Raw genomic sequence first — 121896 nt, forward strand, 5'->3', positions numbered from 1 at the left:
AAATCTCCAGCTTCTTGAGAATAAGGAAACGCTTCAGCCTGTCCAATTAAGGAAATAATGAGTTCAATCAGGTAATTAAGTGCTCAGGTGTAAGGAAAACCACAAACTTTCTTGCCCTCCAGGACTGGAAATCTGCCCCCCTGATCTAAAACCATATGCTCACAGGGGACTTAGTCCTAAAGAGCTCACATAATCTTTACAGTGAGCTAATAGGAGAATACTTTCCGTATCAGTGAAGTAAAATGACTTAGATATATAGGCACTGTAGTACTAATTTCAGAGAAACTCATCTGCAGAATTTGAACTTCAGATGAATTACATACTTTATGATGTATTCATATAATTACACTGAAGCTGGGGGCAGGCTCTGTAGTTACATAAGCACCATTTTACAAACTAAAACATTAATTTTAAAAAGGTAGACACTTTAGCGTTTCAATAAGTAGAAAAGTACTTTTTTTTTGCTCAGAACCCTCCTCTTACTCAGTTTGTATATTTGGATAAATATTCAAAAGTTCTTTACCTTATAATTAGGCCCAGTTGTTAATGGGGTTTAGGAGAATTTTCATGTAATGTAATACTGCAATTAGGGATTATCGTTGTGCATAAATTTGGAGGTGACTCCGTAGGGAGGAAGGGGAATAACAGAGGCTTTGAAAGGCAGCCAAAGGGTGTCAGCCTTTTGGGTTGTGGTTAAAAACCAGAACAGCAGGACTTGTTCAAGCTAAATTAAAGCCACCATGGTGACGGTCTATATAAATGACTCCGCGATACATAGTTTTACAGAAGTTAGTTTGCTCAACTGAAAAAGACGAATATAAAGGTAATAAATCCATTCTGTAGATGAAGAAAAAAAAGCTCAGATAACTACTCACACATTCATACATATAAATAGGAGTCCATATATTCTGTAAGTATATATTATCTATGTATGAAATATATATACCACTCAGACACAGTGGGAAGCTGGTTTCTCAGAGCAAATACACCAATACTGTATATACACGGAACACAGGCCAACCCTTCTTCCAGCCATTTAAGCTAACTGAACCATGAGCACGACAGCCTGATTTACAAGCAATCCTTTTAATTGTGAAAACCTGAAAGATTCATTGGGAATTAGCAAGCCATCTTCTTGGTGATGGAGGAAAGATCTGCCACAGCCAGGCCATAAATCAGAGAGCGCCCTCCAACACACACTCACACAGCAGGCCGCCATTCCCTGCCCCATTGATCTCAGATTTATCACAACCTGCTCTGACAGCTGGCACAACCCTGCTGCACAGTGAAACACTGCCATTTAGCAACAAGTATGTTACGGAGAAGCACCGCTGCACATAAATTAAAACAAGTTTCAGCTTCCATAAATATCAGGCCGAAAGAATACTGTACTCAGGAATACATCACATTCAATAGGAGCTCCTTATTAAAGATGAATATTCTGCGCCTTGCAAAGAAACTCTTTAAAATGTTTCTAATCAGCTTCTTGAAAATGTAAGTTACAAGTTGTGCATAACAGCTCTGGTTCATCCCACTGAGTGCCATGTACACCGTCACTGTGTAAATGTACTTACAAGATCTGGTAATAAATTTCCCAGCCAACACAGCAACTGGTTTCCACAGGTTGATGCATGTAAGATCACAGCATGAAGTGAGATTATTGACGAGAACAATGTCTTTAATGAGGTCATCGCACCACGGGATTATGGGGATCAGGCATTCGAGACCTTCTGTTGTGTCAGGAGCCAAGACTTTAGTCAATGACGAATTAGATGGCCAGGACTACGTGGATGATAACTTTACAAAAGCCAATAAATATATCCAACCTCTATATTTCTTAATTAAATTGTTTCTTGTGGAATTTGCAGGTGCCAAAGTAGAATATATGTATTAGTTCACAAAACAGAAGCTAATGAAGTTCTTTGAGTAAATATTTATGAAAGTAAGACCAACTCATCTGTTCCCTAGTTAATGCTGTAAATAGACCATATTTTAATAATACAATTTTATTTGTTAGTGCTCTTCAAGCAACTTAAAGCACTGTATAACAGCCCATTCAATACACAACAGAAACATCTGTTGAAAGTGAAAAAGTCAGTATAGCATGTTGACCTAGTGAAACATAGAAAAAAAATAAATGTTAAGCCTTTGAGAGAGTTTTGCAAGTATAAACAGTTGTAGTCTCTAATAGATCTGGACAGTGAGTTCCACAGTGGAACCTGTACTTCAGCAGAGTAAGAAGGCTCTAATCAGCAGATATCGGGAGCTCGACTGTATACGTGCAGTAAGCCATCAAGACAAGCTTGAGTTATACCATTCAGTGCTTTATAAAATGAGAGAAGACTCTTAAAGTCCAGTGTAGAGGGAGCCACTGCAATTAGCAGAGTGCTTTTAGCCATCACACAAGAGTGTGAACATGTGAAGAGTCTATATTTTAAGCTATCCTATTAGGACAATTGTTCTCAATACTACACGGCTTGCAATACACCCGCTTTTACTGAGTCATAAATAGTAACTTTTGTAACTTATAAAATAATTAACCAACTTCAGAACAAATCTAAAAGCTAATCAGATGAATGATCGACGTGAAGAAAGTCTCTAAAAATCTAAATGTACAAACGATAATGTTGCACATATCCGGAACAAGAGGTCACTCTTCAAATACCACAGACTGAGAAGTCCTTTTGTCTTTTATTAAATTCTGCATCTTGCCTAATGGAGAGGTATGTCTGTGTGCATGCTCTCTCTCCGGTTCCTTCAGCTTCATTCTCACATGTCATTGATTTGAATAGTTCACAGGCCGCCGTGTTTGTTTTTCAGATGGGAGAGCCTCTTGCCCCAGCTGTGCAGATCTGAGCCGTCGTGCACACGTCAGATCCATTTCATAAAGGAGAGAAAGTCCGCCCAGTAATCTCCACATGCGCGGAGATCTGTGCAGCTGCCCGGCCCGCCGCTGCGTGCGCGGAATTCTTGTGTGCACAGCTGGCACAGGCAGCACACCTGCAGACTCTGTGGTCCCCCATCGCTATAGCCATCCTGAAGCTGAGGCCTTATTGAGGCTGGACCTGAGTGCTTTTCAAAGGGTTTTCATTTTCAAAATATTTATTTGAGCGCTGGAGTCCAGAGCGCTGTCTATTCATGGTCAGAGGGCCAGATTATCAGGACTTTTAAGAACCTGCACGCGTAGGCCTCGTTTATTTAATAGACTCATCAATCAAGAGGCGCCCCTCACCTCTCATCCTTTCATTCTCGCTTCGAAGAGTTACCTGGCTCATAGGTGGAGCAAACGCAGAAATAAAAACTTCCCCAGTCACGACATGCTCAAGAGGTCGGTTTCCCACACAAGCTTCCCTTTTCTTAACTTAACATCCCAAAGGATGCTACCTGTAAAGGGGCTCTTCGTGAAATCTGTTAGCTCAGATCTGGCAGCGTTATTAGAATATCACACTCAAGACGAAAAAGGTGCCAAGAATCTTCAAATTAAAAGCTCTGAAAGATTTCAAAGGGCAGCAAAACATGTTAAAACTAAGACCCCGACAAGTACTGATTACGTGTTCGGCTTAGCCACCCTCAGGAGATAAAAAAACCTTGTGCTATTTTTACCAGTGTCTTCTATCCTCATACAGGAAACTATCAATGAGTTTGGAAGGAGAAGAGTCATTTGCACAGGCATGCAATCAGATTCTCAGCCCTTGTGAAGCGAGTTTGTTGTTTATAACAGTTTCCATTTCTTTCTGAGGCCCAGTGGGCAAATGTCAGGATGCAGGAACGCAGGTACTGCCGTAGACAGACACCACTGTCTGGCACTGATCTGAGTGTGACAAGTATTGTGACTTGATTGACTGGCTGCTGGGGGACCCAGCAGAAGCTCAGCAAATCTGAAAAGAGGACAAGAGTGAAGAGTCATGTTTGCAGTCTCCTTACATATTACAAGTTCACCACAAATCTCTTAAATCTCACCCCTTCTAAAATATTGTTTATTATTACACAGAATGGGTCCAGTAGTTACGGATTTATGAACACTAAAAGATCATAAACAGTTAAAAAATGTCACGTGACAGTTTTAAGTGATCAAAAACTGCTCATGACCACTTGAAGACGAGTTCATGAATCACATGATGACACAATCATGAATGGTGAAGTAAGGGTGATCACAAGACTGTCTTCACCAGAGCACCAAAACAGCACATGATTTTAGAACAGATCTAAATCAGAAATGCTCATTTTAGCAGTGCACAGAAATTTGTGTTTAATGCCCATGCATAGTGAACATGCAATACAGATCAGATGTTTGCTATTACTGCCAATGATCAGACCGTGTGAACAGCTGAACAGTGTTACTGATCTGTTCGAAAGCTGCATTTCAGGTCAGGTTTTATAGCGAACAGCTGATCAGTATTACACGACAGCGCAGAGGCATTAAGCGCTGATTTTCATTTCTGCAAAAGCATAACTCTGAATTAACAAATTAATGTCTTTCAGTTAAGGAGAAGTTTTAAAATCCCACTCCCTCTCAGTGTCCTGCTGAACATGAAGTGACATTGTCCCCTAAATCACGAACCTTTAGAAAACTTCAAATACAAACATCACAGAGCGTATTGTTCTGTTTTTCAATTTGCCGTAAATAGATATGCATAAGGATATTGTCAAGATTGTCCTGTGACCAACAAGCCTCTATGTTAAGTTAAAATGAAAAACAAGTGCTCGTTAACCAAGGAAAATTTAGTTTCAAAGCAGTGAAACAAGATTTATAACCTAAAGCCCTCTTTTTCCAGTTGCAGCGAATATATTTAGACTTCCATAAGGTCTTTCCATTTTGTCACTCTTTCAGAGTTTCTTGAATAAAGTTTCCTTTAAAGTTTAAATAAATAATCTTTTCAGTCATTATAAACCATCTAAGTCATGTTGTCCAACCGTGGGCTGCTACGCTTTGTGATTTCTGTATGAGAAATTAATTTTGTAATCAGCAAAAGCAGGGGAAAGTTTATTATACTGCAGTCTGACTTTGTGAGCTCGAGCTGTTTTTATTTCGAAAAAAGAACTGGGTGGAATAAAAGGACTCCGGGTCACTGCAATCACACAGTGGTTCAGTCAGCAGCCCCTCTGTGAACACTGCAAAAGGCCAATGAGAAGATTGCTACCTTCTTACACACACTCAGTTTTCACACTGTGCCTCTTGTCCTTTGTTCTAATGCTGGTATAGTGAAAAACAAAGGTCTTCAGCCTATTGTTGAATGTACTATAGCTACGTGACTCTGCTCATTGAAACATACACTCTACATTTGCATCTCACATCCCTTGAGGCCACAACAAAACCAATACTGCTACTGCAGAACAAACCCAAACAAGACCTTTGCTACTGTGTATGTGGTTATATTTCTGAAAAAATGGTAAACTACATCAAAATCAGGATAGCTAAAATACATATTTAGTTCTCATTTTTTGTCATGCAGTGCAAACTCTGGCATCCACAAACTGCTCCCTAAAAACCAGTCCTTCAACAGCGTGAGACCGCAGTTTTGCTTGACATCAATTTGGAATTAAGTGCCAAACACCTGAAAAAAAATGAATGCTCACATCACTGTTCCTTAAAGTGAAGTGGTCGCCTCTCACAAATCGCCTCTTTCCTCTAAATACTACATATTCGTCACAGTCTTCATCTCCCAGCTGTACTGGGAAGGTCAGGGCTGGGCGAGTGGAGGACGAAGATAGAAGGCTGAAGCCACAGGAACTTTATTACGGGAGTTGGGCAGCATTCCAAAAATGAAATGATCATGAATTATTTGTAAGATAATGAAAGTTATGAATTATTCATGGCTCTGAAGCCACACAGCCAGTCTGTGATCCTAAGGATAACGCTACCTTTTTGGTTGGCTAAGCCGCTCGGCTTAGAACAAGAGACAGAGAAAGCAGATGGGGGGGGGGGAGAGAGAGAGGGGTCTTATGTTTCTCTCAGTGTCCTGACTAAGATTAGTAGCTGGGCCCGGCTGAAGCCTAATTGCTCGGCTCAGATTTTGGGTGGGCTGAATTAAACTCTCCCAGAGGTCTCATTACAGGTAAAGGGCAGACAGGCCTGGAGCCACTGGCCTTCCCTCTGCTCCCTCAGAGAGAATGTTTCCCCTTTAACAAGCAAGCACAATATTCCATTCTCAGGGCATTCCGCCTCAGCCTGTGTGTTCCGTGTGCGCATTCCGGTACACAGGATTATTATTGCAGGGAATTTATAGGGCCATTTATTTGACCAGATTTGAATGACATTGGTTCTGGTTGAGCGAGCGTCGCACAAACTCCCCAGCCAGGGGCCCAGTGAAAACAGAAGCAGTGAATAAATCAGCAGGAGAGGGGCTTCGTTTTGGCCAGATTGTTGTTCTTTCTTTAATGCAGTACCCGACTTTCACGGAGGGGCTTCTGGAAAAATAAATTGATTTCTAATCCCGATAAGCCCGTATATGCCTGAGGTGTCACTATATCCTGCATGGATCAGGCTGGACAGTGACTGCAGGCTGCTACCCCCATGGTAGAGGTTATCCCCAAGCCTTGGTTTTCTCAAGGACCCTATACTGCAAGAAGGTGTTACTCAAAGAATAATGCTACTCTGTAACGCGTTCCCGTGAAGCCTTCATTCCACTAGGTTTTTCATTGAAGTGAAGTTAAAGGTGCGCAAACTAAAGTCTGAGGTCAAGTTTTTCCAAGGACAGAACATCAACAAATCTGGAAACCGTTTCCTTAAAATGCTGGGACCAAAAGTCCATGACTTAACTGGCACTTCATTAAAGAAGTAAGAAGAAGTAAAAATGCCAGTGTTTAGGTTAATAAACCATTCTGTTCATCATCTGAGGGGGAACATCTTACGAGCCATGTTCATGGTGAACGTTCAGACATGATTAGACCATCAAGTGCCATGGTCCATGATAACAGCCTTAAGAATTGAATGGCAGTGTATCAAACCTTTAGCAAACATATAGATTAATAATTTACTAATATTGAACAGTAACAGCAGATGTTACTCTGTTCTCAATTTTATAGTCTTGCAGTATGGATAAGGAAGTTTGAATACGCACTAATCATTTCCATTATACATTTATGAAAACATTAGTAATGCAAATGTTGGCGATTATAAACACAAGGCACATTTTATGGCAAAAAGAAAAAGGTTAAACATTCAACTCTGAGGTTTTAGGTGGTCAATAACTTGTTTTGAAATAACAGCATCACAGGTATATTATAAATAATTCATTCATTTTCAATACAAAGGATCTCAAAGTCAAAAACTCCATACGCTGCGGAAGTGCAGTACCTACCTGGGTAACACACAGCTGTCATTATACACAGGCAGTCCCGCTGTACAACAGTTCAAATAGAGAAATTACCAAATGCCTCACCGACTGAATGAAGAAGGAACCTTTCTTTAGGAAGTTCAGATTGTACAAACCCAAAGTGAAATTAACCAGGACAGCAGTATTAACACAAATGTACTCTTATGAAGAGTGCTATGGGATTTGTAATGACCAGATAGTTAGGAACTCAGTTTGACATCTCATTTGAAGGACGTCACTTCCTAAACCACAGAGTCCCTAATCACCATATCAGGGTATTCCATCCAGCCATTTTTTCACTGCTTTGTCCACTTCAGGGTCACAGAGGAGTCTGTCCCCGCAAGCAACAGGATCAAGGCAGGGTACACCATGGATGGGACGCCAATCCATCGCAGGGCACACACAGACACAAACACACACACACTCACACCAGGGCCAATGTTCCCAGAAGCCAATTAGCCTACAAGTCTATCTTTGTACTGGGAGAGGAAACCAGTGCTATCAGGGAATTATTTTTTGGATATTCTGGTCCAGAGGGAAGAGCACCACCAACTGGTCCACCAGCACCACTGACAGCGGCATCCTAGTTTTCCTGAAGCAGAGAAGAAATGCATTACCCCCACAGACCGGCCGAAAATGCAGCCATCGAGTGAAAACATCATTCAAAACGCACTCTAGCAGTTACCCAGACCCATTGGTGGCTGCAGCAGACAAACTGTGCTGTGACAGAACTGGCAGCCTGCTGTTCCCAGAGAGCACAGAGGGGGTTGGGAGGGGAAACTCGCAGGGTAACTGATCCCTACGGAGAAGTGTCAGCATCCTTAGGAGCTAGCCCTCGCCACCCCCCGGGAACTGGGAATGCGAACCCCGAACCCAGGCAGATGTCAGTCAGCAGCTGGGGTCCGAGGTGGGGACTGACATCTCCCTCACGCTGTTTTCCAGAGACAGGCCCTTCCTGTCAACAGCTTGTTTCTTGTTTCTCCACCAAGTCCAGAAACCGTCAGCTCGCTACGTTCCTCCCTCCTGGGAAAGCCCAGGTCTGCATCTGTAGGAGAAATCAAAGGTCCTGTACACAAGCTCCAGGGGGGTCTCCCAGCATTCCTAACACTCCTGCCTGCTCTGCAAGGACCTGGGGGTAGAGGGTTCTTGCCAAAATGTGCCTCTAAGGAAATTTTGAAAAACAAAACGCTGTTTCCATTTCTTGCAAAAATAGTGAATGGGCCAAAAACAATAAAACTCCTTTTTGGAACAATTACTACAGGGTTTGCTTTTTTATGACACTCTTGTCATAAAAATAACTCGAGGGCTACATCTCTCTGTTGGTATGCCACTGTCAAGGAGTGGTAGAGACACAGGTGGATTAGTGAAATGATCCAATTATGCAAATTCTAATTAAGCCACTCATTAATAATGAACCAAAACTGAATTAGTTGCAAGATATTAAAGTTGTGTAGCTATTAATCTTACAGAAATGGCAAAAATAATGCTGCTGTAAATAACACAGAAATTGTGACATATTTACACAAAGGGATATGTGCTTTATCTATGTTAATTGCTTGGCCCCGTCTGTCAACAGATAATATATCACAACAAGAAAAGATATAACCTCAAGGTCTAATTACATGGTAAAGCTCCTGGAAAGTAGGAAATATTCTGATGTTTCAGAAGAGGCCAGTCCTGTGCCTTTTTTTCCCCATTCATACTCATATGAAATGCATGAATTTTCAGAGATATTTGCCTATCCCACCCCCCCACACACACACAATTAAAACTACTGAAATTCTAATTAAAACTACAAATTCTGTACAGGCTCTTTCTGTGCATAAACAAAAATCTTCAAAGGAATGGGAAGTCACATCTGCAGTCAAAACAGTGAACGGCTACAGTTACAAGGCATGTTCTTTCTCCTGGTGGCAAAGGAGGGCTCAAGGCCGACTCTTCCAGCTCCAAACAAATGAGACAAGCGCATCAGCATTGACGTTTACCCGAAAACAACACTATTCATAGCCAGCCCGCACTCCCCGCCCCTCGACTTTTCAAGCCATGCAGGCTGTAATTAGCGCACCTTGGCTTTGACAGCTGAGTGCATCTGCAGTGCTCTGCTACAGTCATGTCTCTAAAAAGACGTGTATCCATTGGCAGGATCTCTAGAGGGGAAGAGGGCACAATACTACTGTTCTCTTTCCAGTGCACCTGGGCCAGGGAAAATGACAGAGAACCCCTAAGAGACACGGGAACTCAGCACAAAATATGCATGTACTGTACCTTCAACTCACCAGCTCACTGTTACTCACAGTATTTCATAGACATTTCATTGCCAGCAACTACTGCTGCACGCTGTATTGTTGGGCATTTAATAAATAAACTTTGATTGATTGATACAGATTTCTACTCACAAAGCCCTCTAAAGGGATGTAGTTCTGGTTAGAATTTCGGCATTTAAGTATTTGACATGAATAGATAATAGCTGAAAATCGGAAATGCAAACTTTATATTCTCATTACATTTCCTAATGATTAAACTGAAGAGAAATCTCCCGAAGCTCTGCATCCCAAGTTCTACACAGATCACCTGAACAACAGGTAAGAATGAAGAGTCTCTCTGTCACCTGGAAATGAGACTGAACGTGTTTCTTTTCTCTTTCCTTCCAGGCAGGCCAACGGGAGACAAAGAAGAAACCTGATTTGTGCACTTTAAGCAGCAACAACATTCTTCCCCACATCTTCGTGTTTGTCTTCTCCTCTCACTCAATCCCATTTTCTATGAGTTGCTGTCCTTGATGTTGGCTTAGGTGCACACGAATTAAAGGGTTTAAACAGAGATCTTAGATGGAGGCCCGGAGTCACATACCAGCAGCCAGACCCTTGTTTGTTCGTTAAATCCCAATGTAAACTACTTGCCAGCTTCCCAGCAGACTTCAAGTGAATCTATGTGAGCCTGGTCAATGCAGTGTGGCTGCCTTCTAGCTCATCTGATTCACCTTGATGCATTCACACTGTAGGGGGTTATTGATGTCAAAAACCAGGGGAGAGGATAATCTCAAAAATCAATATTTTTCCAGCCTAAAGACTCTCTGGAAAACACATCTTAGCTGAACTTACCTAAAAAAAAACTAGAAAACTGCTAGTTTAGCCAGCACAATGCAACAGAGTATGGGGCATTCCAAGTGGGACAAACATCCTTTCACAGGATCCAGCATCATGACAGGTCCTTCACATTGACTTGCTCAGTTCCATTACCAGCTGGGCTTCTTATTGTTGCAGACCTTGGTCCACCCTGCCAATCACAAACTGGACTCCCATCCATTAGGGTGCAAAAAACCCCTGACAGACAGAAATCTGGTATTATTGATTTGACATTTTAAATCGGTTAAAACTCAAGATTTATTCTAGGGTTTTTTATGATTGTCTCTACTTCAAACTAAACATTATTGCCTTTGTAAATTCCCCCAACACCATCTTATGACAGGAAAGTGTTTTTTTTAAGAAAAGGGGCTTGTCTGAGCTGGCCCCTGTGTACAGAGCCCTGTGAGAATCTAATTGTTGTTCCTTAAATAGGATGTGGTGGGTTAAGGGCAAAGGGAAAAATCGTTTAAAACGGACTCATCTACTTCACACCATGGACATCCTTACCAAACTTCATAGCTATACTTGGGACACGACTGAACTACTGGCACCACCTTGTTCCTTTATGAATAAGTGGGAAACGCTGAGTGATTCTTTCTCATTACTCAATATCGTTTCACCTCTATACAAGTAGGTATATATTGAGGTAATTAAAGCAGTTTGTCTCAGTTTGTCCCCCACATGGGAAGAAGCTGGGCACAGGACAAATTGCCTTCTTGACAGGACCAGGACTGATGAACTCCATGGTCCAGGCCTTTTGGGTCTGGTCTCACTGTTGGCTGGCTTCTCTCCTGTCAGGCCACCACAAAAACCAGGAGGTCCAAAACTCATTAACAAAAACAGATATGTTGAAAAATATGTCTGCTGCGTGTTCGTCACTGAGTGTGCCGATGTCTGACTGAAGTGCCCTAGAAAAAAATACTTGTGGGCCATCACACTGTGATCTGCCTCTCCACTAGTTTTACACCGTTCTGAAAGATAAGAAAAGCAAAAGTTCTACAAACTCCTTGTTCATGAGGAAGAGAGGACAGGCCAGCTCCAACTGGAATTTCACTCATCCTGAACTTCTGCTGTCTAAGCACTACCTAATTTGCATCAGTAAACAGCCCAACTGGACTGATCAAAGTCGCATGGCAAGGAGGTGAGAGAGAGGAATTCCGCGTTGTGTAGGTGTGTCGGCACAGCTCTCAGAGACCGTGTGTGTGCGCTTCCTTGAGATTGCCACCCAGGGAGATGTCAGGCAAATATTTTTAAGCAGTTAAAGAGGAAACGGGTGCAGAAAGTCATCACCAGCCCGGGCTCTGTATACCACCGATAATGATCCTATAATGATGGAGACACCTGATATCACATTAGAACATGGATTCCCTTGGATGTCACAGGCATGGCAAGACAAGGTAAACACAGCCTTGAACTGAAGAGCTCAGAGCAAACAGCTGAAAGTGTATTTGAGAGCATGTGTGTTTTATGTCTGCTTTATATACAAAGAGACAGAAGGTGTGGGGAGAGGACTCAGTTACAGCCTGCTTTAGTGCAAACAGGCATGAACAATCTCACAGCTAGCCCTCCGATGCCAATATGATCACAGTCCACATGCTCAGAAATGAACCAAATGAAACAATATTTTTGGAAGCCAGCAGGGCTATAATGTATGTAGATAAATTAAATGAAATCAATTGGCCATTTTAAATGATTAAACTCACTGCACGGTGAGGCTGTTGGTTGGCCACAACCTTTTTGTTCTTACCACTGGCACTGAGGCACTCCCATATTGTGACAGGATTTTCCATCCATTTTCTAAACATTTTATGCAATTCAGGGTACAGGGCAGCTGAAGCCTATCCCGGCCAGCAACGGGGCTCAAGATGGGGGTACACCCTGGATTGGATGCCAGTTCATCACAAAAATGGAGATTATGATTGACTGAAAATCCATATTTTTGTTAGCTCATCCTTTGGCTCTTAAACATAAACAGAGCGGTAGCAATTTCAGATTTAGAATTTTTTTGGATTCGTCAGAGGTGGGACTTTTAAATACCGACACCTCACCCCTTCCCAGTCCCTAACGATCAGTCCACCTTTTTTTCCCTTCCCAAGACTTGCACCAAGCAGCACAACTCATCCCAGCGGTTCGGTCTTATTGCTGGAAGGAAATATTCCGTTGTTAGGAAAATGTGGAAGAATAACATTGTAGATGATTGACAGCGCCCGTCAGGGATGGGCTGTGCTGATCAGTGTCCCCCTCCCCCTCCGGCTCTCACCAAGATCGGTGCGCTTACAAAGCTTCTCCACATAGAGGAGCTACAGCTTCTTCTAAACCCTACAGCCCGCGCTCTCGACGCGCACACTGTCAGTCACCCGTGCCGAGGCGCTCGCTTCTGCTGGTCTGCTCGACTCTACTCCACTTGCAATGTTTAAGAACAGGGCGCTGTTTCCTACGACGTGTTTTTAAAACAAAAATATCACACCAAATCTGCATACAGAGCTTTTGCACAAAGCTGCAAAAAAAAAACAATGAGAAGAAACACACCCTTTTCATTTAAAATGATGGCATATATGCATTTAATGAATTACTAATATTTGTAGACAAACATCATTATTCTCTCGTGTCAATATCGTGGCTGCGTGTATTATTGTAATGATTTCATGGAAGTTACAGAGCTTTTAATGAAGTGAACTGTTCTGGCTTCCCAGACACCAGCTTCTCCCCCTTCCCCTTCCATTAAAAAAAAAAAAACAATCGATTAATCTCAAACATCATAGCAAATACAAAGACTAGGCATTTTAATGAGAACCTCCAAACCAGCATTCCGTCTTCTTCTGCTGCTGAGACTTAGTTTGAGGGATTACTCCAAGCTTCCGTGTCATAATTTCATCTGTTTCTTTTTTTCCCAAGAAAGTAATGAAAGTTTTAACCGATTTATTTGACTTTACAGCTTTTTTTGTGTCGCCCATGTTTCTCTTTCTTTGCTTCATACAAACATCTGTACCGAAATGATCGCTAAAAAAATGAATTTAAGCACAAAAGCGTTAAACTGCCCAGTTTGTACAGGCGTTTGTAATCGGACGTTTACACCACTCTGCACCCCAGCTCTGCGCTTTACATGGCTTGGTGTCGTTTTAGGTCTCAGTGTTTTCCTTTAGAATAATAATTATCGCACAGGACTGTTGCATCTGTTGCTTCTGTGCGACAATTATTAATAATAATAATAATACTACACATTACATACTACATGGTTTTCCTTTCTTCATTTTATTCGACAAAGTAAGTTGTCTTCTATATTTTTTAAATTGATTAAAATCTTCGTGCTTTTTATTTTTGTCACAGCTGATATCAAAGCGCATTTTTATAATAAAGCACACCGTGGCCCTTCCTAGTAGCTCTGCCCAGAACGTTTACGACGCCAATTTGTTACTCTCGGTGCTCTCCTACTTTTTCATATTCTGCACAATTATGTTATGAATCTCTGACGGACAAAAAGGCAGCACTTCAGTCATAAAAGCAAATGATCTGGGAAAGATGTACTGCCTGTTGATACTTGCTACAGATAAATTATTAGTGTCTCTTTGTGCCAGATCTGACAAATATGACACATTGCCTTTAAAAACACAGTTAAGATAAATGAGCTGGAACATTTTTACCGAACTCTTTTTTTACTGAACACAATACATTTCAGTATATTTTAAACCACGTGGGTGGTTATTAAAGCGTGTATGATCACGGACAGTACCTTTTTTATCATCAGTGTATTTTACCAAAGCCAACTGCTTGGCTGTCTCTGTAAAATTAAACTTCTTGCGAGCAACGAAAGTGTAATATGAGCCTTCATCTAACACCGCATGTCGATAGTTTGAGAAAGATGCCAGAGCAAAAACAGCACTTCACATTAAAACGCGTGGACGCGTTAAATGTTCAAAATAGAAGTACTGCGTTCAGCTTGATTCGATTGGGTGCTAGCTGTTTAATGGACAAAGATTCTTAATGAGCAGTTTTCTGAAAGAGCCTAGTGAATCAGAGGGTGTTCCATAGTGTTGTTAAGTGAGAAAGTTCCTCCTGTTTTCTGAGCAAAGTGTCCATTTCTAGAGGGTTTCTGGGAACAACCTGCCCAGCTCTGTTGTTGTAGCTGATTCCTTGGGATCGTGCAAATAACCGCACGAAATCCCGGGATCAATTAGCTAGTTACTACATCCAAGCAAGCAAGGTGGGATATTTTCACCTTTCTTGTTCTGGTGCCCATAACATTCTTGTGGTCCTCATTCAGATTTTAAATGCCAGAACAAGGCACTTCCCTGAGTGAACTGATGAAATCACTTCACAAATGTAAAGTGCTTTACATTTTTTGCATTACATTTGCATGACATTTTTCTTGTAGATGTCATGACAGATGTTTTCTTTGGGATTTTCAGTTCTTGTTTCTTCATTAGATTATTCTTATTTTGATCTGAAACCCTTACTATTCCTTACTGTCAAGAACAGCAATAGAAGACGCAAATTAATCATGCAAATCTGGAAATGGCTGCCCAAATAACATTGATGCTCACTGTTTCTGGAGGAAAGTACTGTCTTTTCCACAGTTTAAGAACAGTATTATACGGGCATTTTGCACAGTTTGCCTAAGGGGAAAGTCATCTTCTCCCATTGAGGGTCTTAGTGTGCCTATAAATATGTTATAAGATGTTACAGATAAGAGGGTGTAGACTTCAATATACTAATAAAGTATTGCTCCAAGCTTATAAATTTACCCATGATATTAGAGTCATTCATCTTTTTTAAATCACAATAGTTTGTGTTGGTTGCTTAGGATACTGGTTTCAAAGTGTCACTGTTTGATTTCTTTGTTTTACAAAGAATCATTTTCCCGCAACATGAAGAGCTGCACACATCATATATATATATAGATATCATCTCTTTTTAACCACACCTGCATTAGTGCCTATGTATAGAGCGCACAACTTTCCATTATCTTACAAGACAGGTTTTAAGAGCAGTTGACAAGAGGACACAAGCACAGCAATCAGGCTTCAGAGAAGAGCTGTCAAGAGCAGATCAAATCTGCACCCACAGTGGCTGCCACTGCTGTTGACCGCCGAAGAAACCGAGACAGTGGAATAGTTTGAATATCTAAGTGTGACACTGATAGTCAGCTCTGATACAAGAGGAGCTCAACACTCCCATTAAGAAAACAAATACTGTACAGAGATTGCCCCAGAGCCAAAGGACACTACTCTCACATACAGTGGGCACAGAGACATTGAACAATAGACACTTCATAGAGAGGCTGGTAAACCTGCTTTATATCTACATATTATTTCCTATTTCCTACTGTATGAGAGGTAGTAGTTGTATATAATTTTAATTGGAATAAACAATTTTTTTCTTCTCGATTGCAGATATGGGGAAGATAAGGTTTTATCTAACTTGAAAAAAAACCTGTGTGCATATTTCTGTGTATGCATTTATGTTTTTGTAGAACATAAAACGTCACAAATGAGAAAAGGTAATTAGGGCCAATCTAATCAAGTTTTAGTTTTACTTGGTTCATTTTGCATTTCTCCTTCAAACAATCTGTTAAACCCTCAGAAACGATTCACTTTGTAATAAAAAATGAGAAGTTTGGTGAAAACTATAGGGTATAGGGATTAGAACTGCAAACGTGTAATGATCAAATCCATGGTACAAACTGAAGAACAGCTTGGGCTGAAGATGTGACACTTCCATTTAGTTTTTATTGTGAGACAATAAAATCAAGTAAACTTTTCCTGTGAGTAAAAATAAATTAATTTCAAGTCTATAACAAGACACTCATACTACTTCTGGTTTTACCACCACAGTACCTGCCAATTTAGATTTAGATGGGCAATTTAGAGAGCTGTTAAGGTTTATATTAGATTCAATTTATTTTTATATAGCGCCTTTCAAAACAAGGTTGCCCCAAGGCACTTAAAGCTGTTTGACAATATATCATGGCATTACAATACAGAAAGAGAAAAAGGCAGAAGACTACGGAGGAGAGGAACCAAAAACCCCTCTGTAAGGAGAAAAAAAACGTAGAGGAGAGTAAGATATTTCCATTAATGTACAATAATAATTAGTTCATTTTCATTCAAAGGATCCCAAAATGCTTGACATACAATAGATGAGATGTCCCACATGTTCACCACTGAAGTATAGAACCCCCCTGGGTGATGTGCAGCAGCCACTCTTTGCCAGCAAACCCCACTATACCACCGATTAGCAGGAGGAGAGACAAACTCCTTTGCCTGCCAGCTGAATGAAGGGGGATGTTTAGGGGGCCCAGGTTATGCAAGCCCATAGTGGAATTTAACCAGGACACTGGGGTTAACAAACTTACTCAAGTGCCATGAGATCTTTAATGACCAAGAAGTCAGGACCTCACTTGATCTGGGTAATGTATCATTTTTCTGTCCATTTAAAGCTTTGGGTAAAATGTTTTTTACATTCATGACTTTTTGCTAATGGATGCACAAGGAAGTGTTGGACATTAGTGAAACAATAATACTGTTTTTAGGAGGTAGTCAAAGGGCCTGGGTTATGCACCATAATAACCCTCTAATCCCCAGCCTTCAGCAGGGGAGGTTTGAATGTATCCCTGTGTCAGAGGTGAGAGAGTGTCAAATTTGCCCCAAGTGAACAGAAGTCAACATCACCTAAGCTACGCGTCATATAATCTACACACTGGGCCGTCAGTCAGTTGAACTCCAGGCCTAAATGGCCATTTGTGACCATCCTGGACCAAAGCTTGTTTGCAGTACAAGACAGGAACGTTTATGGCAGTGTGCTAACCTGCCTCCAGTCAGCTAAATGGTCCCCCATTTTTCACTGCCACTAAGCTCTGAAGGAACACCACAAAACAATCACGGAAAAAAGCAAACAAACTGAAATAATCAAGGTATGGAAGCACTGTCACCATGTCACTGGATCCTGTATCACTTCATGGATAACCCCAGTCATCGACTGACAGACGTCGTGAAATCTGATCTTTGACCTGAATCAAAGTGTAAGACAGTAAGAGCAACAGATCTTTTCATCAAAAGAGATATAAATCAGCTCGTGGTCCTGGAAGACTGTCCCCAGGTACGTCCGAAGAACTTTTTAAATGTAAATAATTTATTACTGAGAAAAACTTAAAAATGTGTGGTTTTGCTCTGTGGCATGTCAGTCAGTCTCTGGACTTCAGCCAGCTTCAGGGGGGGAAAGAGAGAATTCCACAGCCTCATATTGGTCCCATTCTGTGCATTGTTTCCAGTACCATGTGACTTCCTGATCCTCATCGGAATTGCAGGGAAGAAGAGAAGAGGAAAATGCAATATTTCCCTTCCTTTTGCAATCCATAGGCCAAAACAAAAAGCCATATTGTAGCTAATTTTCCTGTCTCTTCTACAAGACTGTTCCAATGGGACGGGTGGAGGTGACATTCCTCTGTATAGGATATCTGTGCCTCAGATCCCTCAAGATACTGTCTTGGAGCCGAGTGGGGCTCTCCCAACCTACAAGTTATCAATTTCCTGCACTCAGCATGTGGACACTGAGTCTGCTGTCCCATTACAGAGTAAACTAAGGAACACTCTAGTATTGCATGTCCAGGGGATTGCAGAAGTCATCTAGTTACCTACACTGGAGAAGGCCAGTCCCCTAGAAAACCCCCTGGAATAAAGAAAGGAGAAACTTTCCACAGGAGGAGAAAAACATTAGAGAGAAGCATTTAAATACCGAGATAACTCTAAAAAATCCAAAAGTGGAGGATTTAAACTAAGGGTAGAGTGTAAAATGGTAATACTTTACTTGAGTAAAGCTAAAAAACACTACCATAAATGCCTCATAAACACAACCCAACAAAATGCATAAAAACCATATAGCACAATAAAATTTAACATACTTCTCTCTACCTGTAGTGCTGCTCTGAGAGTATGTCTTACGAACCCTCACGAACACTTACAAGACTGTAGTGTCATTTCCCCAGATGACTGTAAAAGATTATTGTTGTTGTTATATTGTGTTGTGTAGAGTTCATGAGGAGCTATGATTGGATTTTTTTTGCTTCATTCAAGGAAAGCTTTACTAGGAAAGCTATGTATAAACCATCATTTACTGTCACACCAAGAATACAATCAGAGGTTTTCCTTTCGGCACAAGTGTGCTGCCCAGCCACATGTGGCTTCAGGTTCATAAATCAGCAGGAATATTCAGAATGGGGAATAACACACAAGCCGCAGTAGCTGTAAAAAGGGAGCTGGAGATGAGCAGTTTGTGTCAGTGGCTTCGGCCAGAAACAACATGAGGACTTCCCTCAAACCATGAAGGACTCATTCTGAAACACATGCAGGGGGCAAGGGAGGGGGCTGGGAAGGGGCTCGTTCCACATTAAAGCCTTTCCGCGCTCATAGCCCCGCTCAAGAAGAACGAAAGTAGTGAAAGATTTATAGCAGGAGAAGGACTCACCCTCCCATGTAATAGAGGGCTTCAGATGCATTAGAATACAAAGGCTGGAGGTCTGCTTCAATAGGGAAAAGCCTTAATTAATTTGGGAGATCGCTAGGCCCCAAGTCCACATCATCAGCTCTTTGTAGCTGGAATGTCAGCTATTTCCCAGCAGCCCAATGAGCAGGAGGAAGAGCCAAGGTGATGATGTCTGAGTAGCTTCTGCTCAGATAGGAAAAGGGATACTTTTCTAAAGCTAAAAGCTTCCCATTTTTACAAACAAAAGGGAGTAAGAACAGGATAGGTTTTTAAAAAAGGTCTGCTCTCAAGACCCTATGGCATTAGAGACTTCATAGATCGCATGAGCCCTGCTGAATTCACTTAATGAATCTTGTTTATTTGCACTCAGATTTAAGCAAGGTTAGGCACTCAATCTGAGTCACTCACCTGAGACCACAAATTATCATATGTTAAATGGCGAGGAGTCATATAAAATGTCATAAGACCAGACGAATATATTCAAAAACCATACTTTAAGTTGCAATTTCCAGCACGTCTGCTGCATCTAGGAACACGCAGCTAAAGTGATCACTGAGATGCATATTAGATGACCGACAAAGAAAATGGCAATGCTTAATTCACTCATTGAGGAAGTACTGTATATGCCACCTCAACATGATGGCAACTGAGGATGATTTTTAAAAATCGGACACAGTTGGAAAGAAAAAAGAAATTGGTTTGTTATTACTACACTCTTGTTCCAAGAGCCGTTCCCATTGACAATTTTTTCCCCAATCAAAAAGAGTTACACAACACACCATAGCACTCCTTTAAATGAGTAATGCTGTTTAACGACCACCTCTTTCTCTGCTTAATTAAAAGGCTTTGTTTCCAAAGTGGGGGGCATTTGTTAAGACCTTGCCTCGAAATCATCAAATGCAAATTCAGGATTCTGTATCCTAGCTATATAATGATTTGTAGAGTGAGGATCACACTTTAGAATTCTCTCACTGGGAAATACAGTGAGTAGATACATGCTAAAGTGTAATTTTAATTTAAAAAACCACTACAGGTTTCTATATTGCTGCAGTCGGATACTGATATTTTAAATACAGAAGTCCATGGTTGCAGTGCAGAATGAAGTGCAAAATGATCCTCACTTCGATTAATGAATTGTTCAACATAACAGAAATTTATGCATATATTGAGCACTCAGTCCATTTTCTTGGTCATTGGCTATTTAGTGGAAATTTTATCTGTTGCACAAGCAGATCATTCAATAATTCATCCAATAAGTAATATGCATTCAATTGTTCAGCATTTTAGAACATGAAAAAGCTGATGATGAGAACAGAGCATCTGGAATGAACATTTTTCTAACTTGGCACACAGAACACCATTCCAAGTTCAAACAACCTTTAAGTTATCGAGAACAGAAAAATTCTTTATTCATAGCATATTACTCAATGTTCAGCTTCACTGCCACTGTTATAAGATGTTGCATTTTTCAGCCACTCCCACCATATTAACTCACTTTGAAGACAAACAGTTCCAGTTTGATCATTTTCACCAAATGGAGCAATGTAAAATTAAATAAGGTATCCAAAAATAATAATAAACAACAACAACAAAACAGAGTTCTATTATTGAAAGTCATATCACTAGGCTTTATTTTAGCCAGCGCTCACGTGTTTTTAAAACCAACCCAGTCAGATCAGATCAGACTGCTGTTTTTCCAAACCTATCACCAAGAGGTGAGGAAACTGCATTGCCGTTCCACTGCTTAAAACAGGAATTCACAACACGCTTCACAGTCACATCAACAGTGTCCTAAGGGCATATTTCTCAATCCCCAGTCCACAGACCAGCAGCGGTCCCTGACCAGTGCTCCTTATAAACTTCACTAACATTTCCAACTGGACCTTATTCTTGCTATGGGCTGCTTTCCAGTCTAGGTGGTCCTCAGAGGTGAAGGACCTTAGAGATCTGGTCCTGTGTACAAAAAGGTTGAAAGGACATTGCCTGAGGGGGTTATAGTATACAATACATAGTGCAATGACCTACATGAAGTGTACCTTATGGGGTATAAGACAATATAATCCACTACCTTCAGCAAGAACTGTACTTGAAGCATTAGAGTCCTGCTGCTTCTCAAAGATCTGTGAAGGATTTCCCAAATTGCATCTACTGCCAAACTAGGTTGATCTAGAATTCTATCAAGTGAGCCAAAAAGCATCCCTTCATTCGATGTTTCTGGATATTTTTTCCTCCCCAGGCAAGGGCTGTTACCTTGTGCATGAGCCGAGATGCTAATGGGATGAAAACAGGAGAACATAATTGTAGCTTCCAAAGTTTTCCCATTCCTCCATTCTGAGGAAGCTGCTTCTTCCTGGAAAGGCTGGGACAACATGGAGCTCACTGCAGAAGCACCGAGCACAACTACCTGTATACACCCTTGATGGGACATTTCCCATATAACTTTCTTGAAACAGTTTCTTATGACAAGCCATTTCTATATCATTTTAAGTGATATGTTTTACGTCATCAATGTTTTTCAGTCATTATTAATTTTCCCTCAGTTCGGAATTCAGCAGATCGTTGTAGACCTGTTTTGTAATTTACCCTTTTGGCCCTACAAACCCAGCATCACAGAGTAGAATCAAGCAAACATGTGACCCCCTTCTACAGAGGGTGGGAAGGATCGGATCACTGCTCTTTGAATCCTTCTGGAATTCTCAGCCAGGGTCCTGGACTTCACTCCGACTGCTTCAGTCTAACTTGGTTTAAATCTCTCTTCGGTTGCCAGAGAGCTGTTTTCTTTCTTAAAGCAATACCGTTTCTTAAAAACCCTTGTCAGTATCTTGTCCTCAAATGCTAACAGGCCCTGCTGGCAGGCTGTGGGCTAACTCTCAATGGTATTGTCACCCAATGCTTTATCCTTTAATCAGTACCAGGAATGTAGTTTGATAACTGACACTTTACATTTTAATGTGATTAATTTACAAATATGAAACTCTATAACCCCCATATATATTACTGCTAAAATACATTTTTTTACATGCACTCATGCTTGTGTATATAATTATAGAAGTGCATGTTCTCTGAAGAGAGCAAATATGCTGACATCTTTTCTCTGGCATATAACATGTATCAAATAGAACTATTATAGTTAAAATACAATTGGATAAATTATTATAGAAAGTTTTTTTGATAGACTACACAAGCAATTACTGTAAAATAAAATATTGTAATATAAAGACAGAGGATCCACAAATAATACATTTATAAACTAAAAAAAGTCAAATATGCTGTTTGTAGTAGAAGACGATTGTCCTCAAATTTCTATTCCAAAGGTTTCCTCACACAAGTTTACAAAAGTATGTACTCTATAGTGCGTTAGATAATGGCATAAATGTTATTAAATATTTTCTTGAGTGTTTCTAAAGTTTAACATACAATGAACCCTCGAAGAAGAAGAAGAATTTCAAGTGATATAAGTTTTCTTATTTCAATTTTTTATACCAGTTTTAAGATAAAATATTGAACACTGAATACTAGCAAGAAAAATATTTTTTAAGAAAACAAAACAAAAGGACAATGTCATCATATGCCTTTTTCCATCAGCCAAGACACACAATGTTAACGCTCGTTAACGCTCCCTAGAACTGTTATTTTTCCAGCAAGAATTCACTCTTCAACGAAAACTGAGTGTCCACTCCGCCGCCGAGGATCAAAGATCATTGCTGTCCAGCGAGCCGCACAGGTTTTGAAAATGGGGGCCGTATAGCCACAATATAACAAAAATAAGTACAAGTTTTTGTTGTCTTCGCTTTTCATAAAAGTACAGGGTTGTGAACTGCGTGAATCTGGCAAGAGTTTTCTGTTGGATCAAATTAATAATGTGCACTGGCTTCTAGAATATTCTTATCTTTGGAGCATTGAAGGGCTCTAATAGACGTACTGTAGCAGTAAGTGGAGGAAGATAAAAGGAAAAGTCAAAAACGTACGACAGTAATGAAGAATTTGCAAACTAATGGAAATATCGTTTTTATTATTGTTCGGTAACACAAATGTAATAAAATGTCTGTATTTGCCGCCGCTGCCATTCTGATGAGACATAATAATTTAACTTGATCAGACGTGAGAAGGTGTTCTGCAGTACACAGTACTGAGATATTATTATTTCTGAAATGTAGTAGTAACTTTATTAGGCTACATTTATCTTAGAATCCAGCGCGCATGTAGAACTGCGCTCCAGTGTACTGTGGCTTGGCTGAAAGGGTCTCATGCTTGTGCGTGATAAGTGAGACATGTTTTGTGTTTTGGACCGAAGTTCTTTTGGTGACTCGTGTGGACTCAGATTTAATGCCAGAAAGCATTCTATTGTGTTTTCCGCTACTATTGTGTTTTTGTGAACATGTCCAAACTGACAAAATGACCAACAATAAAATTTGAACATTACAGTATGACAGGAAAACTAGGTTTTTCAAGCCAAAAAGGAAGTGTGTTTACTCTAAAGTTCCCAAACTCCATCCTTTTTCATGTTTTCTGTTATTGTCAATGATTTCAATGCCTCCCTTGCAAACTAAACACGTAACAATATTGGATATTCTGAATAGTCTATTCAAACTTCACAGGTTCAGAAGTGCAAAATTAAATATATGTTTGTATTTGAAAACCAAACAACAGAGATTCGTATGCTGGCTTTTTCTCAAATAACACATTTTGAAAGGCTTAGCCCCGAGCTGAACTTGATTAATGATAACTTTACAAAAATATGCATAGTGTATTCTAAGTCGATTGATATCTTATCAGTTAAGTGCAAAACCGTATTGACCACTTCTTCGATTGCTTAAATGCTTAAATTGTCGTTAATTTACACAGAATCAGAATTACCCAGGACTAAAACGGTAAATGTCCCAGCTTTGTCTTCAGAGTTTATTAGCTTTAGGATTAGCAACCCACAACCACAGTCATATTCCACTAAAATGCACTGCTGTATCCGTAATCGAATTTAGACTTTTAATTCACAGACCTCTGCAAAACCGTTCAGACTGCGCCATTATTTGAAACCGAACCTGATAATTACTCCTTTCAACTGTATCTCCAGAAAGCTTTTCAATACACCTGCTAAACTGTTATGTATCACAAAGATTTAAAAGGGATGTGAGGTTTATCATGCTTGTTTAATGTTCTGATTGGTTCTATCGAAAAAATGACTTTTTTTGTAGTTTTTATATTTTATACGGCGACTTGGGTTTCCAGATGGACAAAACATTAGGAATCTCTATTAGCCACGAATATTTATGAAATTTACTGTGACGCGCTTTTGTCCTTACTATTTAAAACCTACTGCTGTTAAATGTTGAGCTAGCCAGAAAATAGATCTAATCATACGAAAACACGAAGCAGATCTGATTATTTTCATCCACTAAACTGAATAAAGAATTATTTACAAATTACATGTATTTTAGTGACATTCTGTTACACGGGAAAGAATTCATACATACAGTAATAGGGTTAACAGGGACATTTATCAGCTGTTGAGTGTCTAGATTAACTAGGAAACACTGAGAAAGTAAGTGTGGGTGCTTGTTTCTTGCTTTTTAATTATTTAAGAAATATGGGCTTTGTAAATATTTCTTGTACATTTTGATCACATTTCCGCTTATGGACTATTGAAGAGATGCTTTTAAAACTGTTTTACTGCATGCAACTACATAACTCCATCTATGTCAAAATATATCACTGTTATTAAATCGTCCTAAACCTAATTTAGACATCTTACTCTCAAAAATGATATTTCACCGTGTCAATTTTTTCATCGTTTCGAACAAATTCAAATGAAATGTATAATCATTATAAACTACGATAATAAATATTGTTAATGTTGTTATTCGGCACTCATTATTGAGGATTCGTGTAAGAAATCGATGCATTATTGTCTAGAATTCAGACAATTTGCCAGAATCTTCGGAAAAATACGGCAAAACATTCAGAACAGCATCTCTCGGGCTGGTGGCGTTGTAAGGATCTCAGACGCTTTTGTAACTTCAGGATCACTTGAATTAACAGCGAATGAAAATCAAGAAATATCAATCCGCGTTGCACAGAATTCTTACATTTTGACAACTATCTTCAAAAGATTATCTAAAAAAATAATGTTTTAGGGGGAGGGGATACGGATCCTTTATTCAATTAACCTTGTTTTATATTATTACTCGTTTTAAAACACATTTACAATAAAATAAATGTTTTATTTAACAAAGAATAAAATAATTAAAAAAAGAATAAAATAATTCGAAAATTCGAACAAAGCACAGAAATAACATTTTAAATAGAACAGACTGCTTTATCCGGTATTACCGGGCATCTGTTCTCGGGTCACTTTGCAGAATAATATTTTACAAACGTTTGTCCACCCAAATACGCAATAATTCAAGAACAAAATCTAAGTTTCCGGGTGTTAGGATTTAACAGTGTGGATATTGAGAATAGTGAGAGTGAGAAGGAACTGTATTGGAAAACACGCTGTTAAGACCATACATTAATATAAGTTAATATATTTATTAAAATTTGTGTTCGAAAAATAATCATTCATTACTAAAAATAAACTACGTAAAGACTTTATATCATCAACAAAGGTAATGTATGATTAATAAAAAAATACTTAATTAAATGCCCTTCAAAAAGAGTAGAAATGATGGCTTTCAATCAATAAAATTACATCTAAAGTACCGTTATTAACGAATTTGCGTCTTAAAAAAATAGGCTTTATTGAATTCCGATAGTTGTCCATAGCAAAGATGAGTGATTTCCATTCATTAATTTTACATCACTGAAACCACAATTACGAAGATAACTAGGGTGATGGGGGGTACAATGTCCACAGGCTATAGTGTAAGATACGCATATTTCTGTTACCGTTAAATTAAATTATATGGCTGTGATTTTGTTGTTGTACTCAGCGTCTACACTGTTCTGTAACGTGAAAAGAAGGAGCTCTTGACATTTTCTACGTAGCCAAAGATACACTTAACACTTACTCCCCCCAACCGTCTCACCGAGACACGTCACGCACGTTTTCGCAGGACACTCGGAATAATGATAGTGAGAGATTTAGCGATCAGAATGCTCACAGACACGAGATCTGCGCCGTGGATTTTCAAACGGGTGGGTAGCAGCAATGTTATTGCTGAAATGAGACTCCACGCTTCCTGTCTCCAGACAGCAATTACTGCTAGATAGATCGTGTCTGCAACTTTGCATTTTTTTTAAAGAAAACTTGATAAAGGTCCCCAGTTTCTCCCCCTATTTACATGTTTTTTTTCCCTTTTTTTTCTTTTTTGTATAAGCATAAAGTGACTTAAAATCCTCGACGGACCATGATAATTCAAAATCTCATCACTACTTAAATACAGAACCGGGAAAAACGTCAAAACCGACAAAAACTGTGGAGTCACGTTATCCGTCCTCAGCAGACACGGGACTCTAAACGCCATGGAAAAAAATAATATCTCAAATAAATAAGCGAATAAATAACAATATGTCTTTCCCTGACCCCCCGGTATTCAGCTGCAAAATAACAAAGCTTTCAATAAGAGAACCAAGTTAAAACCTTTTCATCTTTCAGCAGGATTTTTAAGAATATATATATATAATTTTCACATTTAAATGTAACTTTCAGCGGAAAATAATGGCTAATAACATAACTTCAGAATGCACGGTATTAACAAAATCGCAACGAAATAAATGTCTTTCATGGGGGGAAAATGACAGCACGGGAACTATAAAGATTTGTCTTTGTTAGAAGTTTGTTTGCTACCAGGTTAATTATTATTGTTTATGGCAAAAATGCCTTCTATAACAGCACAGTGTTTGTGAGCTCGAAACGACAGCTGGCGCGAAAGCAGGACACCTTGGACAGCCATTCACTGGCTGAGCTGTCAGCGGTCAACTGCAAACTTCCTCTTTGTCTTTTTCAAGCATTTGGGTAAATATTTATATAGTATAGAATTTAATATCGGCGGTACGCCGCCTGGGTCCCTCTATGCATTTTCAGTCACGCTATATGAAAGTTTAAATTATTGTTACAAGTCCCTTTGACAATGTATGATTTATTATCTGCTAATAGATTTCAGGTCTCAATTAACATTTGACCTATTTTTCCTTGAGATTTGGAAAAACAAGGAACGATATCTGCGAGAATTCGTGCAACTAATAAAGTACATGTAAACGGGGTGTGGTTATGGTCTGAGTTACTAATTCTAAACAAGGGGAAACGAGGGGGTTAACATTTTCGCAATTTACACCAAATGACAATAGTCAAGTCTAAAAAGAGGAGTTTGCGAGGGGTATCAATTTCAATCAAAGCTACAAAACAATCTAATCACATTGCCCCCATGTATCAGGGTTTTAAATATGTACTTGGTGCAACACTGTGTAACAGCTCTGTGTGAAGCTGTACATATTGATACAGTAAGTACCTTCTCATTCGGACCATGCGCAATTAAATACTAATACACAAAATACTGAAAAAAATAATTGTAATTGTTCTTATCCATCGGTCCACGACTTCCTCATAGGGGTTGGACCAATACAGGTTCACAGGAAATAATATGTACACGATACATAGTATAAGTATTATAATTGCTGATTGAAAACTAAAACCGAAACGGTATAAATCGCTGGATTTCATGGATATTTCTGGATCCCTGGATACAATATATCATCACGAGACAATGTTCAGACACCAGTGTTTTTCATTACCAGAGTGGAAATGGCTTACACATGGCAAGATCAGGTACTGTATGAAGACACATTATACCTTTAGGTATTGAATGCTTATTGGAGGCTGGCTCAGCGCTCGCTGGTAGGGGCTGAAGCAGAACAAGGTTGGTTAAACCAATGCCATACCATAAAACGTATGCTAATAGCCATACAGAGACACTAGCTCCTACTTCCAGCATAAAACACATTTAGCCAGCAAAGGCAGTTCAAATGTTTGCGCTTGTGTTTGAGGTGGGGGAGAATTGGGATGATATGTGGGCTGATGGGATGGGTGTGTGTATCTGTGTGTCTAGATGGGTGATAACGGTACGAGAGAGACCATACACACATGCCGTCGTGTTATATTAGTGGATACAAGCGCTATTGCGTCAGCTTATCGACGTCTGTCCTACCCAGTACCCCGCCGGATCATTTTCAGTCGATGTCTCTTAGCTCCGTTTGCGTCTGGCGGAGAAGGCAGAGCTCGCCTTTCTACCACTGATTCGGCTGGTATTCACATGAACAGCATTTACAGATTTTATGATGTTCATCACATTGTTATACCTAGAATAATATCACAATCTGATAATGACTTTAATTCTGTATTCCTGTGTATGGTATTTTATCCTGGATCCATCAGTGCGTAAACGCGCGCAATTAGGAGACGTAACTACTTGCACACAACTTTTATTAACAAACTTTATTATTGCGATTGTAATTATTGTAACAATAATGAGGGCGTGACATAACCAGAGTGGTAGCAAACACAATTTGTATTATATTCTTAAGTATGGTTACTTCATAAATACCCAGAATTATAGGAAGTTATTGCGCAGGCCGCTGAAATGCACGGTGGATATGTGATCTTATTATCGAATGGTCACAATCACTGTTTCAATTTCAGTGAGGCAGTAGGTGTCTACTGAGACCATCGTGAAACAGGTTATCTTTCAAGCGAAGGAGGATTCTTGCTTTAAATGAACTGAGCAGCTCTATGTAAAAGAAGCCCTTCAAAAGGAGTTGTAATGGAGAGGAAAACCGGACCAATTTCCTGCAAGACCACCAACTATTTTTGGTAAAGATGGTGAAAGACGTAACAAAGAGCTCCAAAGGCTTTTTTGTTTTTTTTGTAAATCCAAACGTTCGAGATAATGCAAGCTGTAGGTTACCAAGAAAGACGGAGAAAGAGACTCACAGTCGTCTTCGAAATGGTTCCTTTCAGATTCTTTTGTTAAATTAAACAGCAAAGTAGAAGAAGATAAAAAAAATAGAAACACAAATGCACCAGCAGTACAGGAAGTGTTATTTTCCTGTATTCGGCACTGTACTAGTTGCTTTCCACTTTCTTCACATTATTGATTTGTATTCTTATGAATCTTATGTATATATTAATTTAAATGATTAACAGTACCCATTTTAAACCTTTTGAGCTTCTCTTCAATGCGTATTATAAAACAAACATCAACAAGGGTTTGGGTAAAAAAGGAACAACTACAAGTAGAGTTTTAAAATACGACTTTTCCATTTCCAATAATTGGAACCACACGAGCTGAATTTTAACAGAGCAGCTTTCTGGTCCGTTAAAATATTTTTGCTGTGTCTCCTTTATGTTTGCAGGTAGTCTCATTTTAATTGTTGGTTTGGACACTATTCGCAGTTTCATTAACATCGTTATTATTGCAGGCTACAAAGCTACGAATTCAAAAGAAGACGGCCAATTGTGATACTTTCATTTTTTACGTTATCTTTGTTTAACCGATGTGACCCACAAGGAAACACTGTGCGTCTTTGTACACATTTTAAGTAAAACTGAACATAAAATCATTACTAAGTTACGGACAATGTCTGGACACACAGAGCAATTATAGTTAAATTTATCTCTGACACACTGAAGAAAAACAGAAAAATACAAAACTTCAAATTAATCCAGTCGGCACGAAGGGATCTTTGTTTGATCCTGGTGCCATTATTTATTTTAAATGTTACACTGCACAATTCAGCGTGGTACAGAGGGAGAACATTTTAATATGTCAATATTAATAATTAAACCTGGAGGCCGTGTAGTCTTCTTCACAAGAATCCTAATTCTGATTTGTACATGTGACCGCTATTGGGCAATACTGGGCAATATCTGTGCAAACTTCAGTATTTCACGATTAGTAAGTGTCGATATCACTGTGGGTATGATGTTAAATGCATAGAGACAGAAAACAAAATACACTCGTATATATATATCGATTCCGATATGGGATGGAGAGTCAGTTGATATCACGAAAGCTTCATATCATTGAATATACAGTTACAGAAAGTTTATTTCTAAATGAAATACATCGGTACATTTTTAACTATTTGCGGATACAAAATATCTGTCAAAACGTTTGAAACAATAATAAGGAAATCTACCCACACAAAAGGATTTACCCTTCAAATGAATATTAAATTATTTTTGGAAAATTTCATATTTCAAAGAAAACTAACAATGATATAGACGGGGCAGACTATCAACTGCTTGTTAAACCCCGGGTTACACTGTGACCCTATTTTATATGGCTCGCCCTACCCCAACCCACCATCATCACCACGCCCACCAAAAAAAGAGTCTCGGCCGATATCTTATGCTGTCGCTAGCCTTGGGGACATTGATGATTAGGGACAACTAGAGCTATCCAGGTCTCACCTAATTTCTTATTTCTTCTAATTTCTGTTTGACGTCTTCGTGCCGAGCTTGAGATCAATTGGCGTAAGATGTCCCAGAGTCTTGTGTTGTCTAAATATTGGAGTCCAGTGGGAAACTCAGGAGGTCATACATCGCACTAGAGTAAGGTATCCTGAAATTGCAAGACTGCACGGCACACTATACTGTAGCTATATAGAGCTCATTACGAAACGTCTGACTGAAAGAACACTTTGGGCACTGTAATGACGTGCGCCGCACCTGTTAGATTTCAAAGTGCCTGTCCGTCGCAGAAAGCCACACTAATATGTCGCTCAGAAGATGCAAATGGCTAATGTGATCTCCTTAAAGTTATTGTTCAGGACAGCTGAAAATCACACCGCTCGCAAGCAAAGTCAATGGTATTCAGAAGTGACCTGTTGCTTTTTCGCATCATAACTCCTGTCTAAAATTAAATTGCATCACATATTCCAAATTGTGAACATAAATCACATATGCGTTCTGACGTAGTCTCTTCTGCCAAAGTAGATGCGCTTACTGTGCATCTGGGGACTTCAATATAATCTTAAAATCCAGTTTTAAGGGTATTAATAACACGTTTAATTTTCTATTATTAATTACACAAAACGTAGCATATTAACACAGAAACCAACTTCAACTTACGGATTTCAGGTACAACCAAAGCCACAACATTTATGTATCCCGTTATTACTAATTAATATTATATTATTATTAAACTAATCAGATAGCCGTCTCTTGAACCCGAAAGCAAAGTACAACTCGAAAAAAGGCAGGTTAAGTCGGGTTTAGGATCCTTGTGACATCTGTTGAGTTTAACAAAATTAAATAAATACGATGGGTGCGTTATATATTTGTTCAACCACATCTTATTCTGCATGTTTGGGTTTTCAGCACGTTTGCAGCCTTTAAATATTTTGACTCAGTAAGGCCTGAAAGGCAGAGTATTAATCTTTCGAACCTAAAGACAGCAAGACGCTGAGTAAATAATATATATGAACCGTGCGGTGCTCTCTATCCATTTCAAAACGAAAATCTGTCAGGTGGTATTTAACAGGAAAAAAGCAATTATGATCCTCAAACATACTTGTTTGATGTTTAACTATAACGTGTCCCAAACTGTGAATAGATTTTTTAGTTTTCATTTAGTATATTAGATTTGTTTTTAAAGACAGAGTATTCAACTGCATTCTTTACTCCGTGTACCATTATTGATCATACGTCGTACGTGTTTTATTAGAAACTTCGTCATACATTGTAAATATTTGATTAGAAACAGTCGCCACTGCCTGTTTACCTCCAACATTATAATCATTTGCTTAAAAGCCCACTTAAATAGCGCATTTTCTTTAGCATATATTTTCTTTATATTATTATTTTAAATAAATTCTATATTTTAATAATAAAGTTAATTCAGTTCTGCAATGAAACATGTCAGTCCGACATAAACATCCATTCAAAATTAATAGCTTTGATCATGCGGCAATCAACCGTCAAATAACGTTTATGTTAATAAGGATTTATTATTATTATTATTATTATTATTATTATTATTATTATTATTATTATTATTATTTTAACTTTTTAATAGCAAATGCCAACATTTTCTCTCCTTAATTAAAGTATATAACTCACTTTAGTTAAGACGCGGTGGATACAAGGGATGCAACAAACCGATTTAGTATTTTATGATTTCCGAAGGTCAAGAACAAGGGCGGCATTTGGCTCGTTGGCAGGGGAAAAGAAACGGTTTTACATTTAGAGGCATTACGGTACGGAGTCAGGCGGCGAGTACACCTGGCTCATCAGCGCGCGGCGCCAGCGGGAGTCAAAACAGGAAGCGCCGGCCGGGTCGGTCGTCTGTCCCAGCGCCTTGAGACGGAGAAGGGACTTATTATATCAAGCTCTTTTAAACGCGTTCACCAACACCGATATATTTTAAGGCAGAGTTAATAAAACGACATTTCTTTTAATTTTCTTCCTACAGTGTCATGGTATTGTTTTCAAGTAGAACATAACGATTTTGGCAACGCAACTGAAATACTCGCTTGATATAGCCTGCATCGTTAAAATTGATAATCTTTTCTTTTCCACAAGCTAGAGAGAAAAAAATACTTCGCATTGCTCTCCAGCCTTGTATGCAAAGCCTGTTCAAGCTAGACGCCCAGAGAAAAATGAGGAAGCAGACTATCCAGACTGGGTACCACGAATTCTGAGGGACGAGATGATTTTCACATTGAGCAGCGCATTCCTTCTGGTAAAAGCTACTAAACCAAAAATATTAAATAAACAAACAAGCAAATAGAATAGTGACAGACAAATGCTAGCACTACAAAGACTATTTATTGATGTGGGAATATCACTTTGCTGAGTTAATCCGACTAGACCGATCATTCCAACTGCTTCATTCACTTTTCCGGGTCTTAGCTTTAAGAGACAATAATAATAAAACAATTCCTACCTATAGAAAGGGGACCGTATAAATCATATTTGTCTCACAGTTTTATATCAAGTGTAGTGTTTGTAAATGCATATAAACACTACCTCGCTCCACCACCTTTCCTACACTGCAGGTATATGGTCTGTTCTTGAGAAGAATGGGATAGGATACTTATGTACAAAAGAAACAAATACCAAAAAGCAGAAGACACTGTTTTTACAAGCCTAGGCCAACAAGAAAAGCCTGTATCTTACGCATATGGGCACTTTCAATCTTGGGAAGACGTTTCTGTGTACATTTGGAAAAACAACAGAGCTACTCCAACCTGTATTCCATGCGGAGACTTGTTAAGAGAAATGCTTCACCGAGTGTGTACAGAGCAAGCAAGTATCTGTTTGTATACTGCAGGGGATAGTGTTAAAATCAACACAGTTTGGCTAAGGAACAACATTCCTGTTTGCAAGTCTCACTGCAGAAAACGAGGATTTGATTTTCTTTTCAACTGTGGGTTAATTTCATAAACGTACGCTTCGACAAAAAATATATATATATATGCAAAAGCTAGACCGAAAAAATAAAGTATGCTTACAATCAGGTGAAAAAACGAACTAACAAGCACGTGAATGTGTGCATGAAAAGTAATTGAATATATTTCAGCGCCAAGCGTTCAGGGTGAACTTTCGGATAGTCGAATATGGTTAATTTAAACTCACACTGGCCTATATTACATTGGGAAGCCACAGACTAATGTCTGCCAAGGCCTTTCTGTGGCGATGGCTCGGCTTCGGCTCCGCACTGCGCACATCAGTCGACCTCTGAGCGCATTCCTAAACCGACTCTTCCCTTTTTATCAGCTCCTGATTTTTATCTGTTATCACCTTAGTATTTACAAAGGACTCTTCCGACATGGAAATGATGAAGTGTGTTGGTATCATAGGCAACATCACACAGGTTAGAAAAGACAAGGCGAACATATAAGCCTGTACCTGAGCGATTTTAATTTACCTTGGTTGGAGAGGAAAACCAGAATTTGAAGATTTAAAGTAATAGTTACTGGCTAACACACCCCTTTCGAAAGGGGTAAGTTTCGACAAACTACATGGGCCATAAGGAAGCTTGACTGTTCATTCAAAATAATAATGTAACTGAAATTACTGTGAAAACTTATACCATTCCTATTTAAAAACAAAACAGTTGACTATACTACACAGGTCTATTACAGCACGCATCTAAACCTCGCGTTGTTGAATGTATCGTATAAAAAACACACTGAAAATTGGGGACATGCATATCCGTCCATACGTCCCTAAAAAGGTCTTATGCTGTCGAGAGGCTTGGTGTTGAACGTCCCTGCTTCTGTAGGCATTCGATTGCTTTATTAGGTGGATAATCAAGGCTGCTCAGATGTTTTATATCTTCGTTTGCATCTACGCCTAATAATTGATTTTTATTGTTAAGCGATATCCGCAATGCAATCCCATCGTTTTTCTATCCAGCGTGCGAATACAAATAAACACTTAGAACAAATAGTTTTTTTAAGTAGAAAGTAAATCCGAATTATCACTAACTAGGTTATCTCATTAACGGATATCCAACTGGCTGTGTGTGTTATTATAGCGCTTAAGTGTAAATTAGATTCTATCTAAACATCCAGGAGCTCCACAAAACATAACTTTTGTTACTATTAATTATTTATGAACCTTGATAACCCGATAAGTAGTCAGCATTTTAGAACGGCAATATTATATCTCAGAGACGTTCAAGAAAACTACAGGACCTCCTGTCTTACGTGGGAACGCGTTTGCTATTTGTTGATTCTGCAACACACATTCTGACCTTAGTTTATCGATTATAAATCATCACCACTCAGATTTCAGCCTTGGGACAAACAAATAAATTGTGTTTATTTAAATAGATCAATTGCATGAAAGTTAAAAAATAAAGTCTAAAAATGAAACACTTTTAACCTTCACAAAAAAAACTACCAACTCGTTTGCAAAAATAGAAAGGCGAACCAATTTTAAATAAGGTCAACACTTATTTCACATGTTATAATTTCCACTCGTAGGTCATGTGCAGGGGATAGAAACGCCATACTTCAGAACCTGGAATCACAAACAAAATAATACGATTTTTTTTCGCATAATACATTCATTTAGACACGCTGGCGATAAGTGCTACAGGCCCTCACCGTGAAGTTAGGTTGCCATCGATATTGATTAGCCATTAGGAGTCAAATTGTTTGTCTCTAATGATCTCATGCGTTTCCTTTGACTTGAAAGAGCAGACGTCGATGTGCGCCTTAAACGCAATTAATAATGTTACAAATGAAAGGAATATCCACTCATTTTTATTGTCTAAGTTTACTTACCCGAGTTACTTTTTGTTGCTTCGAATTACACATTACGTCTATCCTGTTCTAAGAAATAAGAAGCAAAATTCAACACAGATAGATAACCTGTAATTACACGAAGTACTCCTGTTTAATCGGCAACATAAAATTTTAACCTTCCTTAAATTCGTCGAATGTATCCAGCCAGGCAGCATTTCAACTAAAAACTGAAAAGATCATACATAATGAATAATTTAAAAAGTTTTTAACCTTTCACGGTACCACGGCAATAGATCGAATTGGCTGTTTTTACTGTATTAGTGAAGCCGGACATCCTCAATGACGTTCAGGGTTTTTTCGCAGTGAATTCAAATTTGGTGCTGTGATTGACAAGGTCCTATTCAAATAAAACATCCCGTGGAAAGCATGCACACTTTTTTTTCTAGCTCTGCACGGGAGGCGTGGAGCTCTCACATTTGACATACTCTCTGCAGTAGCTTCTCTCCTTAAGGCAGACTAGCAAACTCTTATGACATCATCCAGCCACTGAATGGGGGGAGTTCGCGTTTAAAGGAACAACTTTTGTGGATAATCACTATTAAAAATACAGCGAGACGCATCTCAAGCCAGCGTTATGTTTCAGAATATCGATTTAGTAGACCAGATGAGCACTTTGTCGTGCTGACAGATACTTTTAAGCTTGTCCGCGGGAATAATTTGTTGTTTTGAAAACAGTGGAGTACACTGTAAAGCCCCAAAGGGCCGCTTCAGCGAAGTCTGTAGCGTTGTCTTCTTATCCTAGTTTTTAATGTACATTTATGTATCTTTCCTGTTCGGATATTTGTTGCTTGGGGATAGCGCTGTAAGTGGTCAGGGAGAGACTGCTTTTCTCGACTGAAGTTTTCGCCTATGGACGACAGCAGTCCTCTCTCTCCAAAGGCAAACGCTTTCAGTATTGCCTCTCTGATTTCAGCGGCAGAACAAGCAGGAAACACAGCATTTGAAGAGCTCGGCACTGGCCTGGACAAGCATTACCAGCATAGCAGCTATAGATCCCTTAAAATGCATTACAGTACTGTCACCAGGGAAATGGAAGGTATGATTAAGATCTTGACAGCAGACATGTGTTTATTGCAGAATAACTATGTTAGTTCTATAGTCATAGTACCTTTGTAGCATGCAACTGTGAAATACTATTGCTGAGATGTCTTGCAAGTAACTAGGCATTAATGAATTTTACTGGAGTCTGTGCACATTTTGAAGTTCTAACAGGTAACAGCATGCTGTTTTAAAGTGAAATCTGATCGAAAATCAAATGCATTCTCAAATGCAGAGTGATTGGGGGAAGACGGGATCAAAGATACATGAATGATGTACAGTATATCTCTGTGGTGCTATGGTAAAATATGAGCATAGTGACTCCAAAGGTTCAATAAATACTTCAATTATGGGGAACCTTTTTTTACCCTTTCTTAATTTGTGCTGTGCTGCACGGGCTTCTGCTTTCGTTATCACAACGGTAAAAATGCAGGTGATAATAGGCGATACTATCCCATAGGAGTAACGATGCAAACTATCGAAATGAGGGTAGAAGGGGGCGGGGGGTATAGGGGCACGGGGGCGTATTGTATGGACAGCAAAAATGTATAGATAATGTAAAATTAGGTAACTCGCGACAGACGCACTGTCAATTGCACTGCATTTAACCAGGCGCTGAGTTGTTAATACACGTTCGGAAACTGAATGGCGAATTCGATCACCTTCATACATTATAGGTGATCATTAGTTCATGTACAATAGGTGTTTATTTACCTTGTCAAAGGGCACTCCGTAGTGCCAGTAAGCAGTCCTATTGTCCAAGAGGGTCGTTGTGGGCGATGCCCTTTATCCGAAAGTAAATGGGTGCCGGAAAGCCCATTAAAAGGGGCGCACTTCTCTGTCAATCAACTTCGTCCCAAGGCGAGGAAAGGCACATTACCTGCAGTTCCTTATCTAAATAGAAATAAGAACCGGTTTTATCGTGAAGGGGAGGCCCTATGCAAAGATAAGAGGGAAGTCTGGATTGCGGTGTTGCACAGAGCAGTAGCGCAGCGTACAGACCGATTGGGACACTTCTGAGAAATCTGTTCAAGGGAGCGCCTGTGAGGGAAAGCTACGAAATTAAGAGCTCTCGCTCTTCTTCTTTAAATAATACATCTCGACACAGATATAAGTATTTTTCTATTTTAAAAAAAACCGGACTCTGCAAATTGTATTACTTGCCCTTCGGATGTAAGTTCAATGTTTCGTTGACAAAGAACTCTGCGCAGGCTAGGTGGTCTTGTAAATCTTCAAGCCAACAGATCGTTTTGAGAAAAAAACACTATAAAACCGGAGGAGACACTACAGCGGAGATGAATGGAAAGACCTTTTAGACTTACGGAAAGGATATTTTTAAGTGATCGGTTTGGGTCTTTACAGTTTGTTTTAGAGCTGGTCGTTCTTTAAAACAAGAAACGAGCTTTCCCCCGTTCGTATTTTACCTAACAAGAGCGTACCTACAGAGACGGAAAAGTGAGACCGGGTTTTGGAATGATTTCAGCAATTTCCAGTCCGTGGCTGACCCAGCTCTCCCATTTTTGCGATGTTGCAGCATTCACAACCAGCAGCCTCAGCAGTCTTAATGCGCCCGGGAGTTACCACCTCTCGCCTTCCCCAGGGGACCCATACAGCCAGCATGAACCCCACTACGAGCCCTGCTCGGCCGCCCAGCACAGCTACAACTACACGGGGTCGAATCCGGCCCAGGCCCAGCAGAACGACAGCGGAACTTCCAACTGCTCCTCGACATCCTCAAACTCCACTCCTAACAGCAAGCCACCAGTGAAGAAGAACCCCAAAGTGGCCAACATTAACGTGCAGCTGGAGATGAAGGCTCTCTGGGATGAATTTAACCAACTTGGAACAGAGATGATCGTAACCAAAGCTGGAAGGCAAGTAAATTAATTCATATCTGATTTGATCATATCTGATAGTTTTACAGAGGTGGTGTAATTCGGTTTACACTGTCATGCCTGTAGCACAGAACAGAATATAGGTTTCTGTTTGTTGGGGATTATGAAAGACAAGCCTTTTCTTCCTATTCTTTGGTCTTTTAAGGTCCGATAAATTCCTCGTAGATGAGAAAATAGAGTTAAAAAACGATTACAAGGACAATATAACTTTCTCCCTATTCAACAAAAACACACACATACAAACCGCTGCATTTTAACTGTCAGTGAATTTCTTAACATTATATTTATGACGGAGAATATTTCTCATTTCGAATACGTTTCGCTTTTTATACGCCACTGGAAGGTAATGTTTCCCACAAAATCAAATTTAAAATAAAAGAAATCAATGACTTCCTGAAAAAGCATTTTAAAATGCATTCCTGCTGGTCGTCACAGACTCCTTTATGTAAATATTTTGCTTAAATTTACCGAAGCTATATAAGACTGTGACATTATCCATTTCGTATTTTATGTAGGAAGGCTGATGCGTGTAATATGCATGTAGAATATGGTTTACACATCAAAATGTTTAAACGATGAAACCGAAGGTGAAGAAAATTAGAAGACAACAAATCCACTTTATTATTAAAGAGGTACACATCCGTAAATATTAACGTATAACCTATACGAGATTCTTAATATTTTAAAAAAACATGTTATAATGCAAAACGTAAACCATTAAAGATACGAAGACTTACACTGATTATAATAAGGTTTGCTGAAAGTGTAGGTGTGTTATAGAACGTACCCTATATCGGCCACTTCTAGTCAAAACATTTTTCTTTAGTATAATTCAGACGAGCTTTGCATAGACATTTATTGCAGTGATGATAAAATGGAGTGAAATAAAATAATAAGTGACAGTAAGTACCCACTGCTCATTAATAAACACGGAGCTTTAATTACAAATATCATCTGCAAATATATCTGTCTGGATTTCGCCCGAAATGCTTTTTTAAGAAAAATGTCTTTATTGGAGAATTGTCTAAGGTGGGTTGCTATAATTTTTGGTTCTATAGTGGTTTAAAATTGTTAACTAAGGTACTGTCTTCAGATCGTTCTGCCTTGTAAATGACAGTTAAATATTCTGCTTGAAACAACTATTAAACTGCAGTATTCAGACAAGTTCAAGCGATATTATAGTTTATTGAGCTCCACTTGCACTTCGGTAACTTACAACACCACGATTATATGCAACGAGTACAATTACTTTTATTAGAAAATGCTAAAAGACGCAAAAAAGAGAACAGAATTAACTTTAAGATTAGTTACGATCACTTTCTAGTGTTTTTTTTCAGATCAGCTACTGTTGGCCTAAAGCCTAAAACTTTTCAAACATTCATCAAAATATTTATTGTGATTGTCTCTGTAAAGACTAGGGAAACATCACATTTACGTAAAAACACTACATATAATTTATATCTATGTAAGTCCACGCTTTAGATATCATTGGCAATATATTTCAAGGATAGTGAAAGCTGAGTCGTTTAAAACGCATAGGCCTACAAATAAAACATCAACTTGCTTTACTTTTAAAATATCTTTTAAGATTATTTCAGCCGTTTTCAAAACCCAGGTGAAGTGTTTAGTAAGGGATCCATATATATGTCTGTGTGTTTACACATATACCAGTAATTAATCTGTCTCCTTCTCATCCCAAAATAAAGGCTGTACGTGTAACACAGCCTAGACATTTTTTATGATCCTTCTGTGGTCTTTTCATGTCATAAGACGTTATCCTTAGAAAATCCTTTAGACAAGAGAGGATGCAGCACGAGTCCCGCAGATTGTAAAAACAGATACAATTCTTCATGGCTTTGCTCGGGGTATGACCTGCTGTTCCGATTGCTAATTCCCTCAATTTCCCCAGCACAAGGGAGAGAGACCCGCTTGTTCGCTGTTCCTGTTAAACGTGCTCTTGAGATTTAAATGCAAAAGTAAATAAATGTATTGATTACTCGATTGATTGGTGATCCATGTCTCTTTTCCTCAGCGTGGGTCATTTCTAACTCCGTAACAAGGTCATATCATGAACAGTAAATGCACAGGCCTCTTTTTTTCTTTTCTTTCTGCTTGAGTGAAGACTTGAAAGCTATGGCCGAGACTAGGAAAATCTTGCGCACTTTATTTCCTCTCCATCTGAAAATGTGAAATTGCACTTTTGGTTATGGAAGTGGAAGATGGGGACGCTTAGAATCCAAACCGATTCCTATACAAATAAAACAGAATTAACACAAAAATCGTTTTTTTTTCCCCGGGTGATTACCAAGTAATGCGAATTTCAACGTATTTGATGACTTCTCGGAAGTCAGTGGAGATCGTAAAAAGTAGTGCAGGATCGTGTAACACTGTGTATTGAATTTACTATTTAAAATATTTGTGTAAACATGAGATGGACACCATTATAAAATTGTTGCTCTGTCCCGTCTGTTTGTTTTTTTTTAGAGCAGCGCAGCTAATAAAATATTTGTATTCGTACAATATGCATTTCTACATCTGGTGGTACGGACAGACTTTGGTAATTTTCCAAATACATTTACCCCTGCCTTAACGTTGGTGATTATTGTAAACTAAACGGACCTAGACGTGTTACTTATAAACCATTTGAAACCCTTTAATTTTGAAGAAAATACTTCAGTTCTCATTTTGAATTTCATAACTAGTTACAACTTTGTTCTTAAGATTCCCGGGGCTAATAAATAAACCTGACAAATGCGTTGGCATCATGACCTATCACGCTCAAAGAAGACGGTGTTCCAACACGGACAACGCGATTCTGTGCTAAAGTCAACACCCACTGACAATTACAGGTTGTGTTTCTTATCCCAAAGCGCTGGCTTAGGCGCTTTACCTCCACCTCGCGTTAACAAGGACAGGCTAACTGTGCTATCGATGATCGGTTTCTAGCGCACAACTGTGTCGTTCCTCTTTAAACAATCGACAATACTGGTTTTCGACAGGCTTTTAGTAAGTCTTTATCAGCAGCTACATCCTTCATGCCTCGGTCATGAATTTTGAACAGCCCCAGCTCCTAAAATGTAGGCCCCACCATCTTTGCGGCCGATTATAAACCTTGGGTAAAAAAATGCAAAGTCTTCTGAAAGGCACATGGACTGCTTTAAATACTTAAATACTTTAAATACTTCTGAATGCTTTTTCATTTCTGAATGCTTTTTCATTTCTTTGCCTATTTTGATCTGTGAAATTTACATTTTATTTGAGAGAACCATATTTTCTACAACCTCCTTCTAGATGTGAATTATTGCTAGCTACAGAACTGTAGAATATACAAAAAAAAAGGGGGTTTGAAGTATTTTTTAATAAGAACTTTTTAAATAGAATTATATATGTGTGTGCGTGTGTATTGGACGTGTGGAGTGGGGGTACGAATCCTGAAATATAGGCGTGCTGTGCATTTATCAGTGAGTGAGGCGTTTTTATTCCTTAAGATAAACATTCCCCACCTGACGCGTAAACACGCTGAACAAACACAGCCGGGAGATTCTGGCTGAATCTTCGGATTCTGGCTGCAATAAAGACTGAATACAGTGATTATGCGTCGCGAGTCTCAATGAGAGTTTAACTAGGTTACTAGTTCTCCTCCGTTCGTCTTCTCCATCTCCCTCTCTCTCGTCTGTTCACACTGTGCTCACTTCATCTGGGTCACAAAATGAATACTTTCTTGTGCAATGTTCACCTTTCCCAAAGAAAAGCGCACAGTGCTGTGTTTTAAACAGATTCACTCATTGCCCTCCTCTCTGGAGCAGTGCAGGCCATCACAGAAGTAAGGGAACGCGTTCACTCGCCTTCATCGCCAAAAGATCTCCAGATTTAAGTTCAGGAATGAAATCGTATAAGCATCAAAGACACCATAACGATTGGCAAGAAAAATACAAAATAAAAATCATTCAGGCAATGATTTGTCATGATAATTTACTGTCTGGAAATGCTCAGACAATTTTTAAATGAGACTCGAGATTGGACATGCTATGTTATGCAATCTAAATTACTTCTATTTGCATGTTACGTTTTTATTTCCTACTTAGGTTTGAGATAGCTGCTCATGTATCGTACAGAGAAAAATGATTCTGACAGTGTCAGTTTTTATCATTGCTATAAATCCGTTATATCCGGATTTCAATAAATTATAATGTGTATCTAACCGTGCACAATTGAAGTAGCCTCAAAGAATTAAATACAAGTCTTTCTACTCCACGTATTTCCTTGTTCGGAAATGACTTGCCTTTCGGGTAACTTCTGACCTATTATTATCACCAGTATTAGCAGCAGAGGGCCCGGGATATAAAAATGTGACTGACAGCTGTCAGACTGGGACTCGGTGCCCCGTTAGCCTTGGCCAGTTGCTTCTCGCCGAGTTCCACCTGCCTCTCTCTCCGTCGCTCTTGGATGTCACTACAGAGCTCATTTGTCATTTCCGAGACACTGAAGAATACAGACTCCAGACTAAAGGCAATTTAACTGCTACTTTAGCCTCACCTAGCCACAGCTTTTGAACTGAATGGCGAGTAATGTTAATTGAGCACCAGCTTCAGGATCACTTTACCCGATGCAGTGGGATTCACTTTCTACAACCGCGGCTGAACGTTTCTCAAAACGTACGAGCCATGAGAATTATTCAAAGTCCAACATATCATTGGATATGCAAAATAAATTAGGCGCACAGAATGTGTTTTTGCCTGTATCGAGACGGTGATTTAGCTGCTGTACACTAAAGTAAGCTTCCACGTGCACTTTGGAAACCACTGTATCAAAGTGTCTTTTCACCTTTTAAAGGGAAAATAGTTTAATGCAACTACTGAGTTAATGACCGCTAATTAATTACTAACTGCGAAAATTAAGTGATTTAGTGGCTGCCTGCTAGAGTGTGCATAAAAGATAGCAAGATCTCACGAAACACTGTTTTAGAAAAGCCTACCTTTGTACAGCACAAGGCTCCGTTTCTTCGGTGCGCAGTTCTGTAACGGTTTAAAGGGCGTGCATCTCCACGCCAAACCCCTCAGTACGTTTCAGGCTGAGAAAAAGAAAAGCAAACCACTTTAGCCATTAAAGAAATTTTGCGTATATAGTCGATAACTTCAGACTTTCGCATGAATTCCAATATTAATAATAAAGCGTATTTTATTTTTAGAATTTTTCTTTAAAAAAGATTTTTTTATTTTATATAATTTACGTATTAAGATATTGATTTTTGATGTGATAAACAGAAGGCTATAAGACAATATGATCTTAGCATTTAACTGCCTAGTGCAACTTTAAAAACATACATTATCTAAAGGTCTGCTTTAGTGTTATCGTTTTAAGTAAATGGTTGTTATTACTTTACTGGATTTGGAGCACAGAACAACATTAAATTGCGTGTTGCGATACAGAATCTACCATGCTTTTAAACTGCGTGGTATTGTTTACAATACCTTTATTATTTATTCCCACTTGAATCAATTAATTAACAGCAGAACTGTCAACTGAGCTCAATTAAAATGGAATTATGCAAATCCTGAGAAATTATCACGACGAATTTGCTTTATTTCTCCTAAATAATGTATACATCTTAAACCTGCAATATTGTAATAAGTCGTTCTGTGTATGCCTCCTCTCGTTTATCAGAGCACTGTGTTTAGTTATGATCTGGTAGTTCCATATTTCACTGTCCTGTGATTTCCTGAAAAATCAGTTAGTTTAACATCTAAATACAGTAAATAAAAACTGGTTTATTGCTCCGTGTATCATTGGGTGACAAAGAAACGATGGACAATACCACACATGAAATATAATGAAATTGGGGATCTTATCACATCACTTTTTATGTAGCAGCGATGATGATGGTACTAATAGTAATTATTATATATAATTAATAGATGGCTTTTGGCAGATAGCACTATAAAAAACCAACAAATAAATTAATCAGTGTGTTTTTCTTTAATCTTTTAGGAGAATGTTTCCTACGTTTCAAGTCAAAATTTTTGGAATGGATCCTATGGGAGACTACATGCTCTTAATGGATTTCTTACCAGTAGACGATAAACGATACAGGTAAGCTAAGCTAAAAGCAAACACACGATAAATACCCAGAAAGACGAGCAAATACTCGCATGGAAAACTTTGAAAGAGGGCTCTCCTTTTTTGATCAATTTAGCACTGCCCTTTCTGCACTTACAATTTAATTCTACTGTACTACTGCAATCGCCAAAAGCTCGAAATGGGAAAAAGTCGGGTATTTTGAAAGGCGTGCCAATAGACACATCTGAGAAAAACACGCAACAAAAACAAAGTTAGAACCAGTTTAAAAGCGTGCGCTTCCATAGCCAGTGAAGTACGTGTGCAGATGCTTTTCTTTTCTAAAGCGTTACGCACAAGCTCATGTTTTTTTGTGTGTGTCTTTTTCTGTATTTTTCTAAGGTATGCCTTCCACAGCTCCTCTTGGCTGGTAGCGGGAAAGGCCGATCCAGCCACACCGGGCCGAGTCCATTACCATCCCGACTCCCCCGCCAAAGGGGCCCAGTGGATGAAACAGATCGTGTCGTTCGACAAACTCAAACTGACTAACAATCTCCTGGACGACAATGGGCACGTAAGTGTCTTCCGACTTCTCTCCATAACCCACCGGAAATGACTCCCAGAGCACCTTGAGGTGGCGCTCGCGAGGAGACGACACTATAGAAAGAGGAGCGATTGATTGGCTTACTATGATCATGACCACACATCGCTAATCGTTCTGCTGACCAGTATCGAGCAGGGAATGCTGTCTGCGCGCAGCCCGAATACAGAGAATGTCCACCGATGCGTGTCGTGAACACCACGCCAAGACATCCCACATAGAAAACTGGCCAGCTAGATGCCAGAAAAGGGATGTCTCTTGACCCACAGTTAGACCCCGCTACTGTATAAACGGTGCAGGGGTATTGTGGACAACAGTGCATTGTCTTCAGTAAACGGGATGCAAATTCCCTTTGAACTAATTTTAAAATGCACTCTAGCTAGTGCATTTTGGGAATGGAGTGTTTAATAGTGTATGCAAGGAACCTGTGGTTTCACAAATCAAAAAGAGATTCACTTGGAACTGAGTCGTGGAGCATATCGTTTCTTTTTCAGTATTACCTGTGTTAAGATACCCATTATAAAAGGCACAATTTAATAAGACACAAGGATACGACTAAGTCTACGTGTCTAAGGGCCACCCTAGACCCCTCGAAAAACGAAATAAGTCAATACAGTATTTTTTAAGTTAGAAACGAGACGCCATGAGCACTCCGTCAAACCAAGAATCAAAACATCCAATAAAAGCTGTATAAAGAAACACGTTCTATCTGTCTGTTTCATTCAATTTCATTCAACAAACTCCAGACCTTTCAGTAAGATGCACTGAATGGTGGGGAAGAAGAAATTGCTCACAGAAAAAAGACAGGCCTACGGAAACATGTAACTTTATTTTGATTGATGGGTTCAGGCGATAATTAAAAAGCTCTCTTTATCTATCTTCAGTGCGTTCACTTACTATTAAGTTATCCACTACTGGGCAAATGCTAAGCTTTTTCTTATATTTCCTTCTGCTTTAGATCATCTTGAACTCCATGCACAGATATCAGCCACGGTTCCATGTGGTCTACGTGGATCCGAGGAAAGACAGCGAAAAATATGCTGAAGAAAATTACAAGACATTTGTATTCGAGGAAACTCGGTTTACAGCAGTCACTGCTTATCAGAATCACAGGGTACGTACCGGGGCCTGTTACCGCCAGGAACCTCAACATTATAAAAAAAAGGTTTAGATGTATGGAGACCTGTCAAAAACGAGGGATAATCATTTGTACGACGAAATTATATAACTTGTCAGGTCTTGGCAAGTGACTTAAAATTTAAACTCTTAAATATTCTATTCACAGACAATATAGAAACCAGAAACCAACTGCACGTTTGTTTAAGTGCAAAATAAGCTAATTCTAACTTGAGCAAGCCACATTTACGAACGAAATACATTTTTGAAAGTTTAAGCTGGCTGGGCGGCAGGTTTTGTTACGGCTACATTCTGTCGCTGAGTCATTTTCCGGATTTTGCTTTTGCACGAATTCTAGGCTTCACACGGACATCAGATGAAATAGGAAAGACAATCAGACAAAGTCATTTCTCGGATTCTTCCTCGTCATAACAGCCACCCTTTTAAAAATCATCAAAAAACAGCAGGGCATGATCGCACTATCGCTCAACGGAAACAATTAAAGATGAGGAAATACCTGTTTTAAATTCTGACCATTAGATCTGCACTCTCCCAGTCACATTTCCTTTCAATCGTCTTCTGGACAAAAGCTTTTTTCTGGTGTTGTTTTTAACATAGGAAAAATAAAACTGAAGTACGGGGGCTCATAATCATTATGGAGGGAGGTTCTTTTGTTCCCTTTTTAAATAAAAATCAATTTTATTGCCGAGACATCCCATATGGGTTTACTGGAGAAAAAAAACAGAACTTCTTTGTAGAGCTAAAGACCTATTTTTTTGCTATCAAAACACGCACCAATATACCGTGAGCCTTCCCCCCCCCCACACTTTTTTTCTGTGTCGATCTCTACGCCTTAACTTAAAACCAAGACTTTTTATTTATTCCGAAAGCGGCGTGAGCATTCCCATCAACACTATTGATGGCGTCACACAGCAACCTGGGCAGCTGAAATAACTTAAACCGCTCCTCTGCACTGGGGCTGCTCCGGCTGCAACACTACTGTTTATAGGGCTCGCAGAACAGCTTTCATAAAGTTAAACTGCAAAGTAACTTCATGGGAGCCGACTATGTTTATTAGCGAACACTATTTTTATCAATAGAGTCCAGCGTTAAGCACAAATAAAGAATGATCAACATTTTTGCCAATTGTTTTCCAATATGAAACACGTTACTACACAATTAAGGTGTGTTTAAAAAAAAAAGAGGCGAGACAATTATCTCACCAGGGTCCTTGAAAACAAGTTACAGGATTCTTCACCTTCCAGAGAATTAAATTGAAACAAAATTTAAAACTTTTAAATTAAAAAAAAAATGTTTCCCCCCCTCCCTCCAAACATAAAAATAATTTTAATTTAAACAGAAAAGGCGAGGTTCCACAAACTTCCACGGGTTTTGTTTAAAATGATGATAAGAAACATCGCCGGTCGATGATGCAGACTCCAGGAAAATTCACTTAACGGTACTTTTACACCATTTTTCCCCTCACAGAAATAAATGCTCTAGGCAATTATCTATTGAGGTTCATGACTACAACAAAACCGACCCCGTGCACAACCCAGTGAAGCAATATTGCCTTGTAGCAAAGAGCGAACATTTCGCAAGATCACCGAAAAGCTGAATTCAGTAAATGAAGCCGAATTCAACCGGTCCCAGAGCAGCGACTGCTGCACACCGCATTTCCCCCCTGAGCGCTGGCATTTCGCTGACGGCCCTGCACAGCTGCCTTCAGTCTTACACTTTCTGCCCTTTCTACCGCTGCGTTCTATCACCCTGACCCCTCGGTCTCAAACTGTCACTGAGGGGCTTAAAGTTTGTTTTTTAACTCATTCCGGAAATTCACGACCACATAACTTTATCCTCGGATGTGCAGAAAAGCACAAAACTCTGTATCTCATCAATTACTGTAAACGGACAGAGACCCACGTCTTATATATAGTACTATCACGTACATATCTTTTATCTCTATTTCCAGAGGGGGAAATACTAATTAGTAAAACAGGCTTCCTAAAGTGAATGTATGCGATCACACAGAATTAAGAAGTTCAATAGCAAAAGTGCGCTTACGTTTTTTTAGGAAATGGGGAAAATAAGACGAATTCAGTGGTAGAACTATAGGTTGTTTTACGATAAGCAAGACAAATTTAAATTAGAACAGTCCCGATGGACATTTTACAATTTGCGCCTTAGACTTAGTTCTGCAGTAGGTGAACGAAAGGATGCATAAACGAATGTTAGACGTGTCGCTCCTTCCTTTCTTTAGTCCGCTTTGTGCATCATTTAAGGTTATTATAAAATAATTATTTTTTCCTTAACATTGACTCTCCGCTTCCTTCCAGATCACGCAGTTGAAAATCGCCAGTAACCCCTTCGCGAAGGGCTTCAGAGACTGCGACCCCGAGGACTGGTGCGTGACCCGCGGAAATCATTCATTTCACACGAACAGTGAAAACTCCACTTTAAGAACAACATAATTCCACTTAAATATCTGAAATAAAACATTCGTTGTTTTCTAAACATACACTATTAAACACAAATACATCCTTATTTTCTGGCCTGTAGACTGTGTTCTCTGTTGTGCAAAACACCTTAATTCGGAAAAAAAACAAACCATTTTCCCGAGGAGAAATATTGTGAAAAACACGTGTGAGGTAACATTGCAACAGTTATCATGCTTAACCTCGCAGAAAACTAACTGAACTGAAAAAACACACAGGCTGAAAACAGTCTCCTTCGATTTAAATAACTTACACATTCAAGCGCCTAACCGTATCCTGCTTTAAGACGGGAAGATTTCTTTAAACAAAGACAGTTCCTTAACTATTGTGGAGACCGTTAAGGTTGAACTTAATTCGTTTGTTTGTTTCTCGGTTGGGCGTGTACCTAGTTTGGCAATTCAGGTTCCTCTCTTTCTCGTTTCCCTACGCCAGGCCTAGAAACCACCGGCCGGGATCTCTGCCCATCATGAGCGCTTTCGCCAGGACGAGAAACCCCATGTCGTCTCCTCCTCAGCAGAACGGAACAGAGAAGGGTGAGTGGCTCCCGCGGAGCTTCGTCTAAAATAAGACAAATTCTCACAGCATTGGGATAGAACTACTTGCCCAAACGGGCCACTGCTCTTATGTGCTCGCTAAAGTGATTGCGTAGCAACGGCCACGTTTCCTGCGCACGGGGATTCAGCCCTGAGGTCGGACAACACAAGATTGCACTTGTGACTTTCCCCGAAACGTGGAAAAAAAAATAGACCAGTAATCTCGAAATAAAATACGACAGTGTTGTTGTTGCTGTTGTTGTTGTTGTTGTTTTTGTAAGAGCACCAGTGTCTGAAAGGCAATGATATTGTAGTCAATGCTCCGTCGAAAACCCGCGGGTGTGAAGCGAACTCTTTCAATTAGTCATGAATTCATTCAAGTCGGTGTATCAGATATGTCCGTTTACTCTTGCTGTCCTTCAGTACGCAGTGGTGAGAATACCTGCATGGGTAACCAGGAGCTCAACGCCTTGGCCTCAATATTTTATGCGGATGTTGTCCCTAAATGGACAGCTAATATAAAACTAAAACTGAAAATAAAACTTAAAAAATGTAACATATGTACAAATACGTATTTTGCAATAATAACATATATATTGTGTTTACTACAAATTTAATATAATGTATTTATATATGTTCTATATTCATTATACGCTTTCAGATCTTTAGTTGTGATGAGTTAGGTATAGTTTCCACTATTAAGGTACACCTTTTCATACCAGCATGAGACCAGAAGGCGCAGTCTCGATTCTGACTTCCTCTCTTGTCCAAACGGCCTGATCTGAAGTCCCCTGTGTGTGTTTGGTTCAGAGGCAGACGGCAGACGGGAGTACGACCGGGACCCCAGCGGCACCCCCATCCACGCTGACCCGGCCCACCAGCTCATGTCCCGTGTCCTGAGCCCGGCGCTGCCCGTGCCGGGCGGACTGCACGCCGTGCCCCTGACCGCAGGCCGACCCAGCCCCCCCCACGAACTGCGGCTCGACGGGCACCCGCAGGCCCCCGACACCCTCCACCACCACCCCTACAAGTACCCCAGCACCTACGAACACTACCTGGGGGCCAAGACCCGGCCTTCTCCTTACCCACTGCCCAGCATCAGGGGACACGGCTACCACCATCACATGAACCCAGCCACCGCCAACATGTACTCTGCTGCCAGCGCGCCTGCCAATTACGACTACGGTCCCAGATAACCCCCGACAACGATGGTCTGGCAGGCAGGAACTTGAGGAGAAACAACGAAATGCGCTAATCGCCTGCACGGTTTCTGCAAACGGCAGTGTTATGACACCTGGGAGTAACCCTCTTGCGAATGGAATCACCTGAAAAAAAAAACTCTGAAATTTTTCAAGGAAAGGTGGTTTAAGAAATAGTGTCGTGTGTTGTCTAGGACACCAGCGGATCATGTGACAACCCCTCCTCCCCCCCCCCCACCCCTGCCCCACAGAGGGCTACCCATAAGGCCTTTTGAACCCATATCCCACAAGCATTCTTCAGCAGCACATCTGCACTGCTGGGTGTGGTGCAGACAGTAAGTGAGGTAAAGCAGAGAACAAGAGGAGTCTAATAAAAAGGATGATAGATAACCACAGACTGGAATTGATGCACTTTTTTTCGCTTTAAAAACAAGCCATATGTTATACTCTTGAGCCCATCAAGCCTTTAAGGCAGAGGAGAGATCCGCGAGTTCAGCTCTTTGAAGATAACGCGGTTGTCTTCACTGTTGGTGTTGGCGAGAAAAAACGACGGGGTTTTATTTTGACAGTTCAGAATAACACGGGCAGCACCCAGGGAACCTCCTCACGTGGCACGGACCAGCAGCGTTTCTTTGAAAAGGCAGACGGGAGATTTGTGCTCTGTGACACGAAGATGCTCAGAAATTTACTGTAAACCCATAAAAATCTTTATCGCTATTCTCTTTTAAACAAAGCCCTTAGACTGTCCAGAAAGCACGGAAACACAAGGTCCCATTGGAGACATTGTTAAACCGTTTAACAATAGATTTAACCTCTTCTTATAGGGGTTAAAAAAGTATTACATGGAAAATAATGTGAGGAAAAGGAATTGTATCCAATCCAAAGCCTATGTCAAGACACATGAGATTCAGTGTTTTTTTTCACAGCTTAGTTTGAACGCCAAGGACCGCACATTGCAGTGTTTTTGCATTGCATCCAGAATATTCCGAGTGACCACAACATTTGGCAAATCTTTGTTGTCCATGAACAGAGTAATGAGAGCAAAGACAAGTGGACTTGCATAATATATATATATGACAATGCACACATGGAATATATATGTGTGTGTGTGTGCGCGTGCTTGTGTGCATTGTCATGTGATCTCACTGGAAAATGGAAAATAAAATTCCTTTTTACAGTGTACAGTATCATGCTAAATATATACCAGACCATATTCTATTCTCACAGTATACACACAGAATATACATTAATATAAACAGTGCCAAAGCATTGGTGTCGTTCTTGGAAATGAAGTCTGTATATTTATTGGTCAATGTTTTCCTATGAGGCAGAGTGATTTAAAAAAATCAAAACCATATTTTATGGATATCTGCAAACATGTAGATAATTGTAGATATGTGTAGATATATTTGTGTAGATAGTTCTTATTACTGTTTACATAAAATGAATTTGTTTGAACATGACTTTTATAAATGTTTTGAAAACATTACTGTCTTCTGTGATTAATTTAGATTTATGTCTTTTGCTATGAAGGTTGTAAAGACAAACATTAAACTCCTTTACAGTCTTATGCTTTATACGTCGGCTAAGTCCACGACAGCGAGCCCAGTTAGGTAAATACGTTTTAAACTTCAATAATCCCTTTTCACCTCCCTAAAACCACATCTCTGCTAAAAATCCCCAAGTCCTGCTCGCACAACACACATAAAAACTGCATTCTTTTTCCCAGAGAGAAACACTTCTCATCAGAGGATTTAAAGAAATTCAGATTTAATGTAGAGGTGTGTAAAGCGTGAAATTACTCACAGTGCTTACATTATGAGACTGATGTTATGTGCAGTTCAGACTGAGACGTACTGGGAAAGCTAAACCAACAGGTCCCTTTAGTTTAAAGTTCCATTCCTCCTAGAGATGAGAAAAGATTCTCCGCATTCATTCACAAAGCGGAGCCGACTTTCCCTTGAACTTGCACAATGTCGTCATTCTGTGTAGAAGACTTGAATGCCGTCCTGTCAAAGACACTATATATATATATGCACTCACAAATCACCCTTACGATGATCAATCATATTTCGGATCGGAAATCCACTGTATTTTTTTTTTCTTACTGTTCGGGAGCAGCTGGTGTCGGAATCCTGCAGGGGAAAGGACAGAAGCTGGGTTCGACCTCTGGCTGGTAATGACTTTCTGAAAGGTTAAAGGTTAAACAATGTTTCCCGCAGTGAAGGTGACACCTAATTGATCATATAATTTCTGTATTGGGAGCAAAACAGCTTGACATGCGCAGTACCCTGAACGCCACACGTTTTTAGAGAGGACAGACTTTGTTACACGTTTCTGTTTAGAGACCTTCCGTGTGGGTAACTCAAGACTACTACATGTAAAACGTGTGAGATAACAAATTCAACAAACTAAACAGCGTACGCGACAAAAACTGTATTTCTTAAAAATGTCAATTAATATACGTGCTAGTGGATTTAAAAATGACGGTATGTTTCTGCGACGCTTCAGTTACTGTATGATGATAAATTAGTTCTCAATTTTTATTAAATAAAATCCCATTCTAGAAAGGGAGATATGTTTTTAAAACTAGCGATATGCTCTTGCACCAAAAAGAACGTATAAATCCGCAACAGTTTCTCTCTCATTAGGTTATGTCGTAATGTAAAAAAAGGTTTTTTTAGTAATATTTATGAATTTATTTCCCTTAAAATAGTCGTGGCCCAGATTTTTTAAAAATAAAAAAACGAACCTTTCAAATGCAAAAAACATTTTAATAATAATAAAAATAATACAAAATTATTACAAACTAAAAGAAAACTTGCAGACTGACCGCGGCTATTAGACATTATTAGATCTATCTTGTAACGCATAAAGCCATTGCGTCAGCTGAGCATATCCTAACTAAAACCTTGCAAACGGTACTATTAATGTGACTAAAAATAACGTTTCCATTAAAGAATGTAGGCTAGAGGAAAAAATGACTCGGGTTTCCAACGAAACCAAACCTTGGCTTCGTGTTTTGGTTCAATTCACATCCATTTATAGTTGGATAGTTGGCTCTCTGAGCTACACAAATTGTTAATAGTAACGTATCGGAATTTCAAAATAGATAAGATTTTTTTACATTGCTGTTCCTGTCCCTTCTTAAATTGTTTATGTGAGTATGTATCGTATATTTCTAAACAAACATAATGGCATTGTTATTGTTGTTAAAGGGTTGTATTTTGTTTGCTTAACAAAAAAAGTCAAACACAGAGACTCCTGGCGAGACTTGGGCAGTATTCTTGGTTACTCATCAGGACTCTGGACAGACCCGAGAAGCCTGTGGATTCAAACACTATTAGTCCCACAAGATATTCACCCAGCTGTATAATCCGGTCTCCAGGGTCAGCCGTGTACATGAAAATTGTTTTATAATTGGCTCACCCTGTCCAGTAAAGGAATCAAAATTAGTCAAACCCACAACAGAATTCTGATCAGACCATTTCACGATCATTTGAACGCAAAATACTTGGACTGTACATTTTAGAATAAGATATTCTGTATCTATTCAGCCTATTGAAAAGCCCCCGCGGAATAAATGAAACGTAATTTCGATTTACTGCCGTTCATATCGTCTTAAAATATTTTAGTTGTTTAGTTGACATATGCCCAAACTAACTGATTTAGTATCTCGGGGACGTGCTGTAACAAAAACAAAAACGTTTTGCACGCACACAAACCCCAGCAGTCCAGACCAGACAGTTAATGATAAATACTTGAGGATGAATCAAAAGGTTTTTTTTCTTTTTTTTTTTCTGTCGTCAATGAAAACATTTCCTCTCTAATGGTGGTGGTGGGGGGGTTGTGATAACGATAATCTCCCGCATCGGGATCGTTCGGGGTTCCTGTGTTGCCCAGGCAGGAAAAGCGAGTCTGGAGGATTCTGCTCCCTTTGCGTGAGCCCACACCAGGCTGGACGGAATGAGCGCCCGGCGGCCAGGAAGACTAAGACATTGAGAGACCCGCGGCTCTTCCGCTGCCCAGAGCCAGCTGTGTTTATCCGCGCCGCGCTTCGCCTTGATGTTGGAGCCAGCGGTCGCACAACCTGTGCCGCGGCTCATCACTGCCTGCGAGCGGGGGGCAGCAGGTGAGGACGCAGGGTCCACGGCCATCCTTAATTCGACGAGTGATTGGGGGTTTTCGGACAACAAAAAGGAAGAGTCTGTAATACAGCGGATTATTTTTAGGGATGGATGTAACCGAAGCACCACAAATGTATTCACGGATAGCCCTGTGCGTGAGAAGATTGTCCCAGAAACAATAACAGGTTTTCACCTATCAAGGGAGCGACTGGATGACAGACATGGGTTACACGTAGAGAAAAAAACCTCCATCTGGACCAACGCGTTTATTACTCCGAGTTGGTGTGAAATAACCTTAAATAAATAACAACATGTATTTATATAAGTAATATTATACTAACGAATTACTTACAGATATTTTGCGTGTTTATTTGATTTGATTTTTGCCAAGCCCTTACTTTGATTCTTATGTTTTAGGTATGATTATGTATTGCAGTTTCTCACAAAAAAAAGGAGCTGCGTAAATCATATTTGCATTCTGCGTTGCATTCTCATAAAACAGATGGAGCCGAAATTAAAAGATCGTAACAGTTTACCTGCTGCGGGGATGCTGTCGTTTCCAAACCTTAACTTCTTTTTTATACGGAGGAGTATTGTTTTTAACAAAATATGTTCTTACAAATAAAAGCACAGGAAAAGCGCCCACTATAGGGGAGATAGTGTAGAACACATGCAACGCTGACATACAGTACAGAGTATTAATACAGTACATACTAATGTGCATGAACTTCGACTTTTATGCTTCGCATTTTTGCATTTTAACCACTAAGGCGCATTCAAATCCAGGAAAAACAATATACAAACAGCAGTAGAGCACTGTACATGAAGGCCTTTACACAGAAACGTGTAGCTTAGAATTTAAAGAAGATTTTAAAGCACAGTGAAAAGAAAGACATTCAAAGTCTAATGGTCTCTTCCAAGATCACTTACAAAATCCCATTCCTTTTACAAACGGCATACACCTGGGATCTGGCGTTTTGAAAAGATACAATCATCAATACACTGAAACCAGGTAGGGTACAAACCCAAGGAATGCTCACGGAGGAGGGTTCGTCATTCCTGACCTGTTATTACTCAGTCAAAATCATTAGTTTCTCCACGTTTCAGGAATGTCAGAAATGCTGTGCTGACTGCGGAAAAACAAAACAGTAACATACAAAATGAGGACCTACGGTTTTAGATTGTTGAAAGAAATGGGGAGTGCTGTCAGAAAGCTGCACATGACAAATCAGCAGAGCCTAACAGTGCCTGGCCAGCAATCTCAGTGAAGTCCAATTTTTAATCGGCCTCCGGCAAAAAAAAATTATACTATTTATTTGAGATCCGACTTTCGCACTTAATGATTATTTGCTTTGCAGACACCCTTATCTAGAGCAACCTACAGTGTTTACAAAGCTTGACATTAAGTGCTGATACGAAGGGAAACAAGGCACATGACTGCAATCTAAGCACAATCGCATGAAATAAAATGACCTGAAGGGCCAGACTGTTTTCCGTATTCATTCTGTGACCATGCGGTGGGCAGTGGCATACCGAATGAACCAGACGTGGTGAATAACCTCCTCCCATGTGCCAACTTCATGTGCCCGAGATTTTCAGACCAATTTTAATCCAAGCATTTTGTGATAATACTGTATTTACAGGAAACAATTATAGCTCAACCAACTCCTTTATCTAGAGTGGCTTTCAGTTTCCACCTCTGTATCAGGGCATGTTTTCTATTGCGTGATCCCATCTTTTCTGGCTCACACCTGCGCTTGACCAACACTTTACTGTCCAATTCGGTGTGTTTTATTTCTTTCATGTTTTATGCATTTGTCTTCTATATAACTCTCAGTCAGTCCGTTGTTGGAAGTGAAAATCTATTCTCAACAGGCTTATCTGGTAAAGCAAAGGCTTATCATTACATAATTTAAAAAAAATGTATGATTACCGTCTGCAGCTGAAGTGCACAGGTAACTCAATTAGACACAGAAACTGAATAAAGCCTTATAATCTACTGTAATAAGAAATGGCACACACACTTAATAGAAGAGCAACATATAATGATTACATTTCAACAAATGATTTCAGTGTAAAAATATTATTTCAGACTTGTGTTTGTAATTAATATGGATCTGAGGAGCTAAAGCCATTTTGCACTGTCATTCGGTTGGGAAGAAGCAGGTTTCAAGGACCACACGATCCAGATACTTTCCTCTACAACACAGAGGATGGGCTCTGACAGAACAGGGATACACATTATACATTATACGCAATAATTATGTTGAATACAGATAATTTACATTAGGCACATCACTATGGATGCATGTGTATATTTTAATATCGCGTACTGAGAAATTCAAGTGCTGATTTTAAGAAAAGAAACATGAGGATCACAATGCTGCTGCTGGAGAGACCACTTGACACTTCACGGCACATTTGTGACGACAGATCTACGGCAAGCGTTCAGTTCAGTTTACTTTTGAGCACATTCACTGTAACACTGTAAGGTGTTTAGCGTTTAAAATTCTGAAGCTTCAAATTTTGTTTACCCCACCACATCTGGAAAAACCCATGTTGTGGTTGTATTTTTCACATCTTGGCTTGCAGTCACAAACACTGCAGCTGCACACAGGGAGAGAAAGAGCGTGGATGGACTCCTCTGACCCACCTACCTGTGAGCCAATCATCTTGTGGGATCTTGTGGCAGCACTCCTATATCGGAGGTTCTGATTGGAGGAGAAGCTTGTCTCCCACTGGCAGCTCTTCATGCCTGCAAGTCCCCCTGTGGCCAGAGGGGTCACTGTGTCACAGAGAGCTAAGGGAGTCCTGGCCTAACAGTGGTGGTGCCCAGACAATTACGCATTGCTGACGGGGAATCCTAGTCATGGCTAGAGTCTCGATCTCGGGTCTGAATGTTTTGATCACAGCGTTCAACCTGAACTCAGGCAAGTGCCTTCAACAGCTGAGGCATTTAGGACACCCTCATTTTTAGGGACTTTGGTACAGAAAAGGCAAGGCAGACAATCGAAAATGGATATGCCTACGTTCTGAGTTCAGGAAAATGACACGTTTGAAAACGTTTGAGCTTGTCCGACTATTTTAAAACTCTAGGTATGAAACAGAAAGGGATTCTAAAAGGCACTGCTAGTTATGCGCACGATTGTACTTGGCTCTGTCACCCTTCTGTATGAACTCCTGGCTGTCGCAACAGCAGAACACTAGGCTGGACTATTCTAGCAGTGAAATAACAGAACTATCAACAGGATGCATCTGAATCACAGAGAGGAATACTTCGTTCTTCAAAAATGGAATCAAAAGTTCAATACAAATTATTTACACAGCTGAGTGGGGCTTAATGAAGGAGCAGAAACTCAAACCAATTTCCCCAAATCACCCAAGGGTGCAGACCAGTGTACACTGGATCAGCTGCTCAGTACAGTTTTCCACACAGCCTTTATTGCATCTCTGTACTAAGTTTGAATTTGAAGAGAATGTGTACCTTTGTTTTTTTAATGTCACCTTTACATCATATTTCCTACCTCCTAACGTTTCAGGTTTTTTTCTACGGGTCACTGGCTACACAAGGCTGTTTCTCAATGGAACATATGATCCGCTGCCCCATTAGGTGAGAAGCTGAGAAAGTTGTGACTGGACCCTGCTGAATCACCCAGTGCGGAACACAGCATGACAGGGCAGGTTTCCTCTAAGTCAGCAAAGGCAGCAACACAGAGCCGGCCCACCACAGCTCACACTGGGCCACGAGGAGAAGTGTCCGTTTGCTGTTTCAGATGGGCCTTTCCTTTTATTGACTTCCCACATTATCTATTATTAAGTGATTTATGAGGTTTCCTCCCTGCTCCAGGTCTCAGGTCTATTCAGCAAACATCTGCAGCAATTGAGGCACTTTTGATTTATCAGAGAATAGACGGAAACTCCCCCCTGCGGCTTTTGTTATCTGTTCAAAGTGTGCAGAAGTAGGAAGCTATTATGCATTCTCAAGGTCATAACACAGATCATGGACAAACGTGGGGGTGTCGGGGGTTGTAGTACAAGGTTATGAAATTAACTTTTTCTCTTGTCTCTGATGCTGTGCATTTCCATTATTCTGCACAAGTACAGACTGAGCCTTTGATTTAGTCCTCCTTCCTGGAGAATACAACGAGATACTTAAAGCCAGATTATCCCCGGAGACAGAAATTTTATGAGGCAGAACGTCTCAGTGGTGTTTGAAGTTATGTCTGCATTTCTGTAAAATACAGAAGAATATAATCCCATTGCTGTTTGCAGCTGCAATCACTTATTAGTAGCTCTTGCAGTAGCAGCAGTATTCAACAAAAACATAGCTATGATATTTTTTAAGTCATAAATTTACACTTTGAAATCAGTGGCTGCGAAAGTCACAAGGGAATAGTTAAAAGCGGGTTTGTTTTTTCAGATAGATTCATGGGGACTATGCACTACACCTACAGACCATATGGAAAACCTGCAGTTTTTCTGATTTGCATTATGAAGGGATCTTAACCATACCCTGCCACATCCCGGGCTCTACAAGTTTCCAAGAATTCTGCTTAGCAATGCCGCCACTCTGAGAAGCTTAATACAGCTTCCTAACTTCCTCTGCAGGATAATCGTTTTAATTGTCTCTCAATATTAATTATGAAGTAGAATGAAATTTAAGGCGGAATTCTATTAGGAAGGAGGTAATACAATTACTTTGGAAGGAAATATAATTTTTTTTTAAAGGTACTGTGTTTTAACAAGTTTTTATAGAGCTTTCGCGCACATCTACCATGCTTAATGTCCTGACTTCCCATGCTCTCACTGCCTGTATCATGCTGTACTGCACTGTGCCTGTTTCAAACCGGCACCATGATCCATCAAAACTGGATGGCAAACACTGCAAAATAATCCATCCCATTCAGCAAGCAGTTCTGTGGATAGCTAGCTCGTACACACACACAGCTCGTGACGGACTCTAGCACAGCTTCCACAGATCTGCAAACGCCAGTTTGAAATGGACAGGTCTTGGCACAGAGGCAGGGAGAATGAAAGGGGTTAACAGGTACAGTACTTCTGCAAGGGAGAGAGGAAGAGAGACGAGATAACTGACGTGAAAGTACCTGCATAGGCGGTCTCGGAAAAGGAATGTGGCTTTTCCTGCCAAAACGCTGGCAGAGTATTAAGGCTGATGCAAAACAGCAGTATTGCATCCAGAAATAATAATAATAAAATCAAAATAAAATGAAGAGGCACTCAAGTGGGGTGAGCAGAAGCAGACAGCTCATTGAGGACAGAAATCACCCAGCTAGGTAGGACTGAACATTGAGACTGAAAATGTTTTAAGAAAATGGTACCTTCAGCCCAGCCTGAGCGTTCCATGAATGCTGCAACACCTTACAGTTTTATTTGACCACTTACTGTTCTCCCCACACTGTAAAGTTAACACAGCTCCTTCTGCTGTTTCTCCTTCTGCTGCCTAATCCACTGATTCTAATTGTGCAATTAAAGGTGCATTCCGACCACTCAAATGTCATCGCCTTGAACACAGCTCCTTTGTGAGACAAACACATTCTCCATTTTAACACCTCATCCCCCGATGACAGATTCCGTCTCTCATTTTTTTAAAAACAGACACAATCCACCTGAGTATAAAGAGAAAGCCGAGTAGCGGGAAACAACGTCCCTGCGGTTTTGGACCTGAAAACGGGCGAGAGCCCACCCTTTGAGCACATCTGTAGATAAACATGGATTACACCTCTGAGGTGCGAGGCAATGAGACGTATTTCTTGAGTTTAAGGCACTGTATTCTGTAGCTACATATCTGTGCCACCGATAATTACCACACAAGATCAAAAACGCTGGCAGGTCCTGTTGGTGGATAAAGTAGAGTATTTTGTACCCTGTAATCTGAAAGGCTTTTTAAAACAAAAACCGACAAATGCCTTCCAATTATATGCTAAAATGCATTAAAAACACAAATGAGTACCGGAACCAACAGCTGTTTGTTGTGTCTCTGTATATATAATTTATAAGGCACCATGCCAAGCACCCATGATCCGAGATCTGTGGAGCTAGTTAGCTCTTTATCATAGCAAATGCTTATTGTATTGAGTGACCGTACACCTGTACACCTGCAGGACAGTCAGTCCTTTTAGGTTGCTGCTTCAAAAACACGAACCGATCAATGCGAGAAATGCAAACAGACCATAAATCAAGACTCTGTAGCATTCAGGCAGTAAGAGAAGGGAAGACAGATCGTACATGCCCAGAGTGGAACTTAACTGCGACAGTGGAGTTATGCCATTTACAGGTTTGAAAATGTCATAGGATCTTCAATGACTAAGTAGCCAGGACCCAGACTGAATGTTTCATTTGCTGGGACTAAGTTAGCATTAACTGCAAAAACCCAAAATGACCTATATTTTTATAGTGGAGGAAAAACATAAAACTATGCAATCGAGCCTTTAGTCTAGAAGCAATTTATTATGAAGCAAAACAGCGCAATGTCATGGGAAGATCACACACATGCAGAGATGGTGAAGATAATGCTTCATTTAACACTGTGATGAGTGCATGGCATGAAACGTCCACTCTGTGCTCAGCTTGCTGGAAGATCAGTCCAGTGTGTGGCAGGGAGATGACTCTGAACGAAGCTCACTTTTAGCTGGTTTTGGAGGGGCTGTATGATAAACCCTTGTTGACCGAGAACTAGACATTACACACTTGGGAGTGGGCCAAAAAAATCATCCATTCCAAAATTCAGAAATGTAAAGGAATAAAAAGGATCTGGAAAGAATATTTCTTTCTGAAAGAACAGCAGTACACTGCGTCATAACTTTAGGCACTGTGCAAAGCTTTAAACATCAGGTTGGCTGAAGAAACAATAATCTATTTATGGTCAGCATGGGAAGGGCTGCTGCTGCAAGTGGTGTTAGTGGACCAGTAGGTGGTGCTAATTCCTCTGGAACAGAAGTTTACTAATGGCCCAGTATGGGAACACTGCACTATAGGAGGTACTTCAGATGAGACAGAAAGACCTGAGTACATGTCTATTAAAGATACCAAAATATTGCTTGTAAGTATAGGGCTGTTTCCCAGCCAAATTGTACTTTTCCTTACCACAAAATGGTCTTCCTAAATTTCTGTCTTGACTCAATCTGAGAAATAAATTCTCACTTCTCCACCTTCTCTGCTGGTGTGGTGGAATTCCTCCTATATGTAAAGTGGTTTGGCATTCTTTGGGACAAAATGCCCTGCATACATGCAGTTAAGTCATCTTTTATGCTACAGGCAAAAAGCACTTTGCTTGATTCTCCTACCTGAACTTCAGAATTCATGGTCCAGTTTTTGAAAAAGGCATGGAGCTCTGCTGGATGTGGACCCCTGTTCTCCTCTGCTGTTTTTTTCTTCCGATGGAAACAGAGCCGACGGTTTCTAATCGATCTTGTAAAGAAACCTCTTGTCCTCGCTGTCGGTGCCTAGATGAGCAGTGCTTGTTTGATGAGTGTGGTTTGGGTCAGGGGAGAGGCCAATGTTGAATAGAAAAAAAAACAAATCAGACAGTCATCCATTGCGACTTATAGTTTAAATTCAACTCAACTGAAGCACATCTCCATCAAGAGAAAGCAAACAAAATAAATAATTCTTCTTATTTAGCAGTATAATGGATTAAAACTTCTTGAACTGTGCGTCAGCCCTTTCAATGAATTGTTACCAGAAATTAAACATGACCTTTACTCTTATTTATGTATAATAAGCTTTTGTTTAGATGTCCTATTTTATTTGCATACAGAGCTTGTACAGAGACATCAACCTTCCAACGTCGTGTTCAATCATGGACCAATGCAATAACAGACGGGATTTCAGCAGATTTCTCTGTTCACTAGGCTGAAAATACTGCATTAAGTCACCATGCCCACTGCCTCTAATTTTAACCTGGGAGACTGTGGCTCACATCCAGGTGAGCCACTTCACTCGGATTGCTCCAGTAAAATAATACAGCCACAGCTGTATAAATGTAAGTTGCTCTGAATAAAAGCGTTAGCTACACAAATGTATAAAGTGCAGGTTAAATGTTCATGAACTGTAAGAAGGTAGAGAATACACTGCCTACAAAACCTGTCTTTTATATACAACTGCTTAGTCAACTGTCTTATGCAGAAGGCAAAATGTACTTCAATACAGGGGCCACAGAAGGCCCACCACATAAAGTGAAATCAATAACAGGATGAGAGTGCTGTGGAGCATTTATCGACAGGTTCAGAAACCTTTCAATATTCTGAGCACATTGAGAAACAAAGATACAGATGTTGCAAAAGTGGTCCATGAGCATTTTGCCAACATGCTACACAACGGTGTTTCAGAATCCCACATCCCAGTCCAGCAATGCCACACTGGCTCCTGTCCAGTCCGCCTGTCCCGGGGTGCTCTGCTGCGCCGGTCATTTGCGCAGTTCTCGGTCAGTGTTAATTCGAGGTATATATAGACCAGACACTGATGCGCCGGTCTTTTGACCCAGCGGCCATCAGCCTCTGGCTGGGCTCCCGGTGGTCTGAGAAGGAGACACAGTGCACGCTGTCCATGTGATACTGAAGAACAGCAAGCGGCTTGAGCTTTTTCCACCCGAACACCCGGATGCGGTGATCCCACCCTGCTGAAGCCAAGATCTTCCGGTCCTCCCGGATAGAGAGCTGGGATATCCCAGGATTGACCACCTCTACCGAGTCTTGCAGCTGAAGAACCACAAGCACAAAAACCATCAGTGTAGAGCAACAGACTACATGCAGGAGTGACAGCGTGACGAGGCACAGTTCAGCATTCTGTGATAAGGAAAGCATTCTGGATTTTTTTAACATTTGCAAAGGCGGGAAAAAAATATACAAGTTTTCCTTAAATTTATGCCGATAAGTTAAAACACTGAAATCAATGCAGCCACATACACAGACACAAACTATTTAACACATTGCATTCCTAAAAGTTTTTTAGATGTAAACACTTGTAGCTATTTGCTTCGTTATATCATCAGTAGAATGAGAAAACATTTAACTTTAAAGGATAAGGGTTAGTTTTATTGTTACACCTACAATTTAGCTGTCCCAGTGACAAGAGGCCAGCTCCAGTGTCCAGCTCTGCAGGCCAGAATACACTTACATTTATCCAAAGCAAAAGACCTTTGCAAAGTTGCAAAGGCTTTGTGATAATCTGGTCCGACTGAGCTGATCAGTTAGGCCGTTTAAAGCAAAGATGAACAGAAGCTTGGCAGCACTGTCATATGATGGAGCTGTTAGGAAAATAAATATCACTTTGGAAAATTAATTGGCTTTAGAGTACAACAGGACTAAAATACTACTCAGGGTTAATGTTTATGTTGAGAATTCCGGTTTGGTATAATTCTCTTCCACAGGACTGCACCAGGGCTACATTTCAAACAGTTAACAGTTCAAAAAGGAGCAATTCAGAGGAGCCATATTACAGTGGAAGCCAGCATAAATACCTGATGTACACCATTAAACACTCAATCACCAGGTAGAAACCATTAAAACACTGGACTCTGTCAATAAATGTGAATAAACTACAACACGTTTTAAAGGGTGCGTGTTCAAAAGATACCAGTTACCTGTGTTACTGAAGAAAACTAAACTTTTGTTTCCTTAAGCAACCCTGATGAATTACTTCTTGCGCTGAAAGATCCGGTCAGCACAAGATGAGACGAATAAATACACAGAGGCAAAAAAACTTGTCTGCTACAAAATTACCGTTCCTTAAGCTTTTGCGGATTCAAGATTTCCCTGGAAGGGTTCCTCATCTGTAAATGTGGATGCAAAGACATGCTTTATTGTGAAAAATCCGCAGTAAGGTCACATGTGTGACCTACCTGCCTCTATCAATATCTCAAAAAAGGAACCAAAGGATACAAAATAGAGGCTCCAGCACCTCTGTGTTTTTTTTTGGTCCTTTCCTTTTTCCTTTGCTGAAACAAAGCATGTGGATGGCCACTGTTTCAAGACCGAACCATAAAATTAACTTCATAGGATCTGTCTTCAAAAGAAAAATAGCCCTTTAGCAGAGAAAGCTGTAAAGTATTTCTCCCCCATTTATTATCATTCCTGTAAAGAAAATCTGATACCTTCAGCGTTTTAAATTAATATCGGGGTGGGGGTGGGGGGTGCTTTTGCGATCATACACCGCGGATTCTCAGTAAAAGAGAAGGGACACACAAAAACACATCAGCCCACAAACACACTTCAGGTCGACCAACCTGAAAACACAGCTTTTGTGCTCTAAATGTGAAATGCTGCAGCTGGAGTGCATTCAATATCTAAGCAGGAATGTAGACAATTTAATGAAATAAGTCCTATTGTTCCAGCCAGATGACTGAAAGCAGCAGACTGCTTTGCAGCTCTGGAGCTGTGGGCAGGGCAATGTTGAGCGTAGGTGTGAGCTCCGAGGGACTGGTGTACAGCTCACCTGCCCAACACTTCCACTAACCTGGTGCGCACAAAACCACAGGACCTGGGCAAATAAGGCCAAATTATAAACTGACCACTTCAACTGTGCAATTACCTCAAGTACCCGGAATGCACCACAGAATAAAGCCATCTGGTTTCCATTATGGCCTGAATAACAATAGTTTGAATGTCTTCATTTATTTTTGGGCTTGTTTTTTTGTTTCCCTAGTTTGTGCCGGGGAACACATTTATTTATTTTATTAGCAGGTCAGTCCCGAGAATTAAGTGAAAAATGTTAGTGGCTGTTTATAAAGGAACTGTCAGTGCTTAACCTCGCTCTCTGTGAGCAACAGCTCTGCTGCTGGCGAGGGGTAAGCGATGAGATGTCTGAGAATGCCTTCAATCCTAAAACAAACAGGGCTGTTCAATTAACACTGTCCCCTCCTTCTACGTTTGTTAAAACAGTACAAAAAAGTCCAATCCAATCCTTGTGAATGCAGCTAAATTAGTGTTATACTAATATTCAAATATGCAATCATTTTTAAATATGATTATTTTAATTATTGCACACATTGTTTTCTATTGCAATCTCCCAGACACTATGATGATCAATGCTTTTTGTGGATGAATATTAATTTTTCTTCCAAAAAATGCAACATCTTTATCCTTGACAATAATGCAAAAACAGCCTCCATTGCTCCCTGAATTTCCCTTGGGTTGTGCCTAATAAAGTCCAATAAAAGTACACATGGTACTTTTCTTGTCAAAGTCAAAAACATTCACAGAAAACACTCAATCTAATGAGAGCAGAGAGAGCTCCAGGTTTTGAATCTACACCTCATGCTATCTCAACCCTCACCAATCACCAAACCCTACACAAACCATCAGTAACTACAGTGACTCAACCAGAAGGAGATCTGCAGCTTTTTTCTGGATTTGCGACACTTTCGCACAATTCCCAATTTCACTGCTTCTATGGGAAGAAAGAAAGAGACAATCCGCTTGAAATGCTCATACAAAATCACACCTATCAGGGGATCATTCTTTCTCTCCCACACCACGACATTTTAATTTGGCCATGTTGATTTTCACCAGGTCTGGCTGAAGTCATGTGTCAGACTTAGAGAGCCTGCTATGCAGGTGGAGGGGGGGGTGTAACTTTTGGATAGTTTGCATTCTGCAAGTCGAAATACTTCTGATTTCTCAGGGTCTCTAGTAATGTTGTGTTACACCTGTGAAAGCTGTCATCATCTTTCAAACATTGCTCAGAGGCATCCATGCCTGATTTACACCGCTAATCTTTTTTTTTCCTTTTAGAAAGGGCTAGAGAGCAGAGAATCTGTCAGATCACAGTGCAGATCTCTACGGCTCTCGACCAAGGGGACCCAAACTTAATCAACACACACATTGGGGTGGCTGTTCTACAGCCCAGCTTGCAGACAAGGGACAATGAACATGTGCCATGAATTCCACACCATGCCCAGACTGTGGTATTCCTCATCTGCCCTTGAAACAGCACGTCAGTAGCCATATTTTAGAGTACATTACATTTATGCCAGTCCGCAAGCTGAAAATCTAACTTTGTTTTGGCAGATTCATTTCCGACCTACCTCAAATTCAAGGGGAAACTTCCCTGATGTTCTCAATATGCCGTGGTAAATGAAAGATCTTTAAAGCGGACCTGAAGGCACTTAGGTAGTCGTAGACGGTAGTTTTTTTCATTCTTTATTACTCCTTCCCACTGTGCACTACTGTTCTCTTCGCTGCAGATGTGGTTTTTGCTTTGTTAACAGTCTCTAAGGTTTTGCTGTTTTTATTACCTCTCCTGAGTCATTCATCAACGGAGGCAACAACTGTACTTGCCGAGCTATGGCTGTGCACAAAAATACTTTTGTAAGAAAAATTGAGCTGGCTGTCTGGCCTTCACACTGCAGTGCACCCTAGTTTAATTTAAAGGCCCCTGTTGGTTGCTCTTTTCAAATATTTTTTTAGGAGTTGTAGATTTGTTTTATAAGCACTCAATAAACTAAGACTAAACTGGGTGTTTCAGAAAATTGGCACTCCGGCTTTATGGGATCACATTTGAAAACTAAATCAGATATCTTTTAAAGCTGTTCATGGAAAAAAATGAAAAACTCTAATGCAGATTGCACTATGCTCTGAAAAAAATGGAAAAATGTTCTTAGTGGAAATAACACTAAAGCAATGTTAACAGCAGAGTTCAGCTTCCAATATTTAGTACAGATTCTAAGCAAGGAATTTCCGATACAATGTGTTTTATGATACTAATTATAGTTTGGGATACTAGACAAATCTAACATCGGCCAGCACATTTACCCAGTCCAACCCTATGTGAAGCTCCGAGGACCAGTGAGGGTACGAGTTGTTAAAACCTCTGAACTTCCCCAGAGTGACACGACGGACACAACCGACAGCTCAGTCTGAGCTGCCTGCATTGTAACCAGCGTGTGATTAATTAGCTTGGACTCTGCAGAAACTCCTCTTCGTGACTAAATATTTTTCCAGCATATCAGAGCGGCAGAGCACAGCTGGCGAAGTGGCATTCCAAGGGGTCACCCGGCCTGACCTGGAGTCTTTGCTGTCCATCAAGCGACCAGGATTTGATGACGGTCTCTGAAGAGCCTGAGACACCTCTTAACTTCCCCTGGTCAAAGTCAAGGCACATGACTGGCTGGGAGTAGGCAGCCAGGTGGCTCAGCTGCTTCCTCTGCGAGAGATCCCACAGGGCGATCGTCCCATCCTCATAGCCGACCAGTAGCTGGGGACCGCAGCCGGAGTCAGGCTTGAGAGAGAGAGAGCCAACACAGACGTGAGAGATGATGTTTTAATACAGGGCACATGCTAGGTGCATAGAGAATAAGTTATTTGCTTATCAGAGTCACGGCATGCCAGGGCCTTGTGCTGTGCTTTCAGAGCTATAAATCAGTGACTCCTACTTGCAGCAAATTACAGCGTCTGTCACTTTTCTCCTCATCTGTAACAATCAAACAGAGGCATGCGTTTCCACTGGCTCTAATGTAAATGAGAAACTCATAAAACGACACGTTTGCTCTCGAGATTTTTTTTCAATAAACCTTCACTCTTTTATTGTACGTTTTCACCAGACTGGGAAAAAAAGAAAACCATTAAATCGTTCTCTGTATATCTGACAGTATTCTATCACGTGTAGCTTTGATCTGTAGCCTTTGTTACAGCTGTCTTTTTAAAAGGTGTGCAAATCAGTTTGTCAGTGAGTTGTACTCTGCATCTTTGTGTTTGTTCCCTTTTAGTTGCAATCTGCAGGGTTTATTTTGCGGTACGTTTTGCAACCAGTTTAAAAAAATGCAATTCAGTGCATCCCTTTAACTGAATGTAACTTAATTGAAATTCCTAACATTCATTATTTTTTCACAAATCGAGGAAGCCGTGAAATTTCTAGGGATGGCCTGCCTATAAATCATATTATGGGATAAATATAAACTAACCAGGTTGCTGGCAGATGAAGAGTGCGTATTTTATTGCAGTGCTATAGGGGATGGCTGGTTGTTAAAATTTACAGTCGAAGAGGTGTATGTTGCTGTAAGCATCCACACGGCCTGACCCTCCGGGAAGCCATTTATCTCGGATGAAATGTGACAGGGGTGGTGTTCAGATCTGCTGAAACTGTTGTTTTAAAGTGTTACACCTAATATGAATGCAAAACAGTTTTAGGCTGAACAGTTTTTTGAGAGTCCGGTCCTGCAGCAAATCCGGATTGTACTTTTACTTTTATGATATCGTCACTAACCTGCCCGCAACATGCAGGGCTACAAGGTCTGATCTATTTTCTTCTAGTTCTTCTTCAAAATTTTACTTCTTAAGAAATTCCATAATTTTTCCACACTGTCCTCTCTCAATTGCTGTAACATCCAAATCACACAAAACTACAACGGAAAAACTCTTTCCATATGTGTAAGGGCTCCGAAACAAACTGTTGCTTCATTTACGCTAGTTTTGTAAAATCTACATCCTCTTTCCCCTTAATGGTCTGAAGTCCCCCCCCCCAGCATTAGAATAAATTATAGACAGACAGAATCCAGTACTCCTTATACATCACTTACCATTTTTAGAGAATAAAAAACAAATAAAACAACTGCAAATCAGTTCTCTGCCTCCCAGCTAGCTATTAAACATTACCGTCTGTTTCTCTGTGGCCTGCTAGCTGTAGCTAAGTGTAGGAGCCTTTTGATTGATGATGTCATAGGACAAAGGTTACGGAACCCCAGGCAGACACCTAATTCATTATATCCTCCGTTGGTCCTCTACAAGGAGGTGCTTGACTGGATTACATCTCACACTTGAGGAAAAGACTCATCTTGCACACCACTGGCAAGATCGAAGCACTGGAATCGGGCCAGAGCTCGAGACGAGGTCGCGCTACTGCAAGACAATAATCTTGAGTCTCTTCCACCAGTCTCACAAACACACTGGAACTCTGCCTGATGACTCTGCAGACTAAGCTCCCTATTCATTTGGCTCTCTAGGCAACAGGTGAGGTTCAGATTGCAGGGAACGACCCTGTGATGCTTACTATTTAAAATACCAATAATGGATGTCTTTGTACACCATCAGTTTGCATGTCCTTTCGATGATCCTGCGGCATGACTGTCCTTTAAATTATATCAAGGTCTTCTGCATTAAACCTGACCTGAAGGGCTACTATTTCACAGCTGGTTAAAAAGAGTGGAATCTGGTCTCAGTAACACACTGGTAAGCTTTACTGCACTCAAGACGTTGAGTGCTAATGTCTACATAGGACAAATGGAGGGTAAAGGCTGTTTTTTTTTAAATGAAATTTGCACTGGTTTCAAGGGGATCCACTAAGAATGTGTGGGAGTTATTTATTTCATTTAAAAGTTTAATAAAAGGTGGATCGCACATAAGGAACAAATCAGAAGCATGAACATTGGCGTGATGATGTCATTGCGTGGTGATGAGCTGAGAGTGATTGATATCTGTATAGAAACGTTTCCTCCCAGCCAGCAGCCTGTGCTCATGTTAAAAGCCTCACACATCATACATCATGCACTCTCACAGCCTTAGTCTCTAGAAAACATATGGATGCAGTTTCCCAAATGCTCTGGCCCACCGTCTGGTCATATTAGCAGATAAAGAGGAAGCAGAAATGAATTGAAACTCATTTCCCATCAAGAGACTGCTTTAGATTTAAATTGATAAAAAACATGGCATTTCCAAAAAAAGCTGGGGTGGTTTTGGGGGGGGTAAGCTTAAAGAAAATTGTTATTTAATATGGCATTTAATTTCCTTCAAAGACTAGTGGCTACTTCTTTAATGCAGCTAATAAATCTGCAAGATACTGCCAGAATAATGACAGAGAAGTCTTGTTCAAAGACTGAAGACAATAGGAGAATAAAACACAGTCTCTCTTTTATTCTAGGCTTAGAAGAAAGGACCACAGTGTCAGAAGGTAATAGGTACTTATTGCCTGAGGTATAGACAGACAATCATATAAATGCTATAATAAGACAACCTGGACTTCAGTTTAGGCCCATTGCATGCTGTTTCAGATTAACCCTTAAATATATAACCACTGCACTTTGCAGAAATAAGCACCATGACAGGAAAAAAAATGAAAGAATATGCTGATCTGAATCTGTTTTTCTGGAACAAAAGAAATTAAACTCTTTGGATAGGAAGGCTGAAACTTAGAATTGCACAGTGGGATAATTCATATTATTTTACTGGACTTCCTTTTAAAACACACAATGCTGTGTTTTTAAACCTTCTTAAAACTTTCACTTCTGAAAGGGGTTCTGTAGGACAAAAGGCTGCTTTTTCTTGTCTCACATTTTGGAAGAGCCCTAAGAAGGACTGATTCTATGAGGCCAAATTATTAAAGTTTTATGACAAGACTGTAAAATCTTATCATAAGATACCATCACCACCCTGAGATTCTATTATTTTACCATTTACCTTTGGCAAAAATGTTCTGAAAATTGGCAAATCAATAACGGTTTTGGATTTTTAAAGTGTCAGTGTTGTTATACTTCTGAAATATACTTCTCTGCAATAAAACCAAGAATGACCAAATTCAGAAATGCAGATACTGTACACATTATTGCTGCCAGATTGTGTTTTGGTGATAAATCTACAGTTTCTGCCAGTCAAGCCCTGATTTATATCAGGAATAAAATAATATATTCACACAATAATAATAATAATTACCCCCCTTTTGGTGGAAATGTTTTGGAAGTGTTTACAAAACAGTACCCACCTCTCGGATTTAGACACCAGCTGTTAACTGATATATAACCGTGAAACTCACTCCATAATTACAGCGCTGTGATTAACAATAGAAAAATGCCACATAAAAAGGTAGAAAAGAAAGTTTACACATAAATCACACAATTTGTGAATCATCCGTGGATTCATATTTGCTGACTGATAGGGCTATTATACCTGAAACAGTGTTTTCCTTGGGCAGAGCTGTGCCTTACCTGCCACAGCTTCAGACACATCGGCATGCCCAGTTTGGCTTCTGGCTTTAAGCTGCAGACTGGCATCTTACTGGGGAGCTCAATGATCCGCACCTGCAGTGAAAGATCCGTGTTAATCTACACACACTGCCTGAGCCTCCCTAGCTCAACAGCTACCTGCAATGCCTCAGACTCACTGCACATCTGTACTAAGCTTTTTATGCATTTGCTGTGGGTTTTTTTCTCACTACTACAGATTTATTGTTCTCCACAACTTTATTGTTATCATTTATTATGTTTGGAATACCGTGTTGTATTGTATTGTCTTGCCTGCTGCACTGTGTAAGTCCTGAGAGATCAGCGCACATAAGAATTCCAATTTACATGTACATATGGCAATCCACTCCTCTACTCTCTACTGCTGTGACATTTGAGATCCAACAGCATGAAATGAAAAGCCCTGGTTAAAGCAAATATATAACGCAGGACCCCGAACAATACTTGAAACCTTATGCATCCGTTTTCAAACCGTTTCTTCTACGTCAGGGTCGTGGGGGAGCTGGAATCTGTCCCAGCAAGAAACGAGTGCAAGGCTGGATAAACCCTGGACAGGTTGATGGAATTTTAAATTGTAAACCTATTGATCCCTCAAATCCACAGCAATATGTACACAGTACAATATCTGATCTTTTCAAACAGTTGCGATTACATGACTGCAACTTCCCTCTATGCTTTGTACGGTCCAATAACTGAACGGCTTGTGTGTGGATATTTTTGCCACCGATTGCTAGCAGTTCCACAACAAGCTGACTGACATGGAGGCAGACCGTACTATTTAGCAACCTCCTGGGCATGTGCAATCGCTCCAGTTTCTGAACTAAGATTAATTTTTCGAATGTTCTATTTCCTTTTCGTCCTCTGCTGTCCTCCATCCGATTTCCTTTTGTTAAAGAAACTGTACATGTTGGGAGAAAAAAAAAGATACTCGGCCATTACGCTACAACATTTGTAAATGCAGCACCAGCTGCTGAAGGGTGATTCCAAAGTAGAACAAAAAAAAAAAATCAGGCGGTTCTGTAGCTGTAAACGAGACTTTGCTGCACAGGTTCTTCAGTGGCTCAGATGTGATTGCAGTTTAAGTCTTCAGTTTAATTTCTGTGTATGTAGTCCAGCCCTGGTCTTTGTAGATATTTCACATTGTGTGTGAAGACGCAGTACAGTAAACTGCAATCAAGAAAAACCACATGTAAATACTATAAAAAGTTATACCCCATCATTAAAAGAATGTTATGAACGCAGTAATTGCTAGATCTCAGCTGTTAAACCTCTCCAGCGTCACTGAAGCATCTGGGACGTATCTGGAATGTTAAAACCCATCTTGAGCCCCCTGCAGGGAGTCACTGTACACCACGACCAGCTGGACTCCGGACTCTGCTACCTGCTGCTAGTTTATTTTGTGCAATTACACACATTTACTGCTTAATAGAATAAAGAGCCAACTTAATAATTATCTCAACTTGATCATCAACTTGGTAATCATCTCATTCTCACTGAAAAATAAAATAATCCCGCTCGTAATCAAGTTATGACTTGATTATATTGCAGTGTGGCAAGATTCCTTCAGTCTTTCAACAGCAATAAAGACAAATAAAACACCATTAATTATTTTTTATAACAGTAATAACTACTCTTAATCTTGCATTAGTAAAGCCACAGGTATTCATCTATTGTCTGTAATTAATAGAGCTTAATGACTCCTGTTCTCCAACATAAAGTTGACTTTTTACGACTGTGACGTTTGTTCACATCTCAATACATGTAACCTAGTAAACACATCAGGAGCAATAGGGAATTATTCATGGTGTTTACATCCCACACTTTCTGTACCTCAACTCCAAGGTTCATACGTCTAAAAACAACCTTCTAGGGCTGTAATTATAAAGATACATCTAATTTAAAACAGAATTCTACATCTTACTTAAAGAAGAATTAATACTTTATCAGTGCTACACATCTGTAGTCCATGTTTACTTCAGGTTTCCCAACAAAGAGGGCATTAACAGACACTCTGCCTTAGGTGAAATCTGTTCTTGTGTGGCATACAACTACCCATAAATAAAACACCTACTCAATTAATTAATGTTTTAAAACGTAAGAAATTCTGGCAACAATCTGCACTCAGTAAACACTCAACCTTCCCTTGACAGATGAGGAGGAAATTAATGGTGTCACTACTGCCTTAGGCCTTAATGATTCCCAGAAGAGAGCTGTCACCTTTTTATGTAAATATCTCAAGTTCATTACCTTCTACTCCTGACCTTGTGTGTCCAGCAAAGGACCAGCAGCAAGGGGCTGAAAGATACTTCTTACTGTGAGACATACAGACCATTACTATTATTTTATTATTATTGCTGCAGCTATGGATACGTCTATTACTGCTGTTGTAATACAGCTTAAATAGCAGAGAGGCAACCCAGTATTACTGAACAGCTGGACACTGGTAACCCACTGCAGTGATCAGGAGCCTGGTTAGCAATGTGAACTGGCCGTGACAGCTCTCTCATGTGGAGTCCCGATGAACTAACAGAGGTGAAGCCCGAAAACCTACACACTGAACGACACTGGGTGTCATTTAACAGCACGAACCAGACAGACCCGAACCTCTGTCGGCATTCACTTCAAGAAATACTGTCTTGTTCAAATAAAAAGCGGTCATCCTGAAACTCTGGGATGCAGGGAAATCCCGGGATAAAGCGTGGGGACGGAAGTCCAGGCAGGACCCTGTGCTGCCCTCACCTCGGCCAGCTCTTCTCCGGGGAGCGCCAGCAGCCAGTGTCCGGTCTCCCGGTCCAGCAGGGACCCCTGGCAGAAGCCCACGTTCCCTGTCACCAGGGAGTCTGCCACCAGGCGCCTCCCCTCGCTCAGGTCCCAGGTGCACAGGCGCATGTCACGGCCCTGGCTTTAAGAAACCCCTGTGAGTCCGGGCCTGCTGCGCCTCTCACAGCTGGGCTCCCTGCCCAGTTATAAAGACAAGACACTTTCCCTGCTGGCTAGCCGGCGGCTGAGATCAACGTGAATGTGTCCGAACAACAAACTGCATCACACTTCTAAAGCCAGCAATGAAATATAATGAAAATGAACTTTATTTCATGACATTTGAAAGTTATGTTCATTTACGGCCTGTCATAATAATCATAATAATAATAACATTATTATTATTATTATTATTAAGGTTGAATAATAAACACAACACTAAAAGTTTGATAATATATTACCAATGAATAGACCACTTAGAAATAGTTATTTAATGTCTATTCAAGTAGCCTGTCTGTTGCGAAACATAAATACTTGCAAATACTCTTCAAGGAAGAAATGATTGACTTGGTTTGTTGTCTTGTCTTTGTGATGCAGTATTCACATTTCTTACAGGTTTCCCTTTGTGAATACTCTCTTTTGCAAGTCAAAACTACTATAACATGCATTTTTCTTACTAGTCTACAATTAATCTAAAATACATTTATCTCTTATTGAGGGTTAATAAAGTATTAATGCACATTTATTACTGGACCTTATTATGCAATAATACTAAAATGTCTAACAACAGCACAATACCATCTGCCTAAATAATCATTCTCATGAGCAGATAGTAATGCTGAAAATTGTTCATTGAGCCCAGATCAGACAGACATCACACATGGCACAGACCGGGTCTGAGAGACCTGCAGCTGTGCTCCTACCTTATCAGGGTATCTGCGGACCTCAGCGTGCTCAACCACAGGACAGAAGCCCCACCGTGGCCATCCAGAGTCCTCTCTGTACGGTGCGTAGTCAGATTCCAGATGTGAATTGTCCCTTTGGCTGAGCTGCAAAGTGGTGGCTGTTATTTACTTTCACAGAATGCACATCTTTAAGCATGCACAGTTTAAAACCTAGGAATGCGTGACATTATAAAACTATATCAGTACACTGAAAATTGCAAGGTGGCAACAATTAACGTATTTCACAGTTATGGGTTAGGTACATCCTGGATGTCTGTATTGATTTTTAATGCCTATCACCTGATCTGGCACCAGTGTATTGGGAATTGCTCCAGAGTTGCTGGAGAGGATCTCTTGATGTGTTTGTACAATTCAGTGTTATCTCAACAAATAAGCAGCCTCCTTGCTAACACTAGATAACTAGACCACATTTGAAACTGGGACAGACCAATCAAGTTCACGAGACCAACATTTTACTTAAAAATACAAAGGAGAGGAAAGTCAAGTGACAAAAGAGCCCTCGTTTTGGAGCCGAGAGTGCCCAGCGCTATCCATAATGTTCTCCACTGGGATTGTTCACCAACAGACCAAAACGCAGCAGGAATCAAGCATGGAAGGGCCCCAGCGTACGTTTAGGGAATGGAGCTCTATTTTTTGTATTTGTGGAAATATTTTAAGTTTCCTTTTCAATCTGCCAGGCAGTTTGTCATTCTTGCTTATATTTCGATGCATTCTTGCATAGGAACCCAAACCCGTTTCCTTTCAGTTTCAGTTTAGATTGGGAGCTTTCCTGAAGAGGCTTTTTTTAATGAGAATAGGTTTACCTACTGAAATAAAGATGTGTGTCTTCTTCCAAGTATATCAGGGTCGGCCAATGTCAGTAATTTGATGGTGAAGGGTTACATAGTACGTTTTGGGCTTTCGAACTCACTTGTACTTTTGGGTCCAGAAATTTGATTTTGAGTTTGTAGTACACTCTCGTCTATCAAGCTGTTTCCCAGTCTTTTCTAAACCAACAAACTGTTCACAAAAAAACAAAGAACCCATGTTACCTTTCCCAATATCCCTATGTGTGGTGACTCAGACTAGGGTGAGGACTGAGAAATACTCTATGACTGATTAACACCCGGGTTTTTAGAGCAGTACGTACAGTAATTAGAACAGTCGTGCCTCCCCCCTCTGACTCGGTGCACACTTACCCAGAGAAGAGCAGAGGGCTCACAGCGTCTCGACAGCTGAAGTGCAGGGTGTTGACTGGGGCGCCGGAGCCCCTCAGGACGAACAGAGGGTCCGGGGGCGGCGGGGCCATCTCCCCCTGTGGGGAGAAACAGCAGATGAGCCGCTTGTCAGAAAAGACCGGTCCTGCCTTTCCCGGGAAATTAAAAAGTACTCTTGATCGCCCATGGCAATGTAATACAAACAACATTTTTCTAACTACGTCTTTTTTTGGAACAAAAACAAAACCTGTTGAATCAGTTTTAACGTCACTAGAAATACGCAGTGGAGGTACCTTATCAGTCCGATCTCCTGCTTAGTGTGCTGACGGGAGTGTTGTTCTGAGACTTTTGTAAAACCAGCAATTCTGAAAAAATGCCCTGTATCCTAGTGTCCTTAATTTCTTATAAAACAAATGTATTCTGAATAGTTCATGATGGTATTCTAAAGGTCACAAAGCCATAACTGAACAGTTTGGAGTTCATTTGGAGTGAAGGCTCCAATTGAGGTGATATAATTAGTAGAGTACTACAGGGATCTGATATAGGATCACTAGTCTTCCTAATTTCTACCAATGATCTGGATTCTAGTAAAGTAATAAAATAGTGGAGTTTACAGATGATACCAAAATAGTAATGAGAAATATCTGTAGAAGATGCAAAGACTCAAAATGACTTAAACAGAATGCATAACTGGCCAGACACATAGTAGATGATATTTTATACAAATAAGTGGATGGAGACTTAGGTGTTCATGTTGACAATTCAGTTATGTCTTCTAGATAACGAACGGAAACAATAAAAAAGCAACATGTCAGGACTGAGTTCAAAACACATCCTTTAACTCACTGGTTACGACCTTATTTAGACTATTGTGCATGATTCTGTTCACCACATTGCAAAACGGATATTGCTGCTCTGGAATTAGTCAAGAGAAGAGCCAACCAGATGCATTCAAGGTTTAATCTCGTACACTGAGAGGAACAGAGAAGGCTCTGGCCTCAAACGCTCAAAATCCTCAAAGGCTCTGACAGAAACCCCATGGACTTCTTCAGAGTGAACAGTAAAAACGCAGAGGACACAAATGGAAACCTTGAAGAAGTGCATTTGAAACTGATAACAGCAGAACGGGAGGCACATATTTACATAAAAGGTTGCTGGGGTCAATATATCCAGCCACAATGTTGAAGCTGACAACCCTGGCGCCTTTCAAGAACCTTGGATCAAATAGTTACTAAAAAACAAACAAGCCAGATGGGCAAAATGCCCTCCTCTTCTCTGCTGTCTGTTCTTGTTCTTTCTTTAATTTAGTGTCTAAGTCCAGTTCTCCAATTTCTAATGACCATGTATCTCCCGCTGCACCTCTAACTCTTTGTGTATCTTATATCCTCAGTTTGTAAAGGGCTATCCCAATAACTGCGTCCTTTTGTTTTGACTGATTTTTTTACACCTACTGTAAAGCACTTTTGAGAGGCACGATATAAATTAAGTGTATTATGATTAATTCTTATGTTCTAAGTAAAACCAAAACTACAATGGACTACAGGATCTGTTGCTGCTCAATGAAATGAAACTAAGTTTATAATAACAAAAAGGTATTTTCAAAAACACAGAGCTCGTGACTAAACATAACTAGCTTGCAATTAAATATCTTTGTCTAAATATATGAACTATAAATATAAATAAAGCCTATGGGCAAGAAGTGAAATTTAAAAAAATCAATGACACATTGATTTTATCCTCATAGGATATAAACTGTTACCCAATACATCATAAAGCATGTTATGAGACAGCTTAATTACTGTAAACATTACAAACAGACTCAAGATTTTTTTTTAGCAGCAGCACTTTTTAAAGAACAGCTCATAAGCTTTAATGTTTGCTGTAGGCAGGGCCTTAAATAAGAAAATAAACCAACCACAAAAAGTTGGTTAAGGCAACTGTGTGTCAATCTTCAATTAAAGCAGATAGATGCCTTGATCCAAATAACTCTGTTCTGATTCCCAGTGAGGGGCCTCACACAACATGGGGTCTCCCACCCAGAGAATGTCATCAGAAGCAAAGGAAACTCTTCATCCTGAATTTTGATGGAAGATGGTGGGAACTCTCCATGCACTTCTCCCACAGTGTGATTTACCCACTCGGGCAGACCTGTTTGTTCACTTCACAGACCTGATTTCAATATATAATTATTATTTACCACATCTCCAAACACTGTAGGCTGATCCTGTGTTTAAAGAAAAGATCAGGTGAAGAATCCTCTTTGCTAGACCTATGTTTACTCTGCGTCATGAAAATAAAAAAATTAATCTAACAATTAGCTCAGGTCATATCCCCTCCTGATCATTCAAACTCTGCTTTTGGTCAGTTACCAAGAGGTTTCCTGCTAAGTGATTTACCCAGTAATTATGAGAGCCTCTGCTTTTTGTTTCTTTCCCACCATTCATTGATGTGATAAGCAGTCAGAGCTGAAACTGGATCCAAAGGCATTTTCAGAGAACTCATTTCATCAGGTTACTGGTTAAATTGTCCATGTTAATCTGTCATCCGAAGACAAGCTTCTGTCCAGCCTTCCTAATTAAGAAAGGACGTCATAGCACCCTTTAGAGAAGATTTTCCCAGTGAGGACAGTCACCCTCAGCTCTGTTCCCTGGTCCCTGGGGTGGGGAGTACACATTACTGCCACAGCGCAAGTACACAGACAGCACCGCACTGTCCCAAACCTGAGCTGGTCATTACACTGTAATAATGAACTGTGATAAATTAAACGAGGGACCTCCTCAGCGGTTCAGCCAATAAAGGCTCTCTCTCCAGGCACAGGTTCGGCCTGGTGGTGGACCCTGGACTGTGCCACCTGACTGCGAACAGGATTCCCCAAGGGGTAGCACTCAACAGGCTCAGTGCCACCAGGATAACCGTTTCGGTGAGCTCGCCAAGAGTCTCAGGGCTCCCTGCAAAGAGTTTCCAGCAACATCCCCAGTGACTGAAGTGAAATTGTGATGTCAGTGAGGGGTGCAACTCTTTTTCAGTCAGGGCAGATAAGTAGGAGGCTCAGAGGAGTCCATCTGCACCTTTCATTAAATTTCAAATTGGGTGAGCATAGAACAAAAAGATAATAAATGACTGAATTGAATGACTCTGTTTCAGTAGCACAGTCATTGCATACATGCTGTGCATATACATGTACACGATATATACATATTCTGCAGTTCAGGCTCATAAGCTGCAGCTAAAAACAATAGACAAGACTTGCAATCATGTTTGTGATATTGAGAAGGTAAAGAATGAAAAGACAGGTAAGAGACAGTTTTTCCGTGATTTCTTAATACATACGAGCAATGAAGTAAATCTTAAAAAAATAAAACATTCCTTTCCTATCCCCGAATCTGACAGAGAGCTCTGGCCGGGATAAAAGGTGGATTAACATGCCCGTGCTGCTTTTAAAGTCCTGCTAGCTCGCAGTGAGGAGCTGGTGACACATCTCAAACTGCAGGTTTACTCTCCAAATGTCAATCTAGGCCAGAGCTCAGAGACAAAGCTGGGGCCTGCACCGGCAGGGCTGAGCATTACACACTCCTACTCACTGTCTGCGCCCAAGACGACACAAGACAGAACTTCTGAACGGGAGTCGGAAAGATTTCTATGGGTAATGTTTTCTACACAAACTGACTCGGCCCTACTGTTCCTGCCCGGCACCGAATTCATCAAGAGAAATGCACTTTAACCACATTCTCTACTGAAGACGGACAGCAGAATATAGCTGTCACTAGCTTTCTGTTTATTTGAATAATAAGGTATGCTAGGCAACTGTAACTAATATAGGTCATGGAATTTTTAATTTGCATGCCTTTATTTTAAACAACTAAGATTAAGCTGTGAAATAAATATGCAAACAAATCCTGTTAATATATTCTATGACTTATTAGTTTTGAATCTCAGAATGCAAGTACGATGGTCTTTAGGCCCTGTGCTTATGTCCAGTTATGCTAGAGAATTTTGTCTCAGCAAGTACTGAATAATGCAAAAGGAAAAACACCTAAGATATTACTACAAGTCTCTCCTCAAACTGACTGTGACTCAGTTCTGATTGCAGATTGTAAATTCAGGTCAACAAATCTTTTTAAGCATCACATCCAAATGATTTTCATTCAAATATTTTACCAAACTCCTGATAGCAACAGGATACCACCAAACCAAAAGATGATCTCTCGCTGGTTCTATCCGTAGATATGATTAAATTTAGAACACTGCAACAAAATGATGGACAAATAAAAGATCTACTGTCTTTTTCTTTGGCAAGTTAATCCTGACTGCTGTGCTTTAATACAGAATGCAATTTCTACTGCTTTTCAGACCTTCAGCACCTCTTCCTATAACTCACAGTGTTTCTTCAGCACTGTAAACTGCAAACCAGCTGCTTCTCTGCAAAAAAACAGGAATTACAGATAGTCAACTTTAATACATCTACCCAAACATCCTTTTACAATAGATCAAGTCTCTCTGCCTCCAGTAGAAAATCCTGATAGGATCCTGATCAGATGTAATGCGTACATCTTCAGCAGCTTGATGTTTAATAAAGAAAAACAAATTCCTTTTATATCTGACTCCTGCTCCAGAACTGCACAAGTCAAATGCAGGACAACGGGTCAGACTCTGCATTGTTAAACTGGACAGTGTCCTATTAATATTTAATAAAACATGCTAGGACACAAAAAAATAAAAATGATTAACTTCAGGGCTTAAAAACCTTTACTGGAAGGTTTGATTCATATAACGGGAGTCAGAGTTTTAACCTTAAGCCCTCTGTCCCTGTGCTATCCCTTCCCCTCTGTAACAAGGCAACAAAGATTGAAGGTTCTTCTCCCTGTGTAACAGATAAGACCGCAACAGTAATCTGACTCTAAGTCTTTGGATAAAGGCAGTTTGTCTCTTCTTGGCTCATCTGTCAACACCTCCTTGGTAATTAGGCCTAATTATGAGAGAGAGTTAGCTTCCCCTTCATGTTATTAAATAAGTCTAAGGAACTACAGCCAGGTGTCTTTCAACACGCAGAGAGGCTGGCGACCTTCAGATCAAACGAAGGCACTATCTGTGCCCCTGAGTTCCTTTCTTTTGGGGGTGGTGGTGGGGGGTTTGAGAGGTTGGGGAGACTGACTGGCAATTTTATTGTAGGGTTCAAAGATTGGGAATCTGCTGTCCGCATTCCTCTGCTGCATTTTTTTTACCCTGTCCCTTCCTTTGGTGCGGGTGTCATGTGATAGGCAGATACCCACCTGATCAGGCTGCTTCCATATTTCTGTTCAAACTGGCCATTCATAAAAACACTAGGCCACTTATGAAAAACATACAAAGGGCCGTTATGAGAACTATATGCCTTGCTTGACAAATCCTATTATACTAAGTCAAGGTTGAAATAATATCTCCGACAGTTGCGATCCTATATGAAGAGAGGACATAGTGAAGTTTAGTTCCCGATGTTGTGGTTCTTTCTGGCCACTGGCATCTATCAAGCACTCTTCTGACAACCCACAGGAAATGGCTATCCACACAGCCAATATAAATGAGTACTATTAAAATACAATTTAAATCATTCAGGCTGTACAGTTTGCTATTCTTACACATATATTTTTCCCCATGCATTTTTTGCAAATTAATAGTTGTGATCTCTTAAAAAAAACAGACGCGATTGACAATGTTAGCACGGAAAGCTCAGTCCAACCCTCCCTTCTTTTTCGTGTAATACACTAAATTTAAGAACCGCATAAGAAAAGAAACCTATCATTGTGAAGAGCCCTATTGATTCTTTTTGGCATATTTTAATTGGTAACCTCAATAAAAATATAAGCTTTGGCTATGCAACATATATAGAAAATGGCACTCTAGAAGCCCAATAAATAGTGAAGTGGTAGAACAATTAAAATATATTTCGGAATGCTTAACAATGAAACGGAGTGAGCTACTATTTATTACTTGAAACAAAACAATAACCAAGCATGAATTATTTCTCATATTTGTATGCATTGCTGACATACAAGAGCACTTTTTTCAGCTTTTCACAAAGCTGTCCCAGTAAAGCTTGAAATGCAGCCGAATTTGTGGCTCAGTTGTTAGTCATTTTCACCTTTAGTCAGCTTTTCTGCGGGGTCTGCCAGATCGAAAAGCCGAATTCTCTCAAAAGGAAACAAATGTGCTGAATGGGAACCCGAGTCTATTATAAAGTCCAGTTAAATAAACAAGGTAGGAAGTTCCTACGACGCACGCCCTTTATTGTGAAGAAGAAAATTCGGAATTTTTGCTGGAAAAACAACAGAATGAAAGATAGAGTGCAAAGCCAGACACAAGTGCCCCCACGCCCACTGTCACTCAGACTCTGAGCAGGGGAAGGTGCTGTATTGTTCCCCTCAGTGGCCTGAATGCTGTGCAGAGGAACACAAGATAAGGAGTGAATGGTGGCCTCGTTGGATTTGAAAAACTGATGGCACTTTGTTTCAGGGCCCTGATTTAGGAGGTTACTACTCCTTGTGGTCAACAGCTCTGTCATCCTTATCAGTTCACGTTATCATTAATTACCTTGAACAGGTGTTTCATACACCACTGCCTGTAAAGAGCTGTGCTAGGAGGCAGATGTACCTTTTTTTTTCCCTTTTCCAAGTAGTCTTTTCTTGGAAACGTGCTAAATCCCTAAGCTCCCTAAAATATTTTTTTCAGCAGAACTCACCTGCTAAGACATAATTTGTTTTGCTCACTTGGTCTCACCAGTGTTGACAGTCAACACTGCACTTGCTCAATCTATTGTGTCAACATGCACTTTGCAAAAACTCCTTACTTCTAGGGCTTTATGGTACACTAAGCTATACCTGCTCCCATTACCTTACATGACTTAAAATTTCTTATAGTAAAATAGTGAAGGTACTGTACATCCTCTGGGTTAACATTAATGGCAATTTGGGGAACCAGCAGATCATGTGCCCAATCTCCTTAATCAATTTCTATGATTAAGAAATGGGATCTTTCATCTCATCCCTCCTTTTTGCTCTGTCAACACTAAGTCAGACAAGGACATGTACTAAGAACATTGTGGGGAAACAGGATATTAGAAAAGATAGTTAACCAAAATATCCCAGTGGCTATCCTACTTACTGTAGGATGTGGTAATCCATTTAGTTAAATGACATATTTTGATTGAATGTTGCATGTGAAAAGCTGACTGGAATTACTAAACAATCGAAATAAAAGGCAGACATTTCATATCACACTTGCTCATCGCCAACATAAGTAAAACACTTTTTTTTTCCTTCTTAAATATTTTAAACTGTGCCTTTCGTGTCAAAACGGCGTTTATTTCACGATAGAAAGGCTTGCTGACGTACAGGACGTGATGCTGGATTCAGCAAAACAGGTCGTATGTTCTTAATAAGCGCATCCAATACAATTATTCATGTAGTAGCGTTCCAGGTGTGTGAACTGACCCTTCCCCTGGATCTGCTTTAAACATGCTCACTTTCGTTCTCTCTACCCCCTAAAAATGAGGGGAGACACATCTCTGTCCTCTTTCGCTAGCTCATGGGATGCTGTAGATTATCAAGGGCAATAGACCCCTGTGAACCCGTTCTACTACACTCACTTGAGGAATAAGGGTAGAGCGGTGTCTTACACTTTACCTGTATATATGTGTAAGTCAATTGTATAAACATCCGAATTCACTACGCACCTGATGAAAAGGCTTCTCAATACGGAGTCTCCCGGGTGATAACACAATGAGGTATGAAGACTCTGTAACAAAGAGGTCATTATTGAACACTCCGTATAAAAACGCTTTTGAAAACAAAAACATGACATTGTTCTTAAATTTCAGCTTATTCACATCAGAGTGTCATCGTTTTCTAAAAGCGGTTGAAATTAAGTTTAAATTACTTAAGAACTGGAGACAAGAATTTTAATTGCAAAGACTACATTAAAATAATTTATCACGTGGATTCACATTAAATCCAATTGCTATCACAGAAACGAAATGAAGCTGCAATTAAATGAAAACTTCATGTCTAAACTAGACTTGCGATTTTCTTTTCCGATACTGCAAACCGTCATCTTTAAAAACCAAATACTATCCGTAGTGCCTAAAGGAAGTCATGAACTTATAAATTCGAATGTACATTTGGTAAGATTACAGTATATTCTGCTATTATAAAAAAAAACTGGAGAGAAGCAACTTTTACTACGCTTACGTTTATAACTGCCTATTCTTAAGCATGTGTATTACGCTATTTGAGAATCTGCGTAAAGGGTTTCAATCAAAAAATGACAACAGAAATGACGGCGTTTAAGCTTTCTCGGTTTTAATGTAACAAATTCACTGCAAGAAATACGTACAATAGTGTTTATTTCACTGGAAGTATAATAAAGAGAAACAGAAAATCACGACAAACGAAGTCTACCAAATAATTTCACTGTTACGACTCATCCTGTGAACTGCAATCGAATAAGATAACTTTGCTTTTTGAAAGCAAATTGAAAACGAGCTTAGCTGTTTTAACGCCAAGCTACTTCACTCTCATTTTCAGCATACACACCTAAGTCATGAGTTCAGCAAAACATGCGACAGAGAAGCGGAAGGACCCAAACCAGAGCGTGGAGGCGACCGAATACATGCCTGATTGTCGAGTGGAAGGGAACCGTGCACGATAGCCGCGCGTGCTCGATGCGGCGAATTGCCACCTGTTGTCTATAGCCTCTTATTAAACAATATTTTCAAAATGTTTCCTGTCGCCCCCTTGCTTTTAGATTTAACATAAGTCGGATACATGATGTTTCAATGACCACAGAATTAATAAAGTCACTGAACAGGGCATTCAAATCTCTAATGCCTTTAGCGCGTGGATCAATCGGCAATCACATCTGTGAGAAACTGATTTCCTCACATTTTTTCAGGTGAATCCAATATATAAAAAACACGAGTGTTGCCTTTTAAAAATGCATAGACCTAAAAGGTCAACATTTGGCCATCTTAGATTTTATAGATTATTTTTGTATTCATAAAGTAGGCACAGCTGCTGGTCTGTTACCTAGAGAGCAGTATTAATGGTACATTTATTTTGTCTTCGTGTTGTTTAATATTAGTATTACAGTGGTCAGGGACACTGGGCTGTAGAAGGTACCGTCTTTCATGTGGGACATTAAACAAAAGTCCTGTTCTGTCTAAATTCTGACTGAAAAGGTCCAAACATTGCATTGGATGCAGGATAAGATAGTAATTGAACTAAAACTGCCCCTTAAAGAATTTTTGCTAGAAAAGGCAGATATAAAATAGGATGGTAATTAAGAACATGGGGATCCAATACAAATATTTTTAAAACGGGTGTGACAGAAATTAACTTTACAGGAACAAGAATGGATTTCAGTGACACATTTATAATAGCACCAAATACACAAAACACAGAGGAGGCAAGTATGAGCAGGGGTTTGGGAAAAGGTAGTAGGTCTTAGAAAAACCCAAACTGTACAAAATGAAAAGAAGTTAGATCTCTTTACTGGGGGTCACCTGAGATTCTCCCTTTAGACCTGGTATCTGGGGCAGAGTGGTGGCACTGTGGCTAAGGATCTGCACTTGTGGCTGGAAGGTTGCTGGCTCAAATCCCGCAGCTGGAAGAGGAATCCCACTCCGTTGAGCCCCTGAGCAAGGCCCTTAACCCCAACTGCTCCAGGGGTGCTGTACAATGGCTGACCCTGCGCTCTGACCCCCAGCTTCTCTCCCTCTCTGTGTGTCTGTGTCTCATGGAGAGCAAGCTGGGGTCTGTGAAGAGATGAATTCCTAATACAAGAAATTGTACATGACTAATAAAGTGATCTTATCTTATCTTTTTTGTCATGTGTTTATACGTTTACGTTGTTGTTGTTTTTAAAGAAACCCTTTGAAGAATCTTGTATCTGTGTTAATCACTCATTGAAAGGCAAATCACAAGCGTCCTGCTCTTGTCACAACTCTGACGGGGAAGAGAGACAACATTGGCACAGTAAAAAAAATTACTCCAATGATCTTTCACAACCCCAAGCTTTGCTGCTTCCGTTTTGATTATCCTACTATGATTTCTGCAAGAGTTCTCCTTTAAAAGGCGTTAATTCTCTGGAGATCACCAATGAAAGCTGTTGACAGAATGCTTTTTGCTGCTTATTTGAATCAAAAGCATATGTATTATCACAGACACAATTGAACCATCAGGTCTTTTGTATATTAAACACATTTATATATTAAAATTCAACAAAACCTGAAATGATGTAGAGAGTTTATAAATAGTGCATGTCTGTACATACATAAAAAATGTAAAATTAAAAATGTAAAAGTATTGATTTGTGTTATGAATTTAGTTAATAATAATAACAAAAACGTGAGCTGCAATGTTCTTTAACCAACACAGTTTTCAGAGGAATTATTAACCTAGCCTTGGGTATTCTGCAGCTGACAGGGTACTAATACATTCTTTTATGCTTTACTCTTAAATAGGATTAGATAGAGCATCCATTTAGTGTAGCAATGTTTGTTAAAGTTTTCTTCAACTACTCATTTCTTTGTAGAAATTCAAGGTACCACAAAGACACACAGGTGATAAATGAGAGGAAGTCACTTGGTCTGTTTTGCTCATTTGGTAGCTGGCAGCCTGTGATGAAAAAAAACTTTTGTTTGTCTTAAAGAAGTCTAATTCAGGAAATGAATGCTAGGCAGGTATGAGCTATAAGAGCCTTTTATAGGTATTATACCATACAAACAAACTGCTCTTTATTTTTTATGCTTTTTCAGTCGTATTGGGGAAAAGAAATCCTTAGGCCTTTAATCCACAGAGCACACAGTGTTCCTTTCATTAATGCACTGGAAGAAACCTCTATTTGTCCATTCCTATCATGGCAAAGCAGGTTTCAAGCTCGGCTGGGTTTGAGTTATAAGATTAGGTGAAACCAGAGTGTTTTAAACCCCTTTTGATGCCCTGGATTAGACCAAAACCAGGACTCGCAGTGCCTTTCTCTGGGAAGCTAAATTAAACAGTAAGCAATATAGGCTGTGTGTCAACGCGCAGGTGTTTGGGAAAACACAAAGAGAAAAAAATGAAATCCGTTGGGCTCTCAGAAAAGCAAAGCTGGGAAAATCTGGGGAGATGTGTATTAGCGGCCGAGTTCAGTAAAGCAGGTATTTTCCTTGCCAGCTTCAAAGGGGAGACTCTCCATTTCAGAATGTGAACAATAACATGAGTCAGTCTTACTGTTGCCCATACGACGCTCCCATTAATCTATATAAAGTGAAAGGTGAAAGCAACATTTTTCTATACATATTTATTTCTTGCTTGTTGGATACTGAAGCATGGGTAGATTACTGGGTAGAGCACTTCTTTTGATGAGCTAGGATGTCTTGCAGCAGGGAAGAGTAACTGTTCATGTGCACTCATGCCTGTAGCATCTGGGAACAGTAAGAGGTGGGCACACCACTGTTTCCAATTAAGGTGTAGCAGGCTAACTAATTACAGAAAGTGCAGGTCGAATGATCATGACCCCTGCCAGGGATGCTGTTAAAAAGTAGCTGCTGGCACGGCCCACACCAGCCTGCATTATTAAAAACGGTGCAAAATTGTGAATTATTTGTGGAAAGCACGGCCTTCTCAGTTTACCCTGAGCGGGCAACAAAGGCTGCGAAGGTGACCGAGGGTGTTGCACTCTCCCTGGGAGTGAGTCAGCCATTGTTCGCCGTGCCAGGAGGGGAAAGGAAATCCCTGGACTAAGCATGACCCTGAAAACCTTACCTTTTCCCTGCACAGGGCAGACGGCTTGCATTACACCAAGCACATCATGGAATTAGAATAGGTTTTACTTAAGGTACACCACGTGCTCCAGTCTGCATTACGTGAATTGCATTTCAGTCCCCAGAAGCTGGGAGAGCTCTTATTCCCCGGGTAGAGCAGAGAAAGATCAGAGAAATGAGAGCGAACTTCTGTATTTTGGTCAGTGCAGAGTTCTGTTTTAATTTCTAAGAGAAAAAATATATATATTTCCATGTTGTATAGTCATGCTTAAATACACTTTCTAGAAAACAGTACTGAAAAATCTAATAAACGTTGGTAATTTTGTTTTGCGGAGTTATTTCAATCAACTCCTGAAACAAAAGGTGAAAAGGCCAGTCTTCTGTAAACCCATTGTTGTATTCTAGTCACACAAATTGCATTATTAGGGATACCGGAGGATTTTCAGAGACTTTTGGGCAATTCAAGGCTCATAATTCCTGCATGATTAAGACATGACTCTTGCAAGACAAAACCGGCTACAGTGCACCAAGATCCATCAAATGTACAGTACTCAGATAGGCCAGAGGTCTTTGTCAATCTCATTGTTGTCTGTAACACTGGTGTGTTGAGGTGACTACACTAATCTAAACAAGACCAAAAGAAAAGTCACCAAATGAGCTGAGGCTATTTAGCTCAGTATGCTTTCTTATACAGTACATTCCTATATTAGTGTATATATTATTTGCCTAATATTCTATAAAGCAGTCTTTGTGGAACGTCAAAACCCAGCAGCATGAGCCTGCTGTTCTACACTGTCTCAGCCAGCTCACTGCCTGTTACAGAGCACAATGTAGCCTACTGGCACTCGCCATCTGGGTGTGTCAGGTGCGCGAGTGACAAGACAGCTCTGCCAGGCCATCACAGCCTGGAAACAAGGGCAAGAAACGTTTCGCCTCTGTAAATGTGAACTTGTATGAAGCTCAAACTAGAAGCAGCTGATTAACTACACTATCAGACAGGCACAAGCAAAGCACACCGAACCAGCTGCCAGCTGCAGAGCCATCATTGGTCCGGGTTCAAAGCCGTAGTTGTGAAAAGAGGCTGGCCTCCATCAGTTTTTCCTGCACATTCAGGCACAGTTAATCAGGCTGCAAACTGCAGTTTTCTGGAACAGCATGAGAATGAGATTTCTTTAATACATTGTGCCAATCCCCGAGAGAGAAAACTACCAGAGCAAAGTAAGAGCTGACCTCAAAAAACAGTAAGAGACACGTTCTTCTGTCTCTGATGTCTTTCTGGAGATTGTTCTCGAGATTGGTGCACTCACTCTGTTTCAGCTTTTTCAGAGTTGGGAAAAGCTGCTTTAATGGAATACAAGATCAACGCACACCAGCCAGAAGGCTTCGATGAAAATCTGTCTTGTATCACAGTGATCCCTCAAAGAACACCTATTCTGTATGCAGGCTTTCAAATTCTCACCATGCCAAGGTCACTGAGAAAGAATCATCTTCTCTCCCACATCACCAAACTGGCTTACATTAGAGGGTGTGGATGGTGCTGTATGCATACGAAGGTACATTTCATTGAAAGATGTCTTTGCCCAAAATGTCAGGAGAGTATAAAACAAGCTATTTATTGAAGTCAATATCCTGACTTTCCTCTGGAAAAGGCAATTAAACGTATTAAATCTCTACTAAGATTTGAAGGACAAGCACCTCGTCTCACGGGATTCACGAAGAGCTGGATATGTCAGCAGCAGATCCAGTTAGGTAAAGCAACTAATTTACCAACTAATTAGAGTCAAAGTGCTACTGACCATGTCAGAGGAAACCACAATTGCAAAGAGCCCGTTTCTCCTTAACAGTAGTTTAAAGTTGACAGGACCAATCTTTTTTTGCAGTGGTGAACAATGAGGCCTGCTACATTAAGTGATCCTTTGATCTGATACTCCTTGTGTTCTTACAGCAGAGAATTAAGCATCTCCTCCCTCATCCTAAAACATAATGCCAGGACATGCTGCAACAACCCTAGACTTCTTAGTCTAAAAGGGAGTGAGCTGTAATATCAACAATGACAATCTTTTGTTTAATTCCGTCTTTTTTTCCCTCTCCTGCAGGAGACAGCCTATTTATTAGCTTGCTAATACCTTGTATAAACACAGAGAGACGCACGCATGTTTCAAAATGCCAAAAAAGGGGGTTAAAAAATGCAAAACTTTAAACCCAGGCAGCTGTTTTTTTATTGATTAAAAACAAACAACTCAAAGTGAAATGTAGGTGTGACTATAGAGCAGGAGAGTCCCGGAGGGTCTGCAGGTTTTCATTCCTCTGCTGCTCTTCAAGACCTGGCTCTCAGCTAAGCGGCACTGATGCAAGATTTCCCAAGGCCTTCAGCTGCTGAGAACTCCAGGAGACCTTGAAGACTAGTGCTGCGTGCTTGTGATCCAGAGACTGCTGCAGTGCCTCCCAGCAGCCTGAGCCTCTCCGGCTCACAGTTCAGATGGGACAAGCTCAAAATCCGGCAGAAATGTTACAGGACCACGGAAACCGCTTTTGGTGGGAGTGCATGCTCAGAAACCATTTAAAACGATTGCACTGCATTCTTTCAGCGCACAGAATACCAAGCTACCCATCCCGAGACTTTTCAAAAGCACGCATTTTTGCTCCAGCCCCCCTTCTCCCCCCCCCCCCCCACCACGTGCCTCGTAGCGCTCAGGCGGGAGTTCGCCTCGCTATTTCCCAGAACCCCTGGAGCGGAGAGACGCGGTGAGACTGGAGACGTCTCAGAGCCGGCAAGCACTGGCGGGCCATGGGGAAGGGACGGCGGCGGGGCAGCCAGCAGGAGACGGGGCACAGCTCGGGGAAGGGCCAAACCGCAGAGATAAGAAGAACATTCCTGATCCAGGGAATGGGAAGACTGGATGGGAAGATCTGGATCAGACGCTGGCAATCTTATCACAGAGATGCAAACCTCCTCTCTGATTGATGATGTGAATGTTACAAGTTCTACTGGGCACTGTTGACTGGAATAGCCTAAAGCAGCTATTTTTCAATGCCCGAGAATTGCTATGGTAAAACACTAGCTCTGTTTACTATAATACCAGATTTTTTTATTATAAAAAAAAAGAGACCGCAGACTCCATATACAATTATGCCCTTTAATTACACATTGCCTTCTCTCCCACTATACTATCATTAGTTACAAATCAGAGAACAGGAACTGTTCCTGCAATACCACAATCTAATTGCTATCTGATATACTGCTTTGGTATTGCTTATTACATAGTCCTCATGCAACCACAAATCTCATCCACAATATAGCTCCCATTTGTTTCCCTGCCACCTTTGTACAGTGGTAGTGTTCATACAGTTTGTACTCCTAAATCAAACAGCATAATGCATATTTTTGCTCTACTGTAAAAATCACAGAAGGATGAATGGCAGCAGTCCTACATTCATGCACAAGACAATTAAAATTGAATGTCTTTAGATCAGTTTATGTTTTAAGAATTTTACTGATCATTCATTTTAAGCACATCTGAAAATTAATTGTTCTCTGTGCATGTTCAGCCTGACCTCAATATGCAACATCAGATGGTCATTAAATACAAACTAGTAAAAGTAAAAGAAATAAAATGCTGCAAGACAAAAGAGCACGCAGTGTTGTCAAAAAAGTGTGCTTGAGCCAGAGGTTTAATGTATGTGACTGTTATACATCACAGTAATGCCTGGCTTTTTAAAACCAACTTGTGGTTTCCCCTCTGAAATTGGAGTGTTTAATATAGTCCAAGAATTCCTTTGTCCTGAAAACAAACTGAACATAATGAGAGCAAATGTTATTTTCCTATTTGCTTTCTCCCTATAAACAAACCACAAGCACACTGACATACTGAACTGTAAGCAAACTGTGCATCTCGTCTACAGAAAATGGCTCCTATCAAAGCAAGATCAGCTGCCACAAAGAGATGGAAAGAGAATGTTAAAGAAAAATAGGTCTGCTGTCAGTTTAGGGTTTTTCAAATTCAACTTCCATTTATATACTGGACGCCAATGGTGCAGGGTTATGCATGAGCAGGCAAAACAGGAAACTGAGCATAAATCACTACTACCGTCAACAGAGCTCCAGGCGATTTTCACATGCCATCAGTCAATTGTGCTAAAGAAGCCCATCAATATGGCAGTGTCTGCTCTAAGTGTCAGAAGAATATTGTCTATTGGTCCTGCCAGTCAATCTGCACACTAATGTTTGGCTGTAAAATGGTGAATAGTGTCAAGGAAGAAGATAAGCCAATGATTTATATCTATCTGTGTCAGACTGATAATACAGAGCTACAGGCAAGAAGAGACTAGCTCCATTTGGCAAGAACCTATGCTTAAAAAAAAGATACAAGAAGCATCAAAAAATGAATGCCCGATTAAGTTAATCAGAGTTTCAACTACAGAGATGTTCTTCATTAACGCTCTCAGGAACATACAGCGGATTATTTCCCTCTTTAGTCTGACAGTAGATACACTGTGCAACTCAGATTATCCTGCAACACAGTCCTATTTGCTGGTCTCATGTTTGACCTAGTAAGGTCTTAAATTATTTGCAATAATTCAAAGAAAATGTAACTATTATTTGCTGTACATGGTTATTAACCTAACCTAAAAGACTGGCCCTTGTGTAAATACAAAAAAACTGAATACGATGTTAATGGTATAAAAACAAAAGGTTAAACCCTCCCAGAAACAACTGGGTAGTGATGGGATATGGGCTGGCTCAATGAGTGAATCCCTCTCTAACTGCTGGTCGAGAATAAAGGGTTTTCCACCTTTCCAGGCTAGGGGAAACATAAACTAAACAGAATTTTGTGACAAAGTAGGAAAATGTTCCTAATTATAAAAGCAAGATCAACACATCCATGACATGCGCTGTCACACAGGCTGTGTGGGAGTGTTGGTTTTAAAAACACTTGGGAGGAAAAGCTTCCTATTTTTCCAAAGGGCCCCCTGAACAGTTCGATGATTCCCAGGAGGCCAAGTGGAATCCTCACAGTCCTGATTACATGAATGCAAGCAGGAGTCCCCAAGTGTGGGTACACGAATGGTTCAACCACCCCCAAGGATAAGCAGGCTCAAGTCTGCTGTGGCTCCCTGCATGACTGTGGCCCCTGTGATGTGCAGAGAACCCGCGAGCTTACAGTGATGTCAGTGAGCGCCACCTCACTACTCCATCTAACTCTTCTGTATGGCTCTGTGGCAGTCTTACTGTGGGAAATAGATGCTGTATAAAATAAGCAAGGATTTCAGCAGAAAGTGCTCACCATCCACATTCTCTTTGCCCTGGTACAGGAACCGTCGTGGTGAGAGGAACTTAACAACTGCCAATTCTAATTTAGCAGGCACTTAAAAGGAATAAATGAGCTGGATTCCACATTGAGCTCTGGATAAAAGCAGATGGAGATGGATGGAGAGCAGATTTAAATATTAGCATAGGCATGCCGTTAAGTGCCTTTTCTAGCATTTTTCTTCTAGTTATGACTTTACATCATTCTTCATTCTCCTTTATTTAAAGACCACAGAAAGTCATTTAATGTCGGAGACAACATCTAATTAACAAATTGAAGCACTGAATATGAAATTCCTGTACAAACATGTTGACAAAGCTAATTACAGGGTGAAGATCTTAAATTGTTGTTTTTTTACGCCTCTTCCGAAACAGACAGGCAGCTATAAACTAAACGAGTTACTTGTCAATGTTGGTAATTGGGTTCAACTGCAATGAGGCAATCAGATATCTCATCATTGTAAAGGAGACTTCAAGTGACAGGATTGGGTTTTGCAGCTGGTGGTAGGGGGCAGCACATGCCTATTTGGGTTACCACAATGGTTTATTATTATTAACCAGAGGCACAGGGGTCCCCAGAATCTCTCTGCCCAGAACGGCATTGTCTAAAATCAGCAGCAGTCAGTCTCACACTCTGAACGGGACTTGTACTTCCGCTTTCAATGTGCTAGAATTTGAGATGATGCCACCACAATAATTGTGATGAATCATCACGGTATCTCCTGACAAAAAGAATCTGGGGACATCCCCATCACATTTTTTTTATAAAGCAAATGGCTTCTTCAAACCTTAATCAGAAAGTCAAGACTCCGTACAGGATACACATGGTGATCAGGATTCACAACTTGACCAGCACGTCTTTAGAAGGAGGGAGAAATCTGTTCACCAGGGGAACATACAAACTCCACAGCTGCCCCAATCTACAATCAAACCCAGGACAATGGAGCTGTGAGGTAGGAGCACTAAGCACTGCATCATCATGTCACACATCACAACTTCTTTCACATCTAAAAGTGCAAAAAGGATCTTTCATCCTATCATCATTGCTGTAGAGCAGAGACTTGTGACAAAAATGGGAGTCAATGGGAAATTCCCCCAAAGATGGAAGAACAAACCTGTGTGTGAGAGGTGGTGGCTTTCACTTTGTCCTCCTGAAGCCCAGTGTACCAGTGTCTCTCAGCTCTGCTGGTGAGAGGAAAGCTCTTCAGTTTGCTCCATTTGTTCCGAGGCCCTGCTAAACACTGCCAAAGCATGCATCAATGCAATATTTTTAACTGGAGCAAAAATGCAGTCGTGTCAGCACTTCCATCCTGAATTTGCTGCTACAAAGAGGGAGACCTGACAACGTGAGCCGGGGGAGTCCTCCACCAACGGGCTGAGAAATGAGAAGGATGCTGTGGACTGAAGTCCGGAATAGAAAGGTCCAAGATGAAGGTGGAAGTAAAGAGGAAGCATTCAGCACTTGCAGATAACCTACAGACAGCCTGGATTTTCTAGAGTCCAGCACGCCAGTGCAAAACTATTTTAAATTACTCTTGAAGTTGTGACAAGCAATAATACTCACCAAAACCTTTCAATTCAAGATCGGGGCCTGCTTCATTCTAAGAAAAATCGGAATTGCCTGCAGTCACAGAGGGTGAATACTTCTTTCTGCAACTCCACAGGAGTCAAAATCAGCCCCGCTCATTTTAGCACCATCTCTTCCAAATTTAGATAAAACACAAAGCTTGATGGCTCGTCACGTCAGCAGCACCTATTCTCACCCGTACTTTAAAAAATACTTTTGTATAGAAGCCTTTTAATCTTTTCAATAATCTGTGCACAGATATCTGTAGAAGGAGGATTGTACTGATTAGCTATGGGGTAGCTTTGTCTCCCCCCTCCTCCGCCTGCCTAAAAACAGAGCAGTGGAACCCCAGCAGCTTACAGAGTAGTTCTGTTTTGATAACAGGCTGGTTTACATTCAAGTTTGGGCAGAAATCGAAACCCCTTGTGTTTTTTTTTGTGCAGATCTCTGGACTCCTCCCTGCCCAGCCCCATTCAAATCCCAAGCCAGTCTTGCACACACAAACACACACTTGCAAACTGACAGCTGGTAGAAGGCTCATTGAGACAAATAAAGATACCATAATTACCCTGCATTCATTTTTGAAAGTTAATCCCTGACCATTTTAGCCTTTCTGTTTACAGCGTCATTTTGTAAACGTTTACACAGCGCAGAATCTTTTTTTTTTGGACACAAACTTGAAGCTGTTTAACCAAGGCATTTTTATCTTAATGCTTCCCATTGTGAGTTGAGTGACTGAGGCTACAATGCAGGGGTGAGTCTGAACAGAGAGTTAGCCTGTCAAACCTCAATAGACAGGATTAAGACACAAAATATTGCTGAAGTCAGTGACATGCTGACACGTCCTTCTCAATACACTTCATTACGGTTTTAATCATTTATACCTTTAAGCGAATCAATACTGCTGGACACAATGACAACCTGCTCTGGGAGATACATCCAATAATGCACGGTAGGCTTCACTCGCCAGAAGCATTAATCCAGAAAGACTCTAGAGTTATAAAGTCTCTAACCTTAAGCAAACAAAAGCATGACATCTCCTGCCAGTGCAGCTTCTACTGCAGCCTGACAAGGCTGAGCTTTGGAGGGACCCATCAGCGCAAATGGACAAAGGTCACTGGACTTTGACCCTGACCCCTGCACATTTTCTTGGATTCTGCCGAGCCAGGCAGCTGATCTGCTAATGGAGCATCTGGTCTTAAAACAAAGATAACCAAGGCATGAATACAAAACACCTTGCCACGTTTCAAAGTGAACATAGCCCCACGACGGGCAGTTTTTATTTCATTTGGGAATATGTCTTTCTATACATCAAACATCAAAAATAGAATAAATCTGGCAAAGAACAAACATCGTGCCAGAATCAGACTGGTTTTCTGCTTCAGCTGTAATGAGGCTGGGTGCCAGTTGTCATCAGACCCCTCCTGCCCAGATCGGGTTGTAGGACAAGTCATCATGGGCTGGCACCCTGTCCACAAACCCTGGCCCCAACAGTTCTCTCAGCCACATCGCTGTAGGGCTGGGGTAGCCACTTCCTTATTTAAACAAGTGAAACTAAAGAGGGCTTAAAGGCAACACCACTGGTACGGGCAGAACAAAGGCTTGTTACACGCTCTTCATAATAGGTTACATTTTACACTACATTTTCAGTAGTCAGAAAAATAACACAAACTTTTACAAAGAAATCCATTGATCTGAAAAAAGTCAAAACTGCAGATTTAGACTTTGTTACAGAGTCAGCCTGGTTAAAGTGTCCCTAATACTGATAAACTGTCGAGATAAAGGCAGAGAAGGCATATAGTTAATGACCTCAGTCATTCATCTTCAGAATAAATTTTGACTCTCCATTACATTGCCTGCACCAGTGTTGTACCTGATTAAATTGAGGGTTTTAGGTCAGGTAACAAAGAGTAACCAGACATCTATCTCGATGCCTGCCCTATCCTTAAAGCCCACTGACTGAAGATTTCAGGTTTTTCTTGGCCCCAGCCCTGCAGCGATCTCCCCCCCCCCCCGAAAAAACGAGCTGTTAAACCAGTCCAGAAGGTCAGGGTGCTTCCATCATCACACCGCCCCTGAACAGAGCACACAGGAATCTCCGCACAGGCCGCGGAGAGGAATCAATGTCTTACTCCAGACAAAGGTACAAATAAACGTGGTAGCAAGCTCTCCGAAGCTCGTCATCTTGCCTGTCAGGATAATTAATCGGCAGGGTCAGATTAGAGTTCGAACCAAAATAAACTTATTTCTCTGCTGCCCCCCTCACCCACATTTCCACTTCTAACTTTCTTCCAAATTTCTAAGCGTTTTAGCTGTGGTGAAGGCTTACGCCAGGACGGTTTAAGGAGCTCTGGACATGATTCAGTGCATCTTACGTTGAAACCTCAGACACAAAATGAAACCACACCACACCCGCTAGACACAGTTTATAACCATGTGGCTGTGTTGTGCAACATCTTTAAAGGAGAGTAAAGACACCGCCTCAAAAAGCTTTCTATTGCATGTGATATCACTTTCTTTCTCGAAATAAGAATATGATATACATGTATGTACCTGAGGCTCTATGAAGATGTAAATGGATGCTTCCTGCATATCTAGCAATTAAACGAAATATAACGCTTTGAATAAATCCCTACATCAGGAATAAAAATATATTTGGAGTTTAAAATCACTCGAAAACGAGTGTTAAAATTGATTTATTCTCAACACGGGAGGAAGTAAAAAGCTAGGAGAGAGCTTATCACTTTCATACCTGTGTATTTAGACATACCGTGTGGAAATACAGACAGCTCCTTGCTCAACACACTTCACCCAGCAACCTGGGTGAAAACAATAGACAATGGCACCATCTGCTGGCAAGTTGACAGGCAACATTCCACATTGACCATTTAATTATTTTTCCAAAAACAAATGTGTATATTGTATATGTGAGTGGTGATTGGGACAGTGAATACCAGTCAAAGATTACTATTGAAAAATAATCATGTCATTGTATTACTGAACATATGAGGTTTAAGAAAATAAACAGGAAAATTAATAACTAGAATACTTTAATCTTTGAGAAACCAATGCGTTGATTGACAAGAGGCTAATATAGCACCCTCTAAGAAATAGATCGCCCCATTTTCAGTGACTGTCTCCTACTATCCATCACCTTGTCACAAACACTGAGTATCACTTCCCAAAACAGGAAATACAGAAAAAACATCCAAAATGTAAAGTGGATTTCAAAAAAGCTCCATCTTACACTTTTACTAAGCTGTATTAACGCTGGGCTATTACACAATTTACAGGTGTAAAATCAGATTCCCTTTTTCTGGTGGTGCAATTCTCAGCACTGCTTCTACTGCTACTGCAGAGATCAAGTCACCTATGACATGGTTAGAGAGAGACTGTAGCTCTCCAATCTCAGAGGCAGAGCACTCTTCTCCACTAAATCCTAGCTAGGGATGCAAAAGCGCATTACGGTCATTGAGCTCTGACATTTCATGTTCTAAATTTTCTTGGCATTGGGGTTTGACCCAATTATCTACAATCATCTGTAATGTAAAAGAAAAACCCCTATGCAAATGTGCAATAAATATCTTCACTCCTCCATTAACTGCACGGAAAAAAAAAGAAGCAAACAGCAAGGAAAGCATTTACCACGCTTACTCTAACCTCCTCTCTCTTTCTTGCGAGAGGATTCTTGTGTGCTCTGTGGTTCAGGGGTGGTCTTACCCTCAACAACTTGTGACTGTGGGATCAAGCCCTGAGCGCTTGGTGATGTGCAGTTTGGTGATCTCCTCAGCGCAGGTGGGGTGGATGCCCACGGTCGCCATCAGCTGAGAGTAGGTGGCACCACACCTGAGACACAGAGACAACAGTGCATCAGGAACTGAGCAAAGCCGAACAAACAGGTCAAGGAACACTACTGCCCACAAGAACACTCGTACATCCCAAAGAGCCACAATATATAACGTGGGTGGCACATGTAACCCAAGAAAGAATGTAACCCTGCAACGACTGAAAGAGTCCTAGGCCTTTATTTTTTAGGCCTAGCAGACACTCTTGTCAGCTGTCACTTGCATGCAGTCAACACAAAAAACAGATAAAATAATGCAAAAGAAACACAAGAAATCACAGACTTGCGAAATAGTAAAACAAAAAAATACATTAAATGTAGCCATTCTGATGTATATTTTAGTACAAAGTACTCTTACATGATGTCTGCTGCTTCATTCTATGAAAGTGCTGTGGGAGTCTGGAATTAGCTACCCAGCCATGTTGTTGAAGCTGATACCCTGGCTTCTCTCAGGAAATCACCGGATGAGGTCCTTGAATCAAACAGTCACTGGAAACTAAGCAGGCAGGATGGTCTGAATGGATTCCTTTCATTTGCTACCTTTCTTATGCCCTATGGCTATTCTATTACTTGTGTGTACCTATACTGTATATAATCTCTCAGCCATGCATTTTAGCAAACTTCTTCATCGCTTTAAAACATACTGCACTGCAGCACAAGGGTAGTTCAATGAGTAAGTACTTAGAGAGCTGCAGGAATGGAGGTGTGATCTTACTGTATTCCCAGAGCAAAGCCCTGTGTGACCTCTCCAGCACTAGGTCCAGTGAAGTGAAGCCCCAGTATTCTCTGGTCACCATCTTGCAAGCATACCACCTAAAAGGAGATTTCCGAGAACAGAAAATAATATTGTGCGGAAATAGTTTGTTGCAGGTGTTTTTGAAATGGTCAATTTCAAAGCTTACAGATGCTCTATAAAATCAGCGTAATACTAGGAAAAATCATCACCTTGATGTAGCACTGACTGGCGTCTCTCTCTGCCACTGTGAACTCCAAAGGTTTGTAAAAGGCATGGAATACCTACGAATGGAAACACAACAAATAAAAAGATCCAATATTTCAAATGAACATTGTACTGCAAATGCTAAATAAATAACAAATATATGCCAATGACATGTCATTGTCATGTGTATCACAAGCATGCACTGTTCATAGAAGACTAGCTATCTTACACTGTGGCATGGCTAATGAGGAAATGGAAAAAAAACTCTTTAGAAGTGTATTTGATTATAGCATTCCTCTGATCAGACTTTTCTCCCTTCAAAAATTCTTTAAGGAAGACCTCCATCGGAAAAAGCGAGTGATCGGTAGCTCTCTGCTTTTAGCACTGAACAACGTCGCCGAAATTAAAATAACACATGCTGAAGTTGGAAAATGGCTAACTGCAGCATTGCCCGCCTTTGCTGATCCGTGAGGACGTGTTCACACGTGTCATCTGGACCTTCTGAGCCACTTAGGATACCTGCTGCTCTTAGCTGTCAAAAATCAGTTTCTGATACCGCTTTCTGATAAAAGAACTGCACGTCGTCACTTGCAACCCATTTCAATCAAACCTCCTGTTTAAGCGTCAATCAGCCGGTGAGTCACGGCCCGGCGCTAAATTGTTTTCAGTTTGTTTTCCACAGGTGTTGGAAGCTCCTGCACAAAAGCACCCTGTTGTCAGAAGAGCGAGGGGAGAGCAGCTGCCCGTGCTGTCAGCCATTATAGACAGAGGATCACGCCACTCGGCCGCAGAATAACATAAAACCATAAAACGGAAGTGTGTGCAATGATAGATCGATTTAAAATAGCACGCTAACCAGCCTCGGGATTAGTATTGCTCTTCTGCTTAGCTGAAAAGGAACAATAATGAATGGCAAAATGATAGCTTTCTGTAAACAGGGTTTGCCAATTAAAATGCTGGTGCCTCCCAAGTGGCTTCACTGGTAAAGATGCTCGATCAGAGTGCAGATTAACCTCTACAATCCAGTCACCCCAGTTCAAGCCCGGGTCATGTCACTAGTTAACTTGTGACCGGGATTTCTTAAACTACTGCGGACAACCAGCTCGCAAGGGGTACAGCTGGTATTAGTGGGCTAGGTCTCTCTTCTCAACAACTTCCTCGGAACCGGCAGGACCACTGGGAAATCCAGGAGGAAAATACCTCTCCTCCGATGTGGACTAACCCTTCGGTGTATCATTGTACAGCTCGTAGCAGGTCAAGGGATGACCAGCTCAGTGGTCAGGTGGGAGGGGCCTGTCTGCACCTCCTCATTCACACGTGGTCACGGTGGTGAGGTGGGATGTAAACGTGCAACAGGCTGTTCCAAACTGGGAGGACTTCTACATTTAAAGAAAATGAAAATAACCTTGCACCAGAACAGCCGATTGTGAGTGAAGATCAACTTCAAAATGACGTGGAGAAAAAAAAAAGGCTGAATATTTTGTTGGCTGTGCACCCGTCTCCTCTCAGTCTCCTGACAGCCTGCACAGATTTACCTCTATGTTATCTTCTCCATGACGTCTGACTGCCTCTTCCTCTGACAGTCCAACACAGCCATATTCCAAAGGAGTGAACACAGTGGTAGGGATCTGGGAGACCAACAAAGCCACAAAGTTGACTGTACAGCTTGTCAACTTAGCCATGGTCCCTGAATGACTGAATGAGTCCCGCTGGCTAATTCAGGTATTTTACAACCCCATATCAGCAATGAAAACTGCCAAAGAAACCGGACTTTAATCAAAAAACAGAATCCGTGCATCACATCTTAAAACACTGAAGTTACTGTATATTAAGCACAGCTAAAAAAAAAAAATGTCAGGATAGTTAAGTAAATAGGAAAACTGCCAAGATTCTGCTTATTTCCATGAAAAAATAATTATGTTCGCTGAAGAATCTTGACGATTCAGTTGCATATTTTTCCACCACGTTTTTGATTTGTGGACGAACTCTTTTACGATAAGCTTCAAAGGCTCATACAAGGAGGGTCCGCAGGAAAAAATCGAACAAGCTTGTGCTGGTGATGAAAAGCATCTAATAAAAAACAGCAAAGCCAGCAGACAACTGCGATAGAAACTTGGGGGGAAAAACTGACTCACATTGTCATAGTTCATCAGCTCGCTCGCTTTGTCAAAGAGCCTCCTGACCAGCAGTTTCCCTGCCTTAATGGCTGTGGGGGTGAGCTCGGGCCGGTCCTGCAAACACAAGACACAGTTATATCGGGTGTTTAGTGCCTTACTGTTGGTTCTCTAACAGGCACCAGGCACAGTATCCTGCTGTTAACATGCAATAAACATCTGCAAAACTTTGATTTCCATGTGATATGAGGACAACTCTCAGGATAATTGATTTCATGCAATCCAAAGGAGTAATGTTATAGGAAAGCAGTAAAAAAAAAAAAAACTTTTTTTCATGGTGAATAAAAAAAGTGTTTTCGGACAGCTGTTCTTTGTCAATATGAGTAAGCATCTATGTATACATAGTTTAATTTAAAGTCTGCTATTGGCTTGGTTAAAGAGAGGAATGTTAAAGTTTAAGGATATGGTTTCACAAAACTATAGATCAATTCAAGACAAAGGCTTGGTTCCAATTTCGTTTTATTTAAATACATTTTCTCTCTGGCTCTACTATAAAAATATCGCCTAGTAGCTATAATATACATTTAGATATGTATTGTTGATAAGATCTTCTACCCCACCACGTCCCGCCAAAAAACCTTTTATGTATGCACTATGTGATAAATAAGGAGAAATTGTCTACTACATCTACCACAACATAAGGAGTTCATGTTGCATTGCCAGTTTTGCTCTGGTGGGAAAACAAACACCGAAAAGCATTCTTTTCAGTGTTTGTTTTCCATGTCGCAAATGTGTTTTTTATTGAAAACGGCAAGGGAAAAAAAACATTGATAAAACATTCACGCTCCGTTTAAAAGTTCATCTTTTAAAAAAAAGCAAATAACAAAATAATGGGTACCAGGTAGAGTAAATACTATGTCTATGCAGGTGAGGATGAACGAGTTTCTGCTTTTTTTCTCCCCATTGCAGACGTTGAGTTTTTCAATGGCAACCTTCAGTCTCCCTTAAATGAACTTGTAAAAGTTCTCTGATGCATGTGGTTCACAGCTCCATGAAGCCCAACACAGATACACTCTGAAACAGTAACAGCCTTTTCATACATGTGTGAATATCAGTGGAAGAAAAAGCTGTGAGGAGTCCAAAGACAGAACAGGGAACTTGATCTTCACTGAAAGACTAAACACACTGCCGCAGACGAGAATACAAAACATTTTTCAAACATTTTATCAGTTCTTCAAAAAAGGCAGATGTGATGGATGTGTCAATGTCCTGCAGACTGATACAATTCTTTGTCCTGTATGATGTACCAGAGCAGCTGTGACCTGGACAGACAGCCAATTCCATAAAAAGATATGAAAGGCTTTGTTTCTTGTCATATCAACCAGAAGATCACTAGATAAGAATTTGAAAAGTAGTAGAGTAATGGGCTGAAAATGAGTTTTACTGCTTGTCCCGTCCTCTTCAGTAATGTATTTTTGTGGCGGATCATTTGCAGTGTTGAGGTTGGCGACAACAGCTCAGGTGTGGGAAAACTAGCTTCTGCTCATCATCCTTCTGGCAGTTCCAAACACAGACTGAATTCCAAGTCTTTCCATCTCCACAAAAAACACAGGCCAGACGTGTGGGAGAAAATGTTCTCCTCTGGTTTTTTTTTGCAAGTTCATTTTCTTTATTCGGACCTTTCAGAAAGCTAGCCTTGAAGGGACCAGAGGGCTTGGCTACACATCAAGGCAGATGATATTTAAGCCCACATGCCTTTTTAGATTCCTAGTTTTCTGAATCACTGCCATTGTTATTTCCAGATAGGTGTTCCTATTGAGACAGATTTATGGCTACAGAGAGAAATGTCACGGACAGCTACAGAGAAATACCCCAGAGAAAAGGGTAGGAACTGCGAGGTGAACTGCTCAAACCCTCCTTTCCTGCTTTATTAGATATGGAAACCTAATTAGTTCTTTTTTATCCCTCTGGAAATACTAAATGGTTTGGATCAATCAAGTGGTATGATTGCAAAGTTTGAAAATCCAGTGACTCCTGTAAGAATAGAAACACAAGTGCTGCCGATACTCTACTTAAAACTGAGAACATTCCAATCTCTCCAGCTGTGATTTTTAACAACTATCAGTTTTTCAGCTGGTTTTCCAGGCTTGTCTTAAAAGTACAAAAAGTATTGTATTTCTAATTAGATATTTTTTATTCCTCTGGAACAACTAAATGATTTGGATCAACCAAGTGGTATGAGTGCAAAGTTTGAAAATTCAACTATACACAGGCAGTGGAGTCACTGAAAGCCCAAGAAGTACTAGAAGGGTGACACGGTGACAACTTGATTCCACTTTCCACTCAACAGCATAAATGTTACAGATTACATGACAGTTCCTCTATGGAAGTTCATTAACAGAGATCCTTAGAGCTCTGGTTCCTATCCCCAGCCCTGAAGCATCCCTGTGGTTAATTCCAACTCTGAAGCATCATTTCATTATTTGATTCAACGTGGTGCTTATTGAATTCTTTCAAATGGTTTTCTGCAACCCAGTGCTCAGTTCAGAAAACAATTTTGGTTCTATGGACATTGTCTCCAAGAACTTTAATTAAGAGGACTACTCTCAGTCTCTCAACTTGCCTCTTAAGGTTTTCCATGGCAGTCTCAATAACTCCTAGCACTTATTGCCTGGAAGCAGCTGGGATGAGAACAGGCATTTCTTGCTCCTCAGGGGAGTAAAGAGCCCAGTCAGAAAGGAGTCATGGGTTGTGAACTGGTGCAGGGTTGCATTGATTTCTCTTATAAAGAGCTGAAACCAGATCAGAACTGGTTTTAAACCAGTTTAAAAGGCTTAATCAGTGTGCAGCACCTCTGTGAAAGGGCTCAGGCAGGCCTTAAGGGACGCTGGATACAACTAGGACAAAAAACCAGAACACAGTGGGCTCCTTCAGAGCCAGGGATGAGACTGCCGCTTCAGAAGACCTTAACCGAGACTCACCTCGCTGGCATCCCCAAGGGCGTAGATATGAGGCACGGACGTTGCATCGTTGGCAGATACAATAACTTTCCCAGATTCTCTGTTGACCTCCACGCCGATTTTTTCCAGCCCGAGAGCTTTAGTTTCAGGAGCTCTTCCTGCAGGTAGAAAAGACACCCATCAGCAGTGTAATTGTGTAAGTGTAATTTTCTATTCATATCTAGACACAGCAGAGACCCAGGATGTGTCGCACACATGCTTTGAACTCTCCCTGCAATATGCAATGACCAGAATCTCTAAGCTCCCACTTGAATAAGTCATTGCACTAACTGAACAAAATGGAAAATGTATGCAGACTACAGCCATAATGCAAGTGCAGGAAAAGAAAAACATACGATCATATCAACACGATCATCACAGATAACAGGTCTGCACAGTAGCTTCCCAAAGTTAGCATGCTCATCATTACAAACTGTTAAGCTACTAATTCCTCAGGGGTTTATTTATATATATATATTTTTAACTTTACAACTGTTGAAAAATGTCTATAAGTAGTTATAAACCTTATCTAAGAATTCTAAGCAAACAAACACACTGCATTTGGTTATAAAAAAACACAAAATAAAAAAAAATCAGCCCATCTTTTAACACTGGTCCAATTATCGCAAACGTGTATGTGAATCATTTTGCCACACATCTGCCATCTGGCCCCTAGTGTCATGTCTGATCGGCTGTAAGAGTCTCTGTGTATACATTTTCATCTGCCTGGACCGCACTTCCTCTGGGACAGCTGACTGATGCTGTCGACACTCTCCGATCTCTCGCTCTGCCTCTCCCATCGTCTGCGGGAGACTCTTTCTTCTGGTTCCCTCAGTAACACAATAAACACTCCCTCACCCCCACCCCCCTGCTCGCAGGGCCAGGCCATGTGGATGCTGATGCTATCACGCAGCAAAAAAAAATAAACGCAGAGACCTTTTCCTGGCTGGGCCAAGAAACAACTTCCTCCTTCTCCTGAGCTGGGAGAGCTGGATTGTGCGAGACGAGCAGTTTGCACTTGAAGACATGGAGCATTCCTGTAGATTGTGGGGATTTGTGGGGGGTGGTCGTGGTGGTGGGGGAATTCAAGCACCTCTTGCTTCCTGGAAAAGTTAGGGCAGTGACTACTCGATACCGCAGACTACAGCATTTCTAATTGTCCTCTATTTTTGTATTGAGCTAAAACAGTCCAGACATCAGCCATCTGAGTTGTCCATTATGAGTTGCATTTTTAATTTCCTGTCATTTTAAATTACCGATTTCATCATGACATTTCAGGTTGATCTTTAACTTTTCCCCCGCACTTGTTTCCCAGCTTTGATTCTTGATGGTAACTGTATTGGTACTGCAGTAACAAATACCTTCGCCTTGTGTGCCTGCAGTGAATGGGACCCTTTGTTTAAAACCATATTCCTGCACTAGGAAATTCTAGCAGCAAGATTCCTTCATTGTGTTTTCTACACTTCTGAAGTCCTTGGCTTTGCTGCACCCTGAAGCTCCCACGCACACTGCTTTCCACAGTTTTATATTAACGTATCAGCGACACATCTGTTTCTCCATTTTCAGCAAGAGCAACAGTAACGGCTCGCTGCTGCCTGTTCATTGTAAACACCACAACATTCACTTGTGATGAAAGCATCTGATGATCAACCGCATAATGAAAATAAGATTAAAAAAATCCAGCGTTTTGGAATTGTTACAGAAATTCCTTGAATCGTCCTTGAAGTGCAGTTCTATATATAGCAGTTTTCGGGTCCTTTTTCTTCCCTTCTCTGTTTATTCTGGCTTGGCGGTGACTAAAAATCTCTGTTGTGCGCAGCGAATGAATGACACTCAGTCACAGATAAGGGTGTTCATTTAGAATCCGGCACAGAAATTCCAAACACGCAGGACTGGCAGCCAGACCCCCATAATCAAGAACAAAGGCTGCCATGGTAGAAAACGTCAAGGGTAGAAAAACTAATTAGCCACAACCACTCCGTTGGCAAAACATTCAATGAGGTTAAATTATCATCCAGGTCAAAAAAACAAAAACAAAGGGATACTCTACATTTATTTACAAGGTACTACCACTATATAATTCTATTAGCGATTACCTTATTAGTATAAACTCCCAAATGTGTTTTTTTCCTAATTGTTTATTCCTCATTTCCCATACTATCAAACTCTCTCCAGTTGTCAAAGTGCATTAGTATGCAGCTGAAGCTCTCCTTGGGTGTCAGTTTCATACACAGAGTAGGCTATTACAGAGTATATAAAAATCAAGGGTTTAGGGATCACAACTCATAAATTACTGTCTGATGGTTTCCTGCCGCAGGAAAAGGGGCAAGAGAACAGCAATGGGGGGGGGGGGGGGGCTTTTCTGAGCTGCTGTCAGATTGAATATTCTATTACAATCTGAACACAAATACAATGTAGTGAAATCATCATTGCCACCAGCTGATATTCCTCACTTGTGGGTCACCTAGTTGCCACAGCTGTAAAAAAATGCTTATCGTTCACTGTAACTAAAGTTATATTGTTCTGCACGTCCAGAAAAGGATGGTGTAAAAGGCTACAGGTGCTAGCAGTAGCAACTTAAAAACAAAGTGACGAGTAATTCAGAATGAAACAAAGCGATAAGGAAGGAAGAGATGGGTAATTTAAAAAAGTGCCCTGAAGTTTGGTCTCCTTAGATCTCAGAAGCGAAGTAGGCCTGGGCCTAGTCTGAACTGCAATGGGAGACCACAGACGTGCTGCAGTGTTCTAGATGAGAGCAGAGGTCTCCTCAGTTCTCTGGTCTCCCAGAATCTGCCCATTATTTTAACTGGTGAAGCCATTTCTCACATCCACGCCTGACCTGCTGGGTCACAGCTCCCAGGATAGGTGCTGCACTACAGTGGTGAATGAACCCGATTCCTTCATTTATGTGAAGGCCTACCGAGACAACACAACACAAGTTGAATAAAAACATTTGCTTCACAGGCTGTGGAACAAACCACGTCCTTAGGTATTTCAGGCAGCTCATCAACAAATGTAATGTTTTTCATAATCACCCAGAAGTGATAAATAAATCAACATATTGCAAAAATATTCACTTTTTAAAGTATGGTCTGATGATCCGCAGCTGGTCAGACTGCAGAATGAAGGTGGAGGAAGAAGACAGCTGTGTGCGTGCCCACAGCTCAAGCAGGGAAAGGGGGTTTCAATCCTACACCTTATCTAGAGGTATAGCAGGCAGGAAATCCTCAGTGCCGCTCCGTTTCCTAACCTATTATCCAGGACACCTGGTGTGGGTGTGTCCGCGGATGAAAAACAATGACTTACAACACCAATTTTGAATTCCTCTCTCTGACTGGATCTGAAGCTGAAGGGTGGGGTGGCTCAGGCAGCATGTGTGCCAGTAAGCTAGGGGCACTCGTGCCAGTACACGATTCCAGTATGGCTACTGTTGTTCTAACGCAGACCAACATCCCTTCTTGTGTTTAACTGCCATCTGCGAAACGCACTTGGAAGAGTGAAGTGGCACAGAATGTATCGATTGGCTTCTAGTGAAAATGACTCATGATGAAACAGCATCTGTAGGAGATGAGAACACTGAGTAACCTCTCACACAATTGTTAGAATTAACATGGGGTCTGTCAGGCCTCTGTAAGGCTGATCCAGTATACAATAAAGCAAATGGTATTTGTGCCATTAACTGCACCTCAAGCATAAAACCTGACAAAGTGTTCTTGTACAAGTCCTGCAGAAGTATTTATTCCCATAGACATTTTCAGCTATTATCATGAGAGTGTAAGTTCAAACTCAATAGCAGATAGCATGCTTACCCTTAAGCACTGGACCTCTCTGTGAAAACAAATAAAACAAGGCTAAGTGCAAGTGCTCACATAATGGCAAACTACTTCTAAAACTTCCATTTTAAGCCTAATTAAGAGTCAAGTACAGGAGACCGCCTAGAGCACAAGGAAACACTATTCCCTATTGGCAGGGTAGAGAACTAGGAAGGTCAATTATCTTTTTCCAGAAACAACCTGTCATTGTTTGGCCAACCCTGACGCAAATACAACACAACGAAGCTCCCAAACAGTTCCCACTGTCTATCCTCTGATGGAATCAGAAAGAAAAAGGAGTCAATTCAAAACCTGGCAAAAGCCACTCACAGGTAATAAAAGTGGAGAAGCAAAAAAAAAAAAGCACACAGACAAATGTGCGATTTCCGCAAAAGGGGCATCACCAGGAAACCCAAATTGAAAGAACAAAAGAGGGAATTCAATGACCTCCTTCACAGGGACATCCTGATAAAGAAAGCCTGCAATCCACACGGCCGATATGAAACTTCCTTTGATATTTCCATAATACCACATTTATTACTTTGTTTTGCATTTGATAGTCTCACTCTGTGCTGACACTGCATGTCTTTCTTTTGCTAAGCAATTAAAAATCTCTGTATCGCACAACACATAACAGAACAGTATGTCTGCCACTATTGGAAAGAATTGTGCTTCTTTCTCTATATTTATGTGTGTCCACTAATTAGAGAGAAATAACATCTGCTTTAATGGTTGCTGCTCAACAGGGAGTGGTTCTGAAAAATCATGCTACAGATGAGAAGGCTGTCTTCTCAGGCAGGTGTAATTGTCTGGAGATCTCAAACAATTGGACCTCCCTAAGAAGAATGTCAGAATTCACAAATACAAAGTTTGTGAGAGGGCAGGTGCTTTGCTTTAATGGGTCTTGGAACCTGGGAGCTATTCTTGCAGAATCCCTGCAAGGCCGGCATGCTCACCTATAGCCCACAGCACAGTGTCAAAGGTGTCCCCATCTTCCTTGCCGGTGTCCAGATCCATCCATGTCACCTGGAGGCCTCCTGTCTGCAGCTTCTCCACTTTCTTGGGAACACACTTCCAGATGAACTTGGTACCATAGGACTCCATGTAATCAGTCACCAGGTGGGCCATTTGCTGCAAAAGCACCAAATCAGAATTAAGATCATCTATTGAAGTATTTACAAAATTTGGGATTTGGAATGGCTTTCCTAATATTGTAGTAGGATGGCAAGCCTTGATTTTAAAATGACAAATCCCCGACAAGTTGTTTTTTTATACTTTTGGTTACTCCTGTGAAAATCAAAAATGATCACTAAAAAGCATTTAAAGAACAGTTTCATTGTCTTTCCCAGATTAAAAAAAACCAAAACAAGCCGAGCCAAGCCTGTACAGCACCTCTTCCTGTTATTGCCAAGTATGCTGTCAATCTCCCTGTGGTGACTCAGATGAGAAATCCATGTAGCTCTTTCCACTGCATCTACCCCACCACTTACAGCAGACGTCTGAGCGGGACACCTTTAATAAATCACTCGGAAACAAAGCCAGTGCTGCTGCTGCCAAATTACTGTCACTGGGGCTTCTTCATTCACAAATGTCATAGGGCTTTTAATAGCAACGAATTGTCATGTTTAAAATATGCAATAATTGTTTCAGAATGATACATGAAAATAAAAAAGAAAATCCCACACACAGCGAAGGGTTCTGGCTGCAGTGGTTAATCTCTTCCTTTTGTAATGAAAAGACTGTAGGCACGGCACCTAGTAATACTTCCAACTGCCCCAGGCAGGCAGCTACAAGCTCACTCCTGAGCTGTACTGTCTGTAGACACTGCCAACACTGGGACAGGCAGCACAGCCACGCTTGAAACAAATTGGGGGAATTTAAATCCCTTTTGTTCAAACCAATTATGAGATTTTGTCAGGTCAAAGTAGGTAAAAAAAATGTTTATGTTCAAACAGCCTCTTTGAGCATACTTAGCATGTCTCAGACAAGTGTATCTGACTAATAAATATTTCTAATTAAGCATGTTTTCCTACTGGTTAATGCTTAACAATTGACAATTCACTTTGCTTTTCATGGAATTGCAGTAGACCTCACAGAGGCTGGAAATACCACCAACACCCCCTCCCAAAAAATAGATATACTTCAAGCACTTAGTTCTTTTTCATTCACATGCAGACATGTATTCTGATGACACTAAATGTGTTGTAGACTGTTTCCAAGACTGCCGTTGAGACAAAAACCTATATTTAGCATACCCTGCCAGCAACGTCACCAGACAGCATGGACTATTGCGTGAGCAACTTGTTCCTGCTTTGCTCCTACTTGTTCCATCTTCTGAGAGCTCCCCTCAAATAAGTCTCAAAGATATACAAGATACAGTCCTGGTCATGCAAGTTGCAAAAGAATACTTTGTTCATTGGTGTGTGCGCTGTAAATTACAATCATTAGTACTGCTGGACCTAGTGCATGCGAGGTCTCTCGGAGCTCAAGAATGCTCGTGACTCGCCAAGCTCCCTGCACAGACCTTCCACACAGCTGTTCTGGCTCTTCTACAGCTCTGAGCCCTCCAGACAGCCCCGTCTTACACAGCTGTGCAGGCCTGTCCAGTTCCCCACTCTTTGAATGGATAGTTTTAAAAGAAAGCATCAGATGACCAGCTTGTGGAAAAAATGTCATGCTGTAAGCTTTTCACAGTTTCAGAGGCAGTGTTTTTTTTTGCATCTGCACTTCAAGCTATGCCAAGTTTTAATGGGGTTCAGAATGGCTTTATTAAAAGCACCCATCGGCCACCATGTACAGTCAACACCTGCTCTAAAAACCAGACCTGCAAATTACAGTGGCTGCAGAATTCAAAATAATCAGATGATCTGATAAGTGATGTTAATAAAAGTTCAGCCAAACCTGCTGGAAACCATACCTGGTCGAACCCTCGAAGGGGAATACTGCGCACCATAATGGAGGTGTCCAAGCCAATGCCTGTTAGAAAGCCAGCACACTCCAGGGCAACATCTTCAGGACAGCAAGTTCAGGAATACAAAGTCACACATGGATTACACGCTTTACAGCTTGGACAAGGGACAAGGAACAACTACAATGCATTCAAGAACTCTTGGATTAAGCACTTGCATTGCTCCGAGAAGCAGAAGATCATACCACATGCTTCTGCTACAATAACAGAATGCTGCAGAAACCGGGTTTACATCAATTATTTTCTCAACATTATATATCCTGGGTGGTATACATATCAATCGACACATGTGAACTCATAAAGTAGTTTACAAATACATCCGGTTCAACTGCATCCTTGAGATCCAGTGGGGTGCCTGTGCAATTGATATGGTCTGTATGTTTTCACCGACAGCAAGTGCTGCTGCAATCAGTGGCTGTCAGGCCTAATCAGCAGCCTGACAGGAGGAAGAGAATCTCTCCCCCACCCTCCACCTCAGGGTGATGATTCTTCCTGCTGGAAAATTCTCTAATGGTGGACCGTCGCTCCAGAGAAAGGGCCAGAGCACATCCACCCAAGAAGTGGTTTGTCAGAAGGATACAGCTAGCACCAACGACTAACCTGGGAGAAAGGAGAAAGGAAAAAGGTCATGCAAAAACCTATCAAGGGAGGTGATGTTAAAATTGTAAATGCACAAGCAGGACCCGATTGGGCTTTCTGTGCACACATTTGGTCACCACATTACAATGATACAGTTTATAATAAATGCTGGTGCTCTACAATCAGTTCAGAGAAGAGCAAACTGGGTTACAAGCCAGGGTTCAAAGGGATGTCCTCCACAGGGAGATGATCTTTCTTGCTGAAAAACTCTCTAAACTCCCTGTCCTACATCGAACCTATTTAGCCTAGACCAGAGAAGACAAGATGTCCGCAGGCTTGACTTTGTCAGATCCTTTAAGGATTTTTACTATTTGGATCAGGTCTCCTCCTTTGGAATCAACAGTGAAACACAAACCAAAAGGAACACAGGTGAAAACTATCTGGATGTGCGTTTAAAACCAAGAACAGGTTGTATGGAGGGTGGAACAAGCTATTCAGCCACGATGCTGAAACTTAAAGCGTAGTTTCTTTTAAGAAAAATCTGAACCAAGAGTTGTAATCCCATGAACTCGGTAATCAAGTAAATTATTCCAATATAAAAAAAACAAATTAGTTTCATACCTCAAATAAAAAAAATATTTTATAAAAATGCACAAATTGTAAAACCATCCAAACATAAATCAAAACATTTAAAAAAAAAATCACATTTGCCAAAAAATAGCCTTTAATACCCAACTCAGGCACTAGCTCATGAAGTAACTCCTGGTTTATATTTTCACAAAACCAAAGACCTTCTGAAAAGGTCTTAATCAGCCTGAAAAAGAAATGATTTACAGAGGGCTGGTTTAAACGTTGCAGAGTATTCCACTCATTCACACAGTAGGAAGAGCAGAGAGCAGGTAGAGACTGTGTGTGGCCCTGGTGAATAACACCTTTAATCCACTGGTAAGATATAGTGCTGCAAGAATAGGCAATTGTAAAGTCGCTTGAGATCCCTACAGATACTAAACACTACATCCCTGTCTCAACGCATGCTCCACAGCACCATCTAATTCCAGCATTTACAATGATATAACTCTTTCTCCGGGAGGGAATGACACTGCTCTTCACATTTCAATTTCAGTTCAACTTGACAGCCAAGTGCCTGGGAGTCGTTCACTCATACAAAAGCTGACACATTTCAGACAAGCATCCCCAACTTGCAACTGTCCACTTAACGTATAGCTGTACTTAACACACATTGTAGGATGGCTTATGGGATTAGGCAGGGAGCTTTCCCACTATTCCAGAGTTTTATGGCAGAGGCACATCCTATGTGATAGCTGGTTTATTTTTCCCCTGGGGATGTCGCAACGATTTGCTCTCATCTTCCATCTGCCGTCTCTCTGGCCAAGTTGTAGGCAAAATGCATGTACAGGTGAGAATCTGTAATGAGGAAACAGTCCTTCTGAACTGATCAGCCTTTCCAACTTTTTTAGGTCAAAGACACCCCAGAAAACTAAATATGGAAAATTGGAAAAGTTCATTTATTTAATGGAAAACTGGAAATGAAAAATTGAACTAACAGTACATTTAACCGGAAATAACACATTTAATAAAATACTGCATAAAAAAACTAGACTCTGTAAGCACACTACAGTAACTGAGGGCAGGGTACTTGGTAAGCATTTCTAAAAACTTTAAAGGTACTGACAAAGTCAACACACAGGACTATTTAAAAACCAACAGTGAACAAATAACCTCAGAACACATTATTCAATATTATTGCTATTATTTATTTGTCTGATGCTTTTATCAGAAGCAATTGACATTTGTACCCAGTAAAACAGAAGGTATTTTACTGGAGCCATCTGAGCGAGGTACCTGGGTTCAATCGCACCACAGCCCTAACCACTGCTCCACCTTTATTTTCACAGAGCATTGTGGGGGTGGAGAACAAGCCCTCCAGCCACGTTCTCGAAGCAGATTACCTGGGATCTTTCAAGAAACAGCTGGACGAGAGCTGTGGTTCAAAAAGCTGCTGGCAACCCAGTAAGAAACAAGGGTGTCTTGTCATTTGTAACCCTTCTTATATTCTGCCAAGAATCAGCTTCTGAATTTTGTGGGACCCCTGGAACCACTTTTTTTTTTTGCCAGTGGGACATCTGAGCATCACTCCAGACTTGGCAACTCAGGCTTTTATTTTGGGTGGTTTCACATTCCGAACTGGGGAATGTGAACTGGGTTTAGTCATGAGGCAGGTTCTTTGCACCCTCAATGAACTGCAGGGTTCAGACACTGGGTGCCAGTGCTTGGCTGAGGGGCCAAAGATGTGAAGCTGCCACCTGGGGGAGTATGACTGAAGGTCTCCAACCCCCATGAAAGTTGCAGCACCCTTTAATTTTGGAGGCTAGACAAATTCCATAACTAGACACTTGTATCAAAAAGACACACTTGTATTTGGCACTCTGCGCTGCTTTGGTCCTGAGCTCTATTAACCTTGGGCTGCTATCCGTTATCTCAGGGCCCTGTGATGATAGCACAGAAACAGCTCAGCCCCAGCTGCAGAGGAGTTACTCCAGAAAGGCAGCAGCGTGTCCTTCTGTGTCTGACCCTAATCCGTGCCTCTAGACCTTGGCTTTAATGGCGCTTTCTACAGACGCTCACAGGCACAGGGTGAAGAAACACAGAAAAGCTACTGTAGCCCCCGCAGGCTTTATTTTAACTAAAACTCAGGAATGCGATGTGTAAACACTATACTCCCTTAATACACTGTTACAACTTGCACTCACAGCCAAGTGGACAAAAGCCGTGCTGGGAAGAGTCATTTTTTTAGTTTGATTCCTTCAGCTGTTCCCTACAAGGCTTTGTGCAGGACTTAATGCAGATTTTTTTATTCACTGCTCATTACAGCACTTCCAATAAACCGCCTCTAAGCGATCTGCACGCAATCTGTAGAGACCTATTACAATTCTTAATTTGCTTTGCAAAGATTAATACATAGGTTTTACAGTGACTCAAAAGATAGAACTAATTGAACTGAAAAAAGAGGCATGCAAAACAACCTAGCCAGAGCAGGCAACTAAGTAAAAAAACAGCATTTAAAAGACATCAGTAAGGCACAGTATATCCAATTATTTGTGTGCTAATGAATGCAGTTCCACAGGTGGATAATGCATTAATTGACAACAACCATTTCAGGGTAAACAGCACAACAGTTAAAGAGGATTTGTATACATCAAAATTATGTTTAAATTACATGTATCATTTTAAAAATAAATAAGCCTTTTTAATTCTAATTACAAATGTCAGTTTCAGTGAAAGCAGAATTGTCTGCCCAGTAAACTCCTCAGTTAGTAAGGAGCAATTCTGATCATTGCTCCTTACTCAGTGAAAGCATTAGCTCCAAGAGCATATTTTGCAAAATTTTAAGATTGACCAAGCTTGTAATTTCCAGTTTTTAATCTAAAAATCTCCCATACAATAAAGAGGAACGTTTAATGAAAACTGACCTCCTCAAAACAAAACTAGAAACTAATGTACAGCAATGACACGTGTAAATTCCCTACTTGAATTCTAAACGCTTTCAAAACACTGCCATACTAATAAATTCACAACTAGACAGTCAAGCTTGCATCCAGGGTACCAAACTGCAGGATCCAGCTGACAGATCTGTTATTCCTAAACGATCTCACAAACCCCACATGAGGAAGATGCAAACGTTTTCAGACTAGACCATTATGTATTGCACAGGCTCAGGTGTGCAGAGTCACGGGCCTGCCCCAGCGATTACAAATCATTCACTTCTGCCCTCAATAGTCATCAGATGCTGCAGGTGATATTACTAAGACTGCGTGGAAATAGGCTGTCAACTGCTCTCAGCTGCTATCTATCCAGTACCATCTGTGGGAATGACAACAACGCAAAAAAGAAAAGAAGGGAGAGGGCATGTCTCAGGATGCTGTACTTCACAGACAGACTCCAAAACAAACTAGTTTGCATAAAAAAGTCTGCAAGCCTCGTTCGCTTACGATTAGACCCTGTTATTCTGCCATACTCCAAGAAGTTAACATAACGTATTTTTAATCAACGTGGTTTTAAAAAAGGAAAAGAAAACTACAGAAGACACACCAGCAGTATTATAAAAACAATTAAAATAGTTGTGTTAGGTTAATCTCGTCTCTTATGGAATGAGTGAACAATTTCATTGGAAAGAGAAAGAAGAAAAAGATTAATGGTGAATATATACTGCCACCAGGTGGCAAAACATAATCACTACAACCACACACAGATCCCACTTCACACACACACTGCTTCAAACAGAACCTCTCACTTGGACCAGACAGACAACGCGAGAAAGTGGAACCTTAAGAATATAATTCAGGGTACACACACAGATGCACATAATCGGCGACATGAGAAAAACGACAGGGAGGTGGTTTTACTCACGTTTTTCCAGGTGATTCTTTCAGCCAGAAAATGTCATCACTTGAAATTCCATGTTCTAATGCCCCTGGAACCTGACACAGAAAACAAATTAGCAGATGAGATCAGAGAAGCAATTTATCTCCAGGCATGATTTTTTTTTTCCTCCCTCTGATTTTTCACACCTATTAAGTGCACCTTAAAAACTGCAATCGACATGTCACGCAGCCAAAAAAGAAAAACAAAGCAAATATGTTTCAGAACTGGAATCACTCAGAAGGCATGTGATGTGGTATGCTTTACAAGCATAAACAGCTGAACAGATTTGCATTGAGGAACAGGACCCGGGCAGCTGATTAAGAGATAACACTTATCTCTCCATGCAGATGATCTGGTGCTTGACTTGCACAAAATAAGATACCATTTTCACCACCATTAAAGAGGGAAAACCTCTTTGCAGCTGACCATGAACAATTAAATTGTTATGAAAGGCCAAAACAAGCACTGCCTCAGGAGGACTACAATATACCATTTCATAATAAGAGGGCTTATTTAAGACATGGTCCGGGTCTCTGCTGATCAGTCTTAATGAATTCTTGCCTACAGATTCTGATCTTCCAATTATGCTGAATGTAAATTATGTGGGGAGACTCACATTTGTGGGGTACCTTGGCCGTCCTCCTGTTGCAATCACGATATTCTCAGCTGTAAGGACAGTCTGCAGATACATGGAACAAGAAATAGCATTTAATTTCCCAGTGGGGAAATAAACTATGCCTCAGTAATTCTTCTGAAGTGGATTAAAAACTTTTTTGATAAAAAGTACTTCACAGCTCAGTTGCTTTTAACAAGCAGACTCATTGATCCATTTCATCTTACAAAGTCTACTTTTCTGATCATTTCTGCTGTCTGTCATGTCATACATTAAATGAAGACAGTAACCTTAACTTGAGCTTTAAAAAAATGAGTAAATCAAGAAAATAAAATTGTTTCGGTCACCTTTTCAATTCAATATTTCATTAAACTCAGCATGTAATCTTCAGCTTACCTCCTTACCAGATGCAGAGACTCCTCTAATAGTGTGTTCATCTACAAAGCTTCCTTTCAGGTTCAAATACTTCACTTTTCTGTCAAGGACAGGAAGATAAGATGTAAGGCTCTGACAGATTAAGTTGAGTGGCAACACATAAAAACACAGGGAAGAGCCCAGAAGGCTCAAATCAGCACAAGCCTAAATACTGAACTTTACCCTATTTATTAATTTAATAGCATAATTCCTTATTGAATTATTCTTAAGATAAAAAATACTTCTAAGGTATATACTAATAATGTAGTTATTTCATAACTACTTCCTGTAAATACTGCACACATGAACAGAGAGTGTACTCCTGTGATTAAGCACCTGTTTGGCCTGCAGCCATTCAGCCTGAGCAATTCTAGTAAACTGTGATAACCTGTTGGTGCAAAGAGGTTTTCAGTCCCTTAGAGGTAAGAACGATAAAGGATATCGTTATAACTTCACAGGAAGCAGCACAGCAGAAAGAGACATCTTCCTGAATGTGACAAGCATTTGCCAGCAGCTATATCACCCTGCAATTCACAGCTGGCAGCCCACTAAAGCTCAGCAGTGTGAGCCTGGTCAGTACCTGGATGGGAGACCTCCTGGGAAAAACTAAGGTTGCTGTTGGAAGAGGTGTTAGTGGGGCCAGTAGGGGGCGCTCTCCCTACGATCTGTCTGGGCCCTAATGCCCATCCTTCGGATGAGATGTAAAACCGAGGTCCAGACTTTCGGTGGTCATTAAACATCCCAGGATGTTTCTCAAAAGGCGTAGGGCTGTTACCCTAGTGTCGTGGCAAAATTTCCCATTGGCCTTTACCAATCATGGCCTCCTAATAATCCCCATCTCTGAACTGGCTTCATCATTCTGCTCTCCTCCACACTGAGAGCTGGTGTGTGGGGAGTGTACTGGTGCACTATGGCTGCCGTCACATCATCTAGATGGGGCTGCACATTGGTGGTTGAGCGGAGTCCCCATTAACTGTAAAACACTCTGAGTGGAGTGTCCAGAAAAGAGCTACAGAAATTTAAGGAATTATTATTTGGATGCTGTGCAATCCTATACTGCATGTGCTCTGAATGACCGTAAACCTCACATACCTTCAGATATGTACAAGGTAACAAAATGAGCCATATGGCTGTTTCTGGTTTGGAACCTCTTATGCTCTTATTTTAGAACATTTTTAGCATCATCGGCAGGAATGAAGCTTTCTGCACACTGTGTGTGCAGGGAGAACAAAACTTTTTTTTAACCCCCAGCTCAATTTTTAGGAATAACTGATCACTCTGTTTTATCTGGAAAGAAATCTCATGTCACTTACTTGTCCTGCAGCTGGACACGGTGTCCCCAGTTCAGGGATCTCACATAGTTCTGTACAGCCTGTGCCATCGCCTGCCTGCACAACTCAAGCAAAACATTTCACAGCTAAGAGCAGAGTCAGTGACTAGGCATACTTCAAATAAGATGTAGTAGTAGTAAAAGAACATATCCAATATTATACTTAAACAAGGATAGATAAGTAGGTTTTCAGTTACTTTTTGTTTAAAAATAATAAAACAATTCAGTAACAAATTATATTACAATATTAACAAATATTCTGTGGAACAAATGCAATATACCATCAAAAATGCAATAAACTGATTAACCATGCACTGCGGAGGTATTTACAGGCCACCTCTGACCTGTCCTAGTGTGGAGACACTTACCAGTCATGTGTCACTGGACTCGGGATGCTCCAGCCATACTTCTGGGCATCTTTTACTGCAACACCCAGCAATGCAGACTGGTGCATTAGCTTCTTGGGAATGCATCCCACATTCACACAGGTCCCACCTAGGCCCCATTTGGTCCCTCAAACACAAAATTAATGCATGCATTAGAGAAAAGGAGCACTAAAAGAACTTTTCCCCACAAAGTGTTTTTGTAGTTTTTTTGCCATCTGAACCCTCTAGATACGGATAGGAGGTTATGGCACAGTAGATAAGATACAATTATATTACAATGTTTCAGGAGAAACATACACCACTGTCTGCTTCAGCCACCAAGGTGCTATTGTATTGTAATGCACTCTTTCTGACTTCAGAAAACATGATAAATTCACCAGGAAATAATAATCCTACCTTTAGGTGAAGGATTCACATAGTCCAGGACAGCAACATTCTTCCCCAGTTGAGCAGCTAAACAAAAACAATGAATTCAATTGAAACCCCAACTTGAAGGAGCCTCTAAAACAACACTTAAGACACAATTTGTTCAGAAATTGGCAACTAGGTTAATGAGCAAGTGGTCACACCAGTGTTAGTCCTTGACTAATTGGCCTGATTTCATAGATTCAGTTAAGGCTTTGAGTGACTTGGCTCCCCAGTATGTAGAAAATATCTTATCAAAGGAGTTTGCACCTCCTCACGTTTCCCCTGTACCCCCCATGCGACCTTCACTCATCTGATTCAGTGTGGTCAGATAACCAGTCTACAGTCTGTGGGTGACTGGGCCTTGTGCTGCTGTACCCCAAATCTCTGAAATACCATCCCCCAAAACATCAGAGACTTAGCTCCCTTGGGTGCTTTTCAGTCTAGCCTAAACATCTTTTGTGATTGTTTCAGCTTCTACATCTGATTTGTTTTCCTGGCTTTGTCAATGTCTTACATCAGGTGCTTCTGAAGAACTGTAAAGAACTTGGTGGCTTTTAAAGCACACGAAAACCAATATGAGACCAAAACACTACAATTTAACTTTACACTCCCATCAGCTCCCACTAGTTTCGTCTAAGGGCTGATGAAATAAGACTCACCTTCTTTTGAACAGGCCAATCCCCCGGATCCACCACCAATAACAACCAGATCATAGTCATATTTTCCTATTAAAAAAAGAGACCAAAACTAGTATTTGTGATTTTTACCTTATTTGCTACAGCAAGGATAATCGATATATACTAACCGACAGGTTAATCTGATAGATACCGTTATTCAAACACAGATTTGACTATAAAACATAAGTTTATTTAACTTAAAAAGTATAAAATGTTAAAAAATGATTAACGTAACTGGAAAGGCACGAAACAAAAACGAGGTCACGGTAGCGGACCTGAAGTACAGAAACACACATTTCAACAATTCTTGGAACATTAATGATTGGTGACCTAATTAGATGTAAACGTCAGTTTATATTACTAGTTTTCCACATAGCAAACATACAAAGCAGTTCTCTATCATAAATACTAACTTACGTGACAAATTCCTAACAAAACTGTACAAAATACACGTCCGTTTAAACCGGTGTCTCCACCTGCAGAGCGCGGCCATATTGTTTACAGAAAAAAAGGCCCCGTTAGACGGGTCCATCTGCGAGCTGTCTGCTAAGTTGCCTGATTATCTGTCTTTTTGTGTTTACGCTTTAGGTCTTTCTTACATTCGTATTTTAAATTATATAACTCGGTAATAATGTAATATAAGGTAGACAAATGATTTATTGAAAATCGCACATATGAAAATGTCCTTCTTAGGGCTATGACTTGTATAACCTCATTAATAACGAGTCCCTTTATATCAGAGACGTTTCCGTTCTGCATTCGAAGTATTCAGAGTCATTTCAGTGCACATCCACTTTCTACAGACAGTAGAGTCAGGATTCAATGTACATCAATTCACATTTTCTAACCACTTCATCCAATTCAGAATCGCAGGGGAGTTGAAGCCTATCCCGGCAAGCAACAGGCACACGCCAGTCCATCACAGGGTAGACACTCGGACACAAACACGCACGGTCCAAACACATATTGTAGGTTAATTATCTTCTGGGACAATTGGCCCAGGTGTGTGTGTGCATGTTTGAGTCTGTGGATCCACCCTGCGTTGTGTCCTGTCCAGGGTGTAACCTGCTCTCCCGTGACCCTGAACTGAAAGCGTCAGTTAAAACATTGGATGGATGGCCTGAGAACAAGTGGTATCAAGTTTGACTTTAGTCAACTCAGAAAAAGTATGGGTTTGTTCTGTGATAAAGGAGGTAACCTGTGAAAATGTTAAAGGTCACTGCAGTGAAAAGGAAGGTTAAGTTGGACACAGAAGGAAAAAACTTCAAACCTTTGGTGGGACACTGTGGTTGTACCCTTGAATAAGGTACTTTACTCCCATTGCTCCAGTATAATACATAGTTGTATAAATGGGTCCAAATGAAATTAACTTTGGATAAAGACATCAGCCAAAAAATTACTAATTAAAGCCATTTTAGGTCACCAATGATTATGTGTTATCTGGAAGTCTCTGCAAGTGTGTATAGCTATTTGCTATGTGAAGGTACTGTACTTGTTGTACAACAGGCAACAAGGTCCTTTGTTTCACAAAGACAAGTGTTTTCTATCCCTTGCCTAATCTGTGCTGAACATCAGACTAAAAAAAGTGTTAAGAGCACTG

At 40.5% G+C, this 121896-nt stretch overlaps 3 protein-coding genes across 11 annotated transcripts; 1 reads left to right on the forward strand and 2 right to left on the reverse strand.

Moving 5' to 3' along the window:
* Positions 1 to 35937: 35937 nt before the first annotated feature.
* Positions 35938 to 51589, forward strand: tbx1 (T-box transcription factor 1). 2 transcript variants are annotated; one of them, XM_088935576.1, is made up of 8 exons: positions 35938 to 36209; positions 37746 to 38085; positions 44095 to 44196; positions 44563 to 44734; positions 45720 to 45875; positions 48214 to 48281; positions 48805 to 48905; positions 49716 to 51589. In XM_088935576.1, the coding sequence occupies exons 1-8, from the start codon at positions 36023 to 36025 to the stop codon at positions 50099 to 50101; spliced, it is 1512 nt and encodes a 503-aa protein (XP_088791702.1). In that variant the 5' UTR covers positions 35938 to 36022; the 3' UTR covers positions 50102 to 51589. The 2 variants fall into 2 exon arrangements, with proteins under 2 accessions (XP_088791702.1, XP_088791703.1); XM_088935577.1 differs by having other exon boundaries at positions 37695 to 38085; positions 49716 to 51584.
* A 9090-nt stretch (positions 51590 to 60679) lies between these two features.
* On the reverse strand, positions 60680 to 94006 carry gnb1l (guanine nucleotide binding protein (G protein), beta polypeptide 1-like). 7 transcript variants are annotated; one of them, XM_088935582.1, is made up of 9 exons: positions 84683 to 84720; positions 83824 to 83885; positions 80494 to 80534; positions 76098 to 76213; positions 74878 to 75003; positions 73937 to 74099; positions 71162 to 71254; positions 67252 to 67467; positions 60680 to 62948 (listed from the first exon to the last, which is right to left on the reverse strand). In XM_088935582.1, exons 4-9 carry the CDS (start codon positions 76205 to 76207, stop codon positions 62682 to 62684), a joined length of 975 nt encoding a protein of 324 aa, XP_088791708.1. In that variant the 5' UTR covers positions 76208 to 76213; positions 80494 to 80534; positions 83824 to 83885; positions 84683 to 84720; the 3' UTR covers positions 60680 to 62681. The 7 variants fall into 7 exon arrangements, with proteins under 7 accessions (XP_088791708.1, XP_088791706.1, XP_088791707.1 ...); XM_088935580.1 differs by lacking the exon at positions 80494 to 80534 and having other exon boundaries at positions 84683 to 84731; XM_088935581.1 differs by lacking the exon at positions 80494 to 80534 and having other exon boundaries at positions 84483 to 84688.
* Positions 94007 to 94335: 329 nt separating this feature from the next.
* txnrd2.2 (thioredoxin reductase 2, tandem duplicate 2) lies at positions 94336 to 120799 on the reverse strand. Of its 2 annotated transcripts, XM_088935575.1 has the most exons (18): positions 120714 to 120789; positions 120279 to 120344; positions 119608 to 119664; positions 119194 to 119338; positions 118809 to 118883; positions 117478 to 117556; positions 117085 to 117147; positions 116454 to 116524; positions 112027 to 112046; positions 111396 to 111487; positions 109435 to 109609; positions 104649 to 104785; positions 101689 to 101784; positions 101089 to 101181; positions 99559 to 99630; positions 99329 to 99426; positions 98490 to 98615; positions 94336 to 94384 (listed from the first exon to the last, which is right to left on the reverse strand). In XM_088935575.1, the coding sequence occupies exons 1-17, from the start codon at positions 120787 to 120789 to the stop codon at positions 98492 to 98494; spliced, it is 1539 nt and encodes a 512-aa protein (XP_088791701.1). In that variant the 3' UTR covers positions 94336 to 94384; positions 98490 to 98491. The 2 variants fall into 2 exon arrangements, with proteins under 2 accessions (XP_088791701.1, XP_088791700.1); XM_088935574.1 differs by lacking the exon at positions 94336 to 94384 and having other exon boundaries at positions 96014 to 98615; positions 120714 to 120799.
* Positions 120800 to 121896: the final 1097 nt, after the last annotated feature.

The sequence above is a fragment of the Atractosteus spatula genome, chromosome 17, assembly GCF_055471065.1.
Source record: "Atractosteus spatula isolate fAtrSpa1 chromosome 17, fAtrSpa1.hap1, whole genome shotgun sequence".
Classification (NCBI taxonomy): Eukaryota; Metazoa; Chordata; class Actinopteri; order Semionotiformes; family Lepisosteidae; genus Atractosteus; species Atractosteus spatula.

Bases quoted from the DNA above. Each gene is read 5' to 3' on its own strand.
- tbx1 (XM_088935577.1), top strand. From the start codon at position 36,023: ATGGACGACAGCAGTCCTCTCTCTCCAAAGGCAAACGCTTTCAGTATT. The intron at 36,210-37,694 runs GTATGATTAAGA...GAATGATTTCAG, and splicing joins TGTCACCAGGGAAATGGAAG to CAATTTCCAGTCCGTGGCTG. The intron at 38,086-44,094 runs GCAAGTAAATTA...TTAATCTTTTAG, and splicing joins ATCGTAACCAAAGCTGGAAG to GAGAATGTTTCCTACGTTTC.
- gnb1l (XM_088935578.1), bottom strand. From the start codon at position 76,324: ATGTTGTTTGTATTACATTGCCATGGGCGATCAAGAGTACTTTTTAAT. The intron at 71,255-73,936 runs GTGAGGGCAGCA...CTTTCACTGCAG, and splicing joins CCGGAGAAGAGCTGGCCGAG to GTGCGGATCATTGAGCTCCC. The intron at 67,468-71,161 runs GTAAGGCACAGC...CTCTCTCTCAAG, and splicing joins TGTGTCTGAAGCTGTGGCAG to CCTGACTCCGGCTGCGGTCC.
- txnrd2.2 (XM_088935575.1), bottom strand. From the start codon at position 120,789: ATGGCCGCGCTCTGCAGGTGGAGACACCGGTTTAAACGGACGTGTATT. The intron at 116,525-117,084 runs GTGAGTCTCCCC...TTTCTGTGTCAG, and splicing joins GGCCAAGGTACCCCACAAAT to GTTCCAGGGGCATTAGAACA. The intron at 112,047-116,453 runs GTGAGTAAAACC...CCTTTCTCCCAG, and splicing joins AAAGAATCACCTGGAAAAAC to GTTAGTCGTTGGTGCTAGCT.